At 39.9% G+C, this 115,203-nt stretch overlaps 5 protein-coding genes across 9 annotated transcripts; 4 read left to right on the forward strand and 1 right to left on the reverse strand.

Moving 5' to 3' along the window:
- The first annotated feature begins 37,467 nt into the window (after positions 1 to 37,467).
- On the forward strand, positions 37,468 to 57,832 carry LOC137298658 (carbonic anhydrase 7-like). The gene is made up of 8 exons (XM_067830945.1): positions 37,468 to 37,593; positions 46,508 to 46,540; positions 47,912 to 48,076; positions 50,162 to 50,310; positions 50,834 to 50,926; positions 52,642 to 52,708; positions 54,351 to 54,508; positions 55,021 to 57,832. The coding sequence occupies exons 1-8, from the start codon at positions 37,524 to 37,526 to the stop codon at positions 55,240 to 55,242; spliced, it is 957 nt and encodes a 318-aa protein (XP_067687046.1). The 5' UTR covers positions 37,468 to 37,523; the 3' UTR covers positions 55,243 to 57,832.
- A 1,230-nt stretch (positions 57,833 to 59,062) lies between these two features.
- LOC137276772 (uncharacterized) lies at positions 59,063 to 59,869 on the forward strand. The gene has a single exon (XM_067808418.1). It carries the CDS (start codon positions 59,063 to 59,065, stop codon positions 59,867 to 59,869), a length of 807 nt encoding a protein of 268 aa, XP_067664519.1.
- Positions 59,870 to 76,159: 16,290 nt separating this feature from the next.
- LOC137298667 (uncharacterized) lies at positions 76,160 to 83,904 on the reverse strand. 2 transcript variants are annotated; one of them, XM_067830959.1, is made up of 6 exons: positions 83,820 to 83,904; positions 82,898 to 82,972; positions 81,693 to 82,100; positions 79,937 to 80,011; positions 77,124 to 77,162; positions 76,160 to 76,249 (listed from the first exon to the last, which is right to left on the reverse strand). In XM_067830959.1, the coding sequence occupies exons 2-6, from the start codon at positions 82,953 to 82,955 to the stop codon at positions 76,233 to 76,235; spliced, it is 597 nt and encodes a 198-aa protein (XP_067687060.1). In that variant the 5' UTR covers positions 82,956 to 82,972; positions 83,820 to 83,904; the 3' UTR covers positions 76,160 to 76,232. The 2 variants fall into 2 exon arrangements, with proteins under 2 accessions (XP_067687060.1, XP_067687052.1); XM_067830951.1 differs by lacking the exon at positions 83,820 to 83,904 and adding an exon at positions 83,705 to 83,771.
- Positions 83,905 to 86,368: 2,464 nt separating this feature from the next.
- On the forward strand, positions 86,369 to 98,170 carry LOC137283746 (uncharacterized). Of its 4 annotated transcripts, none has more exons than XM_067815418.1 (4): positions 86,369 to 86,494; positions 88,959 to 89,106; positions 93,407 to 93,552; positions 98,024 to 98,170. In XM_067815418.1, exons 1-4 carry the CDS (start codon positions 86,452 to 86,454, stop codon positions 98,098 to 98,100), a joined length of 414 nt encoding a protein of 137 aa, XP_067671519.1. In that variant the 5' UTR covers positions 86,369 to 86,451; the 3' UTR covers positions 98,101 to 98,170. The 4 variants fall into 4 exon arrangements, with proteins under 4 accessions (XP_067671519.1, XP_067671543.1, XP_067671535.1 ...); XM_067815442.1 differs by lacking the exon at positions 86,369 to 86,494 and adding an exon at positions 87,701 to 87,737; XM_067815434.1 differs by lacking the exon at positions 86,369 to 86,494 and adding an exon at positions 87,953 to 88,401.
- Positions 98,171 to 101,270: 3,100 nt separating this feature from the next.
- LOC137283770 (uncharacterized) lies at positions 101,271 to 106,198 on the forward strand. Its single transcript, XM_067815454.1, has 4 exons — positions 101,271 to 101,332; positions 102,717 to 102,861; positions 104,851 to 104,996; positions 106,056 to 106,198. The coding sequence occupies exons 1-4, from the start codon at positions 101,278 to 101,280 to the stop codon at positions 106,142 to 106,144; spliced, it is 435 nt and encodes a 144-aa protein (XP_067671555.1). The 5' UTR covers positions 101,271 to 101,277; the 3' UTR covers positions 106,145 to 106,198.
- Positions 106,199 to 115,203: the final 9,005 nt, after the last annotated feature.

A 115,203-nucleotide genomic window follows, 5' to 3' on the forward strand; every position in this document is an offset into this window, starting at 1 on the left:
GTCTGCAAATACTCGAGTCTGGACCAGACAATTCGGTGATCAACAACATGAGCATCGATTTGCGCAATTGGGAACCGATGACATGTGTCAACCAAGTCAGCGAGCCTGACCACCCGATCCCGTTAGTCGCCTCTTACGCCAAGCATAGTCGACTTTTATGGCAATCCCATCTTAACTATATACTCTGTGCAGCTTAACTGCCCATTGTATGCTCTACTCAATCTCTTCTTTGGGTTAGTTCATTACGCCACAACGACAAATGCTGCGTGATGTTTTAACTAATTGTAGGGATATTGGGCTGTAGGTGAAGGTTTGGTTTGCATGTGACGTGTAACTATTACAGTAACCGGAAACCTGACTGCCTGCCTGCCTGACTACTTGGGTGGGAACACCTGTGAGTTTTCTGTGCGATCGAGCGTGTAATTTTGGAGAACCACCAACAGGACTCATTCAGGGAGCCTCGCCATATGAAACCACCGCCATCTCTTATTGTTCACTTCTGAAATTGAGTGCACAACGTTCAGATCTGCCTTATGCGGTCCTTTGAATACGACAGAATTGCAGCTATTCAAGGGACTTGTGGGTGATTGGGGCGTCTTCAAATATGCATGCAACCATGTTCAAATACGCTTTGCGCTTACTGTGGTAATGTATTGAGGTCTTGAAGCCTCAGTCTTTAACGGGGTGGTTGGGTAGCCAAGTGATTAAAGCGGCAGCTCGTCACTCCGAACACCTGGATTGATTCCCACCACAGGCATAATGTTTCCGCTCTTCCTGAAGATCCTGACCCAGATCTTCACGGCATATTAGGCATGTGGGGGTTCGTTAGTTAATATTCTTACAAAATCAGCTATCGTGCAATACTACACGCTAAAAGAATCTATAAGCACGAAATGTTTTCAGAACATGGGCTGTCCAAATCGCAGACATACATGTACCCCAGTTTGTGCAGGGAGTCTTGGTTCTTGGCCTTTAGCTAAAGAACGATAGTACCAAAGCGCATCATGATGCACAAAACTTATCTCGTTCTCGGAGTAGTATAATTAGGTTATTTGGAATCGAATCAACTATTCCATGCGATCCTTGGTCGGTTGCCTCATTTCCCTCAAGTGGCGTGAACTGCAAAAATGAGTAACGTACAGGAAGAACTTCATCGCCAAAGCAAAACTATACACATGACATGTCTTATGAAACGCCACTAAATCTTAAAAAATGTGAACATTTAGGAGGAAGACAACGATAGGGATCAGAAACCACATTAATACTAATGTCACGCATATCCCGAGCATTTAGACAACTTTGAACAACCTTGAAGTTTCGACTAAGCAGACATTCCTTGATGACGCAAAGCAGTATGAGTACTGACGTCGGTGTTTAAAGAAAAACACGATACTAAGTATCTGCTAGTTACGAAAGCCTATTAGGTTCAAATCCGTATTTGAAATTTGCGATGTGAAAACTCGTAATTACGAAATTAAAAGTCGCAATTACGAGATGTTTTTCTTTTTGAACGACTTTAACGACTTTTTTTTACGACTTTTTAAAGTCATAATTACATTTTATGAAAATCTCGTAATTACGACTTTTCAAAACACAAATGTCAGATGCGGATTTGACCCTGATACACTTTCGTTGGGCTATTCACTGGCTTGGTTTTGAAACTTCACACATCAGTAAGAATAAATAAAACCTCTCCCACAACAAAGAACAGGAAGCACGAACAACCCAGATGCTCACTGAACGCATGCTTATTGTCAACGTTTTCAGCAGGTACAGTATTTTACTTCTATAAACCTTTCACGGAGATACGAAGCGTTGTGATACCTAAGCGGGAAAACAGGCTCGGTGCAGAACTTGCTTCAGCAACCCATGTTTCATGTACGTGACTGGTCGAGCGTTCTGGCTTCCTGATTTGGTTTATGCATATAAATGTTTCCTATTTACGTAAATCGACCCGCTCGGTGTAACTGAATAATTAAATAAAACTTTTCATAATATATAAATATTTTAAACCGCACGCATGTCCATTGTAGAAGAGGCCTTCAGCAACCCATGCTTGCCATAAAAGGCGTCTCTTTTCGTAAGAGGCGACTAACGGGATCGGGTGGTCTGGCTCGCTGACTTGGTTGACTCATGTCACCGGTTCCCAATTGCGCAGATCGATGCTCATGTTGTTAATCACTGGATTGTCTGGTCCAGATTCGATTATTTACAGACGGCCGCCATATAGCTGGAATATTGCTGAGTGCGGCGTAAAACTAAACTCACTCACTCACTCACTTGATTAAGATACTACTCTATCCATCTTTATAAATAACATAATAACATACATATAAATTACATTTCATATCAATGCTCATTCACAAATCTCCATTCATACAATGAATACATATCTTTGAATATATTCTGAATACCTCAAAACTATTTGGAACCTTTTCTCTTATTTACTGTTTCACAACATGATGTATTTCTTTTAACAATTATTATTTTCCCTTTATATCCAAGTACAGTGGAAGCTGTCTAAACCGGCACTCATCGGGACTGAAGACATAATCCAGATTAAACAACGTGTCGGATTGTACAGCTGTTGATAAATGTTCAAGTTACATACGAGACTGAGATTTTATGCTGGTGTTCACACCTTGCCGGACTGGACAGATGCTGGTTTTGACAGCTTCCACTGTATGATGTTTTCTGATATAAACCGAATGTTGCCATTAATAAGCTGGTCAGACTCTCCCAAATGTTTTTTTTCAACATCTCAACTATTACAGAGCATACAGACATTTGTTTCTAAGTCTTTTGTAAAGAATACACGTATAGGAGTCTTTTCGACCTATTGTATTTAAGAAAATGCTGGTAGGAATAATAACATATTATATCTTCATCAGTAACCATTTCAAATTAGTACGATTTGTACATCGAATTATCATTAATTATCCTTTTTTTAAAGATTATCATACTGTGTTTCAAAGACTTTCTCAAACTTTTTGGGAGCATATGATTTTTACCATTGGGGTCTAATAAGGTACGATTCAAAAGTTCGAGCCTTTAACATTTACAGTAAGTCTGAATATATTCGAAGAATAAAAATAATTTGTTGTGAAAATATTTAGGCATATATTGAATAGTAATATTAGGGGAAAATCGTAAAGTTTTGGGAAGAATAATGTGTCTTCCCTTTAAGCAAACATTTTATGGGAGATTATCATCCATAAAAAAGTTAGGACCCGCTCCTTAGTGGAGCACATTCATGCCACACATTTTGTATATTGTTTCTGAGGGTGGTAGTGTCAGAGTAATATTAATGTTGTCAATGTCATGAGATACATCAAATTTGAAAGTCACTAAAGAGTACGTATTCTTTGTATATTTACCTTTCAGTAACACGTTAGTAAAAATCACTTTAGAGATTACTAAAGATACTGAAAATTCTTGTTCCTTAATTTTTTGTGAGAGTGTATCATACATTAATTATATACTTCAGTTCATTTCAGTCCCTTACTGGCTTTCATCTCTCCATTACAGATGCATGAATAAAACATGAGTATCCCTTGTGCAAATTCGCAGATGAACAAATATCAGATGTGATTATTCGGCTTGACTTTCCAGTAATCATTACATTAACAAACCTGTCCCTGGTTTGGTGTGCCCGCACAACTGTTGGGTAAACGTCTCCTGAAATCATTTTAAGTATTAACAAAAAAGGTACTTTGATATACAAAGACTTCACCCTGATCAGTTTCTAAATTATGTGGCAAAAGACATTTTTCATCAAGTTCAAAGCCATAAAAGATAAATCAACTTTGCAAATAGTTTTGAACTGTCTATACCTTTTGAGTTGAGCTGTGGCGTGAGTATTGTCATGCTATTCTGATATAAATGAGTCCCTCAAACTTTCAAGCAAAAGCACCAATAACTAAATTTATTATTCCACATCTTGGTTCAGCCAAACCTGATTAAACGTGTACAAAATATATCTACTTCATCCATATGTTAAACTAACCCATTGATAAACAGTGGAAACATGATCGTGGTTAAGAAACAGTCTCGTCTTAAATCCCCTGGGAATTAAAAGTATCATGTATATTTTGAAGAATTCCTTATAGCTGACACATCAGGAAATTCTTAATCATCAGTTCAGGCTCCTAGTCCCCTCTACACGCAGTCCAGACAGCCAGTGGGACTTATCCCAGGAAACACTGCCTAGTCGAACCCAAGAACTTTCCGCATAATATGAAGGCTCCCCAACACTACAGCCTTCTGCATTACCCAGATTGTCAGAAGGGCTGTGCTCCGGGAACTCTCCTGATCTGCGCCAAGAGATCAGGAGGTACCAAACCAAGGGCACCGAGAACAATGGGGAGCCTGACGACAATGTACTTGGGATGCAAGCGAGACATTTCAAAGGCGAGGTCCGCATATTTATCATGCTTTTCCTGAGTCTTGCCAATCACAATGGTGTCAAATGGACAGAAAATTCAATGATGTAAATAATTTGATTGGCTTTGTGAAAAGAGGCTGTGTATGGGCCTATTCCATAGAAGTGTGGAAACATCCTTTTCCATGACGCCCAGGACATGTTCAGGGTCGTACCATGGATGCACCTTGGAGTAAAAGCCACATGCACATGAGACGATAGTATAAAGCAAAGAGCCATCTTTTCAGCTATGTTGTTTGTGAGAGGGAAGGCCATCCCTCGACAAGGTGTTGGACAGTCAATACATTGAAAAGAGGACATTTCATATTCATATTTTCCTTAAGAGTCACATTCTGGCGATTGCGAGTGTGAAGTGACTGGTCCTGAGCAGCGAAATGGAGGCCCTCAGTTTCACATTTGAGACCAGCCGACTTCATACGTCGGCTGGGCCGCTGCTCTGCTCCACACACTCCATGTACACACGATCCAATGGCTTTTCAGACAGCTTCTCCACAAAGGGCCGACTCTGGGCAGACTTGGTGAAAGACTTTACCTGGTTTACTCCCATCGCTGTACGGTTCAGCAGTACATCGCTATCAATAAAATCAACCTCAAATTTCAGATTGTGTCCAACAACCTTGGTAAGCTTAAAATAGCTGTGGAATTCCTTGCTTTCATTCTTGAAATGCATCACCAGTGGATCTTCAGATAAATAAATATGTGCAAAAGTACACAATAAACTTCTATCACAAAGAGCATCCACCTTAATCAAACCGTGATCTCCTGACTTGATTGGCATATTGAACGATCAAAAGATGAAGGAGGCTGGTGGGCTATGTTTGCAGTCATGATCCTTCTGGTCAGGCGGTCAAGACTCTGGGTGTCTTGTTTTGTCGACAACTCAAAGGAATAGGAAAGAACTGGCACAGCAAAAGTATTGGTGGACTTTTTTCTAGCATTTGGATTCCAGCTTTTCTTTAAACTAGAGTTATACTCGGTCAGAAGTTTATCTTGAATCTGGGCATTCTGGAGCTTGTCTCGAACTTGCATTCCAAGACACATGTAGTACTAATCTTCCACAAGATGTTCAATAACCCCTTCCCCTTGTAACTTGACCGATCCATCATTAGTTACCTTGCCACATTCAAATGAAGTGTACTACATTTGTCGAGTCCACAAGCCATGCCTATTGTTATTAATAGTATCACGTTTTACAGATTAAGATTAAAATGAAGCAGAGAGGGTTTGGGTGACCCTGGTACAGTCGGGCTAGTAAGGCTCATCATCAGCTCAGGGCCCTCTGCGCCAAGAGATCAGGAGGTACCAAACCAAGGGCACCGAGAACAGTGGGGAGCCTGACGACAGTGTACTTGGGATGCAAGCGAGACATTTCAAAGGCGAGGTCCGCATATTTATCATGCGTTTCCTGATTATCTTGCCAATCACGTTGCTGTCAAAAGGGACGGAAAATTCAATGATGTAAATAATTTGATTGGCTTTGTCAAAAGGGACAAGATCAGGTTTGTTGGCTGGCATTCGTCTCAGGCTGTGTATTGGTCTATTCCGAAAGCATCATTTTCCAAGACGCCCAGGACATGTTCAGGGTCGTACCATGGATGGACCTCGGGGTCAAAGCCACAGACATGGCGGAGACGATAGTAAAAGCAGCAAGCCATCATTATTCTTATTATAGTCCATTTGTACCGCGCTTTTTCCATTCACGGTAAATGCTCAAAGCAGACAGAATTAATATCACTTAAGATGAAAACGTGACTAGACGTTATATAAGAAAACCATTAAACACATACATGGGAAAAAGGTGTCTCATAACGCCATATATTCCTGGGCATTAATATGCTACTTTCTAAGATCTTCGCTAAAATAACAAAGGCGCCGACAGTACTATATTAGGGAATGCACAATGTACTGGCGTCAAGACGCCGTTTTCGTGTGTTCCCTCGTTATCAAAGGTAACCTTAGTTAGGGCCGTCACGATGAATGTCGATTGTCATCGGGTTGCACAGTCTCCGTCTGTAAACTACTCCGTTGCACCATGTTTCCTGGTATGAAGTCGCGTCCCTCAGCTGACACCACTGGTAAAAATATTCTGTTTAACGTTCTCGACGAAACAAAAGACTTGACTCACAATTAAAGGGACACTGATGCGGAGCGAATAATGTTTCTCGCCAACGGTCTAATTACGAAACCAAGCTGTAAATTGGTCAGCACCCGCTCCCTTGACCGTGAGGGACAAAGTAACTGGGCTCCTGTCCACATTAGCAGAATTTCTTCACCTTAAACAGTCAGGAGGCCGGATGCCCATCATATGCCATTATTTAAAAATATCCATGGTATTCCTTATCTGATTGTAACTAAAAGTCCCAGCAGTGTAGTTTTATTTTCTGATGTCTGGATGGTTTAGTGACTGATCCAATTTGGTCCTATTTCTGTGTTTTTACCACAATATTCAATCATGTCATCTGTAGATGTGGTCTACTGGCACGTAGCAAGCCATTTGTTTCATATAAGTCCGAGAGATTGCAAAGCTTTATATTCAGACAGTTTTGAGGATTGGCCCAGCTGTCATAGCAAAAATGTTGGTAGCCATGGTAGCTACCCTGATTTATTATCTATGATAATAAAAATACACAGTTCATTTATCTGAATTCGTAAACTAAAAACAACGACTTTGTCATTGGTAGAGAAATCTGAAAATTTTCAGATTTAAAAAAAAAAATATTACACCTATTTAGTTACGTGCACAGCAAATACCTGTATGTATTTCTTATGCAACAACGAAGTTCCATTGGTATCCTGAAAAACAGTTTCGGCCCACAAGTGTTTTCAGGCTGCATGCGACACAGATATAACATCTTCCTTGCGTGTTATGGTATAAACCGACACGTGTTATTTCTCATCATTCTCTTGATGGTCGGTTAATGAATTTATAACGGGTTTAATTAGTGGTAACATCACTCAGATTATTCGACAAATGTTCCCATTCGGCATTTCTCCTGTATGGAGTAAATACTCAACATTATTAATTAAGGTCTGATGTGGCAAATGTATTACATGTTATGTAATATGTGCATGTAAGGGTTTACAGCTGAGTTACAAAAACAAGCATCGATTGATTAATTACTTTTATCTTCTACAGCAGATTTGTCAAAAGGCAGTGTGTGTAGATGTACTAATCTATACTGACTACACCCTGTCATAAAGTGCGAGTGTAAAAACAACATCCTCCCTTCAAAGAATTAACCACTATTGCGTTGATTGATTGATTGATTGCTCATTATTGCTGAACTAAATTACTTAGAATGACATCATACGACTTTAGTGTTGATGGTGAACCCCTCAAAATCAATCCTTTTGTAATTTCGAAATCAATTGAGGGCATATGTGGTAACATAAAGAATGTTATCCGTCACCGCTCTGTCTCATTGCTCGTGGAATTTGCTCGAAGACAACAGTCTGTGAATCTCCTCAAAGCCCATTAATACTGAGATTGTTGTCTCAGTACAAAAACCTTTAAATTCATGCAGAGGTATTGTCCGCTACCGTGCGAAGTGCCTCTCAGGCATGTCAGAGGATGAGATTAAAGCAGAGCTGCAGAGTCAAGGCCTTGCGCATGTGAGACGGTTTACTAGGAAAGATGGTGAGAGAGTTATCAAAACAAACACTTACCTTTTCAAGTTTGCACTATCACAAATTCCTTCATCAATCAAAGTCGGGTATTTCAACATTGGAGTTGATGTATACATCCCAAATCCTCTCCGGTGTTTCAGATGTCAACAGTTCGGACATGGTGCTAAATCTTGCCGTACGTTTGCTCCTGCTGCAGTGGGAACCATGACAGTACAGACTGCACAGATGTAAGCAAGTGTGCAAACTGAAATGGCGACCACATGTCCTCCTCATGCCCATGCTAAGTGCAACAAAATAAAATTCTGAACATAAAATATTCTAAACGTGTTTCTTTCTCTAATGCCAAAAAATTAGTAGAAAAGGAGCTCTCTTCTTCCACGTCTACAGTGTCTTACTCTACTGTAGTTTCTTCCTCACTTCCAAAGGTTGATCAAGGATGTCAAACGTCAGTTAACTGGATATCTAATGTACAGACGGTTCTTTACGAAATAGATGCTGAAGTCACACCTTCCCGTTCCTCATCAGCCTCACAAACTAATGTCTCTGCTCTCACAATACCAGAAACTGAAAGTAAGCCTGAACCTGAACCTGAGATAAAACGAACTACTTTGCTTACAAAGAAGGAAAAATAAAAGCTTAAGAAAAAAGAATCAAAGGGCCTCAAACATATTGAGGTGCCTCTACCCTTGACTGTTCCTCTTGAGGTTCATAATACCTTTGAATCTCTGGATGTGGAGGTCTCTCCATCGCTGCCATTGCAGCATAAAGGTCCTCCTCATGCACGATCTCCTATAATGCCCCCATGAACTGTGCTGACAGTTTATTACAGTGGAATTGGGGAGGTCTTCGAAACAATTTATCTGATCTTCAGCTATTGATCCAATATTTAAAACCATCTGCTCTTTGTGAAACATTCCTCAAAAACACAGATAAAATTGATTTCAGACATTATGACTCGTATCATCACTTTTCTCCCCCAAGCGATAAAGCAACTGGAGGATCATCTAATTTGGTGAGGCAGGGTGTCATTCATAGTCCTGTCCCTCTTCATACCCCTCTCCAGGCTGTTGTAGTTCGTGTGACATGAAATGTTCTGTTAACTTTATGTTCTTTATATATCCCACCGTCATATTATCTTCAACACTATGACCTTCACTCACTTTATGACCAGCTCCCGAAATCCTGTATAATCATGGGAGATTTAAATGTCCATAACCCACTTTAGGGTAGCAATGACAGCAATACAAAAGGTAAAGTTTTGGAGGATTGTTTCTTAAACAATACCTATGCATATTTAATGATGGTTCTTCTACATATCTGCATCCAGGAACTGGAACGTATTCGTGTCTGGATTTAGCTGTTGGTAATTCTAATCTGTTAAGTGAATTCGAATGGTCAGTCCACGATGATCTATGTGGAAGTGACCATTTTCCCACTTTATTAAAATCTGTGACACCATCGGATGTCCCTTCGTCATCACGATGGAACTTTGCTGAAGCGAACTGGGCTTTATATGAAATTTTTTTTTCTAATAAACTAACACCTGATGTTTTTCTTGATGTTCCCGATCCTAAAATTCTTTCTCTAACGTACTTCATAAAATAGCTGATGAGTGTGTTCCGAAGTCTTCTTCAAATCCTCACATACGGAAACCATGGTTTACTGATAACTGCAACAAGATAGGAAGGCACGGAAGAAAGCTGAACAGTATTTCCGTCGCCACCCAATGGTCCATAATTTAAATAAATTTAAAATTTTAATTGCTAAAGCGCGGTGTACCTTTAAACTGAATAAACGCCAGTCTTGGAAAAAGTATATCTCCAAAATAAATTCTCGAACGCCTATGTCTAAAGTGTGGAACATGGTACAGAAAATTAAAGGTAAGGGTGCATAATCTAGTGTCCTTCATCTTAAACAAGGTGTTCAATTACTTACTGATAAAACAGATATTGAAAATAAACTGGGTGAAACTCTTGCTAAACATTCTTCCTCTTTTAAGTATGTGCCGAAATTCCAAGAGTATCAAAAACAACAAGAAAACACCCATCAATTTCCATTCAGATAACGGGGAAGACTATAATGAAGTATTTTCTATTCATGAACTCCATACTGCCCTTGCACAAGCTCACGATACTGCTTCAACACGCTGTGTCTATCTTTTTTGATCTTGAAAAAGCGTATGTCACAACATCGAAATATCGTATCTTAAGAGACTTACATGACTTCGGCTTGCGAGGTCGTTTGCCTCAATTTATTGCCAAGTTTTTAAATAACAGACAGTTTCAAGTCCGAGTGGGTTCTACCCTGTCTGATCATTACAATCAGGACCAGGATGTTCCACAAGGCAGTATTTTGTCTGTCACACTTTTTAGTATTAAGATAAACAGTCTATCAAAAGTTTTAAACGATTCAATTGATGGATCGTTATTTGTGGATGATTTTAATATTTCTTGTCGTGGTAAAAATATGCATACTATTGAACGACAACTGCAATTAACAAGATTAATAAATGGTATCTTGAAGACGGCTTTAAATTTTCTACATCCAACACTAACTGCATACATTTTTGTCGTGAATATAAACCACATAAAGACCCTGAACTATTTCTACATGCACGCCAAATAAAGTTGTGAAGTTCTTGGGTCTAATCTTAACGTTTTTACCACATATTAAATACCTGAAGACTAAATGCCTGAAAGCACTTGACTTGTTGAAAGTGGTTTCAAATTCTAAATGGGGAGGGGATCAAGTTACCCTTCTCCATCTATATCGATCACTCGTACGTTCTAAACTTGACTATGGCTCAATTGTATATGGTGGAGCCTGGAAGAGCAACTTAAAACTATTAGATTCAGTCCATCATCAAGGTCTACGACTTTGTCTTGGCTCCTTTCGAACTTCACCTGTTGAAAGCCTGTACGTCGAGGCTCATGAACCATCTCTTGAAGAGCGCCGTATAAAATTAGCTTTACAGTATATAACAGAACTACATTCGAATGAGTCAAACCCTGCATATAACTGTGTATAACTCTTTATAAGGATTCATACAATAAGAAATCTTCTCTTGTTTCACCTATTGGTTTAAGAATAAAACCATTTATTTCTGCCGCCGGCATTGAGCTGGATAGTATAGCTCCTTCCCGTCTTCTTTCTTCTCCTCCATGGCATTTGCTTAGGCCACAGGTTGACGTAACATTAACTACATTTAAAAAGTCAGAAACTAATGAATTACAATATTAACAAGAATATAATCAATTAAAACATAAATATAGCAACTATAAATCTATATACACAGATGGGCCCAAGGACGGTGGCGCAGTGGCTTGTGCCACTGCCATTGGATCCAGAAACAATATCTTCTAGATTACCGGATAACAGTTCTATTTTCACTGCTGAAGCTAACGCAATATTAACGTCTCTTAAGTATATTCAGAAACATCCTAAACATAAACAATACATAGTCTATTCAGACTCTCTTTTTTGTCTTCAGGCTGTTAAAATATTTCTTGCAAACACCCACTTTAGATACAAATTATTGAATTGTATAATGATCTTGCTACTGGCCAATGCGACATCGTCTTCTGTTGGTTACCCAGCCATGTAGGAATCTCTGGTAACACATTGGCTGACCCTGCTGCTAAAGCAGCACTCAACAAATCTGTGACACCACTTCTTATTCCTTACAGTGATTATGAAGCCACCATTAGATGTTATATCCGTGATCTGATGCAAAAGAAGTGGGACTCCCAAGTAGGTATAAATAAATTACATGCGATAAAACCTTAGAGTGGTTATACCTACTTGAGTTGTCAGTCGAGATTTGAAGAGGTCATCATGCGACGATGTCGCATTGGCCTCACAAGATACACACACGAATATATACTAAAAGGTGAGGATCCTCCGTTTTGTATCCCTTGTGATGATAGAATCACAGTCAAGCATATCTTGCTTGACTGTGTTGAGTATTCCATCGCAAGGGACACTTATTTCAATTCAAGAACAATGAAGGATCTTTTTAACAACACTAGTTCTCATTTAATCATAGGATTTTTAAAAGAATTAGATCTGTTAACTGATTTGTAAATAGGTAAATATTTTATTATTGGAAGTTTAAATTAGTAACTCAGTTTGTTAGTGGCTGTACACTCATAGGGGGTTAAAGTACCGTAAAATTATTGTCCTCCTCAGAGGGTACGTAAGTCCCGAAACATGTGATGTAAATGTAAGGTTTCCAAGTTTTTAATCGTAGTATTTTTGTCATTTTAATGTATGGCTAATTCTCTGCATAAGAACCAATGGCTGAAGGGATGGTGTAAATCCAGCTAGTGTTCATGTAGGTAGCAAAAGTAATGTAAGTCCCCATGGTCCCCAGTGTGGTGATCTACCTTCAGTTGTTGGCAATCTATAGCCCATTTTTTTATATTGTATTGTCCTCTATAGTTGAACTGTTTTAGATCTAATTAGTTTTACATTCTCTGTGATATTCTAGTTGTTTTACTGTCCTTTGTTGACAGGTTTTTATGATAAAAATATATTCCATTTCATTGTTAAATGTTCTCGTCACGATGTTGCTGAAATATTACCGATGTGACGTTAAATACTAACTCACTCACTATAACAGTTAAAGGACGCTTACTATAACAGCAGATTTAATAGTTCAGAATATGCTTTAACTATAATTGTTCAGGGCAAAAGTGTACTTTATTACACTCTACATGGTACCGCGAACTGCATTTCTTACATAAGCCATAGCAAAGAAACTTATTTAACTCTGCTATCAGGAAACCAAAGGAATAATCAAATGGCAACTATACACACAATCACCTTTTTGGAAGAAGCAACAGAATTGACCCATTTTGTATGCTGATAACAAGCACGCTTAATTACAAGATTGTGGCATACAAGGATCAAGAAATCACATAAGTATCAATTAGCAAAGACCAATGCCAGCATCTTGTGTTTAATGATGTATCTCTGATGAAACTGATGAAATTGCCATGTCCGCAAAGTAGATTTAGAAGATGACCATTCATCTTTGCTGAAATGTTCAGTTTGTGACGAACTTCGGGGTAGAGTTTTGTCCACCGATATATAGAGAATCTCACCCAAGTGTCTACTGATAGCAAATATATCAACACGAGTTGATAAAGTAACAAATATCCGAGGCTTTCCGAAGATGTTTTTACATTTACCAACGATCTCACACAAGCGATATTTCCCATGTGGAACACAGTCTGGGATGACAAATTGTGTTCCAGACACGTCGGAACCGATTCGTAACTGCCAGTGCCCAGATGCCACAAACTGCATGGAAATGTCTGTCATCCACATGCACTAGTCTGTTGTGTTTGAATGTTTGAATCAAACATGGACCTGGTGAGTTTCAGCACCCTCGTTTTTAGCTGTTTTCGACAATGCTTCATTTCACCAGGGAGCCTATATAGAGAGTTATAGAGTATCCCTGATTTCACTCAAACTCAGAGAATATTGCGTCAGTTGCTTTACTGCATGTTTTAACATGTATTGTGTTCCATTCTTAATGGAGGCCGTGTTCAAGTGCATCAAGAATTTGTACTGGAGGATCTCTGGGACTTATTCAGAGACCAATGGTGTCCAAAACGGTTTCAGACTTTGAATTTGACGTTTAGGTATTGCGTTCTATTCTTGACAAAGACCTTCTTACATCTAGAATTTGTACTGGACAATCTCTCTGGCGTTTTCAGCGACCAGTAATGTCCACAACCTGTATAAGACGTTGAATTTGACGTTGAGGTGTTGCGTCCATCCTTGAGGATGGGAGGGCTTGTTCCAATATATTGAGAAATTGAACTCGACAATCTGTCTGGCGTTTTCTGCGACCAGTAATGTCTACTGTATCAGAAGTTGAATTTGACGTTGAGGTGTGGCGTTCCATTTTTGAGAGAGGGAGAGCTTGTTCCAGTATATTGAGAATTTGAACTAAATAATCTCTCTGTGCCAGCAATAATTATCTGTAGTGGGGATCACATTATCGATCCATGGGGTTGAGATCTGGACTCGTGACGGCCAAAGTAGAGTGTCTTCTGCTATTGACAACAGCACTTACAGGAGGTGGCCTTGCTGCAACTCTGTATCAAAGATGTGTAGGAATTGATGCCTACTAGCCTGATAATCGTCAGCAACTGACCCAGGTATCCATGGCACCAGTTGTGGTCACTAGCTATGTGGTACCTCCGGTCGATCGCGTTGAAAATCTTTACGTTATCTTAAACAGAACACTGTAAGCCTCCATGGTCCCTAGCATGGTGATATACCTTCAGTTGTTGGCAGTCTATAGCCCGTTTTTATATGGTATGGTCCACTTTGTTAAACTGTTTTAGATTTAATTACATGTTTTAAATGGATATCTGTTTTAAATTTTATTATTTGTTTTAAATGGATGTCTGTGATATACTGGTGGTTTTACTGTTCATCGTCAACAGGTTTTTAGTTTCTGATATTCATTCATTCTATAATTACTTCTCATTATTACTGTAACTTTACATTATGCTCGATATGGTTGCAATGTTGCCGATGTGACGTTAAATATTAACTCACTTTAAGAGAACACTGTGGTCAACTGTGCGACTGTGCTTGTCGCAAGAGGCGACTAACGGGATCGGTTAGTCAGGCTCGCTGACTTGGTTGTCAAATGTCATCGGTTCCCAGTTGCGCTGATCGATGCTGATGCTGATGATCACTGGACTGTCTGGTCCAGACTCGATTATTTACAGACCGCCGCCATATAGCTGGAATATTGCTGAATGCTCACACACTCACACCCTTTCTTGGTTTGCAGTTGTTCCACTCGGCTAACATCACTGAGGAAGTTGACTGCGTTTGTTACTGTCTCGGGCCGTCTCACACATTAAACAGCGACACGACAACGTTCGCAATGTTGGCATCCCCACAGTTCATATTGGTTGAAGAATGAATTAATTCAAGTGTTTGTCATGAACGAAAAAGTAGTTTCTCACAGCATGACATAATGGAGAGGTCATGGGTTATCCGGTCAAATCGTTGGAATATCAGGTCAAGACGTTATGACACAGGTCAGCGCGACACTCATGTGACGTAGGAGATTAGTCATACAACTATCCATATGTTGACTGCGGGGGTTAAGAAAGATGATGAGTGTTATAATCACGACAGACTGACAGGTTATTTAGTAAAGTGGCCATACAATACAGACATTGTTGGTTTGTATGAAACACAAATGCTGGCGAGATATTTAAGTTTCCTTTTGATGTTGGGCTTTTTTTCATAAATATAGACACGAGTTATATGCTGCATCAAAATACAGATGAAGGAATATTGATAAAGGGTGTTACAATATGGGACTTGATATATTGTTTAAGATACATATTCCTTTGGGCTGAGTGACACTCATGCAAGCATCATATGAAATTAATCGTCAACAATAGATCTTCCATTTATGTACAATATTTCCATAGTAGTTCAGTGTATGGGACTTTTGTGTATGGGACATTTGTGTATGGGACATTTGTGTATGGGACTTTTGTGTATGGCACATTTGTGTATGGGACATATGGGACATTTGTGTATGGGACATTTGTGTATGGGACATATGGGACATTTGTGTATGGGACATTTGTGTATGGGACATTTGTGTATGCCCCCACATGAACTGCAACCTTACATCTACTTCATTCACTACATCCACTACATCTACTACCTCTGACACGAGGCATGCGTCGTCTTAGGTGTACCGTTATCGGGAGTGTAAGATACGTTTCTACGTTTAATAGCGATTTAAAATGTATATAATAGAAGGAATGAGACAAACTGTTCACAGAACTACACTGTGATTGATGTAGGTTGCCAAGTAATATTTATAAAAAAGGTAAATAAATATATTCACATTTCTCACATCTTGTGTCAACTGCACATTTCCAAATTCAAACATCATTATTTAATGGGAGAAGTCAATGCAGCTCGGCCAAAGTCGTCCAGTGATTTGAGCATTAAACAGCGTTGGCGAGACAGTCCGTTTTCATCCAAATACGGTAGCCTGTACAAATACATTAAATCCCTTGTGCAGTACACAGGATGGAGAGGGAATCTACCAATTTATTGTTGTTTTACTTACTTTGAGAAACCATTTGCACATTTTACATTTTATGCTGTACAGTTTAATTTAACAGTATGAGGTGTCCCATGTAAATACATATGGACATGGTGTATGTATGTATATATATAACACATCACAATTTAATTCTGGACTCACAATAGTCCAGAAACTCTCCGCACTGTGGCCACTCTCTCACAAGAGATTTGGCAAAAATAAACATGCAGCTATTATGAATATGTGCTAAGGATGAAAAATTGAAAAAAATTTTTTTCGAAAACTGAAAATTTAAACTCGCTCGCCCATGGGCACGCCCATGGGTGAACAGCGACCCATAGACAGGCCCATGGGCAGGCCCATGGGCGGGAGTGTTTAATTTCGTCCAGAATAAATGTTTTGGAGGTTGTAAATGAATGAAAAAATGTTAATAAGTATCATGACTCAAATTTCAGCTCGATTTGACTTGACTCCGCTAACTGACAGCGATTTTTAAAAATCTTGCCCATGGGTGAAAAACATATTGGCCCATGGACGAGAATATTTACTTTCACTGAATATACATATTTTTTCCCATGTTTTGCAGTTTGTAAATAAATGTAAGTATATTTTTTAGTGTCGTGACACGAAAATTAGCTTATTGTGACTTAATTCTGATAATTTAGAGCGATTTAAAAATATCATTTGGCCCATGGGTGAGAATATTCACTTTTACTCAAATTACATTTTTTTGCATATTTTGGGTGTTGTAAATGAGTGAAAGTATGTTCATAAGTATCATAATACAAATTTCAAATTATTTTGACTTAATTCCGTTAATTTAGAGCGATGTTTAAAAATCTCGCCCATGGGTGAAAAACATTTTGGCCCATGGGCGAGAACATTGCCTTTTACCCCAAATATATGTTTTCACGTGTTTTGGAGGATGTAAATGAATGAAAGTACATTTATGAGCATCATGACAGAAATTTCAACTCATATGACTTAATTCCGCTAATTGAGAGCGATTTTAAAAACTCTCGCCCATGGGCGAAAAACATTTTGGCCCATGGGCGAGAAAATATTTTTTCACTCAAAATAGATCTTTTTACATGTTTTGCAGTTTGTAAATGAATGCAAGCATATTTATAAGTATCATGACACGACATCCAACTCATTTTCATTCTGCTAATTTAGAGCAATTTAAAAACAATCTCGCCCATGGGCGAGAATATTTCCTTTTACTCCAAATACATCTTTTCCAATGTTTTGAAGGATGTAAATGAATGAAAGTGGCTTTACGAGTATCGTGACACAAAATCCAACTGATCTGATTTAATTTTGCGAATTCAGGGGGATTTTAAAAATATACGAGAATAATTACTTTTACTCAAAATACATCTTTTCCTGTGGTTTGGAGGTTGTAAATGAATGAGACCTGCACAATCGGGAACCGATGACATGTGGCAATCAAGTTAGCGAGTCTGACCACCCGATCCCGTTAGTCGCCTCTTACGACAAGCATAGTCACCTTTTATGGCAAGCATTGCTTGCTGAAGCCCTGTTCTACTCCAGATCTTCATAGGTCCGGAACGCAGAGCTATGAAATTGAAGTTATTTGTGAAAGTCCTTACTGCAGTGACACAAAGACTATGCTGGGACACATAAATAAACAGCGTTGTGAGATTTTTAAGCTGTTTTGAAATATGTCTTGTCAATCCCACTGACATTCGCCAATAACCACTTAAATATAGAATATATAGTCCGTGCTCCTTCAGAACAAATAAGTAATTAAGAATCCCCAACTGGGTAATTAAGTAAACAACTCAAAATACTGTCACTTTCTGCCCAGGACATCACGCGTCACCAATCGTGAGGTAATGACCTTGTAAAACCCTTCACAAAGGAAACACAAAGCATCAAAAATGTATTTCTTTCTAGGTGACACACGGTATGCTGTCAAAATTTTCGTTGTGGAATACATTCTATAGTGGGCAAAACCTTACGCTTGGAAAGTGTACCTACCCAGTAGTTTTAAGTGTACCTACCCAGTTTAGTATGTTTCGTTTTAATATTGTGGGATCCACTTTTAGTAATTCCCGTTTGCCCGTCCCAGGTTTTCTTCGACCGAGGTTTTATGGGGTATTCTCCTATTTGTCAGACCAGGAATAATCTACAACAGTGATAGGTCACTCGCTTGCTTTCTTTACCATTTGTACCAATTAACATGTTCCTCGTCATGCTCCAGCTCACACAGTCACGTGGTTCGTTTCCAGCGCAACTTCGGCTGCGTTTAACAGTACTTCAGCCAGTTTACTGCATCAGTCGAAATCTTACAATGAATGAATGAATGAATGAATGAATGAATTAAGAGCAAGATGTATATGTGAATGAATGAAAGAAATAATAAAAGAAAGAAGTACATATGTGAATGAATGAAAGAATAAATGATACACCACGACCATCCCTTCCTAAACATGCTAAATAATGCAAAACTATCGTTAGATCACATGTGTTAACATCAGTTAATTATAGTCTGCCTTGTCAGACATAACAATTTTCAGACAGGTTTAAACAACAAACTATCTGCTTGACTGAACAGCTGCCTGTTGACGTAGTATACCCACCTCACCTAATTTTCCTGCGTAATCTTCATCTACATCACCGTAAGCAGAGAGCACAGAAGGCCGAATATCTGTAACCACTGAACCGTGGCGTCTCACTGGAACAAGCTAAGTTCCCAAGTGCGGGTGTCCTTCTCTACCTTTTCCATTAATCTTTAAAACATCTAACAAGCTCAACGCATGCAACGTTTAACTAAAATGTGATGTTATACATATAATAAAGGTAATTTTTAGGTATTATTCAGTGGATAAATTATCGTTTTATGATGCATATATGTATGACATGCTGGACGGGTATTGGGCATTTTGTGATAATTTACCATTACCATTTTCATGATGCATAAAAAAGACACTCATTAATCTATCACTGAGTTTTGTCATTCTTTCACTCCAATACGGTCGCTAAATCCCCTCTGATCATAGTATATGGACTCTCCCATACCAAATTCACCTGATCCTGAGAAATCAACCAGGCATGACATACCCACATCACCTAATTAATTTTCTGTACCTATCGATCAAAAAATACATAAAACGGGAGGACACCCTGTTCACTAATGGGAGTGAGCCTTGTAGGGAGTACCCTCACTCTCACAAACCAACCGACTGGGGAGAAGCTGCCGTGTTTGTCGGGGATTCTTCTGGCTTTGCTAAATAAATCGTACATAAACATGTAAAACATATTGCTTTGATTGTGTAACTACCCACATTAGGACATTGAGACCATTCTGATTTATCGAGTAAAATACGATTGTATGGTTTAGAGTTTGAATCTTGGCATATCTTACCGGTTTTGCTACTTTTGCACTCTACCCTTCTACCTGGGGCGAGCATGTTTTGGTTGTTTTTAGTATTTCATCTATTTGTTTAGATTTATTGATTTTATTTTTTTTATAACTGTAAATTTATTCTGACGTTTGACGAGGTTTGTGTAGTTATCATGTATGTTATGTAATTATATTATTGGTATGGAGTGGCTTTGATATGCATGATTGTGCTTGCCAATCCAGTCCCGATTACTTGAAGAGATTAGTTTAAACTATAGATTAACGTATCCATACTGTTAATGTGTAATCTTTATATTGGGCTATGGGGAATACGTAAAATATTCAAGATTGATTTTGCGTTTACTTTTCTATCTTTTTATAAATATTCGCTATTTTTGCTACAGTCGAAAAGATTTACCGTGGCTTCGTTGTGTACAGGTCCATGGTTGTGGTCTCTAAGTATGTTAGAAATTATGTTGTTGAGACTGTTGGAACTGTTGATCTGCAGTCTTTCAAAATTCATTTTTTACGAGATACATTCTCCCTTTTTACTACAAAAATATTCTCACAATGAACATATAACCGTTTACAAAAAGGTGTTTTCCCGTAAAATAAGTAGGAGGAAACGCAAAGTATAGCAGCGCATTTGCCGTAACTGAAGTTGTTAAAATGATAAAGAAAACAAAATTCACATTGCAAGCAATTTTATTAAGAAACTGAATAACTCATTACTAACGGAAGGGGTGAACTGAAAGTTCATTTTATTAACTAAAGTCACTGGGTGAACTCGCTAATATCGGTTCAATTACATTGGCACACGTGTCTTATTTCGTTTCCTAAAGAAACACATTTTCTTTTGTGTTTTTTTAGAAAACCAGTGTCTAATCCCTTAAAACAGCACCGTTGTCACTACACCAAACGATTTTGACCTTGACCCAAAACAAAGGTTTAACTTACATAACTACCCCGTAGACATCATTTGCTTGAAAACGAGTTTAACACCCACGCCGAAATGCTGCTTACATTAGAAGAACTTCTATATCCATATAACTTTCTCTGTTTTTCAAATTATCATAACCTGAACAGATATTACTTTGTCAACGACTTCATCATTCTGACTTTTATCTTAATTTGTTGAGTATTTCAGCCTAACTCGCAAAGGCAAGACCACTGAGCGGAACGATGACGTTTTCTGTTTCCGCGTTCAGTTACGTAATTTCCGCAAAGCGCCTGCTACAATTTGCGCGTCGTGTCTCGTCCGCTGGTCTTGTGTATTGGAATAAACCAGCTGCCGCTTTCAAGTGTATTTTACTTGTCATATAGACATCCCATCCATGGACTACTCTAGGTCATTAGGTGACACCAGCTTTGAAATGAACAGGTGTTCGTGAGTGTATATGGATGAAAAAGACTGACTGCGCATGACGCGCAGCCAAATATCTCACATTCAAGGGAAATCTCGAATTAATTGTTTTATAAGGCGTCGAGCTGACCAATTGGTTTCGGTTCTGTGTATAAACCTCCATGTGAACTTAGAGTCTAAATACATTGTTGTTTATACTGGGAATGCATGCAGACCTTATATATACACATGAATAATCTCGAATTTCGACCTTTTGTAAAATTCTATGTGCATTAAATTTTACTGTAAATATATATTGAAATCAGTATATATACATGCATGTGTGATTGAACAATCCTATTTACTAAAACAGGGATGGGGACTTTGTCCTTCTTCAAGACCTGCACATATTAGTCTGTGAAAGACAATGGCATTTATGAGCATGTACTCTGGAAAACCTTCTCCTGCACGATATTCTTTTCAATTTAGTTATTGTGTGTATGCTGTATTTCAATTTTGAAAATGTAGTTAAAACATCTTTTGATTCTCAAAGAATCTCGTTCGTTTAACAAGCAAAATATTGCTTTGATTAATACTTCACTAGTACTATACAATATTACAGAATGCACAAAACCGGATACGCCAAGCCGACAAATTATAGCATTGTGATGAAGGGTATACGGGGTTATAGGAGTCCCTGTTTATCCACCGAGCCAAATTGTCGCTGACACGGCCCCACAATCCTATACGCCCTTGTGGGGTGTGGATTCGGGTGTGGAGGGGGTAACGGTGGAGATGACCAAGCCAAGGAAGACACAAGTACTCCATGCTCTATCGTGGTCTTCCTTACTGCTTGAAGATGGACCTTTTCTCACGGTGGTCTGTGATGACTTCGGTGAACGGAAACAAAGAACTTATACACTGTGAAAACCAGAAAATAGTTGAATCCGTCAATGATTTTATCATGAAAACACAAAGCTTGTTTTTTTTTACAGAAAATTAATTAACTTATCAATAACCTTCTCACAATTGTTCAGTGTTTCTACAAAGAGCTAGTCAGACACAACAAACCGTAACTCTTTTTTATGTTTACTTATATGATAGATGTGTATTTGATGTAATGATATGTATGCATATGTTATTATGTGATAGTTCATATGGATGACGACACATACTGCATTTATATTTTGTATTATATGTTGTATGGCTGAAGTACTGATATAAACTGTAAAGCTTGTTCACCAGTCCCAATCAGTGTTTACGAAACACACAAAAAACACAACATCTTGGAGATGTGTTGAGAAAATAGAAACATATGGAGAACAGCAATGTCATAACTGAACAGAAATCATTCCCTCTATTGGTGAAGGCCGTGTGGGATTAGTTAAACAAAGAAACCTAGTCGACCATGCCTCAAAATCCTCTTACTCCGTAAATAAACAACGCACCTGGGCTGTCGAAAATTGAAATTTTGTAAATTCGATGTTTCGGCCAATATGTAAGGAGGTAACCCGACGTTAACACTATGGCGTTAACACACCGGACAAGAAGGTAAACAAAATACGTTAACAGTACATGTTTTCATGTGGCCACTATGAACGAGGTAGACTGTCTGATCAGCACAGCTTATTATGGAAATCTCTTGTCTCTGAAGCTGGTCCTTGACACGCTGAAACTTTCTGTCTTCTTTACTGTGGCCACTTTGTTACAATATGCAGTTTATAATGCTCGCAGATTCTTGATTCACGATGATGCCAGCTTTTTCGATTACTGTTCGTGCGACGACTATGAATCAGGAATTGGTTCCACAGCTAATTCTTTCACCGATGTCTTTGTGTATGTGTTCTCCCTCGTTAATTACAGCCGAGTAGAGCCGAGTCTTCTCCTATTCTTAGGTGCAAGTTCTCCAAGGCAGTCGACACTCACACTCCGCTGCTTCTCGACAGCCCAGTTGTGTATTCGATCAAACAGTTGGCACTCCGGATGTGAACCAAAAGAGGATACTAACATTCGGATCGGTGGATCACAATGCTACACCGCATTTACCATAACGAATGTTTAAATCTCACTTTATGTAAATATAGCATCAAAACAAACTGAAATAATGTATTTTATTAACATGGTACTGACTACAGTCGATTCGAATCACTGCTTCACGGTTCACTGACTGCCATGGATGCTTGCTTTTCCCACGTGGCGGGGTAAAACTGATACATTCTCCCTCGAAAGGTCACGTGAAGCAATCAGAAATGGACATTCTTAAATGGAGTAGGATAAATGTGCCCTCTACGTGCTTATGAACCTTGAACGCGCAGTTTCATTTCACCAGTTATGTACAAATATTGGTCTAGAATAATTTTATTTTTCAAAACCTTTAGTCTTAAATATGTATTGATGCAAGGGCTCCATATATGTTCTTGTTCATGTCCCTCTCGTCAAGCGTCAGAATAAACTTACAGTTATCAAAGCAGACTCACTCGCTTGGTCACTAGCAGTAAAAAAAACACAACAAAAACAAATAAATCAATAAATCTAAACAAATAAATCAGAATGGTCTCAATGTCCTAATGTGGGTAGTTACACAATCAAAGCAATATATTTTACATGTTTATGTACGATTTATTTAGCAAAGCCAGAAGAATCCCCGACAAACACGGCAGCTTCTCCCCAGTCGGTTGGTTTGTGAGAGTGAGGGTAGTTTTGCATTATTTAGCATGTTTAGGAAGGGATGGTCGTGGTGTATCATTTATTCTTTCATTCATTCACATATGTACTTCTTTCTTTTATTATTTCTTTCATTCATTCACATATACATCTTGCTCTTAATTCATTCATTCATTCATTCATTCATTCATTCATTCATTCATTCATTGTAAGATTTCGACTGATACAGTAAACTGGCTGAAGTACTGTTAAACGCAGCCGAAGTTGCGCTGGAAACGAACCACGTGACTGTGTGAGCTGGAGCATGACGAGGAACATGTTAATTGGTACAAATGGTAAAGAAAGCAAGAGAGTGACCTATCATTCCTGGTCTGACAAATAGGAGAATACCCCATAAAACCTCGGTCGAAGAACTGACAGAATTACTAAAAGTGGATCCCACAATATTAAAACGAAACATACTAAACTGGGTAGGTACACTTAAAACTACTGGGTAGGTACACTTTCCAAGCGTAAGGTTTTGCCCACTATAGAATGTATTCCACAACGAAAATTTTGACAGCATACCGTGTGTCACCTAGAAAGAAATACAGTTTTGGTGCTTTGTGTTTCCTTCTGAGGGGTTTTACAAGGTCATTACCTCACGATTGGTGACGCGTGATGTCCTGGGCAGAAAGTGACAGTATTTTGAGTTGTTTACTTAATTACCCAGTTGGGGATTCTTAATTACTTATTTGTTCTGAAGGAGCACGGACTATATATTCTATATTTAAGTGGTTATTGGCGAATGTCAGTGGGATTGACAAGACATATTTCAAAACAGCTTAAAGATCTCACAACGCTGTTTATTGTGTCCCAGTATAGTAAGGAGTAAGGACTTTCACAAATAACTTCTCTGCGTTCCGGACCTATGAAGATCTGGAGTAGAACAGGGCTTCAGCAAGCAATGCTTGCCATAAAAGGTGACTATGCTTGTCGTAAGAGGCGACTAACGGGATCGGGTGGCCAGACTCGCTAACTTGATTGCCACATCGGTTCCCGATTGTGCAGGTCGATGGTCATGCTGTTGATCACTGGACTGTCTGGTCGAAAATTGATTATCTACAAACCGCCGCCATGTTGCTGGAATATTGCTGAGTGTGACATAGAACTAAACTCACTAAATTAAACTGAAATTATTTGTCATTGCATTTTCATTTGAATTTTAACCATATGCTTGCAAAATAAAGAAAACAAGCAAATGAAAATATTTTCTTCCACGAGCGAGGTTAGTCGAATTAAGACAGGAGTGATACTTATAAACACACTTTCATTCATTTACAACCTCTAAAACAATAAAAAAAATCTATGTATTTGGAGTGGAAGTGCAGATTCTTGTAGTTAGCGGAATTACGTCAAAATGAGTTGAATTTTGTGCTATATCCTCACTCAGTTACAACCTCCAAACCACAGGAAAAGATGTATTTTGAGTAAAAGTAATTATTCTCGTATATTTTTTAAAATCCCATGGAATTCTCAAAATTAAATCAGATCAGTTGTATTTTGTGTCACGATACTCGTAAAGCCACTTTCATTCATTTACATCCTTCAAAACATTGGAAAAGAATGATGTATTTGGAGTAAAAGGAAATATTCTCGCCCATGGGCGAGATTGTTTTTAAATCGCTCTAAATTAGCAGAATGAAGTCAAAATGAGTTGGATGTCGTGTCATGATACTTATAAATATGCTTGCATTCATTTACAAACTGCAAAACATGTAAAAAGATCTATTTTGAGTGAAAAAATATTTTCTCGCCCATGGGCCAAAATGTTTTTCGCCCATGGGCGAGAGTTTTTAAAATCGCTCTCAATTAGCGGAATTAAGTCATATGAGTTGAAATTTCTGTCATGATGCTCATAAATGTACTTTCATTCATTTACATCCTCCAAAACACGTGAAAACATATATTTGGGGTAAAAGGCAATGTTCTCGCCCATGGGCCAAAATGTTTTTCACCCATGGGCGAGATTTTTAAACATCGCTCTAAATTAACGGAATTAAGTCAAAATAATTTGAAATTTGTATTATGATACTTATGAACATACTTTCACTCATTTACAACACCCAAAATATGCAAAAAAATGTAATTTGAGTAAAAGTGAATATTCTCACCCATGGGCCAAATGATATTTTTAAATCGCTCTAAATTATCAGAATTAAGTCACAATAAGCTAATTTTCGTGTCACGACACTAATAAATATACTTACATTTATTTACAAACTGCAAAACATGGGAAAAATATGTATTTTCAGTGAAAGTAAATATTTTCGTCCATGGGCCAATATGTTTTTCACCCATGGGCGAGATTTTTTAAAATCGCTGTCAGTTAGCGGAGTCAAGTCAAATCGAGCTGAAATTTGAGTCATAATACTTATTAACATTTTTTCATTCATTTACAACCTCCAAAACATTTATTCTGGACGAAATTAAACACTCTCGCCCATGGGCCTGCCCATGGCCTGTCTATGGGTCGCTGTTCACCCATGGGCGTGCCCATGGGCGAGCGACTTTAAATTTTCAGTTTTCGAAAACAATTTTTTTCAATTTTTCATCCTTAGCACATATTCATAATAGCTGCATGTTTATTTTTGCCAAATCTCTTGTGAGAGAGCGGTCACAGTGCGGAGAGTTTCTGGACTATTGTGAGTCCAGAATTAAATTGTGACGTGTTATATATATATGTGTGTGTGTGTGTGTGTGTGTGTGTGTGTGTGTGTGTGTGTGTGTGTGTGTGTGTGTGTGTGTGTGTGTGTGTGTGTGTGTGTGTGTGTGTGTGTGTGTGTGTGTGTGTGTGTGTGTGTGTGTGTGTGTGTGTGTGTGTGTGTGTGTGTGTGTGTGTGTGTGTGTGTGTGTGTGTGTGTGTGTGTGTGTGTGTGTGTGTGTGTGTGTGTCCAACGTTCTTTTGACAGGCATACGGTGTTATAATAGCCATGTTACAATGTGCAGGAAGAGTACTTAGTGCTTTAGCTCAAATAAGTTTAGGTGTTATTTTGATTATGAATAATGATCTGTCTACTAATTGACACACTGATAACATACATACATACACACTTACACACACACATACACACATACACACACATACATACAAACATACATACATACAAACATACATACATACATACATACATACATACATACATACATACATACATACATACATACATATATACATACATACATACATACATACATACATACATACATACATACATACATACATACATACATACATACATACATACATACATACATGCAAATTCTCCGAAACAGAAAGCAAAATTTACCGATTGTATGTTGCGTTTTGTAAACATAATAGTGAACTGCTATCTGGCTGAATACTTGTCAAATTACTTGATTATGAGATGTATGTCAGTGATTGCTGCAGGTGATCACTTGACTAAACTAAATATATATAAAAATACACAGTATGATCAGTATGTTAATACAATATCATAATAATGCATACATTGTCATAAAAGTACACATGCTTGAAGAACATTTTAGACTAATGTACATTTCACTATACTACAACTATACCACACATATATCCATACATATCCTTGCTGACCAACAAAGGCAACTATGCTTGTCGTAAGAGGCGACTAACGGGAACGGGTGGTCAGAGTCGCTGACTTGGTTGACACATGTCATCGGTTGCCAGTTGCGCAGATCGATGTTCATGTTGTAGATCACTGGATTGTCTGGTCCAGACTCGATTATTTACAGACCGCTGCCATATAGCTGTAATATTGCGGCTTAAAACTAAACTCACTCACATCACCCATAAGGATCTAGATTTCCCACAAGGCGATCGAAAAATGTATCGATTAAAAAGATGAATAAATGTCTTCACATTATTGATGGTGTGACTGCCTAGTGATGGAAGATACGTGACAAAATCGGCAATTTTTGCTAAAACAATCTTACCTATATTTAACCAAATATATGGTCATTCATATCCGTATTGTGTACGATTTCGTCACAATAGCGAGTTGTCACGAAATATCATGTTGGTGTTAAAATGGGGTGTGTGTCATGTTTTACATTTCTCCATATTCGCTAAAAAATAATTGCTACGACATTGATTCTCAGACACTAAAATGATTTTCGCAATGTGACCGATTTGCACATGTCATCGGTTCCCTATCACGGAGATCGATGCTCCTGCTATTGATTGTCTGTGGATTGTCTGGTCCAAACTCGATTATTTACAGAACGCCGCCATATAGCTGAAATATTGATGATCGCGACATAAAACTAAACTCACTCGTTCCTTCATCCACGGTACATTTGTCAATAATCGTGATGAACATAAATTTATTGAAATATATTATATATCTTTACGGGTACAGGGCAATGAGTTACTCTGTATCTAATTGTTTTGGACCTTTACACAAAACTCAACATGTGAAATGACTGACAACCTCATCGGAAACATCAATGCTAAATTTTGTGGCTAAAACAATAGGACAAGAAGCCAACATCCACATAAGCACCAGGTGTTCTCTCCTCCTTGCTCTCCTGTTGCTTCGGGCATATGAATAAGAATTTCTGCTTGCGTTAACAGTCAAAACTGGGTAATTTGGCTAAAACGTTCAAGTTAACCGTCAGATATGTCTATGATCTAACATTGATCGATAATGATCAAATAGAAAATTCTCTTCCAATGAACTCGTACCAACTTGAACTTGAAATAAATCAAACAGTTAATACCGCTTCATGCGTTTCATATATACGACCCGTGAAGGTTCCGGGATAGAATAGGCCTTGAGCAACCCATGCTTACCAGAAAAGGCGACTGTGCTTGTCGTAAGAGGCGACTGACGGGATCGGGTGGTCAGGCTTGCTGACTTGGTTGGGACATGTCATCGGTTCCCAATTGCGCAGATCGTCGCTAATGTTGTTGATCACTGGATTGTCTGGTCCAGACTCGATTATTTACAAACAGCCGCCATATAGCTGGAATATTGGTGAGTGCGGCGTAAAACTAAACTCACTCACCCACTCACACGTTTCATATATACAGTAAAAAAATCCAGACTGACAAAATCTTCTCAACAAGGCTGTATGACAAAAAAGTGATTTCGACTTTACAAATCATCTTTCATGGCAAGCAAATTCCAAAAGGTCCAGCCTTTTATGTTAAATGTTGGAGGTACAATAGGTACAACGCAGCATGCATTTATACCAACATATCAAAGCACAGCTTCATATCATTCTTGTTCAGAAGCTATTTCGTATACACTGCACCCATGACCAAGATTTGCACAACATAACACCATAAACACGACGCAGACAAAACTTCTATATGCAGGGTACGTTCTGGTACGTCAACTCTTACCGATTCTAATTGTATTAACACAATGAAACGAAATTTTCAAGGGGCTAGGTGACCCGGTGTGTCTGAGCGTGGTGACACACACACACTTTCCAAAACTCTATCTCTTCCGTGTGCAATGAGAGTTACACCCATCCCATCACGGACGCAATAGCCCCCTTTCATTTGATCTTCAACAAATGTATACTAGACTGCACTACTGAAACCATCATTCAAGGCTGAATCATACTTAGACACTTTTTATCCCCCGCACGCGTTTAGCGCAAAGCGGGGATACTGCACCAGACTCGGTACGTACGTACTAATATGTAGTATCGTTCATCACTGTATGCGAAAGGTCCCAGTTAGATTTTGTGACCTTGACCTTCATTTCAAGGTCACAAGGGGACAAGCCTTACCCTTACCCACAACATATCTCAAGAACTGTTGACTGTATTTTCTTCATATGCGACACCAATTTTTATATTAGGAACTCGCATGTCCCTGTTGAGGCTGATGACCTGCATGTAATATTCAATTTCACAGTAACACTTTGAAGATTGAGACATTTCATCCTACATTTTACGTTTGTCAGCGAGATATGCCATGACACGTTCATTGGTTTTTCTTTATATTTGACACCAAGCGTTATCTTGGGAATGTGCAGGGCTGAGTCTAATTTGGTAACCTTCACATAATTATCAAGATCACGGCGGCTCTTTGAAGATTTCTGCATGTTAAACTTGTCAGCAAGATGTCTGGATCGATTCACTTGTATACTCTTGAATATATTTTTTGTGTGTAAGCAATTTCCTATTACTATTTTTTGCAGATTCCATACACCGTGACATTAATGTCAAGGTCAAAGTAAGTCTTAAACTACGTTCACTTCATTACATTTTTCACATTGCTTTGGCAATTTGCGGCGGGAATTAAATATCACACAGTAACAAACACTTGTTCAATATGTTTTAAGTGCGAACTGGATACAACCGATACGTTAGTTCGCGTCGTGTTCATAAAACCCGGGGGCACAGGTATTGCGATCACAAACGGAGAAACGATGTCGAGCGAACCACGATTCGAACCCATAATCTTATGGTACCAAAGGGACGCACCCGGGCGGCTGGGTCATCCGTGTCCCCACTTCTGAGCATCACTGTAGGTCAACGCATATTTTTAGAATGACGACGGCAACAACGACGATAATGCCAACGATTCCAGAATTACATCGAGTTAGTGTGAAAAACACCGAGCAAGTCTAAGTCAGTGCTCCAGATAAGCACTCAATAAACATCACATATACTCAATTAATTGCAAATCTGGAAGTACAAAAAACGCATAAGAATCACTCAAAACCCAATGGGTCTATAATACCTTGCGTACTTTACTCAGATAATTGAACTGGCTTGTGTATGATAAGTCGTGGCGCCCGAACTCTTCCACGCCACACATATACTACCAGAGCCGTAGCCTCTGTCCGGGGTTTACTCTAAAAGTCACATAACTTCCATGCTGGCTGTCAAATGTTTGCAAATATGACAATTAGTAAAACCTTTTAGTCTATTGAGATTTATTTATATTTATATGTTTAGTTAATTATCCAATCAGGATAAGAAACTCTGAGTGAAAGTACTCAATACTTTGAACTAGTGGGCGTGTACAATTACTCATACATGTTAGTAAATACCCAATTGCTTGAAAATTTATCTGGGGCTCCGTTTGCTTGAATGAAGTCAGTGAAGAGATTTCAGCCAAATTTAATATGAAATGTAAGGCATGGAATGAATTTAATAAGATTGTCCAGTGTCTTACCAGTGGGCACGCAAAAGTATGTGTTGGGAGTCATTTAAAATGGTAATTATACACCTCCTTGGAATATATCCTTGAAGATCCGGGTTTGATCTTCAGTAACCCATGCTTGTCGTAAGGGCGAGCAAATGGATCGGTAGTTCAGGCTCGCTTATGCTCATGCTATTGATCAGTAGATACTCTGGCCCAAACTCGATTATTTATAGACAGCCGCCATATAGCTGGATTATGAGTGCGCCGTAAGATCTAACCTACTCTTTCGAATATACAGCCTCAGACTTATCAATGCACCATAGTTCCGGGGATTAAGTGTTTGGTTAGGTTTGCCTAAAGGTAGTGTAGAAAGCTGACAAGTTTTGACAGAACCGAATCCAGAGTAGAACTCTCAGTCCAAAACCATAAATACCATGCTTCCACGTGGTACCAGACACCTTTTCCTAAGCAAAATTGATCAGGGTACTTCCGTCGTTGTTTTTTCGGAGTGAGTCGCTTTTAGCATATTCCACCAATAACAGGTTGGGAGACACCAGAAATGGGGTTCACATACTGTGCCCGTGTGGTGGTATTTTTCAGAAACATATCGAATGTTAAATTGTCGGCTTCAAAATACCGGACTGACCTAATATTTACTATGCACCCTGATGGTTAATGATACGGATTGAAAACATGAAAGATCTGAATGAATCTGGTCATACTTAAATCATACAGACCACAATAACATAATGCCATTATCATGTGAATTACCCAGAAGTCCATATGTCATGATACATGATACAATATACAAAGCAGAACTTCTAAAAGACAAATATTTCAGGAGTTGATTATTGATGCTGTCCGTTCTTGTTGCATTATTATGAGTTTGTTAGAAGTGCTCTTAATGTAAATTTAGGTACGTACGTAATTACATAAAAGTGTTTAGTTAGGCCTGGTTTATTTGCAATGTCAGTTTTGTCAGTAAACCTTTCAGATGACGAACATCGGGTATGAGAAGATCCGGCTTCTCATTTTGAGAAAATCCGGGTTAGAACTGGTTTTCAGCAACCTATACTTGCCATAAGAGGTGACTAACGGGATCGGGTGATCAGCCTCGCTGACTTGGTTGACACCTGTCATCGTATCCCAGTTGCGTTTAACGATGTTCAGGCAGTTGATTACTGGACTGACAGTTCCGTACTCGATTAATTAGCAGGGATATTGCTTAGCGCAACCAAGCAAATCAACCAGCCAGACGGATGTGAGGTTTCGACAGAGATATTTTGCCCAATGTGGTGATGTATCTTCAGTTGTTGGCAAACTTATATCCGATTTTTACATTGTATTGTTCTCAATAGTTTTAGATCTAATTACTAGTTTTACATTCTTCTCTGTGATATTCTAGTTAGTTGTACTGTCTTTCGTTGACAGGGTTTTACAATGTGCGATTGATTAATATGTATTTTTGAGATAGCTGAAATATTGCCGATGTTAAATTTTAACTCACTCAGATATTTTGCCGCCTTCTTGTAAACGTTCCTAGATTTCTTACAATCTGTATCAAGCAATGGATTATGGATACTGTTACGAGTGTGTATTTTCTGTATATTTTGTTATTAATTCAGTAATAATTATTATTTGGTCACAACATTTAGTGTTTTGAATATTATCACATTTCGTTTTAATAGATGGTCAACACTTTTATGATTATGGTTTTCCAGAATTTATCTGCTCCCAGTTTTCGATGTGTTTACTTCCGGGAGACTTATTCTAGAGCATTCTACAGTGTTGACGATGTTCGTTTGTGCCCGAACTTTCGGGAAATGGCTAAATATGTATAAATAGGCTAGTTGCCGTGTTGCCACCCGGACATTTCTCTATCGATCGCTGTGTTTACATTCTGCATAGCTGTTCTCTCTCACACCAAGGTTTGGTGAGTTTGCTACTATATATATCTTGTGACCTATTGACTTAGATTTTGTCTCTCTTGAATTGTATTTGTAATCAGCATTGTTATATTGACTTGTGACTTTGTATACCTTGCTCTCGTTTCATAATAATACAGAATTTGAACGTTTATGACTTGTCTTTGTTCTGTTTTGCTGGTTCACAAGGGGATTTCTTACATCGTTTGTCACGGTAAATTCTTAACCGTAACAATATGTCAATCCGGTGAAGACTGGTGGATAGTTTGGTTAACAACGTCCTCCTGTGTGTTTGCCAACAACAGAATTTAGTCGTAAACGTTATACAAAAAGCCGTATGGTTCCACTGTTCTCCAAAGTAGTGATAGATATACACGGTTTAGCCTTTGAAACATTCCAACTTGTCGAAAGAGCTTCACCAGCTGGGCTAGTAGACCAGTGAGCATAGAAGGAAAATAGTCACTTCCGCAAAGATGATCTTGGACTGACCATGTGTGTGAATTTACTGTCTCTTACTAACATAATAGAATCTGTGAAAAAATTCCCTACACAGAATTCTACCGCCGGCAAGTAAGTACACCTCATTAAATGTTACTGACTTTTCTGGGAACAACAGTTCAATATATGTTTTCAGAACGACGAAGATCATATTAATGAAACCGCCAACGACGATGACGTTGACGACGACGACGACGACGACGACGATGATGATGTATAAATTTGAATTATATAGTTTCTGAAAAACAAAATCGACCCGTGAGGGTAGAATAGGCCTTCAGCAACTCATGTTACCAGAAAAGGCGACTATGCTTGTCGTAAGAGGCGGCTGACGGGATCGGGTGGTCAGGCTTGCTAACTTGGTTGAGACATGTCATCGGTTCCCAATTGCGCAGATCGATGCTGATGTTGTTGATCACTGGACTGTCTGGTCAAGACTCGATTATTTACAGACGGCCGTCATATAGCGGGACTATTGGTGAGTGCGGCGTGAAACTTAACTCACTCACTCACCCCGAAGTACCGGGATCTTTTGGTATGTTTCGAGTCATAAAAAAGAAATGCCTCGTATTGTATGTAATTCGGATTGCTGAGAAATTTGGAATACGTTAGGAGCACAAACTTGGCAGCAGACATGTTAGCAAATACTCGCTTGTTCATCCAGGAATGAGTATACAGACGGTAAAAACTAAATGTGCATAACCAACTGAGTGAGTGAGTTTAGTTTTACGCCGGACACAGCAATATTCCAGCCATATGGCCGAGGTCTGTAAATAATCGAGTCTGGATCAGACAATCCAATGACCACAACATGGGCATCGACCTGCGCAAATGGGAACCGATGACATGTGTCAACCAAGTCAGTGAGTCTGACCACCCTGAGTCGCCTTTTATGGCAAGCATGGGTTGCTGAAGGCACATTCTACCCCGGGACTTTCATGGGTCTGCATAACCTAAAACTGCATAAAATAACAATAAGGATGAAGCAAGGCACGTTTCGTGAAATTTGATGTCACGTCTCGCGTGATGTCACGTGACACGTGCACTTTGTACACATTGAACTTACATTTGCATTTTTTGGATGCATGCAGTTCACACACCTGATATTTCAGATTTGAAAATAATTCATTATTCTCTAGCCTCTGAATGTTGTAGAAAACACGTTAATGCAGAAAATCAGCAGCTTCAGGTCATGGGTATGCTGGAGACTGGAATGGCTCGAAATTACCATTTTCAACAAAATGGGAAAAAGAGGGATTTGATACGGACCGGCGGTCCACTGGTGACGTTACGTCAGCAAGACAACCACATTCGGCTGATACATTCAAGGATGTGGATCTTGACTGCTGGGACAATTCCTGACTTACGACCAGTCTGTTCCAAGACTGTTTGGAACCGAAAGAGGGAGCAAAGCATCCGCTGCCGACGGCCTGCAATACCGTCGTCAACACCTTGGTGTCAGAAGCGTTATGGTATGGGGGAGGTAAAGGGCCATCACCTCTCATGGGGGACACGACTTTGTCAATAGCAATCGACTGGTCTGCGATACAGGGATGAGATCACTTGGCATCCTACTTCGGCCGTCACTTCAAGGACGGAGACTCTTCACAATGCATGACAATGGGATACAGAACATTCCAGTAATTCTCTGGACCTGTCCCATATCGAACACGCTTGGGTGAAATGGAGCGACGTTGATGCCAAGCTCAGAATCAGCCATTGGCGTTAGCTGAATTGGGACAAGACATGGAACAACATTCTTCAAGCTTTCTTCATTCGCTTAGTGTTGTCAACGCCTATGGTATATACACACGATACTGAATTAATGAACTCACTTTTGATACCATATCTCTTGTAAAATAGTCACATTTACGGCGTGACCTGTCCACTGAATGCATGGGTAATACGGCCAATGCTCGCATAGAGTCAGGACAAACGTCTTGTTGTGATACACAGACAACCACAGAAGGGCTGGTACACTGTTGAACCCGATTTTACACATTTCATGATGATAATATGATGTACTGAATCCAGACCAGTCAATAAATTGTCAACAAGCCTTCTGCCAGTAGTTGCAAAGTGTTTACCACGAGAACAACAGGAACATGCCGAAAGACCTGTCAAAAGGGTTGTGAGCGTTGCTGCAGAACAAATGCCCCAAAGGCCATGTATTCAACGACAAGACAGGCATCGTTTCGACGAGTCATTGAGCGCCTAAGCTCATGTCATCCAGACCTACTGTAAGTCTGATATTGTTCCATTGTGAATATGCATTCTATGATGTATGACTGAATGTCTGGGCTTTTGAAAACTTCCATCTTTAAAGTCAACTGAATCCTGTTGTTGGGCCTAAGCTCATGAAATGCCAGACTGGGTTACCGTTGCATCCTTCACGCACGTGACATGAGATCCAGGGCGATAGCACAAATCTCTCAGAAAAACGCTCCAAGAGTTCTCCAACTGATGTTACTTGAAGTAGACCCTCACACTTTATGCCATGGTGGGTGGGCTATCTTAGGAGCAAGGTTAGTGACGTAGCGAGCTTGAAGTGCTGGGATCGAACCCGCCTGTGACCAGATGTAAAATCCTATTATTCAGTTTCGTGCAGACTCTTTCAGTCTTGTCAAACTCTTAGTTTACAGTGCAGAACCCTGTACTCTTATAGGAACTCGCACATGAATACGTGCAAACACTATGTGTCCCATAAGGATGAGAAAGCTGCAATAACCAGCAAGAGTTATATGATCCCCGGGGACCTGAGTTTGATATCATTTGCCGTTAAGACTGACAAATGGTCAAGGGAAAAATCCATCGCTTTGACCATGTACCAGGTGCATGGACATGGGCGTCACATATATATTCCATCCTGTCATAACCTAAGATTTCTTAATTCATTAAAACTCTGAAGATGACGAATATTTCATACACCATGTCCTAGCTGATCAAGAACACACAACTGAGTTACACCTCTCCGTCACAACGTATACTGATCAGCGAAAGAAACGCAAAATTTGTCTTTAAATAGAAGACATAACGCTTACTTTTATGAGATTTCTCTTTCTCGAAAATCGTGTAAAAGTTTCTTTTGCTGTTCAGTATATGTCCGATTAATTATATGAAGTATCCCACTGAATGTTCCTTCAATATTTTTCTAGATATTTTATTCATTTCAGCCATTTCACAACATTACACAATTTCAATAATATTCCATGACAGTTGGGGTAGATTCTTTTTCACACTAAGCTTGGTTTAATAGATACTTGCTCATGACTTTCGCTAAAGTGAGAAACATCAGAACTATGCTCCAAATCGGATATGTTTATTTAACAAACATTAACAGCTGTTGCACCCTACTCACCCCATGTAATCAATAAGGGTATGTTCACACAGAGGATGCATCAAAATATCTGTGCATAATGGAAGCCCACGTCCTACAGAATGTTCGTTATCCTATTTTACCTATCCCGTCGCAAACACGTATAACCGGTTCCTCGTCGCTTCTATGGCGACACGATCTGGATTACGATCTTTTTAACGATTCAATGAACTTGAGTAAACGCTTCATAAATTGTGATTTGTTAAAAAGATTCCAGGATGAGTATTACAAACACAGACATGTGGTACAAATTATACATTGCGAAATGAATATATGGTAAAGGCATTTAAATGTACATTTTTGTGCATTCCATGGTAAACACAATCATCATGTGAAATAATGTATTGTTTAGATATTCATCATTTAAGTGCATGTTATACATTTTAGTATAACTTAATAACACGTGTTTAAATTTTATGACTATATGATAAGCCTTCTGTCAGTTAATCAGTACACAGGAGATGTCTCACTGTTGATAGGTATAGAAGAGTGAGTGACTGAACGCACACTCACTCGCTCACACACTTTCCATAATATCAAGAGAACAACCAACACGTGTCATCACAATCACATTGAAGATGTCGACGAACCATACTAAACTAAATAGTTTGGTCCTTAATGTTTCGGAGATTCAACCGACTGAAACGTCCGTCCAAACTTTTACGCGACAGAATACATACCCAAGTTACCAATAACCAAGGCAACCGACGTCAATACTGACGTCACACCAACACATGCTGGGGAGGGGCAAGAAATACAAAGTGATAAGGAAGGCGGGGCTATGATGCGTCTAATCGGGTATATGTATGCGAGGCAAGTAATTGTGTTGACTACATTAACGTTCAATGTTAAAAATCTTCTCCCGGAGCCAGTCTAATTCTGTTTGTCATTTGTCAAGTATACCCAATGAATACGTTATTATAGGAGCCCTTTGACGTAGTCATTTTCCAAGGACGTGTGCAAAATAAGCTTCACTATAAATACTCGGAATATATATCACACAAACGAGAGTCACACTCACTGTAAGCCATGGGTTACCTCAGGATTTTCACAATCATCGTTTTTGTATTTCCACTGGCTTGGGAACAAAACATCACTGGTAAGTATAGTCATCGGAAGTTGGAAGGTGAGGTGAGGTGAGGTGAGATGAGGTGAGGTGAACAAAGTAGAAATAATCTGAGTTTCGACGAAAATCATGCCACCGATCATCCTCACCATGCCCGCATGCTAACCGATGAACTTCAGTTTGCCATCTGGACATTTATCGATGATTTGATTCATATCACGAACATAGGGCATTGTATGACCTCTGCGACTATTTCGACAATTTCGAAATTGAATTGAATTTTATAACAACAGCGTTGTTTTGTATAGAATAATTTATGCGCCTACAGCTTTCCTTTTCTTACAGTAAGTGTCAAACCGTCGTTGGGTTTCGTGCTGACCACGAGTGCTATATGTTGTCGTTATGTATACAGCATCTGCAAGGCATTCATCACTACCAAAGCATCAATTTTGAATTGACCGTCGTAATAATACAGTGCTATTAGCGATGGTGAAAACTCAGCTGATTTTATCATGTTTTTTCAGTTAAATATAATTAAAGATAGCGACACTGTTATGATACGATCTGAATGTCACATTCATTAAACATGTTATTATGTTTTACAATATAATTAGATTGACAAATTAAAAAGATGAAGATGAGCGTAGGTGTAAACGAGACATTTTCAGTTTGACAATTAATAGATTTTCTTTTTGGTCGTAGACATTTTAAACATTTAAAACATGAATAAAATGAATGAAATCATGAATGACCTGCGATCTGTGACCTGTGTAATTTGGCCACGAATTCAATTCCTTGAAGTACCTAGTCACAGATTTCTTTTATGAAAATGTTCCAGGAATTTGACATTTTCAAAATTAATTTAACAACCGTTGTTTTAATTATCGGTGACTTTATATAAAATAATTACTGCCTGATATGATGCAGTGTGTTTATAATGAATATTAACAAAACTTGGATAATAATTATCATCTAAGTAATTATAATAATATGCTCTTTTCATATCCTGTCTCATGATATTTTATAAGAACAAAGTGATTATGGAACGTAAATGATTAGAATTAGAGTGAGTGGATATGGTTTTATGCCGCTTTTAGCAATATACCAGCAACATCACGGCCGGGGACACCCGAAATGGGCTTTACACATTGTACCCATGTGGGGGTTCGGTGTTCGGTGTGACGAACCAACGCTTTAACCACATGCTACCCCCACCCTTTAATTAAAATAGAGCATTTTCCGACGTCAATGTAAAAATTACTTGGATTAATGTGCAGATTAGTGGCGAAGTTTGTATTACATAAAAATTCGACATTATGACGCATTGTGTTTATAATGAATATTAACAAAACTTGGATAATAATTATCATCTAAGTAATTATAATAATATGCTCTTTTCATATCCTGTCTCATGATATTTTATAAGAACAGAGTGATTATGGAACGTAAAACATTAAATGATTAGAATTAGAGTGAGTGTAGTTTTACCCCGGTTTAGCAATAATCCAGCAATATCACGTCGGGAGACACCAGAAATGGGCTTCACACGATGTGCCCAAGTGTTAAATCGTACCATTGTCTTCAGGGTGATGAAGAGTGACGCCTTAACCACTCTTCCATCACCCCATAAGAGACAAGTAACGTGGCGATGAAATGTTTAAAACTGAAGGGTACGCTTCATGTTTAGTAAACATGACATCTGTTTTGTAAGGTGATAAACCTGGCATGTCACTTTTGGTGATAAACATATTTTTTGGTGATATGCGTGATATTTGACTTTTTTCGTAAAAATATGTGTGTTGTTTTAGGGTACGCATGATATGTCACGTGTTTTGTGGTATGTATATATATATCTATATTTCACGTGTTTGGTGGTAAACATGACAGGACAACTACAGCAGAAGCAGTCAAAACTGGCATCTGTCTAAACCAGCAAGTTGTCATCAGTGGCAAAAAGTTAAGGCCCTTCCATGACTGGTACATTTATCATCAGTTCTGCACACTGGCACAGTGTCTGAAACGGATATTTTTTCAGTCCCAATGAGTGCCGGATTAAACTGCTTCCACTGTATTTTATTATAAGGATGGTATGATGTTGATTTGACTTAGGAGTTATGTATGTATCAGTTTGTTTCATATGTCATGGTAAGTTTTTTGTTTTATTTTGGGTTGTTTATTGTATGGAGTGACGTTACCATGTAGATTCTTACACCAAGCTAAAACTGACTACTTCCAAATGATGAAAAGTGTATACAGTGGAAGCCGTTTAATGCGGCACTCATTGGGACTGAAAATATAATCCATTTTAAACAATGTACCAGAGTGTGGAGCTGATGATAAATGTACAAGTCATGGAAGGGACTTAGATTTTTTGCCAGTGTTGACAACTTGCTGGATTGGACAGATGCCGGTTTTGACAGCCTCTACTTTATATATATGAAGTTTTGACAAACCGAATCCGCCTTAAGAAAGAGAAGTTTTTTTGATGGATGTCAGCTTCTTTATTACGTGGAACACGACGTTTCTGTTTACATCCTTACTTCATCACAAACTTGATTCCTGTCCATGATGATACGCAAACGAACTTTGGTGACCAATTCTTATTGTTAGTGAGATGGAATCCCGGTTCTGTTCTTAGTTTGCCGTCGTGGCCTGTCCGTTTACTAAGGGAGGTAACTCTGCGAATCGGTTAGTGAATTGCGAAATTGAAAAAATAACGAAAGGACGAAACACTACATTCCGCACCTAATATCACAGATATTAACAAGTAAAAATGGTTGACATTAAGTCTCTGAGATTGATTTTCATTACTCATTAAAGTCAAATTCCCGGAGATAACAAATGCACTATCTCTGTGATAGGCCGAGTGAAAGTTACAGTCTTTCCATCTCTACCAATCTGGGGCCCGTTTCACAAAACTCTCGTAAGCCTAATATCTCGTATTTTTTCTCGTAGCATTTGTACCTGGTTTACTGTAACATAGGAGGTTCAAATGCCACGAGAAAAGCTACGAGATATTAGGCTTACGAGAGTTTTGTGAAACAGGGTCCTGTACTTCAGCTTTTCGGACTTTCCTGTCATTTATGTCCCTACCCATAGGCCAGTCATTGCGATGTGTGTGCGTGTGCGTGTGTGTGTGTGTGTGTGTGTGTGCGTGTGTGTGTGTTTTCTCTTATGAAGAACAACATCAGCATCTTCGATGTTTTCTTTTCTATGTTGCCGCGTCTCTCTCTGTTGTGGGTATTCAGTCCTGAACCAGATCCAGAACATGTCAACCAGAGCTTGTTCTTTTCTCCCCTCTTTGAGATACAGTTCTTTGATAAAACTTACACAGTCTCTGGAAGGAGACACATCACGGTCTATTTTATCTATCATCAGTGTTGCACGGGTCAGCAAGTGCTGTTGTTCTGATGAAACCAGTACGATAGGAGCAATGGCGGACACCATGGCCATGAATGTTATCAGAACTAAGCGGGTGAATTTCTATGGTAACACATTAGCATCATCTTCTGCCAACAGCGCCATACCTGGCAAGCACTGCTGCAAAAGAGTTCTAGGCGGGGTATTGTGTGCCCATGCTTCGGTAATATGTTTGCCTTACCGAGCAGGTATCTAAATGACACCCCTTCCTTCCTGACGCGTTGTCTTGACGCAGGCCGCAGCTGTAATGACACTTCCAGACTCATCGCAGTATACATGCATTTCCCTTTGGTGTTTTCCTTGAAAACAGAATGACAGAAAGGTTCTGGGTATCTGTGAGCATTCGAGAGCCTTTAAAGAATTTCTCTACTGGTCCCATCTTGAAGATGTTCATCTGGCATGATGTCATCCCACTCTAGGCATGCAGTCATGACATCTCTGAGAATGAGCGTATCCTGGATTACGTCTTGAGCTACGAAACCCCATGGGAATACACTGTTCAACTCCTCCCTTTGTGCATGGCTTGTTTTCCTATGGAATGCGAAATGTGAAGACATTGCTCTGGACGTTTAACATTTCATGGCTTCTCTGAAATAGGAATGTGTCTAACTGTTGTGAAGTCAACACCTTCAGGTCTTCGGAGTAAGGAGTGGTGACGGCATCGTCAAAGTAAAAGTAATTCTCCACAAAGTGTGATTACCCAATGTTTTCTCTTCTGTCTCTGCTGCCTTTCTCATTCAGCAAGTGAGGGATGGTGATAATCAACATCAACAAGTTTACTTTCGGAATTATTGTCTTTGTACCAGAGAAACCGTAGGTAAATTTTATGGCTCTTCTCAAGTTCGAAACATTTTGATCTCTGCTAGTATGGCCATTGGCTCTAATCTAAGGAGAATCCCAGGGAGTTCCTTGATTAGATCTGGATCTGGTAAGAGGACGCTATTGAGGTAGACACCTTTGTACTTGGCTGGAGAGTCGAACACGGCTCCGATCTGTGACAGCGTTTTTGATGGCAGACCCCGATTATTGGCAAATACCAACATTCCTCTTTTTCTTGTACGTATGGTGTATGGCGATTGTCGAAATTCTCCTGCATGAACTCATGGGAATATTTTCTCTTGTCAGGATTCCTCTGGAAACTACGTTCCAACATGTTAGTTTTTTTTATGACCTAGGTTTTGTTGTTTTGATGTATCTTTCTCGGTTTTATGATTGATACCCAATTACCCATTGCCATTTCAGTACATATGTCTGTCGATGATGTCCAAGAAGTGTCTGTCTTGTACAGATACTAGTTGTACTTGTACTAGTTTCCTTAATGAACATATTGTTCGATCACGGTTGGAATAATGTGGGGCGGACATCATCCAACACACATGCGTTGTTGACGTTCACAGATTGACTGTCACGTGGACCAAGATGCTCCAAGATGGTCCTCTAGAAAATCCTTGCCTGACAGCCGTTCTGGGAGCTTTTACCTAGTGCTGAAATGTTCTGGGCGATGCTCTTCAAATGGGGATGATGCAATGCTACGTGAGATGTAGGAAGTTGTCCGTTCACATTGGGAATATTGCTGCACTCATAATTTACTTTATTAATATTTTCAGTGTGATGAACATCGACAAAGCTGTCAACATCATCATTATCATCACTTTCAGCATCATTTAAATCCTGAAAGAAAGCTTAAAATGAATTAATGTCAATTATTGGCTGTGCGTTTTGAAATTTTGAAAAGCGTTCATTTTAAGTTTTACTGTTGCCACTTTTGCAAACATTTAAGAAAGCTGATTTACTTTGCTGTGAACAGTTACGAATAAGAGCACGATTGCACTTGCCTGCATATGGTTTTACAATTTGCATTTAATCCAAGATAAACTGTCTTTATGTTTACTTCGAGCGTTTCTGTGTGTTTCACTTTACGTCGAAAGTAGAAGCGTCTGCAATTTGAATAACAGTAAAGTCTTGCAATTTTGCCACAAATAATGTTTACACGAAAATCAGTATTTTCTTCTTTTACATTTTAGTGTATTTACATATAACATCAATCTGTCCTGTTTCGCATTTACAAGAGGCGTATTTTATGTAAATTTCGTTGCTTATCGCACAAATTGGGTATCCAACAGCTGCGTTTCAATGAGGACATTGTAGATAATACTATCGTAATATGTACTAAGTGTTATTTATATATCGTAGAAGACGAATACCACTTTCTATTAGTATGTCCATACTACCATACAAGCAGGGTGCAGTTTATAAGTGGGTGTTATACAAACCCATCTATGATTACACGATGCCATTTAGAAAGTGGTCAAATGCAACATATGTCATATTTGGGATTTCACTTTCTTAGTAAAGTACAAATTCTAGTACTTTTTTTCGGTTGAGTCCCATCCGGGATTCGAACCCGCACCCTCAGAGTCAGGCACCTAATCGCCAGCACACAAAGTCAGCCGCCTAGCCCGCTCAGCCACCGCGACTTCCACAAAAATGAAAGTCGGACAACTGGTAGTCTAGACTGCGTACTTTGCGTACCCCTCTGATGAGTGTAAATTGGCACGGCTCCCACGGCCGAAAGCTATGATTACACGATGCCAGTTAGAAATCCCAAACATGACATATGTTACAAACCCATCTGTTCTTAGGCTTACGCAGCTGTTACTTTACAGAGCAGAGCAATTATACTTTACAAGGACACCAGTCAAGCTCTGTGAATAAGCCACTGCGTATGTCCCAGCATTGTTATAATACCGGCTGTTTTAATGGTCGTAATGGGTGTTGGTTGTGATTCACATTAAATGTCCAGCTTATTATGCATGTATTGCTGGCTTGAAAAATCATCATGTTGACATGAATGAATTTAGTATTATATGTTCTTTTATTTTTCTCAACATGTGTTTATCTGTTTTAATAAGGCATTCCGACATAGAAACTATGTATTAGCAGGCGTAGATATTGTCAAGGCAGAGGGAAATTACGATAATGCTGATCTTATGATGATAAACATTTTCTGTGTGACTATTATATACAGATTCTTTTAACAAAAGATTTGTAAGAATATCCAGTGACACGTCACTGAATGTCAACCGGGGAACATTTTTAAGACCGAACAATAAACAACGACACAAACTGAGGTATCAATGTACCTGGTGTAATTGGGGTTAAAAGGATTTTGAAATAGTTAAACATAAGGCATTTTAATTGCATACTATCTCTCAAACATGAATATCCTCGAACAGTCCCTGTCTGTCTGAACAAACCCAGAACCACATTGTTTTCCCGACTGTGAAGCAGTCTCTGCAATGCTAAATCCTTAAATGAAGCAACGCTAGATTTATTCAGGTTCAGGGTCAGTTAACATCTGCAAGAGAACTAACTCCCTTGAATTTCTGGCCTCTCTGGGACTCCTTTCCAATTCATATGGTTAGCTTCTTACTATCAAACTGATACATTTTCAGACACGAAACATTGGTCTAGTATACCACATCTGCACCATCCATACTTGAAATAATGAACATAAAGCATGTGTCGTGACCTCTTCAAATACTCTTTAAAATACCTTTGCAACATGTATAAAATACAGCTCCAGAAGGATGACAGCCTAGCTTTTCTGTTGATTGTGGAAACATAATTTGAACGTTGTGGTCTAACTAGTTTCAGATGGACGTAGGGACGGTGATGTAGTCAAATGGTTAAAGCGTTCGCTCGTCCCTCAGATGATCCGGACCCGATTCCTCACACGGGTACGATGTGTGAAGCCCATTTCGAGGGTGGCCCGCTGTGATATTGCTTGAATATTGCTAAATGTGGTTTAAAACTAAACTTACTCATGCACTCATCCGGGAACGGCTACTAACTATTTCAGTTGCTAATCTATTCTTTCGATTTGGACAGAAATATACATATGACATATGTACATATGACATATTGTCATGATGATGCTATAAAATGTTTATCATCCCATGATGTGAAAACATCAACATAATGGACCTGTTAAAACAAATAATTTTTGGAGCACCTACGTTGTTCCAAATTTCCTTTAATGACGATGCCATGAAATGTTTACCATCCTTCGATGTGGAAAATCAATGAAATGGGCCTGTTAAAACAAATGATTATTGGTGCACCTACGTTGGTAACGTGATATTTATGGTAGTCCTCTAGTTATAATAATTCCAAAATGCATTGTTACTTTCTCATTACAGTTTTGACAGAGGTCTATGTAACTGGATCCGATCGGTATGACCCTAAACTGGACTACCAAAATATCAAATGACGCCTACGGCATATCGTTCATTTGGTCAAATAAATTTGAAGTGCCGTGACTCACATGCAGTGACTCTAAGGTTATATCTTCATGTGAGACCAATGTCTACAGAACCTCACGCAACTGATCCTGATTTTAAAGATCCATGTATGCACATCTACAACACACTCTCGCAATCCCCAGGCATTGTCCTACTCAACATATAGTCTATGTAAAGTTCTTTGAATGGCATTTATACATGTTGGCGAGTTTATGGATGAACAACTTCTTATTCAGGTATTGCGACGTTCGATATAGATTCTCGTAAGAATGGGAATGCAACGTTAACTCAGTGCCCCTAGATACTTCAAGAGTTGTATGATCCCCAGGGAGTTGAGATTGTTATTTTTAAGGGGATAGCGGTACACATATTGTTCTGTGAGGTCATCAATCTTGATCACATGGACTAGGGGTGGGGTGTGGTCATCAATTTTGTACATTTATTTTATGAAATGTTAATGGTTACAGTAGTGTACATACAGTTTAGGGGGTCATTCACATTGTACATGAGGCTCCATAAAAATCACCACCACCTTCTTAGCCCTGAAACATGAACGATCTCTAAGTTAGACACACCTGTGTTTGACTTTTTCTAAAGTTCAAACTTCTTGGCAAAATTAACTTGTTTTAACTCTGCCAAGCTCAAATTCCAACTGATATGTCATAATATAACAGATCTGCCAGATGACACAATGTGTACCCGTTTGTCTTAGCCCCAAATGTAACACAGATGCAGTCACTGATGACATTATACGCATTGTGTTCTCAATAAACCGGCAAAAGTACTGTGTCTCCATGGTCCTGCATGTTGATCTACCTTCAGCTGAAGGCAGTCTATAGCCCATTTGTATATTGTATTGTCCTTTTATTGTCTTTTTACATTGTCCTTAATAGTCCTATACGTTTCATGTCAGCACTAATATTAATACCTCAAATTGTGATATTCTAGTTGTTTTACTGTCCTTTATCGTTTTACAAACTTATTTTATCATCTATTTTTACTGGTTTAGTCACACGATGCGGCAATAAATTGTAACTCCTCAATAAACTGGCATTAAATTGTAACTCCTCAATAAACTGGCAATAAATTGTAACTCCTCAGTGACGAATACCGATTATTTGCATAGTACTTGCATATGGAATACCATATTTTAAGCAAACTTTTCATATTGTGCATTATTCCGTTGTTTCTTTTTACCAATATTATTTTTTTTTGCATTACAGATGATGAACCTTGGGGTTACTTTGGTAACAATGGTAAGATGTTTTATATTACGATCAGTTCTTCATCCTATGAACCATCAGAATGTTTTTCATCAACACTGAATGCGGTGGAGTAGCCTAGAGGTTAAAGCGTCCGTTCGTCATGCTGAAGACTAGGGTTCGAGTCCCTGCATGGGTACAATGTATAAATCCTGTTTCTAGTGTACCCCGATGTGATATTGCTGGAATGTGGCCGAAAGCGACGTAAAACTACACTCATTCACTCACTCTTCAGCGTGATTTCAAAATGACAAAAGGATGACATAAACAATCACTTTCAGGCACACAATCAGCGAACCATGTTAAACAAGCCAGTAATAATGGCTGCAATGTCGAAGCAAGAAAGTCATGTATTTGATGTTATTATTTAAACTTATAATAATCTTCAAATAAACAGCTGAAAATAAACAATTCATCACAGAGAGAAACGAATAAAGGGAAATAGGTTTTTTACCGCTTAGGGTGAGTGAGTGAGTGAGTGAGCGAGTTTAGTTTTACGCAATATTCCGGAAATATCACGGTGGGGGCCACCAGAAAATGGGCTTCACATATTGTACCCATGTGGGGAATCGGACCCGGGTATTCGGCGTGACGAGCGAACGCTTTAACCAGTAGGCTATCACACCGCCCTTTTACCGCTTAAATGGCGCCATAGGAGGAAATCGGAGAATCTGCTTTGAACTGGTGTTCCCTTATTTGTTTCCCTCAGCATATTTTAACACATGCCTCCCTAGTATGGCGATATGCCTTTAGATGTTAGTGGTTTATGACCTCTGTAATGTCACATATGATTATATAACTTGTGGTTATATACTAGTCTGTGATAGTGTATTAATTTTACAGTCCTTTCATAACACATTATTAATTTTTTTTTGTATATGAAAAACTTTTGTAGTAAACTCCCACTCGGTCCAGTAAATCTCAGTCACTGGTTAGTGAATTTTCATGGGGCCATTTAATAAACGTATCACTTTCTCCGACTTTCTCTGATGTTATAATGTATTTTTAAATGAAAACATTTGAGCATATCAGGCATGTGTTTTCGTATTTGATTTTGATACTGTATAGTTGGTTTTACTGTCCTTCGTCTACAGGTTTTAAAGTTGGGGCATTTATTTTGAATTTAGAAAAGTTTTACGTCCCGACATGGGTGATATACTGCTTCTGTGACTGTAGACTTTAACTCACTCACTCTCGTATTTGTTTGTGGTGATATGTTACCTTTTTGTAATCTTTTGCTAAGTTTCTACACTCAAATTTCGAGCTAGTAAATCCTTTTGTTGTGCGCAACTTTGTAGCTAGCCCGACGGGGTTGCAAAATATGGAAACGTTTTGAAACACTTTTATCACATATTTCCTATTAAGGACCAGCCAACTGGCCCAGTATTAACTCAGCATGTGCGGGTCAAAGGCAGTCTCCAATCAACATCCAGGCAAAGCAAGCTCAGGGCAAGAAGTACGACCCCTTCGTGTTGCATGATTACAACACAACTAATGCCACCCTATTGTTGAGGAACGTGGGCTATACAGGTAATGCAATAATTAGTCTCATCGGGCGCAATGCACCCGTGAAGATCCTCATTAGAACTGGCCTTCAGTAACCCATGCTTGTCGTAAGACGCGACTAACTGGATCAGGTGGTCAGACTCACTGACTTGGTTTACACATCGGCTCCCATTTAGATCGGTGCGTAGATCGATGCTCTTAGATCGATGCTTTTGCTGTTGATAACTTGATTGGTTGGTCCATCCAGACTCGATTATTTATAGGCGGCCGCCTTATAGTTGGGACATTGCTGAGTACGGCGTAACACTCACTCACTCACTCACTCACTCACTCACTCACTCACTCACTCACTCACTCACTCACTCACTCACTCACTCACTCAGGTTCCTGCAAGTAGGATTGCAGGTAACCTGCCCATGCTCAAATTAAGACAGGAAAATCACTGAGATGCTATGTTGTCATGAAGAATTACAAGTAAATGGTCATTCTGCTATTTAAGGTCACTGATATTACACATTCTCAATCTAAACAGTCTATTCATAGAATGTGGATGCCTGAATGAATATTGGGAACACCTGATATCATCACTATTGATTCAGGATAACCTAATGGTTAAAGGGTTTGCTCATCACGCCGAGGACCCGGGTTCGATTCCCAACATGGGTACAATGTGTGAAGCGCATTTCTGGTGTCCTCCGCCATGATATTGCTGGAATACTGCCCAAAGCAGCGTAAAACAAAACTCACTCACTCATCATGATTCAGATACATATGCTGATTGTATAATCACAGCTGTACAGTCGAATCTGCTTTGAGAAGAGATTTCTTACGGCCTTTACTTAATTTATATTGAATTTAATAATAAATGATAACGAATATAAATTACTATGCAACGTCATATAGGTTCCTATAGTGTCCACAGCATTGTCAAGATATACTTGCATGTCATGGTATACATACATATATGACATTTGGTTTGCCTGTATTGGTATTTAAAGCCGGGTTCGAGCCCCCACATGGCTGCAATGTGTGAGTCCCATTTCTGGTGTCACCTCGTCGTGATAATGCTGAAATAATGCTAAAAACGGCGTAAACCTAAACTCACACACAGTTAATCGAGATAAGCCGGTTTCAAATACAGCTGATTTGGGTCGTTGTTTCTGCTGAAGGAATCATCGAATATCATCGAATTCAACCGCTAACGATGTCTTGGCCGAAACATTAAAACTATGTTGCAATATGAACACATTGAAAACAAATCAGGGCCTGCACATGAGACATCCAAAGTCTTTGTGCTTGTACACGACAAACCTTACTAAAACCTGTGTCATTTTTTCAGTTTGAACAAATTCATGTCTATATGTACTGTGTGATGGGCAAGCGTTCTCCTTTCATGTTCTTATATATCTATGTCAATTTCTCACGTCATACCAATCTGGATGAACATGTAGGTTTGTCCCCCTACCATGCACGCTAAGCAGGTTGTATGTTTTGTGGAGAACACATTGTGAGGACTTCATGCATGAAGACATTAAAATTAGTCGCACAACCATGAAACGTTTATTGTGTACATAAATTTTGTTTTATGAATGCGGGTTCTGTTACTTCTCAAAACCATAATCAAACCAAATCATTGTGAGTGAAGGCAAAAAAAAATAACAGTTGAAGTCACATAAACGAATCACTGAAAATCAGAAGCGAGTCGTGTGCCGTCCATAAACAAGGGCGGATGCAGCGTTTGAAAGAAGGGAGAGGTGAGGTTTGGATAGTTCAGAATGGGAGGCAAGGAGATTCCCACTTCATTTTCATCCGTTTTCGCGAGAGGTTCGTTTCACCCTCCCTCTGGATCCGCATATGATAGGCATACTTAAAGAATATAAAAGTGTCAAGATCCTAAAAGCCAACCTCAAGAAATCCTTGCAACATATACAGTTGTTTTGCAACCCGAATTGTATCATGAACATGTGTTTATGACTCACAAGCGAATATTGATAATGACAACTAATACATGATCGTATCATGCCCCTCCGATGGCAGCGCAATAAACATGTGCATGATAAAGTTTATGTGATAGAATAGTAATGATCAATCTCAGGATTCGTTTCCTAGTCCAGATTGACTTCTCCGGACCACCTATGAGGGTAACAGGTGGGGGTTTGGACGGAGATTACATAACGATCCAGCTGCATCTTCACTGGGGTAAAACAAGTTCTAATGGGTCGGAGCATACACTGGAGGGCAAAGCATACCCCATGGAGGTAGGCAGACAGTAATCCTACACCTTGCTATGTCACCTTAGCTGTCGCATATCATATATCCAATCAACTGTTTGTCATATTCAAACAAATACCCTCCCTATTAGCCTACTATGAAATACACGAAAGGAATTGCGTGATTACAAAGCGATTATTATTCTAGACTGAGCTCACCGTTTGCGTCTTTACTTTGTGGCTGGTTTTGAAAGTTGATGTTGCACGATTATTCATGAAACGGCACATTCGTCGCCAAGTGATTTGTGGAGTAAATTCATTTAAGCAGAATTTGAATTCCGATTTCAAAGCATATAACACTGTGTCCGTATCTATTTTTGAGCGTTGCATCTATCTGTCTGCCCTTTGTCCGTTCGATTTTTATGACTGAAGTCCACGATAAAAACAGAAGGAACAAATTGCAGGTCAATCCACTGATACTCATATGTAGCCAACGTGTTTTGCGAACAGAATGCTGGCCTTTACCTTTTGTCCTTATTGTGTTATTCTGTCACCACTGTCATGTTTCCAGTTGCATGTAGCCGCCTACAAAGCAACCTACGAGAATCCATTAGTGGCTCTGGACAAGGCAGATGGCATAGCAGCACTCGGCTTCTTCGTAGAGGTAATGCATCTTTCCGTTGAACAAACGTTGTGGATAATTTCTTTAAGTGACATTTTTGAAGTTGTCCATCCCTTCTGTTGCATCCACTGCCAGAAAGAAGTTGTCTATCCCTTCTCTTGCATCCTCTGCAAGAAAGAAGTTGTCCATCCCCTCTGTTGCATCCACTGCCAGAAAGAAGTTGTCCATCCCTTCTCTTGCATCCACTGCAAGAAAGAAGTTGTCTATCCCTTCTCTTGCATCCTCTGCAAGAAAGAAGTTGTCCATCCCTTCTCTTGCATCCACTGCAAGAAAGAAGTTGTCCATCCCTTCTCTTGCATCCACTGCAAGAAAGAAGTTGTCCATCCCTTCTCTTGCATCCACTGCAAGAAAGAAGTTGTCTATCCATGAAAGTCTTCATCCTCTTTATGGATAACGCTCAGCTTCTTTTATTTCGTGAGTGCGACGTTTCATGCTGAATGGAAGGGATGGAACATGAAAAGAAGGGGGATGTAAAACAGAAAACAACATAATTATGCTACCATTCAAGAGTTTACACTCGCCTAAAGCGCTAACTACATGTTATACATATCATATGGTTACATCCTACATGACGTTATCCAGTAACTCGTAGGAACCAACTGGAAACCTTTCGTAGATAAACTGAACTATCATCATACATTAAATTGCCGAAAAGCATGTGCACATATCGTGAACAGTTGCGTTTTAGTGTAAAGGTTTGTTACAAATTCTTCAATTTTCACTGAGTGTCTCATTTACAGTGGACTCTGGCAATATCGGCCTCTGTAAACATCGGCATTCTGTCTACAACGGCACAAAGTTTCGGTCCCGGCGGAAATGCACTTAATTATCATATAGAAACATCCGTAAACATCGGCTTCTGTTTACTCCGGATATCGGCATTGTTTTCAAGTCCAAACGAACAAATCCGTCACTTTGTGAAAACCGGCATTTCTATTTGGTCCCGAGTGGTGCCGGTACTCACAGAGTCCACTATATTAAACCTATGGCAATAACATTTTTGTTTAACAATACATCAGTTCATGTGAAATAGTGCCTTTAAACAGTACAGAATATTTTGCAAAATCTAGTACAGAACAGTTGACTGGTGAGTTGAAAACTTTTGATGGGTTAGTATAATTAATACAATTTACTAGACCGTAAGCCACCGAAACCGGTCATTTGACAAAGAAAACTCGTCTAAAATCTCAGGTCTGTTTTGAGAGTGGAGAAACTAGTTTTTAAGCTAGTAACCACTATTTTGATGTTATATTGTTCATTTCCTTGTTTCTATTGAGCCAAATATTATATATTGTGCATTATCAAAAGGGTTTTGTTCATTTTGATGCTTAATCAAGCGTAGTGACTGCGTTGCGTTTTACTTTATAAATCAAGTATTAACTAATAATAAATAGTTTTTGCTAAATACAACGTCTTGCAATATACGTACCGCAATACATATATGCTTTCGCAGTACATCCCAATTTATCGCAATGTGAAAATTCTCTGCAATACCTCTCCTTGTTGCGTTTTGTTGTTGCGTACAAATGGATCGTTGCTCAGTCATTGTTTTGCCTGCTCTGAACTCAATTTACAAATATACTGCATTGATATAGGTGAAATATTGCTTTGTTCGCAGACTGATAGACCGTTTCTTTGAATGCCTTATACTTTCCTACTTAAGCTGTTTGAATATTGCATTCGTTCGTTCATTACAGATTGGGAACACCACTCAGAAAGGCTTGGAAATCATGGCCGATGCGCTGCCTCAGGTTGTACAAAATGGTAACTTATGCGCCATGTCCTTTTTTATCATACTGCCAACGAGCCATGGTTTACTCTTGAAGCATTCGCTTCTCATGTAGAAAATCCAGGTTCCCACAAGAATACCGTGTATGAAGCTTGTTTGCGGTGTCTCCCATCTTGACATCGCCGGAATATTGCTGAGAGCGGAGAAAATATGACGAATTATGACGAAGTACGATTTTGACGACTACTGTAGGTTATCTGAGAGATCGCAAACATTTTGAGAGCAGTCGGGTTGCATGTTGGTTAAAGCGTTCGCTCGTCACGCCGAAGACCCTTCTGGTACGATGTCCAGAGGTAATAGAGATGATTGAACATCCTGAAATATCAACAAATATCCAAGAACAGCGACCGATATATATATAAGCCGGCATTTCAATTTTAAATTCGTGTCATAACCCTATATTTTTGTCAAATCGGTTTCATACAATGAGGACGAGGTACTGTAATTCCCCCTGATACCATGCTTTACCATACCAACTCATTTAATGTCTTGGTGTTAATTCATTTGTGGTGGGACACTGTGAACTGAAGGTTTCCTCTGTTACACATTGCCATACTAAATTTTGTTCCATAATTAAAAATGTGGTATCCATTTTCTGTCCATCGTTGACGGGTACATATATTATGAATGCTATCCCGAAAAAGAAACGCATAGGGGTGCTATTTATAAGAGTCAATTAATTACCTATTGTGTTCAAACAATAGTAAAAATATCTATCTATCAAAAGTGTTGATAACATGATTTCACACAAAATTAAAACTCGATTTTACCTGAAAATGTTGAGCTTGATGAGATTTCTTACAAGGATTAGAAACACATCGCCACAAGGCAACAGAAATCACCTTCCAGTTGAAATTGTGCAGCAAAAAGCATTCACTGTCTGGCAAAAAAATTCCAGATTACTTTCAGAAATCGGCATTCGTTTTGAAGGAGTTTCAAGGTCAAATCACTACGTCACGTTTTCACTCTGCGACACGGAACATCGCCATTTAAAGAATGCACGCTGGAGATTACCAATCTTCTGTTGCCATGCTTCTGAATGTTAGCCTGAGCAAGACATAGCTTGCAGCACATTACAACCAAACAGGTATGACAAATGACCGTCCCCGTACAGGCAGACCTCGAGTTATCACTGCAGCCCGAGATCGTTACATCCGGGTACAACAGTTGCGTCATCGTACTGCCAAGGGTGAGAGCACAACAGCTAGGGTGTCTGGACTTCAGAGGATATCCGGTCGAACTGTACGGAACAGGTTGTAAGTGACTGCTCTGAAAACCAGGAAAACCGACGTTGGGGACGTGCTACGTCGTCACCATCGTGGACAACGTCTCCATTATCTAAAAGTCTCCAGTCTGTATAGACGGTACCTTTTTCTAGACTGGTGTAAAACTTCATGCACTTAAGTCTACTTGTGGACGAGTTATACATGATTGAAAATACAACATTTTCGGAACAGATTTCTCGTCTGTGTGTTTCTTTTTTGGATAGTGTACTACGATATTTTGAAATTTGTAGAATTCCGTCAGTGTGACTGGGAATTTAATAAATTCACACAGTAACCTGTTCATGTTTGAACACATGTTCAGTTAATCAGACAATCGCTGGTGTCCTTGTAGGAACAAGTGCAGCAATGACCCCGTTCAAGCTTGAAGACTTCCTTCCCCCAAACCTGAAGAACTTCTACCGTTACGATGGTAGTTTCACGACGCCAACATGTAATGAATCTGTGATATGGACAGTCTTTACGGACACCATCACAATTACTGAGGAAAAGGTAGGTCATTTCTAGAGCCGGTAATTATAATCATCGCCATCATCATTATAGTCTTAAAAAATATCACATACACTGATTTAAATTATGTAAATTAGAGTGGGACATCACCGTCGTCATCATCATCATTATCATCATCATCATCATCATCACTGTCGTCTTAATCGTCGTCTTCAACATCAACACCATCACCCTCTTTAAGGACGATCATGAGATCAAGGTCCCTTGGTTTCCAAATTTACCGTATAATGGAATCGGGATAGCCCTCTATAAGTTTTTTCCATAGATAGATAGACAGACAGACAGACAGATAGATAGATAGATAGATAGATAGATAAAACTGAAACTGTTCATCATCGTCATTATCATCAGTAGCGGCATGTACAGCGACAGCAGCTGCAGACACTTGCAGGATAAGTCCTTGTCATTACCCCACTCCAAAATAATTAGTTCTCAAGCGATAAAAGATGATTTTCTTCTGTTCAATATAATATCTCATGTTTCGATGTTTTCAGCTGGCTGAGTTCCGAAAGCTGCAATCTGTCGAAATGAACGACAACGGCGACTACAACATGTATGACATTTTTCGCCCGCCCCAGAGACTTGGATCACGAGTCCTCTACTCCAGCTTCGGACCTTATCGACCTGATCCACCTTCGGGAACTCAAAAATCTAACCCTTTGACATTCTCCCTATTCATCCTTCTTGCAACAATGAATCTTTTAATCACAACCTAGTCGCTAGATAATGAAGAGGTCCATATCTGTCTGTTGGCTCCTTTTGTTGTCAAGATCCGTTTGTGGTGATTCAAATACCAATTCCAGTTCATGATATTCCTCAGTCTGTCAAAACAATGCCTGTGCTCATGTTTGAATTTTTGCAATATTTAATATTTAATATTCAATATTTAAGTGGAAGTTGCGGAATGTATTTTTCGGTTGTTTACTGTTTTAATAGTTACAATGAATAATGGCCATTTATCATGCGCTATAATCAACACACTAGGGCATGCTCAAAGCGTATGGGGAAGAGGGAGACAGTCAGTTATATACTGAGAAGAAAAGTCTTCAGTTGGCATGTGAAAACCGCAAAGAGTCTTTGGTGTTGAGTGGTAGTGAATTCCATAGTCTTGCGGCTGCATGAAAGAACGATCGTTTATCAAAATCGAAAAGGTGGTACAGTGAGTAGGAGCTGGTTCTGAGATCGAAGAGTTCTGGTTGATGTGTACACAGTGATCAAGTCAGTGATGTAGGATAGGGCTTGGCTGGGGGTGCACTTGTAGACAGTGCAGAGAACTTAAAAGCTGATGCTTGGTTCCATAGTGAGCCATTGAAGTGATCTGAGGAGTGGAGTAGTGTGACATGATTTTGACTGGAACGAAAAGATGGACGGCAGCGTTCTGTATTTTCTGCAGTCATTTAAACTGAACCCTGTTAAGACATACAAGCAACCACACTCAACACAACATAAGTAGAGAATACAAAGTAACAGTATCAGACATTGAGGTACACTGAAGCTATTTCTGATACTTAAATATATGCGAGACGTCCTCACTTAACTTTAGAAAAATGTGCATTATGTAGACAACGCCACCAAAATCAAAACTGAATCAATCGCAAATTATTTCGTGAAGTGAGACAGGTCACACTGCCTGGCCTACATTACTACCCTAATGTTTATTCAAAAGTTAATAAGGCCACCGGCCCATTTTACATGTGAAGGTGTAAAAAACATTCACATTACCTTTAGAGCACCAGTTGAATTTAGCATTTATAGTTATAGTGAATACATACATAAGTACAGGTTACTAGCTTAACTTCAGTAAAGTAAAGTATGAGGAAAAACATACTTAACGAGACAATCAGTGGTATAGTTAATGAAATTACAAAGTGGAAATGCTTCTTGCAAGGACATTGAAGCATGATAATTCATGGATAAAATACTACATCTAATGCCTATATGTAAGGGCCATTACAGCTGAAAGCATCCTTCTTAATGTACCACTAGGCATTATAACAATAGCATTAGTATGGAACACCACATGTAAAAATCATCAAAATTGAATCAATCGCAAATTATTACGTGGAGTGAGACAGGTAACAATAATAGTCCCCTTGTAAGGCTCTCATATCCATCCACACTGCCTGCCCTACATTACAACCCCAGTCATAGGACGCTATACCACACACTGATACTTATCAACTCGTTGGGAGCATACAGACATGCTGGCTGTCCGGCGCAGTGAACTAACACTCGCATTGCCACCGCATACTCTCAGGTGAACATGTCACATAGAATTAGTACACAGATATAGACAGAGAACTTGTCCTCTCTAATCCCATTGTATATTCACATGTTAACACAAGGGGCGCTGGGGTAACCTGATGGTTAAAGTGTTGTGTTACCACCCTGGAGACCCGGGTTCGATTCCCCACATGGATACCATGTGTGAAGCCTATTTTTGGTGTCGTCCACCGTGATAATTCAAGTATCTTTGCTAAAAACAGTGTGAAAAAACACTCACTCACTGATAACAGTGCTACAGAATGTAATATTTTTACAAGATGTAATCAGCCATTCTGAGTAAGTTGAAACATATATGTATCCTATAGTCATTAACGACTTCAACGAAATATTTGACATTGGTGTCCTTGTACTGAAGTATGATTGGTCATCTCTTCAAATCAAGAGATAACAAATTATTTCAACAAATTACATTGTTTGATACCATGGGTACAATATTGCTGACGATCACAAGGTTTATGTGATACAGAGACAATGTACGACAAACCCAAAGTGCAACCATCCTCGCTATCTCCAGAGTATACGTTCCAATATCTTTCCACTATAGCCTGGATGCATCTTATCAGCGTGTCAATAAATAAATATATCATTATTAAAATGTTCAAAATTTACATATATCCTTAACTATTTTTCCCTGTATATGTGACTATGTAAGTAAATGAGTGAGGCTGTGATCACTATACAGGAATATCACTTTTCGTGTGATAGTGGCAAATCCCACACATCGTTAGCATCATTCTTGAAATCGGAGGCTTTCGCCACAGAGGTACATTACCTCTGAGATGGCCTTGTTTCTTCGAAGGTGGTAGTGTTCACAACAGGGTTATTTATTCTACAGGTTTTCTCAACAGATATGTTTACCATAGCAAAGGGGTTAAGTATATGCACGCCTTTTCACATTTGTTTATTACGTGGCGAAGGTTACTCTGTTGATATATGACGAAATGTGGGTTCAGTCATACCATCCATGATCGAGATGGTCATGCACAATGATGATGCCTGAATAAAGAAGTTGTTCATCCATACAACTTGTCCTTATCTGATTCATCAACTAAACAAGCTACTCAAAGAACTTGCTTCACCTAAGTTTGTCCTTACCTTATCCGAATCTATGGTCTGTTTTTTATTGTACACATATAGTGTCACATATAGTTGAAATGCGTTATAGTTCATTACTAGTTTTAAATTGAAATATGTTTTAACTAGTTGTTTTACTGTCTTTCCTTGACAGGGAAATAAAATTTATCCTTAATTATTATGAATTCTACCAGGACTTCAGTAAATACTGGATTGTGATTGGTTAATCAAAGTCATTCAGAGGTATATAATCACGTTAAATACCTCTGATTTTCCAATGCATAATGTATCCAGTGCATAATGTATCTGAATAACGCGGTTATGGCAGAATGGAGATATGTTTATCGCCTAAATGATAATTTACTTTTAGTCACGACATGGCTGAAATATTGCCGATATGACTTAAAATGTTAACTCACTCACTCATTCATTCATGGTATCAGGGACTGAGATGTCCATGCACAAACGATGATGTTAGGATGATGATGGCCGACGACGATGTTGGGATGATATCATCATAAGGACTGATGATCAGTCAAAGAATGTGATGATAATATGGTGGTCAGCTACTGGCTCTTTTACAACTGCTTCTTCAAATACGTACTTCGATATGCTTTGAAGCACACGTCGGTTACGAAACACCCAGAGTGTCTTGAATAGACAACGCAGCACAAAGCAGATTGTAAAACAAGTCTTGTATTGAACAGATATGCCATTTGTTTATTGTACGTCATGAGTTAAGACTTCTCTTTAAATTCAGACTTCTCTTTAGATTCAGCGTCCAACGCTTCTTGTGTCTCTGACCCACATGAAAATTCGTCAGTCGCAAACGTCTCCCTTCCTTACACATGTGTTTGTTTGTTTTGCTTGCTGCTTGCTGCTTGCTGTTTGTCTAGTTTTTAGGATGCGATGCCACCTGAGCTGTCAAGAGCCAGGTCTTCGGGTCTTCAGGTCAGATTTCAGCCTCCGATGCAGAAGTCACTGAGAAACTTGGGGATGACATTCTGCTTGTATTGGGGGAATATAGAGAAAACTCGATGCACATCAACTTCCTTCTTCATTGCATTTTTTTCAAAAGTGTGCGCATTGAAGGGAAATATCGCAACTCTTGGCATTTGTGCCACTGAACAAAATGCATGTTGTGCACGTGAACCAGGCACGCCAATCACTATAAAAATGCAGGGTTCCCGAGTTTGCTGCACTTTGCAAGAAACTGTCAACCAGACTGTCATCATGCCAAGACTTAATGAAGCTCAGAGGAACGACGCTATCGGTCGACTGGAAGCAGGAGAGACCAGATCAGACGTGGCCATGTTTTTCAACGTGCCCCCTAGCACCATATCAAGACTTTGGGAGCGTTATCAACAGCATGGATCAACACGTGACCTTCCCAGATCCGGAAGACCACGCGTAACCACTGCCGCCCAGGACCGCTACATCCGGTTGCAACATCTAAGCCAAAGAACGACTACAGCTGCCTCTACTGCATCCACCATACCAGGACACCGCAGAATCTCGGACCAGACTATGCGCAACCGTGAACGTTTTGCACAAAACTGCGTACAGGAAGTGGACCGATTTGGTAGAGGAAGTGTGATGGTGGGGGCAACCATTTCTCACAACGCCAAGACATCTTTACTGCAAGTTAGGGGCAACTTGACAGCAAAACGTTACGTCGAGGAGATCTTGCGTCCCCACGTCGTCCCTATCATGGCCAACGCCAACGCAGTTTTTCAACAAGACAATGCCCGTCCACATACGGCACGCATCATCATGGCTTACCTTGTCAACAATAATGTTAATGTTCTGCCATGGCCTTCAAGATCGACGGATTTAAAGCCCATAGAACATCTTTCGGATGAATTGGATAGACGTGTGCGACGGCGTCATGCACAGCCTCAAACACTTCAACAGGTGACTGCCGCGTTGACTGCTCTGTTGGCTACAATTCCATTACACCATCCTTCCTTAGGGGTCACGTGAGAGAGACGCGCATGCGTGCTAGTCAGTAGCGAATGTGTTCCTAGTTGTCTTGACAAGTGTTTGGAAGATTCTGACATAACTTGGATTATTACCTATCATAATCGGATTTACGGAGTGAGGATACGTGATTTCCCTTTCCCATGGATTCAAGATCGGATTTGGATGTCTAAGGAATTCTTAGTTTCGGAACTCTCAAGATATTTGGGGAAAGCCGTTGGTGCTGACCAATCAGTTTCAGCTTACAAGATGGCGTCAGGCCAGTGTCCCCTCGCAGAGGAGACGAGTCGGGAGACAGAGGGCACAAGTGCCTCTCCCAGTGACGATGCTTTGGCACAAGTCTTGGCTGCGCAGCAGCGACAGGCAGAAACTTTGGAACTTTTAACAGAGAAAGTCATGAAAATGAGTGGCAATATGACACAGGTGTCTCAACCCTCAATAACTAACAATTGTGGACCGAGTACCAGCGCAGCTGGACAAAGTAGGTCAGCTCAGGAGCCCAGTACCAGCGTAGCTGGACAGTGCGGGTCACTGAAGCGTAAAGGCAGCGATGCCAGGGACACGGGGAGGAGAAGCCGTGCTAATGAGGCTGGTGATGATACATCCGTCACTGAAGACGATGATGCATTTGATGACTTGATGGATATTATAGATAGTGAGAATGAAGACGACAGTGAAAATGAAGTGGAGGCAGTCATATCCGAACTCACTAACTTTTACAAAAATGATGACAAGTACGGCCAGAAAGTGAACATGATGTTGGGGAAAACAGTGAACGAGGGTCTGCGCGCGCAGACAAACCTGGAGGCGCTGATCCAGACTGGGGACAAGTACCTCAAGCCTGAAAACGTTCCTAACCTCACTGTTCCCAAAGTGAACACTCAAGTTTGGAATGAGGTTCACGCCAGAACAAGATCTGCAGATGTTAAGCTGCAAAAAATTCAAAATCTAATCTCAAAGGCTTTGTGTCCAATCCTGGAACTTACTGATGAAGTGATGAATGCTTCAAAAAACAAGACTGAACATGTAAGTCTTAAAGTCATAGCCAAAAAATCATGTGACTCTCTTAGACTTTTGTCTGGGGCTTTTGTCGAACTGACAAATCACAGGAAGGACACCTTCAAACCGGACATGAAGGGAATCTACAAACAACTATGCGCACACGGAAATCAAGTGACGGATCAGTTATTTGGGGATGATTTGGCTAAGCAAGTCAAAGAAATAACTGAATACCAATCTCTCACGGCAAAGCTCGGAGGTAGCAAGGGGAAGGATGGACGCAGTCCGTCTCCATGGAAACCAAACCGTGGATGGAGTCCACGTTACGCAAGACGAGATTTCCAACGATCCCGACCACACGGGCAGAACGACCAAGAGAGGCGTTTTTTAGCCCAGACACGTCGCGGAAATTTCAAAAAGAGAGGAGGAGGCTACCAATCACAGAACAGGCAGTAGTCAGTCTGTCACGTGACCCAGATGCTGAGGTGAGCTTCAAATGTGATAAATTGACTCATAGACCTGATAACTTTATTGCTGGTAGTACAAGTGTTTGTTTGGCTCTGTGGAAGAATCTCACCAAAGATAAGTATATTCTGGATACTGTAGGTCCAGGCTACCAAATAGAATTTGATGAAGTACCAGCACAAGGTCATTTACCAAAACCTATTCAATTTAGTGCAAAGGATAAAGTTGCTATAAGCAAACAGTTATTGGAAATGTCTCAGAAAGGTATAATTGAAGCGGTAGAACCATGCGATGGTCAGTTTGTCTCTAATATTTTCAGTAGAGACAAGAAGGATGGAGGCGTACGTATCATATTGGATTTGACTTTGCTTAATAGGGCAGTAGACAAACTAAAATTCAAAATGGACACGATAAAATCTGCCATAAACCTTATGAAGCCAAATTGCTTCTTTGCCAGCATTGACCTGAAAGATGCGTATTTTACCATCCCCGTTCATAACAAATTCAGAAAATTCATGAGATTCTTTTGGCATAACCAACTGTATGAGTTCACGTGTTTGGCTAACGGATTAACATCAGCGCCGAGAGTGTTCACAAAAGTGATGAAAGTGCCGTTTGCGGAGTTGCATAAACTTGGTCATGCTGTATCTGGGTACATTGATGATAGCATTCTTGAGGGGGATACATACAAGATGTGTGCAGCTAATGTTCGAGCCACGGTGCAACTTCTAGATTCCCTGGGATTCACAATCCACCCGCACAAGTCTCAGTTAATCCCCACACAGGTTATAACCTATCTCGGCTATGTTCTCAATTCTTTAGAGATGACTGTCAGTTTGACAGAAGAAAAGGCGGGGAAAATCAAGAAAACATGCCAGGAGTTACTAGCTAAGAAAACAGCTTCTATAAGAGAGCTAGCTTCTTTGATAGGAAACCTGGTGGCTACAGAACCAGGCATGAAGTTTGCTGTTCTGCACTATAAACGTTTAGAAATTGAGAAGAACAAACTGTTGCAGATGTGCAAAGGACAATTCGATGCCTGTGTTGAAATTCCTAAAATATTCCATGCTGAACTTCACTGGTGGATAGATAACATTGGACGAATACCCAAACCTGTGTATCTGCCAGAGCCCGGCATTCACTTGACATCCGACGCTTCCCTAACAGGTTGGGGCGGTACCTGTGGGTCCCAGTCTACAGGGGGAGGGTGGTCAGAGCTAGAGCAATGCTCTCACATCAACTGTCTAGAAATACTTGCCGCCAAGTTGACCATTCAGAGTTTCTGTGCTTCGCTAACCAACACACATGTGAGAGTGTTAATTGACAACACTACTGCTGTTGCCTACATTCACAAGCAATGGGGCAATAAATTAGACTGCTATTTGGCGGTGAGATCCTTGTGGATATGGTGCATTGCGAGAGACCTCTGGGTTTCCGCAGCTTATCTGCCGGGGGCTGACAATACCACCGCTGACCGCGAGTCACGGGACACTAATTGGCAAGATAAGGAATGGTCTCTGGCGGATGATGTATTTAGTGAGATACATATGAAATACCCTGAGCTTGATAGAGACCTGTGTGCTTCAAGGTTGAACTATAAACATGATAATTACGTGTCGTGGCGTCCAGACCCTGGGGCCTCAGCTGTTGATTGTTTCAGTGTCAACTGGAAAACTCACAACAATTACTGTTTTCCGCCTTTCAGCATCATTCCACTTGTGTTGAAAAAGATCGAACAGGACCAAGCAGATGTGACACTGATCGCCCCGTTGTGGCCAACCCAGGCCTGGTTTACCAAACTTCTCCGTCTGACAGTGGACTTCCCTCTGATACTGCCAGGGAGAGAGAGGCTTCTACAACTGCCCACAGAACCAACGCTCTTGCACCCACTGAGGAGAAAACTGAAACTGACTGTCTTCAGATTGTCAGGAACTCATATAAAGCAAGAAACCTTTCAGGGACAGTTACAGAAGTATTGCTCGCTTCCTGGAGAGAAACTACAAAGAAACAGTATGGGAACTATCACAAAAAGTGGCTGTTTTTTTGTGTCAGGAGGGATGTTGATCCCCTTTTACCATCTCTAAATCACGTTCTTGAATTTCTTGGAGAACTTTATCAAAGTGGACTTAGCTACAGTGCTTTAAACACAGCGAGATCGGCTCTGTCAGCGGTTATCAGTGTGGATGGTATGCCAGTTGGCAACCATACATTGGTTAAACGTTTCATGAAAGGAGTATTCCATTTACGGCCAGCTCTACCCAAATACACTGTAACTTGGGACGTAAGCATAGTGTTGAAATCCTTAAGAGAATACGGAGATAACCTTAAAGACATAAGTTTCAAGTTAGCAATGCTTTTGTGTTTGTTATCTGGCCAGAGAATTCAGTCTGTTCATTTGATAGTTTTAGAGAACATAGAATTTAGAGATAGTCACTTAGTTATTAGAATAGGAGACATGTTGAAGCAATCTAGAAGAGGTTATCATGTGGGAGAACTGGTTTTCTCGGCATATCCACTTGATGTCAAACTTTGTGTTGTGAAAACTACACGTGCATATCTAGAATTAACTAAACCCCTCAGGGGCCTGGAGCATAGACTGTTTATTGGGCTTCAACGACCCCACAAACCAGTGACAAAAGACACTATCAGTAGATGGGTCAAACTGACCCTTGCTCGAGCGGGTATTGATGTGGGTATCTTTAAACCCCATAGTGTACGAGCGATCAAAGGTGCCGCTGCACACCATTCTCCGCACGACGGGGTGGAGCCAGGAGTCCACGTTCAGGAGACATTACAATCTCCCCCTCACAGTGGATACACGTGTGTGTGATGCCATACTGAACTCTGCAACACAATGATGCACGCTATGAGTGTCATGATTTTCACATTATAAAACTGTATAAACCAAGTAGAATTCAAAGCTGTTGGTTATTGTTTTCAATTATTGGTGGAAAGAAAATGTTTCCTCTACTCTAAAGCTCTCACGTGACCCCGAAGGAAGGATGGTGTAATGGAATTACAAAATTAAACGAGACTTACCTGTAAGGTGAAGTTTGAGTGTAATTCCATAAACCATCTTCCTGACTTAGGGGTTACTTGCCCACCCGCCCTTTTCCCGGGAATAATTAGTGTTTAGATGAAACATTTTGCTCAAGACTGACTAGCACGCACGCGCGTCTCTCTCACGTAACCCCTAAGTCAGGAAGATGGTTTATGGAATTACACTCAAACTTCACCTTACAGGTAAGTCTCGTTTAATTTTGTAATTCCTCGGGATGTCATTCGTAATCTGATTGCATCCATGGGCAGATGTCAAGGTGTAATTGACGCCCAATGGGGGGCATACACGCTATTAACTGTGTTAAACGTCAAACGTGACCTTTGGACATTTTTGTGATCTTGACATAAATATCCATCCCTGTTGGTTCTCTGTGCAAAATTTTGTTTCTCAAAACAACCTACTATCTGCTTTACATAAATTTGAAATGTACCATAAATTCTGGCTTTTTTTTTAAGAGTATATTACAATTGGACAATTGTTTCAACACTTAACAAGGTCATGTCGCCTGTCACTTTTAACTTAGCAAATGTTTATCACGTTTTATCACTTGTCTAAGTTGTAACGTAAATAACTCGTCATCATGGCACATGCTTATATTTATGAACATTTGTAAATACTGTATGTTCTTTGCTCTTGAACCGCCGAGGAGGGTTAAGTCGGTCCAGTCCACAGTTCAACATGAATTAAGTGATATGGATAAGATATTGCCTGGCACATGTCATCTAAGAGGATGTGTATTCATGAAGATATGTTGAAGAAGTTTGAGTCTATATGTAAAAAGCAAGAAACCTTTGAGGATAAATATGATTGGGACATAATGCAGAAGCCTGTTTATGCACTGCGTTCTGACAAAACGCCAGAGATGTCTTCTTATCGAATCAGTTACTGACATGGTAGATGTAAATACGTTTTCCGGCCCTAGGAACAATGATGAAGAACTGATTGTGTTTCTTGCTCGGAGGACTTCCAACGGAATACTGCATATCCCTTGATGATAATGTATGGCTTGAATGTATGGCTTGAATGTATGGCTTGAATGTATGCCCAATGCATGCACAACTGTCTGCCACCGGAAACATTTCTTTGTAGATTGTTTGTAACTATCTGTATTTCCCTGTTTCTGATCGGCATGTAAATATATCATTTCACATTGTATCTTCATTCACGGGAGGCTATCTATCTGTCTATCTATCTATCTATCTATCTATCTATCTATCTATCTATCTATCTATCTATCTATCTATCTATCTATCTATCTATCTATCTATCTATCTATCTATCATGGTAGAGATGAACTTCATTTTACCGACCAGGCTGTCCATGAAAACCTGGACGTATCGTTTTTGTCATCACACCATTTACTGTGTATACATAGATGCGGGTTTCCTGGTTCATCGAGTATCCAGAACACAATACATAAAGTCGATCACACCTATTTTCCCACTGACCAACGTAGTTTCCATTTGTACAAGTATTGAAAGGGCATGTGGCTACTTTCCACTCACGTGTAGAGGTGATGTCATGGGCATACACAACAGCATCTCTACTGATCCACACCAGAACATCACACAACAGGACCATGTTCTGCAGTGTTGTGTTTTCTAGCAGAACTAAATTCTTAGGTTTTGTGGCAGCGATTCCATTATAATGTACATATTGCAACTGATACTGATGAGGTGTAGCAACACGTGCTACCCACACAATCATCTGTCTCTCAGAACTTCCGCTTAAAAAACGGTCGTCATGTATGTAAAGAGTAAACATTTGAACTGGTTGGCTCACTTGAGAAACCGATGTCACCATTAACCTGCGAGTCGTATTATATGGACAAAGATCAACGAAGTATAATAGTTGGGAGAATCTGTCATAGAAGAATAATTCGGTACTTGATTGAGAGATCAGTTTGTCATCAATATGACCAATTCTCGAGTACAGGATATTATACCCATTATCCAAGTCAGCATCACTTGTATTATCATCGTCTTTCATGTTGTCATAATCGATTTCATCATCGCCCAAGTATATTATTAGATCACGACTAGAATCAAAGTGGAAGTCCGGATTGTCACCAATTTGGAGGACAATGTCACTGAAAGTGTTGCTAAAGTTGTTATAGCATGTTATGTTTCCGGTGTCCCATATTTCCATGCAGAAAATAAAACCAGTTTCATCATGAATAGTCACATCCATGATATGACTGGTATTAATGGATCTTGAACTATGTGCTAAATTAGTTACGTTGATTTGTTCTCTTCTTCCATTTGAAACAAAGTTTTTTTCTAGTGAATAGCTCTTGGCATCGACTTTGTCCAGTTGACACTGAAGACGTCCACCCGTTTGAAGACAGTTGAAAACACTTTTTAAACCTTCTGTTATCAGTATGTAGCTAGAGAGTCTATCACTGGAGTGTGTTAGTTTCCACTGTGATACTCCACAGACTGATGTCAGAATAAGAAATGAACACACGCTCATCCGCGGAGTCCATTTCTGCACGAGCCAGTCACGTGACATTGTTAAATGCACCCACAGGGCAGACTTCAACAACTGACGAGACCAGCGAGGACTAAACAGTTGCGTTCGGGCAAGCGGACATGTGAATATTCCGTTAAGGACTGAGCCAGAAGAATGAAAAGTTCAAATGTATGCTACTTAATTGATACTAAATTAGTCAGTGATAATGAGATTTATCTCCATGAGGTTCAATAGATTTCGTGTATACTTTATCGGTATATCAATAATAATATATCAATATAATATGCGGCCTAATTAACTATGACTTGTTCATTAATGATTATCAGCAGAAATGTCAAACGGGTGGCCTTCAGTGTTGAAATGCTGCCATAGCCGCGTTGGGTGTATTGTTTAATGCCGCAAATAGCAAATATTCCAGCGGTAAGGCGGTGGTCCGTAAAGTTATGTGGCTGGCCCATACAATGCACGGATCAATATCATCTGCACACCTGGGATACAATGACATGTGTCAACCAAGTCAGCAGACCTGATCCCCTTGCCTCCTCGTACGACAAGCACTGGTTTCTTTTGACCAGTTCAAACCCGGATCTTCACAAGTTAGCAACAGGAAGTTTTCTAACTAGTATTAGCATCACCACCAGTGATCCTCCATCAGCAACCCGTGATGGTAGAATAGGCCTTCAGCAACCCATGCTTGCCATTAAATGCGACTATGCTTGTCGTATGAGGCTACTAATGGGATCGGGTTCTTTTTTCACTATGGCAGTGGAAAGTGTATATTTGTGAAAAACAATAATCAAGCAATAAATAACATTAAAGAAACAAAACACTTCAGATATATTTTAGAAAGTATTAAAGATGTTATCTCTGAAACCAAATGCGAATGTTAATGAAGCCCTAGCTTTCATTTATTAAAAAAACTGAGATATTCTGAGAGTAACTCATCTTATCTAGCATAATTTAGTTAATCACTGCACCAAGCATCATAAAAGATGAAAGATACGATATGCGATTTACAGACGGAACAGAACTTGAATGAATTATTTTTAATATTAATTGTATTTTGCACCTCATGAGAAACGCATTAAGGTATTCATGAGATGTTAATTTTCCGAAAATAACGTTTAAGAAAAATAAGTTTATTCCGACTTACTGTGACAAAGGGCACTTGACTTATCATTTAATCATTGAGGTTTTAAAAGAAATAGAGTAGATTGATAAATGTTTAACACTATGTTTGTGAATATTTAATATTCTGTAGAATAAGTTAGGAACTAACATTGTTGGTGGCTGTATCCTCGAAGGAGGTCAAAGTACTGTAAAATGGTAGTGCTCCTGGGAGGGTACGTAAGTCCCCAAACTTTCAAAGTCAGTTTAGCTCTACACACCATTTTAATCGTAGAATATTTGTTGTTTTATTATGGCTAAATACCAGTGCAATCGCTAATGGCTGAAGGGCTGGCATAAATCCAGCTAGGGTCCATGCACGTAGTGAAAGTACCGTAAGTGCCCATGGTCCCCGGAGTGGTGATCTACCTTCAGCTGTTGGCGATCCTCAACCCTTTTTTTAAAAAATGTATATTGTCTTAGTTTGAAATCCTATTTCAGAGATATATGCCTTTATTTCTTATACCTGTGATCGACTAGTTGGTTTTACTGTCCATCGTCGACAGGTTTTTAAAAGGTGCACATTTCCCATGAATTTATCATTGTTTAAAGTCACGATATGGCTGAAAGAAAGCCGCTTTGGCTATAAACCTTAACTCACTATTTCGTCTTTTTTACCAAACCCTCCCCCCAAAAAAACCCAAAAAAAACCAAGGAAACAAAAAAAACCCAAAACTTTCATGGATAACGGAAGAATATGCAAACGTCACTGATAATAACATTTCAAGTAAGTACCAAAATCGTGACTTCAAACGGCCACGTGCCTTTTCCACAACATTCTGGGTTCGATAGTGAACATTACTGGAACTCTCTTCACCTTGGGTGTATGTATTTATGAAAGGTGTTGGTTTACATGAGTACTTGACTAAACAAGGACACATAAAAATCTGTTAATGCAAGATTGATACATTTCATTAAGATTTTTCTTCTGCAAATATTATCACACAATATGCATGTACATGTTTCATGTATTGTAAATGTCTTATTAATCTGTACTGACCCCGTAGCACAGTGGAGCTCTTACCACATCCAAGCAGCGGGGGCGGTTGCGTGGCCTATAGTGGTTAAAGCGTTCGCTCGTCAAGCCGGAGACCCAGGTTCGATTCCCCACATGGGTATAATGTGTGAAGCCCATTTTCTGGTGTCCCCCATCGTGATATTGCTGGAATATTGCTAAAAGCGGCGTAAAACTAAACTCACTCACTCACACACTCCAAGCAGCGTTCGAAAAAATCGCCGGCCCGGAGGCCTAACGCCGGTTGTTATTGTATCAGGCCGACAGTTTCAAATATCTGTATCTGTATCTTGTGGCCTTCGGTAAATTATCTGTCTTTTTTCACACAGGATTTTTTCCTTTTAATTCTTCATTAACGTTCGGCAATCATCCATGACCCACCCTGTTACGATAACTTAAATTCGAGTTTCACTTCCATCAGCGCTTTGAGCATATGAATGACAACACCAGTCTTTAAGAAATAACAACGTCTCTCTAGCTGATTTTGCAGAAACTGCGTGAAACTGAGTACAGTGTACTCTATTTTATTTGTACTGGTTTGACTTTAACAAAATGGGCCTGCAGATGCCATTCAGGGTCTGTAGATTTTAAAGCCCTCAGGCGGCAGCAGGCCCTGATGGCCAACTGACAAATTAAAGTATTGCAAACACTACAAGCATCAGTTATTACCTCCCTTAGTAGTAAGCCAGCCAGCTACGGTTCCAGCTACGGTTCCAGCTACGGTTCCAGCTGGGGTTCAAGCCTAGCTTTCTACATAAAACATTTGCAAATTGAAAATGTTCGATAACATTTCCAAAGTTGTTACATGTGAGTTTAGATACTTGTCAATGCACTGTATTTTCTTATCAAAGCATCTTGCAAATTGTTTCTGTTCTAGTTTTCCAAACCTCGACCACTCATCCACTTGTCTACTTATCATTTCACAACGTCCAACCTGTATTCTACATTTTTCAAGGAATAGAGTGTTTTTGTTTTCCGTCAACGAATAAAACCTTGTGGTTGCCAGTTACTGGATATTTTCATTCTTGCGTCTACAAAATCAATTTGATAACTACTGCAATCAACACTAAATTACCTCTAACTACATTGTTCATGAGTACAAAATATTTACTTACCCCAGTTTCCAAGAAGCCAACCGTCAGTTGTCTCAAAGCCATTGCCAAAGGCAGAATTCTGCAGGATGAATGAATCATGTGTCGATCGTGGTCATTTCCTGACGACAATCAAAAACCTATTAATAAGAATATTAACATGATTTAGTGCTATTATATCCATTATCATTCCCGAAACATTGCCTTCACAGAAGAGACGATTACAGTTTTTTTGCATCTATAACTTTCTTATGCATCTATAAATAACCGAATGTCTGTGAAACATAAAGTAACGAGCACAGAGATAGAAACGTATTTTTCACTGATAAGCATGATGTCTTTACAGACGCTTTTGGAACTTTGACACACATTTGTCCTTATATATTATATAAAAAACCATTGTAAACTGAATTGTTCATTTCATTTCTATTTGTCTAATAAAGGAAGCTATTTTCTGGATAATTTGACGACTTAAGCTAACCTTTCTTGAGAAAATATATGGGGGTCAATATATGGGTGCATTAAGTCAAGGTGACATCTAGAACGTCTGCCTAATAGCAGATGAAACTGACCCGTAGTCCCTTGTGGAATGTTCCTACACTTGAACAAGAAACGGGGAATCTTGGTCTGAATGCCACCTTCAGCCAGCTTTGAATGCCTGTACGGCTCTTTCAGCCAACCCATTTGATGTAGGGTGACATGGTGCTAGACAAACATGTTCAATACCCATTTTTGTTTTTGCCTGGGCAAATTCTCCACTTGTGAAGCAGGAACCATTGTCTATAACAGGAAGACCAAATATAGCAAATGTACTTTGCAGACACTCGAGTGTTGCACTAGTACTGGCACTTGGAACAACAAATACATCCATCCACTTCGAATGGGCATCAATTAGAATAAGGAACATCTTTCCCAGCACCGGGCCTGCTTAGTCCAGATGTCATCTTGCCAATGACTTCTCAGGCCACTCCCTTGGGTGTAGCATTGCTTCTGCAGATGCTGCATGACTTTGCTGACGAATAGAACTTTGTCTAGACCAGGCCACCAGACAAAGCCACGAGCCAGTGCTTTCATCCAGGAGATGCCAGGATGGGCTTCATGCTGTTCATCCATAACTCTTGTGCAACCTTGTGGAGGTACAACTACCCTGTTTCCCCAAAATAAGACACCATCTGGAGACTGAGTTCATCTTGTTTCTACTGATAGGGCTTCAAGGTAATCGTCACATCTCATTCCCTCGGGGCGCCCATAGTTTGATCTGAGACACGATCACTGTCAATACTTCCAGGCTCTCTTGTAGTCACCAGGCACTGGCGGATTTGGACCACTCTCGGGCAATGGTTATGAGCTGAGACAATCAGCGTTAGCTAATTTCGAGCCTACGTGGTAGGTAACTGTACAGTCGTAAGCTGATAAGGGCACAGTCCATCTCAGGCTTGGGGTCTCGAGCCTGCTTTACTCAGTCTAGACAGAACATCTCGAAGATTTGCCACGTTTTCTCTTCATTCAAACCAGCAATCAAAATCTCATCCAAATAGACACACACGCATAGCAAGTCTTGTGAGAGACATTCCATGATCCGTTGGAAAGTGGCAGCTTATATGCCGAAGTGGAAACGACAATCTTGATAGAGTCCTCGAAGTGTATTGATGGTTGATCCAATTCTCTGGATTCATCTTTGCTGGTAAAAGGTTGCTGGTATGCACTACTGAGGTCAAGCTTCGTAAATGATTTTACACCTGACAAAGACGCAAAAATGTCCCCAGTCCTGAAAATGGTTTATACATCAGACTTGGCAATCTGACTAACATTGAGTTTATAATGTCCGAAACAGCGAAGTGATTATTCGGCTTTTACAAGAGGCACAACTGGGGCTGTAATTTCCGAATATGTGACACTTTTGATGACGCCCAACTGTTCGAGTCTATCAAGTTCTCTTTCCACTTTTCCTCAAAGTGAGTAAGCCACATTTCTTTGACGAAACGTGGTTTGACTGGTACTGAAATGTCTATTGAAACTTTTACACTTTTCATCTCTCCCAGGTCCTCACTGAATACATCAAGAGGAACTGGTGAGAATATTCTGTAGTTTGGTGCTCTCTGCTCTGAACATCGAACCAATCAAAGTTGATATGAACCAGTCTCGACCAATCAAGTTTAGAGTTTCTTTCCGTCACTACTATTAGTGCTTTACAGGAACAAATGCAATTCATTCTCTACATTACAAAATGGACAGAACCTTTGTAGTTCTATAATAGATCACATCTTCCTTGATTGATAGATATATCATTTAGGCCGAGTCTCAGGCGTATGAAAATATTAGGAAGGTTTTTATTGTGCAAGTTGTAATTAATCTAGCTCGTTTTATCTATTATGCATACACAATGAGAGAAAGGTTAGAAAAATAGAGATTAGTATTAGAATTATATTTATAAAATACATTACCGACACACGTGTACAAATATGTGCTCTGATATTTCTCAGCAGGGATGTAACTAAAGGAAAAATAACTCAGACAGACAGGTAAATGCTGAATCCTTTAGGAACTGTTTCATGTTTTTATGGCTGTTTCGAAGATGCATATCACTATGTATATGGGCCTGTGGCCTTCATACGTAATACAGACTTTGATGATGATGATACTGATACGGCTGAGGTTCAAGAAAAGATTTAAACTCATGATAGCAATGATATCTTGAAAGTAAATTTATAACACTTTTGAATTCAAACGTTTAGCTGTGTACTGTACATAAATCACGCAGTCACGTACAGTTAATGTATAAATCAATGTCCAGGCGCTCCAGACTCTATAGACGCTTTTGGAAGTCAATGTACAATGACCATTCATACATTAAAATCTTCTGTCTATCTGTTATATCTTGAATTTTCAAATATAGATGGTACATCACAAGGGCGATTGAAAATGGGGTTCTTGTGGCCATTTGACCTCCTGACGAAATTATTACGAGAAGGGGCTGGGGGATTGACGTGGTGAACTTGTGTAGATGTATCATCGCACTTCATAGCCTTACATTCTTCTCTACAAACTGCATGCCTTGTGCAAGAGGAAAAGCCTGATCATAGTCTAAAATTCTCTCACCTAAAAGTCTCCTCTGTATGGCACCATTATTCATCCGCAAACCAACTTGTCTCTCAAGGAGCTATCCAGGTTATCAACGAAATCATATGTTAGTGTCAGCCGCCGTAACTCTGCCACTGTTTCACCATCATGTCTGTTTCATTTATTGATTTTCAGCTATAACCAGAAGCTGTGGGTGCTGATGTGCCCACACCACTATTTGTGTGGTGCACACAAATTCCGAAGTGTGAGTGCGATTTCTTGCCCATTTCACTTTGATTCTGTGCCTGTAGACACACATGTCGGCAGCAGGAAACATTTGAAAACTTTTGATGAAATCGGAGATGATGTGAAAATAAGCATTATTTCAGCAAACGAGAAATGCTAGAACTCCCCAGAAACAAAGACAACTCATTAAACCTTTCACTCTTATGTGTACTAAGACCGTGTGGACTCGGGCAGAACACGTCAAGATCGGCTCTCTGGACAATATGTGGTTGATGGCCAGTTCTATTCACAGTTAAAACATTTAGTATGATCTGTCCAATGGCAAGGTGTTCCTAATCTGTCAGAAAGGCTTTTATCAATTTTAAGCTTATCTGTACTAACATTAGTCACGCTATGTTGTTGAGTAATGAATAAATAATTATGCAAATACGTTACATGGGGCTTTAAATGTTCTTTCTTTTTAATCACATATTACAATGTCACTGTTAACGGTCTAAGGCCTTATGCAGACTTTCTTTACCTGCCCTGATCTAAATAACTCTCTAGGTGCCCTTCGTACCTGACACAAATTTAACCCAGTTCGTGACGTGAAGACGTGAAACTGTGTTGTCTTTTCAGCATCCTATTCTGTTTTCACAATCTGTATGTATGGAGTGTGTTAGTAGGTCCCATCTTAGATAAATAGTTCCATTGTGTGACTGGGTTTTCGGAAAGAATATGTCTACACTGCATATACCCTTAGTGCACACACAATTAGTCAGAATAAAGTTAATGAGTGCATGGTTCCACTGTTTCTACTTTTCCCATAGTGACCATATGCATATTGGTTTTGGCATTATGTGGGATCATACCATGATGTAGGTATGCTGTAGGGTATGTTATCAGGACAAGTATTTGGTGCCATATCATGCATAAGTCAAACATAATGTACTTAGTTTCACATTTAAATTTAAAGGTGTTGTTATTGGGGTTTTATTGCTACTCTTTATCAACGTTGCTGTATATTTCAAATATCATGGTCTCTGATTGTGGTCATTTAGTTATCCAAACATTAATTAATGCTAAAATATGTGTTGTGTTGCAATCAGTAAGAAACATACCAACATGGCTTTTATTACTTTCAGCAAGTAATGTTACATTTCAACTATTTGCAAGTACATTCAGCAAGTGAAATGTTTGTAAACAACATTACTTTCAGCAAGTAATATTATTTGTAATTCTTCAGTTACAATCAGCATGTGTAGAGAATGTTTTGTATCTGATGGCATAATATTTGTGTTCATCTGCTCAAAAAGTTATTATGTGCTTTACAGTTATTTTAATGTTGTGTTCAGTAAAATCACCTTCTCAAATGGATTCTAGTGAGTGGTCTCCCTTGCTTCAGTGATCTCCGAAGGTAGTATTTTTGTCTTAAAGGAGTAGTCTCCATATTGAGCTTGGAGTACATCCATTCATTTGAATCATGAACTCCCAGCCAGTTTAGCAGTTTCATATTTCATGTTTGTAAGTATACCCAAAGGTTGGCTACATTGATACATTGTCACATCCATCTAGGTTAAGGAAGAATACCCCATTATAAAACTGAAGCCAATTTTATTCATCCTCCAGAGATGGTTAACACTAGTTGTCTGGGTGACGTCATAAAATGTGACGTGGATAGCGAGTGATGTGCGAAGACTAACAATGGCGAACGACGGCAATGTTTTGCTTTATTCTTGTCATCAAACGGTAGACCTTCAGCGGGGCCAGAAATCTCCATGTGAATTATATACTTTCATAGGATGTGTGTCCATCATTCGACATGCCACATATAACGCCACTATGTTAATTGAGAAAGAAATCTGAAATCTCCAAATTCCGGTCTCAATGATTAACAATAATCGTTAATACTATCAAGAAAGGGGTTTTTTTTATATTCGCAAAAACCTTTTTGAGATTAGCGGCATTAAAATCGTGTGGATTTTCGAAAAAGCAAAGGATCTCTCTTTCAACCTCAAAGAGTGTTCTGTCTGTCCAGACATTTGATTTGTCAGTTTTGTACACTAATACCCACACGACGAACTTCATTTCGGGATCCATCGTGCATTATCTAAATACACGTTATACTTCCGTGTCCATCTTCGGAGGTTTAGAACAATTTACCCAAACTGAAGGAAATGTCTTTTGAACTTTCTTGGGAAAACTGTATGTGTAAGGCGGGAATTTCTCATGGATGACATTTAGTAAAATCTAGGGAATGCCCGGACACATTTGTCATCTCTGCAAACAAATCAGGAGGTACCACACCAAGGGCACCGCGATCAATAGGGAATTGGACGACAGTGTGCTTTTGAAGGGCGAGGTCCAGATACGTTATGAATTATGAAGATGAAAATATAGTTAAGATGTATCTTACTATTCAGTATTTGATATAGCTCCATACGCGTTCCTTGAAACTGCTTTTTCTGAAACAAGTGTTGCATTAACGGGATGTGGGTTAATTCCGTGAGTGAGTGAGGTTTTGTGCAGCTTTCAGCAATATTCCCTCGATAATCATAGACACCTGAAAAGGCTACTGAATCCACGCGGGGAATCGAACCCGGATCTTCGACGTGACAAGCGAACGCATTCACCACTGGGCTATCTCACCACCTGTTTATCAGGAGTAATCAGATTTTACACTGTCATTTACAAAATCAAGCTAAACATATATATTTGTATAAAGGACCAGACGCAAGTGACTTAGGTTTTAATTTATTGTAAATCCACATTTATATTTTAATGCTGGCCATTATGGAGTGAAGATGTTTCTTAGAAGCCGAGAAGATCTGGAACAGCAAGCACGAGACATGGAATATTTTAAAAAAAAACAAAAACGAGCGAATTTTGAAAGCAGCTAATATAAAATCTTCTCTTCATTTGATCAGATGGTAATGATGTGTCCGTATACATCATGCTCTGTCTCTCAGACAAAAAAGCACGCATGGATAATATTGCTTTACGAAATTTTGCGTTTGATTGTTATAATTTTGCCATTATAATGCCGAGCTGGTTTTTTTAACGGATCCACAGAGCGAAAACGCATCTCCGAAAACTTTAATGCACTTTCGCGTCCGAAAATGTCAAATAGAGAAACAGTAATTCACAACTGCCGCAGGCAGGAGAAGGGACCAGAATTCAACAGGATCGTATTTAAAGATTTGTTCAGCCCATGCCGAGACGATGCAGGGCAGTTTTGAGGGCTCATGGTGGCGACAACACATATCAAAGACAACGGCCAACTATTGAAGTTGTTAAAAACGTTAACAGACAGTTCACCTTTTCGATGGGAATTTGGCTGCAACTCATCCAGAATGATGTGTTATCGCATTTTTGAATCGACAGATTACGTTCGCGAACCTATATACCCATGCGTTTATTTCATGGGAGAGTATATGGCCTCATCACAAGTGGTCTTTTATTTTACGTCATAAAAATGTTCCAAGCCTTAAAAAATAAAAATGTATTTCAAGTCAAAAGGAGAAGTTTTTTCCCCTGTCCTCTCAGTCAGCACTGTTATATCAACCAAGTCAGAGAGGCTAAACACACGATCCCGTTAGTCGCCTGATTTGGCAAGCCTAGGTTGCTGACAATTAAATCTAAGCGTCAAAGGGGAGGTATTGGAATATTTAGATAAACAAATAACACAAACACCATACTTACATGAATCAAGGATGGGGTCGTATCCGTTATAACCCCCGTCTGTGGGAAACAAAGTTAAGGCGTCATGAGTTTGAAACCACAGTCAAACACTGTATTGTCTAAATTCAATAGACTTTCATTAAGACCTGTTGTTTTCATGCGTTCGAAATGACAGCACAATTATGACTAAATTATGCAGGGACCAAGCTTTTACTTCGAAATGACCGTATGTTCGATACATTGAAGTTGCTTCATTTCATTAACACCTATCTTATGTACCATAAACAATTTACAAACCTGCCCTTTGACAGTAATAAAATCAGGTTATAGTCATAGTGTTGACCAGTGTGGCATAGATCGAGTGAACGTCTCTGTTTTACGACATAGGAAATAGTAGTGACGTCACGATTCACGCTACACTTGTGCATCGGTGGCAAGCTCAGCACGATGCTATACATAGTTCATTTGTTTTAGTATCGATTGTAATTTGACATATAGCGTTACCGATGCATATAAAAATTAAATGTTTATCGGGCACATTTTTTACAAAAGTGACGAGAGCAGTAGGACGTTTCTTTTAAGAAAAGATTACAGATAAAAAGTGACGAGGGAGGAACACATTTTTTTTCCTCAGAAATACAGCTTGGGAAGTTTAGCACGTGTTAATTGGTTGTAAATTCAGCCATACTTGTTCTTACAGACACTCGTTCTTATAGAGGACAAATGGATGATCGTGTCGAGGCAAAGTCATTTTTTTAAATGGCAATGAAAAAAATCGTTACGCGAACAAGTGACGCGCCGATGCCCGAGAAACATTTCACTTTTTTATTCAGCCTAATTATTTTGATGTCGCGCCGTTATGTCTAAAACATTTTGTTAAATACAAATAGGATATTTTTGAAAGTTAACTCTTGTAATTATGTTATACAGAAAATTAGATATAACTAGACTTGGTGAGTGGTTGATCAATACTTGGCTGTTACTCAGCTCCCCTTCTCAAGTGATCTCTACCAAAATGTGTGGTGACTGGGGCGAGCTATGGTATGAGCTGATTCTTATGAACCAAATGTCTGAAATGTAGCATCGCTCTACTTGTAGTATCATGACCTCAGCATCGAGATGCGTATGATATCTTCACCTCAGCATAACTCTAGGTATCGCATCGTAACCTCGAGATCGAAATACGTATCGAATCCTGACCTCAGCACGGCGGTACGTATTGCATCTTTACCTAATGATCGAGATACGTAACGTCTCGCAACCTCATGAGTTACGTATCGTACCGCGACCTCAGGATCGGGATACGTATCGGATTGTGACCTCAGGGTCGAGCTACGTATCGTACCGCGACCTAAGGATCGGGATACGTATCGGATTGTGACCTCCGTATCGGGCTGCTTATCGTATCGTGACCTCAGCATCACACTACCAATCGTATCGTGACCACCCCAGTAAATACACTGAAATCAATATCACGATCCCCTGGAAATATTCGAATCTGCATGAGGCAAAACATATCTTTAATATAGAACGAATAAATAACGTTTTGCGCCGCATCATATTTCGTATATTTATCATTAGTAAACGTCATGTTCTAAGGGCATTTTCTGGTCTGAATGCAAAATATTCGGAGACTATTCCGGAATTCCAAAAGGTTAGACCCGTAAGTGTATTTTGTATTCTATTTCGGAATCCCAATAGGCGATATGATGTAAATGAAAGTATTTTGTATTCTAATCCGAAATCCCAATAGGTGAGACCATTTAAACAAAGTATGTATTCCAGTTCGAAATCCCCAAAGTGAGGCCCTGTAAATGTCAAGTATTGTGTAATCCAAAATCCCAGTGGGTAGCTATAGGATGCTGTGAAATGTGTTTCGTATTCTGGTCCGAAATCCTAATGGGTTCGATTCTGTTTCGTATTCTAGTCTGAATGTATATCCCGAAGATGGATGTAACCTACACGGTTTTATAGTTTTACACCTCTTTTAGCAATATTCCAGCAACATCAGCGGGGCGACACCAGAAACGGGTCTCATACATTGTGCTCACGTGGAAATCCAACCAGAGACTTCGGCGCGACGGGCGAATGCTTTAACCACTAGGCTACCCCACCACCTCTTTGACAGCATGGACAATCGGGTTTTCACCGTTCATCTATAGAGTTAAACCTTTCAAATATATACTCTTAAAAAAGTAGGGGATCCTCCTTTTTTTTATTTACGATTAAAAATATTTAGGTGATTTATCGGAGTCACTCAATGTTGATATGCAATTATTGAATGTTTTGAGAGTGCATCACTCTTTGCACTTCCTTACAACCATAGTTATTTGGGAAGTAGTCGCTTTTTTAAAGATGATTGGTGTACGGCATGTGATTTGCATGTATACGATTTTCATTTTAAAACAAACATCTTGAAACAACCACTAACAAATGTGTGATGCAAGATGAGTGTCAAAATTAATGTTCTAAGTGATTTCTCGAGCTTGTTCTAAGTGATTTCTCGACCTTCTTGAAAAAAACCCCGTCAAAATCAAGAATGGGACCCCATGCACGTGTATGGGGCTGCTGCGTTGTGCACGTGCATATCATGCGTTGTGTTTAGGGGTGGTAATAGAGGGAAATGGTGGCGCGTTTGTAAGATGTCTGTCCTTGAAACGTTTGTTAACGTTTACACTTCCTATTTAAACTGAAAGTTCATTATCCCCTACGTTTTTTAAAAGTATGTTTGTATAAAGGAAACAGCGCCGGTAGCCGGTTCCCACTATCACACTGTTTTCATCCTTCCAGGAATTCAAAAGAGGTCTATGTAGTTTGTATTTGTCTTTGCTTACTGAGACCAGCTCCAGCAGCTCCTGCACCTGCGGCTCCTGCTCCTACAGCTGCAGCTGGGGTCGGTGTGGGTGCTCCTGGAGACAAGAACATAAATTTGTCAAAGACATATCTATTCCTTATGATTTTGTTTTCTTGTTTGACGCCACACTCAGCAATATTACAGCTATCTGTAAATAACCCAGACAATCCTGTGATTGACGTGATGAGTGTGGATGTGGGTTAGGATTCTGTGTAGTAATTTCGTACTCCCATAACAAACTGGAGGGAGCTTGTGTAGTGCTTCTGCATACACATCCTGCCTGGACATGGAATCTGGACCAGACAATCAAGTGATCAACAGCATGAGTATCAATCCACGCAACTGATATACGGTGACCCGTGACAAGTCGGCGAACCAGACCTCCCGATCCCAGTAATTTCCCCTCACGACAAGCATGGGTTGCTGAAGATCAGTTCTAACCCTAATCCTCCGCCGTATAGCTGGAATATTGCTGAGTACGGCGTAAAACTAATCTCATTCACTCACTCAATAACCAAAAGTTTGCCTGGTACATTATTAAAGATGCCTTGTCTCTGTAGGCTTAACACAAACATAAACCTGAAATACTGCTGAGTGTTGTGTTAAGCAAACAAACACACACCATTAACGAGTAAAACAAAAATAACAAGAAAAACTTTACTGCAGCGAGGAAACACATATATCTGAAAAATTAATAACATGATATAACGCAAATTGTTCCGTTAATAACCTGCAGGTATTTTCTAATTTTGGTGCACCATCCCTTACATCTCAGTCGCGACTTGGTAGCCGTCAGCTAAATGTTTCTCTGACGACAACGTTATTGCAACAAAAACAATACATCAGTCACAAAAGTCACGATCAGTGTGACAAGGCCTGTCAGAATTTGAAGCGGTGTGATGGACGTCATCTAGAAGGACGTAGTGACAGGTGGTTCATGTTGTTTAAAGTCGCAGCCAAAGTATTTCGGTTGACAGAGCGACACAGTAATGCATTGTAATCTGACAGATTTACGAAGGAAATAAAAGTTATTGGTTTCTTGACAAGGCCTGAATATTTCTTGTTGGTATTTCGTATATACACGACTGCGTATTTAACAAAGGAACAGGAACACTATAGATTCTCCTAATTAATATGTTCGCGTACCGCTAAACGGTCCAGCAAATGCGAATAAATAAATCACATTTCTTGTCATTTGATTCGGTGACGCCCACTAAACGGCTGTTACGCCATGCTTGGCTGGAAACACATTGTAGCCGGTGCGGCGGTATTTGAATGATTCTGCATTTTTGTCAACACGTGGATAATAAAGTAAGCAGTCTATGACATCAATACAATCATGTAATTAATTATGTGAATGTATTTCGATATGGTTGTGTATATATGGAGTGAAAAAACCGGTAACACGCGTGTGACCTTTTCGCGCACTTGAGACAGGTGAATTTACATAATGTGTACACTGAGGTCTACGTTTATAAATAAAAAGCAAAAGAATATTGAAATAATACCGTCAGTAATCTGGGGTCTGGACCAGACAGTCCAGTATTCAACAGCAAGAGTATCGGTTTTAGCATCCGCTGACATTTGTCAACCAAGTCAACAAGCCTGACCACCTGATCCCGTCAGTCGCGTCCTCCGACAAACATTGGTTACTGAAGAGCAATTTTAACCCTGGTTATCACGTGCAGCATTGAGGGTGGCTCTATTATGATAAAGTAAGGTGAAAGATAGTGTACCGTAAGCGCGACGCAACAAAGCCTCTTGAAGGAGGTAGTCGCTGGATGGGTGAAGGTCGCCATAGACGGCATCAGCAATTCCAAGAGATGCCAAAGGTGAAAGAGGTGCTCCGGCAATAAGTGGATTCAGGTGACCAAGAGGATCCAGTGGGGAGTCTATGAGGGGATCCGGGTAGATCAAGTCAGGGTCGATAAACAAAGGGTTAATTCCTCTGAAGGGACTCCTTGGGTGACTAAGGTTGGGGTTGTAGCCTGCGGAAGCGGCTGCGGTGTTGACGGCTGCGGGCTTGGCTGCGGGTTGGCTTGGGCGGTAGACCGGCAGGGCTTGTCCTCCTGTGGCTGGTGCAGGTGTAGGTGCAACGGCAGCTGCAGGTGCTTTTGCGGAGGCAGCGGAACTTGGTGCTTTCACTGGTGACAGAACAACACACTCAACGTATTAAATAAAACGTTAACATTTGATTTTGTTGATTTGTGTCTTTGTTGCTAACGCTGCATTCAGCAGTATTCTAGCTATATGGCGGCGGTCTGTCAATAATCGAGTCTCGACCAGACAATCCAGTGATCAACAGCATGATCATCGATCTACCCAGGTGGGATGCGATGACGTGTGCCAACCAAGTCCCGTTCCCGTTAGTCACCTCTAGCGACAAGCATGGGTTGCTGAAGATCAATTCTAACCAGCTCTTTACGGGTCCTTGTCATTTGAAGATGTTACCGTTCTCTAAGGAACGTGTCGTAAAGTTAATTTGAAGAAATATCGTTTACAAGAAATCAGCAGTTGCTAGTAAGAAAAAATAATTACACTGTATTTTACTTAAAAGAATTAAACGTACACCAGATTTTTCTTTTTTGCAATTATCCCAAAGGATGAATTATTGTAAACAGAGAGATCAGGATTTTGCTGACCCAAAAGTTTCTTTCGCATCACTGAAATCTGTTAAATTCCAATCTTGTTTTTAAAACTCACCTTCCATATAACATTTCAAACACAGGTTGACGAATAATGTTTTTGAATGTTAACATACGTTTTTAAGAAAAGGAGTGATGTTGCTGAAATATGGCTAAAAGCGGCATACAATCATACTCACTTTCTCATGATGTAAACCAGGACGACACTCATTCAGGCAGGACAAAAGCACAACTGTATTTGTATTAGTCAGAAATATTTTGCAATTCTTTGCTTACTACAGTGTCCGAATACCTACCAGCATCCACTCCTGTTCCTGCCAAGGCAATGAGAACCAAAACCCCCAATATCTGCATCTTGAACGTTAGTATCACTGTAAAAACAAATCAAATATCAATGATAAAGGGTAGGAAAACTCGACAAACCATAAACAAGAAATATCTGCTGAAAGTCCTCTGGGCGGTTCCAACAGTTACCATGTTTGTGAACCAAAAGTGTTTTCATTTAAGAGTTAAGGGGGAAGATATTCTCTTGGGGAACATTTATATTTTTACATACAGATTGTATGCAACATTTAGCCCACCGTCACCTATAACATACATATCAAACATATTTAAGAGACGTATGCAATGTCTTGCTTGGATCTGTTGTCATAGGTTAGTACGGGAATATTTCCATAAGATCTGATCAAGACAGCGTTTGAATCAAAATGATGTTTATACGTTCTGCTGGCAAGGGGCGGTGGAGTAGTCTAGTGGTTAAAGTGTTACACCGATGACCGGGGTTCGATTCCCCACGTGTGTGCAATATGTGAAGCCTATTTCTGGTGTCCCCCGCCACGATATTGCTGGAATATTGCTAAAACAGTGTAAAAGCATACTCATTCACTCATTTGTCCTGACAATTGAGGGAGGGATGAAAATACGACAAATGGAATAAGAAAAAAAGGTACTCTAAAGGAGTACTAAAGGCGGAACAAGAAAAAGAGTAAACGAAAGAAAAGATACGAGAGATAGAACAAGAAAAATAGAAAACGAAACGAAAGATAAGAAAGATGGTACAAGAAATTGACAACACGGAAGGAAGAATGCGAGAGGTCGCTCACGCTCACGGAAGATAGAACACGAAGAGAGGACGAGAAAGAATTTAACAGGCATGAGGGAACAAGATGGATAAAAACCAAAACTAGAAATGGAAAGAGTAACGGTATTCACACTCACCACAGCCTGCTGTCCCTTGAAGTATGTCATGTGCAACAGTCCAACTTATGCTCGGAAGATGAAGAATCCACTGGTTTTGATTGGTTGAAGTGACGCAAACAAGGGTGGGGTGATTGATGAATTAGGCATAGAGTTATATGAGCAGCACATTGTCAGTTATGACTTTTTACATATTTATCTTATTCGTCTTTGTCACGAATGTCCTAATATGAGAGCTAATACCTTCAAACCGTGCCAATACACTCGGGTGCACGCACTTTATCTGACATGCGTTTGTTCCACTGCCCATAAAATGGGAATATAACTTATTTTGGTGACAATTTAAACCTGTATGTTTCAAAATTGATTGATTTAGTATGACAACCTTCTTCATATTCGTACAAGAATTGGTTCAGGAAGGAGATATTAATAACTTTACATCTGTTGTAGTCTGTTCAGTCGGGACTGTGGGTGAAGTGAAATGAAAGATATAGCTTGAAATAGGTGTATGTGAATTTGAGAAATGTGAAATCCGCGTGATGCATATTGTAAGTGATGTTGTGGATTGAGGTATTGTACAGGGCGGGAAGTGACGACAGGCGTGCGCTGTGATGTGTTCCATGACGTAACTGACGTTAACCAGTGGGGACAGTAGTGACGATGCATCGAACCATCGAAGGATTGCAATTGTCGAGTCTCCGATAGCAGTTAATCGATGTTAGAAACGAAAACCTATCGACACATCCATAGTATGTGTGATTATCTGTTTAGCAATTGACTTCCGTTGAGACATGCGCAGCGCAAAATACGGGTTGTTGGGAGGCAGACGTGTAGCTTCAATAATGGGTTTATTACCGTGACTGTTTACATAATCTGGGTTTCACGTTTCTTGTCAGTTATTAAGAGACACCAAAACTACTTCAACTTGTTTTATTTCATAGAAACTATACAATCATTTGGGAAATGGTGTCAAGTGAGACAACTAAAGGAGAGAAAAGCCATTGCAATGGTATTGCAATAGTTGGCTACAACAGACTATCGCAAAGGTATCTTGCAAAGGGCTATTGCTATCACAGTAGTTGTTTTCCCGTCACTTGTCACCCGAGGAAGACAGTTCGTGGGTGACTAGGTTTGGTTAAAGACCCGATAGTGTTTGGATGTTGTTGTTTTTTAATTCCACGTGTTCAGGTCTGGTGCTGAGAAACCATGATACTTTGGGTTCAAAAGTCTGATCAGACAACTCATACACGGTGTTTCTGGTATTATGTATTTGTTTCAAACGCTTATCTGATTGAAGCGAGCGATAGTCGATGCATGGCATTTGGACTCAGTCGTACTGCACGAGATTCGCCCGGAACGACCCGTGTTAACCTTTTCTATGTCATATAATACTTTGACACGTCTCCGAAGCGAGGTGCTGATTGATTAGGCGTCCTGGCGTGACCTATAATAGGATACGTTTAGATCTAATTTTGTAGGAGTAACGAGCACCAACATCTTTTTAATGAGTTTGGTAGAAACTCCGCCCAACTCTGTTTTAATGTTGTGTCTAAAATAGTTCTCAACAACGCGTCAGAATGGTACACGGAGTACGTGATCTTTAATGACCGTTTTTCAGATTTTCATCGTGTTTCATTGTTTTCATATGGCAGTTATCGTCCCCATTCTGATCAATGTGTGACTGTTCCGCTTTACGAATCAGCGTTCGATAATGCGCTCTTTTATGTACATCTCAAACAACGAGACAACATAGTCGTCCCCTTGCTTGACTGTTAATATTGCAGCATGGTAGCCTACTGGTAAGAGCGGTCGCTCGTCACGCCAGAGACCCAGGTTCGAGTCCCCACATAGGTATAATGTATGTAGCCAGGTTTTGGTGTACCCTGTCTTCATATTGCTGAAAAATGTTAAAACTCCGTTAGATCGTTCTTGAAATGTATTTCTTTAATATTCGTTGTTGTAGAAACACGCTATTAGAATGATGCTCTCCAGTTAGCTGGGTCATTTAAAGAACTAGTCGGTCGTTAAGAATATATAGTTTCTTCATTACATTTCCTTTTGCATAATAAAGATCACTTAGCTGTGAAAGTGACAATATCGTCCATCATCAGATGACATGCCTATCACGTTCTGGAAATTGATAAAGTGACTGAGGATTACTACAGTGTAATATGTCAATAATCGTTCTGTCTGTACACATGCCCATGTCCTTTGGCATAACTGTGTATCGGTGAGTTTGTCTTGCCTTGTCTTGTCTTCTATTGCCTTCATACCTATAATACACGTTTTGAACATATAAGAAGTTCATACGCACATACACACACGCGCATGCGCACACACACACATTATTTGGTACAAAACAAAGGGGGAGACATACAGACAAACTGACACACAGACATGGATAGATAAATAGATAGATAGATACACAGATAGCTGGATACATAGATATGTAGATACACACATGCATGCATATGCACGCACGGATACACACACACACATGCATACATGTTATTGACAAAGCTATAATGTCCTCATACCTTAATAGAGAACAACTGTGTCGCTAAGACAATCTTTGTTCTTATCTCTCTGATTCAAGAACCGCCAGCCACGTCTTATCACCTCGTTGTCGCCTTGTCAGAAACAAACAGTCACCATGTTGAAGACATTAATCATCTGTCTGGCTTTACCGCTTTCTGGTAAGATCATATGTGAACACTACAATTGCTGCAGAGATTTAATACACTAACAGTCGGTATGCTAAATTTGTTGAGTAAATATATGATGAAACGTCGGCAATATTTTGTTTTGACCGAACAGATCAAAATAACTATTACCATGTATGCTGGACATTTTCTTTGAGCATTCTGTTTAGCATTTCCCATCTCACATGAAGTTATATATTCAAACGTCACTGAATAATCTTGACCAGTTATGGACCAACCTTCAAAACAACGTCACGAAAATGTCATTAACACTTGGCCTTCGAGGACATCGTTTGTCTGTTTGTTGTCTAACGCTCAGCTGTTTTCCAGCTATATATCATTTGTCGAGTGATAATAATCAAATCTGGACCAGACAATCAACTGAACGTCAGTATGAGCATCAATACATACAAATGCGATAAGATGACATTTGTCAACCAAATCAGCGAGCTTCGCAACCCGGGGTTCCCTTCACAAACCACTAAGGTGATCGTAAGTCACTAAGGCAACCTTAGTGCAATGTTAAAGAATGGGAGTTTAGGTCAACCATAGGCAAACTGTAGCGCAAACAGCCTGCGCAGCATAGAGAAAATGACCAGTCTTCTTTACATGCGAACGAAGCGAGCAAAGGTTGGCAACGTACTTTCCTGCTTCAGTTCGACAAGTATTTTCCACGTCAAAATAAAATATCGCCACCAGCAAATGTATAGACCCATTTCTTCACTGGGTTGTGCTCTCACATTTCCAACCCCATGTTGAATAGTTACCCACGTGAAATAATTTTTATTCAACATTTTAAGCGCAACGCGTTTTAGATCAGACCGTCCTTCGTCTCCATTCCCCCTTCCAGCTTCCGGGTCAATGGAGTGAAGGAACAGGAGGGTATTATTCTATATGGAATACTTACAGTTACCTCCCCTGCTTCATCCACTCATTACCCCAGAAGTGTTTTTATGTAGAATATATGTTACGAAATTCTAACAATAGCGAGGACAGATAAGACAAATAAACTCCAACAGGTTCACGATAAAAGTAGGCAATATGGTATTTCTTTTTTAACTTCTGCTTATTCATGTTCCGTCACTCCGTTCAGCTGGAAGCTGACAGGGGTAATGGAGGCGAAGAACGATCTGAATATCACGAGTGGCACTTAAAATGTTGATTAAAACATATTTCACGCGAGTAATTACTAAACATGGGGTACGAAATGTGAGAGCATAGTCAAGTGAGGAAATGGGTATGTACCTTTGATGGTGGCGATATTATATTTTGACATGAAAAATATTTTTCGAACTGAAGCGAGGAACCTATGTTGCCAACCTTTGTTCGCTTCGCTCGCATATAAGACGACCTGTCATATTCTTTATGCTGCGCAACCCCATTTGCGCTACAGTTTGCCTGTGTGTCAATCTTAGTAACGGTTGCCCCATGGGTTGCCGAGGACCAGTTCTAAGAAGTGTTTGCCATACTTAAATTTACCAGCCGTCTTCGGGGCCTGCTGCTACCTTCAGGTTTAAAATCTACAGGCAATGAATGAAATCTGCAGGCCCAATACATACAAAATAGACTACAGTGTACACAGTTTCACACTGTTTCTACAAGATCAACTGAAGCCTATGGCACACAGAGGAGCTTCTATTTGTTAGACTGAAGTTGACAATCCTACACCCAAGGAAATACCAGGAAGTGAAGCTGAAAGTTATCGGAACATGAAGGATCGTGGATGATTCCTGAACGTTAATAAAGGAAACAGGGGAAACATTCCAGATGAAAAATAATTGACAGCTAATTTACTGAATGCCATAAGGACCTGCACATTTTTGTAACTTCCGATACAGTAACAACGGACGCTGGGTCTATAACGTTGATTGTATGCCTGATGTTCACGGGTTTCAGAGTACGTGAGTGATTTTGGATTAAACATTATTTCCGTTGTGGTAATGGAAGGATCGTCTCTTGTACGTATATTCAATGTGACGCACTTCTCGTATTCGGTGATGGCACAGAAAGGTCAAGGCCTATCTGGGTCAGGGTCTTGCGCGTCTAAACAATGGTTTGTGCTCAAGAAACTTCCTTCTTTGGTTTGGCACACTCGGCGATATTCAGTCCACATGCCAGTGGACAGTAAATAATCAAGTCTAGACAAAGCAGCCCTTGGCCAGATATCAAATCATCGGCTGGGGTGGTATTGTATAGAGTCATTGAGGGTGGTTTACGTCGCTGAAGGAATACTCCAGCAATATCACGACTGGGAACACCACACATGGGTTTCACAAGCTATACTCATGTAGAGAATCAAACCCGGGTCTTCGGCGTAACGAGCGAACGCTTTAATTACTAGGCTATGTTACCGTGCTTGGAACACCCAATGCGAGGTCGATCACCCATCCTCTCACAACAAGCAAACGTTTTGGGGATGCATTCAAGAGATAACAGTAAACGTATGTTTCTGCCACAGCTTCCTGGACGTTGGACTGTACTGGTCTGGAGAACGGCGTCTACCTCTACACATGCTTCTCCTACACCGAGTGCGTCAACGGCAGCAAAGGAGTCATCAAGTGTGCCTCCAATGAAGTGTTCAGTGCAGCGGATGGCTTGTGCATCGAGTGCGTGTTGACTTGCCGTTGTATAACTGTCTCCAGCCGTGTGTGTCAGTGTTGACTTGCCGTTGTATAACTGTCTCCAGCTGTGTGTGTCAGTGTTGACTTGTCGTTTTATAACTGTCTCCAGCTGTGTGTGTCAGTGTTGACTTGCCGTTGTATAAGTGTCTCCAGCTGTGTGTGTCAGTGTTGACTGGCTGTTGTATAAGTGTCTCCAGCTGTGTGTGTCAGTGTTGACTTGACGTTGTATAACTGTCTGCAGCTGTGTGTGTCAGTGTTGACGTGCCGTTGTATAACTGTCTCCAGCTGTGCCTGTCAGTGTTGACTGGCTGTTGTATAACTGTCTCCAGCTGTGTGTGTCAGTGTTGACTTGCCGTTGTATAACTGTCTCCAGCTGTGTGTGTCAGTGTTGACTTGTCGTTTTATAACTGTCTCCAGCTGTGTGTGTCAGTGTTGACTTGCCGTTGTATAAGTGTCTCCAGCTGTGTGTGTCAGTGTTGACGTGCCGTTGTATAACTGTCTCCAGCTGTGTGTGTCAGTGTTGACTGGCTGTTGTATAACTGTCTCCAGCTGTGTGTGTCAGTGTTGACTTGCCGTTGTATAACTGCCTCCAGCTGTGTGTGTCAGTGTTGACTTGCCGTTTGTATAACTGTCTCCAGCTGTGTCTGTCAGTGTTGACTGGCCGTTGTATAACTGTCTCCAGCTGTGTGTGTCAGTGTTGACTGGCTGTTGTATAACTGTCTCCAGCTGTGTGTGTCAGTGTTGACTGGCTGTTGTATAACTGCCTCCAGCTGTGTGTGTCAGTGTTGACTTGCCGTTGTATAACTGCCTCCAGCTGTGTGTGTCAGTGTTGACTTGCCGTTTGTATAACTGTCTCCAGCTGTGTCTGTCAGTGTTGACTGGCCGTTGTATAACTGTCCCTAGCTGTGTCTGTCAGTGTTGACTTGACGTTGTATAACTGTCTGCAGCTGTGTGTGTCAGTGTTGACGTGCCGTTGTATAACTGTCTCCAGCTGTGTCTGTCAGTGTTGACTTGCTGTTGTATAACTGTCTCCAGCTGTGTGTGTCAGTGTTGACTTGACGTTGTATAACTGTCTCAAGCTGTGTGTGTCAGTGTTGACTGGCTGTTGTATAACTGTCCCTAGCTGTGTCTGTCAGTGTTGACTTGACGTTGTATAACTGTCTCAAGCTGTGTATGTCAGTGTTGACTGGCTGTTGTATAACTGTCCCTAGCTGTGTCTGTCAGTGTTGACTTGCTGTTGTATAACTGTCTCCAGCTGTGTCTGTCAGTGTTAACTTGCTGTTGTATAAGTGTCTCCAGCTGTGTCTGTAAGTGTTGACTTGCTGTTGTATAACTGTCTCCAGCTGTGTCTGTCAGTGTTGACTTGCTGTTGTATAAGTGTCTTCAGCTGTGTCTGTAAGTATTGACTCCCAGTTGTATAATTCTTCAGCTGTATCTGTCTGTGAGGTGATAATTAATAACAGGGATTTATTGTGGGTGTACCCTCGGCGGGGATTGAAGTTCCATACACGCATTGACCCCTTGGAGGGTAAGTAAGCTCCATTTCAATCGAAATATTGCTATATTTACCATTCTTTTAATATCAGAATACGTGTTACTTTGATATTGGGCTAAAATTCACAATAATCGCATCTGAAGGGCTGGTGTAATTCCAGCTTGGGTCCATACATAGCAAAAGCATTGTAAGTCCCCATGGTGCCTAGTATGGTGATCTACCTTCAGTTGCTGGGGCGTTTTATATTGCATTGTCCTGGTGAAAATGTAATATTAGCGCTAGTTGCTGATGATTCTAATCCTGATATTACGGGAGCTGCTATATGTGATATCTAAACACTTCCAATTATATTCTAGAAATCCTTTTGCCCAGACGCTCTCCGCACTGTTGCCAGCTTCTGACACAAAATTTGGCAAACGTGTTATTATGGTTAGATCGCTGACTTTGTGTACTGACAACTACATCCATCACTCTGAGATTGTGGTTTTGAATCTCGGGTAGGACTCAACCCCCAAAAAGAACCAAAATATGTGCCCTCCCGAGAAAATGTCATCAAAGCAGAAGGATGGACACACGCTAGACACATAATAACGTTCATATGTCAGTAGGTAATAACATGTAAAAGATTAAGAAACGTTCTCAAGGAAAGTGTTTCCGCACGTTTGTGGTATCAGATACAACAGTTTGAGCTACAAAAGTACTGATGTCATAATGAGTGAGTGAGTGAGTGAGTGAGAGAGAGAGTAAAATTTTACAAAGTTACATCAGCAATATTTCAGCCATATCGTGACTCGACTGTGAGTTTAGTTTTACGCCGCGTTTAACAATTTTACAGCACTATCACGGCGGGGGACACCAGAGACGGGCTTTACTCATGGTACCCATTTGAGGAATCTAACCCGGGTCAAGTAAATGCTTTAACCACTTGGCTACCCACTGTGCCAGCCTATCGTGGCTAAGAAAGGTGAACATTTGTAAATGAATGAAAACAAAGTTAGAAAATATACTTTATTGTCTGCAAAGACATTAAAACAACTAGATTATCACAGAAATAAATTCAAAACTAGTAACTATTTTAACTAAAAATGACATTACAATATAATAAACGAAAGACTTCCAACACCTGAAATTAGATCACCATACTAGTGACGTACTGATGTCATAATTAGGGAAAGTTTGACAACATAATGGGGCGGTGGGTTAAGTTAGTGGTTAAAGCGTTCGCTCGTCACGCCAAAGACCTGGGTTCGTTTGCCAACATGGGTACAATGTGTGAAGGCCATTTCTGGTGTCCCTAGCTGTGATATTGCTGGAATATTGCTAAAAGCGGCGTAAAACTAAACTCACTACAATGTAATGACGACGTGATCCTGAAACCTCCTGACGCGGAAACACTTATTGCACACAGAAGCACTGTTAAAATTCAGTTAATATTTGACGTAAATTTTATTCATATTATTCAGGATTTAACTTTTGCATTTTTGATTTATGTGTTGTTTTTGTATTGGAAACATACTGTCGTGCACGGTGAAACATAACGTCATAACACACAACTTCCTTGAGGTAGATAAAGATCTGTTCATACCAGACTCCGATTCGAGTGCACTCCTATTTACATATTTACGAGATGAGGCTGAATTATGGCCTAAATGAACTTAGTTAAAAAGATTTTTACGAACATTTGTTCAGATTAATGAAGCCTGGGTGTCATAAACTGTTCGTCATTTTAAACATCTACGCTTGGGTTCAGTAACCTTGTAGCCCAGATATATATGTGTCAGGTAAAATATTTTTTGTTGGAAACTCAATTATGTTAATTTGTCACTGACACTTTTAGTTCTTGTGAAGTTCAAACCAATCAATGACTTCTTTTTTGCAGTAAGTGTCACCTCTGCACATATACATCATATGAAGTGTGTTGAAAAGTTTGATAATCCTACCCATAACAATCCCTTCCCTAAATTGAAACTTAAAAGTACTACAGTCTATCTGGCTCAAAAGCGGACCTATGAATTGCAATCTTACTTGAAAACTAATAAACATAAAAAAACTCAATGAAGCCTTGATCATAATCTAAACGTCATACCAACTCTGTGAGGTTTTTGCCGAATGTTTCTCCTTAATATAAATGGGTTGTTTCCTTCGATGTATGAAATAACTTTATAAAAGAATTCGAACCCACATTTTCATTGTCTTTTTCGGATATAGAGTGAGAAATTTAATTGTTCCTATCTTACATTTTCCGATTGGCATTTGTGTAAAATATGACAGAAACATATGTATGTCAATAACATTTCTGGAACAAAGAAACGCACTGTTCTACTCTGTAGGTATTGGTTCTCTATGTCCACCGACCTGTTACAGATACACCTTGTTTAAATAGACCCACAGGTGATAGGCATTGGTTTTCCGTGTCCAGCGACTTGTTATTAATGAAGCTTGTTCTTAAAATTTACAAACCCGTGGATGATAGGTATCAAATTTAACTGACCGTCGACCTGCTAAAGATGCAGTTTATTCTTACAGACTCGGGTATTATAGATGTGTTTTTCACGTTCGAAGACCTATTAAAGATGCAGTTTATTCTTACAGACTCGGGTATTATAGATGTGGGTTTCACGTTCGAAGATCTGTTACAGATGCAGTTTATTCTTACAGACTCGGGTATTATAGATGTGGGTTTCACGTTCGAAGATCTGTTACAGATGCAGCTAATTATTACAGACCCGCTGATGATGGGTATGTGTTTCTAGTCCATCGGTCTGTTATCGATGTGATTTGTTCTTACAGACCTGCGGATGATTCCTGGCCGTGTCAGGATGTTGTCGACTGCAAGACGCTCCCGGACAAACGCTACGCCGACACCAAGGGAGGCTGCCACACCTACTACACATGCCAGAACGGCTACTTCTACGGCCACAGCTACTGTCCAGAGGGTAAGGGTCCAAACCAGGCCAGGAAGTCACTTTATAGCCTTACCATAATATTGACTAATGGACAAAAAATATAGAAACAATCCACACAATTTGGGCGCTCCTTGTTCCTTGAGACTTCGCGTGTACGTCATTTGTCTGCAAGCAGAAGAAGTTGGTATTCAAGTTCAACACAAAATATTATAGGTGTCAACTTCTTCTTTGGTGTAAACGCAACGTCTCTCGGCTTGTCCTTGTTCCGTGGGCACATGAATGTTAACTTGCAGATATGCAGGATATATACTAGTGATTAACATGAAACGAGGGTTAATTTAATCATGTAAATGCAATGATTATGAGATGAAACAAGGAAACACTTACAGACAGACAGACAGACAGACAGACAGACATTTTATTCAGTAATAGGCCAGTGGCCCAAAATACAAACATAGCTATAATTAGAATTTACATGCGTTTATCTAAATACATCAGAATCTCTTATTTTCCCAACATTATATAAAAATAGGCATAAGTTTTTTATAACATCTATATTTTTTGAAGTCATAATGTTTATAAAACTGTGTTGTGATATAGGGTGTTTCAAGTATTTATCCAGAAACTTTTTTCTTATGTCTAGGTAGGCTTTACAATAAAGTAAAACATGTATTTCATCTTCAATTACATACAAATTCTTTTGATAGCAAAAGTGACAGAATCTTGAATCATAAGGGATATTGTTGTATCTGCCAGTCTCAGAACAAAGTTTATATTTGCCGCATCTAAATTTTGTTAAAGAATTTCTCAAATATGGGGCAATATCTATAGAGAGATAAGATTCGACATTCAAGGTGGACTTAAAGAGTATATAATTAGAACACTTGGTTGTATTATGTAGCGATGAGAACCAGTCTTGTGAAAGATTATCAGATAGTCTTTGTTTAAAAACAGACATGAAGACATCAATATTACCAATATCCTGTGCAATCCAGACAAAGCCAAACCCAAGTCTATATAATATATTCTTGATATGAGATGCCCAAGTCGTTCGTCCAGATTCATCTAGTGACTTTAGCATTAAATAACACTGGTGGGGCAACCTACAACTTGGGAGAGTTAAAAGTCTACACCAATATTTAACTGCCCTTGACATATAAGTAAGCTGAAGAGGGAATTTGCCACATTCACCTAGTGCCATGTTGTTACAAGTATTTTTACCAACTTTTAAGAAATATTTACATGTTTTTATCTGTATTTGTTCGATGATTTTACAGTGGGTAACACCCCAAATTTCTGAACCGTAGAAGAGAATTGGTTTTACCATAGCATCAAATATTCTAAAAAGATCTGCACATGACAGAAAACCTACACGTTTTTGGAATCTAAAGATAGCCATAACGGCTTTATTGGCTTGTGATGCAAGAGTAGTGTGAGCTTTAGTCCACACTAACCTAGGAGTAAACACGATACCCAAATACCTGTAGTATGAAACAACTTCCAGCTTTTGCCCAAAAAGAAACCACTTTTCATGCTGTCTAAGGGGCCCACTATTTCTGAACACAATAACCTTAGTCTTATCAATATTGACCTTCATACCAGTGACTCGACAAACATTCTCAAGGCCATGAATCTTCTTCTGTAGCTGGAATGCTGTATCTGAGACTGAGGAAACATCATCCGCAAACATTAGAGCATATAGGTTATTAACGTTAGGTGAAATAAATACACCACGGCCGCCAAATTGCTCCATACTTTGCATGAGCTGATTAATGAAGATAATAAACAGTTGGGGACTGAGGATGCAGCCCTGCCTAGTACCTATACTACAATCAAAATAGCTTGACAGACCTTTAGATGTTCTAACACAGGCTGACAACCTATCATACATTGATACCAAGATGTTATAGAATTTACCACCCACACCAACTCTTTTCAGACTTGACAGCAGAATTTTGTGATTAACTGTATCAAAGGCCTTAGAGAAATCAATAAACAGACAGTAGAACCTTCCTTTTTTCTTAACTGAGTATTTCTGAACCATAGCTTGAAGTGAGAAAATGTGGTCAGTGGTAGAATAATTGCTCCTAAATCCTGCCTGTGCTTCATGAATAATATTCTTCTCCTCACACCAAACCTGTAATCTACTGTTAAGAATGGAAGTGAATATTTTACACACTGAATCAATAAGAGAAATACCTCTGTAATTATTAGGGTTACTTTTGCCACCAGATTTATAAAAAGGACAAATAATGCTTCTGCCCCAGTGCACAGGAAAAATACTTTCCTGGAAAATCTTATTAAACAGCACTGTTAAGTAATTACTGATAAATGTCTTAGAAGCTTTAATGAAGTCAATTGCAATACCATCTGGTCCAGGGGACTTGTTTTTTGCCAGTTTATCAATGTGAAATAAGACTTCATTTTGGGTAATGTCACAGTTTAATGTTACAAGCTCTTCATCCTTGTAGACCTCTGAATTGATATCTCTGTCATGCACATTACCAGAACACTCAGTAAGAAGCCCTGAAAAGTGATTGTACCAGTTTTCACAACTTATATCGTATGTTTTGTCAGGTGTTGATATTGATCCTGATTGCTTTAGTGTTCTCCAGAATTCTCTTCGGTTGTTTCTTGCTGCCATAAGTTTTTCTTTTTGAATATCAAAGTAAGCTGTTCGTTTGTAGTTGAAAGTCTTCTTGAATGATTTACGTAGGGTTTTATAAATCAATATATCTAAGTTATTATCTCTATGGTCTCTCAGTGCTTTATATTTCAAATGTTTTAATTGTTCAAGTTCTTCGTCCCACCATGGGGGCTGAGGTTTGGAATTAATGTCATGGAAACCTGAAAATACCTTCCTATTGTGTTCTGCAGCTCTTTGGTACAGCTCAGTAAAAACATTTAATGAATCTTCAATATTAATGTCTATATAGTGATATAATTCTCTACGTAGTTTTCCATACAGGCTTTGGAACTTAGAGATAAACATATCACAGAGCTCTTCATTCCACACGTATTTAGTCCATACTGTTGTTGAATTACTCTCTATGCAATTGCTAGTTGGAGGATCTGTTGCTACAGGTGACTCGAGCACACCAGTAATGTTGGGTGGCTGGATATTCATAGAACAGTAAATAGGAAAATGATCAGACACATCACATGTACCAACACCAAAATTAGCAACTCTAGGAAACACAGATGTTGAAGCAATCATGTAGTCTACTAGACTAGAACCATTATGTGTAACACAAGTAAACTGTCCTTGTTTATCCTCATATAGTCTACCATTCATGATATGGATTCCAAATGCACAGCACAGTTCCATCAGTTTTCTACCAAAGTTGTTATGATGTATGTTGTCTTTACTTGATCTGGACATTTCAAAATCATCTGAGGGATAATCATCAACATCTCTTACAATAAAATCAATATTATCATTAGGAATGAAGTCTAAAAAGTCTTTAGTCCTAGCATTTAGGTCACCACTTAGGAAACACTTACAGCTATGATGAAAATAATATTCCGTGCAATAATACCCACATGAAACACATCACCATGGAATAATCATTTAGTGTCTACACGTTCCAACGTGCAGCGTTTACAGGTTCCAACGTTTTGCAAAACATCCAACAAGATATTAAACTTTCTTTTGCACATTATTAAACACCTGTGTTTTTCAGTATATTTGTTCACATATATATGATGTATACCATAAATGAAGTCTCATCTAAAAACATCGTTTATTACGCATCACACATTTGAACTGACTATTTACAACTTTCAGGAAACCGTTCAAAAATTCCACATAAGGTGTTCTACTCATTCATAAGATCGTTTGTATGATAGACAACGGACTTGAAGAGATATAAAACCAAATTTCTTTATAAATGAATCCACTTTCGGCGTAAATTGTTTGGAAGGGTATACGGAAACTTATTAAAGCGTCACTGACCAATTAAATTCATGTAAAATACATGAAGGTAAGATACCGGGTGTTCACTTGACCTCACCGCACCTCACCTGATACCTTCTCGGTACAAATACCCTTTCCTGCAGTTCACTAGTAGTTCACATACCTCATTACAAGTCAGCTGTGTCCCAGGAAACATTTCTTGGGGACCAAGAGGAGGTTTTTTTTAGATGAAAAGACAAGACAGTTATTCTTTGAATGAGTACTGACTGTATTTGACAAAAAATTCGCATTCTCGCATTCTCGTGTTTTGGGGACATAGCACTTTAGTCGATGACGCGAGAATGCGAGATCTGTATATGCTGTCACATCTCGACCTGTCAAACAAGGCAACAAAAATCGACAGAACGCGAGAATGCGACATTTTTCTAGCGTTCTCGCGGTTTTAACGCTGTCGTTGCGCATGCGCCGTATCATTAGGTGAAGGCGCATGTTCTGTAATTTCCCTCAAACGGGAGCCTCGTCCACAGGTGTACGTATTTGTTACTAAAATAAAGATGGATAATGTTGTCATTTCACATATTTCAGGAACCGTGTTTGATGAGGAGCATCAGTTCTGCAACTGGCCGACAAATGTTAAGCAGCCATGTGGCACTGCGGCATAGCGTGTACACATTAAACATGCATGTGTCTAAATTCGTGAGTTTTCAATAAAATTGCTCCAATACTGATGACTGACTGACTTTTGTTCTCATGTGTTTGTTTATGAAAATACCATAAGCACCTGCCTATTTGTTTCCCAATGTTTCATTGCACTTGAATCGCGCACGTGATTGCTTGATTACTATAGTCAAGTGGAAGGACCGAAAACGTTGTACCAAACGATGTTAAAATGGTAAGTTTTGTAACTCTGTTTGGCGCTCAGATACAGAGATATCATAGCCATAGGCAGATCAAGAGGAGGGTGCAGGATTACGCACTCCCCACCCCCTACCCCCATCCCCGATTTTTACTTGTAATTTTGTTTAAAAAACATTGAAAAGTCGGATGAAAATGAAGTGTGCACACACCCTTTTCTCAATAGTGCGCAAACCCCACAAGGCTCGTACTTGAATGCTAGAGGAATAATCCTGAATGGCATTTCAACGTCACCGCACCTTACTTCACTACGTCTCAAAACTCCTCAAAATACGCCACTTCAAATGATCTATGTCATCTCTCACATCTACCTTACCATATCTCACTTGACCGCACCTAACTTTACCTTATTTGACTGCATCTCTCCTTGACCTCATCTTGCTCCATCTCACTTCACTTGATCTTACCTCAATGCATGTCACCTCACTTAGTCTCATCTGACTGCATCTCACCTCACTTGACCTCATTTGACTGCATCTCACCTCACTTAGGAACATCTGACTGCATCTCACCTCAGGTGATCCTACCTTACGGAACCTCACTGTATCTCACCTCGCTTTACCCAGTTTGACTGCATCTCACCTCACTTGACCTTACTTGACTGCATCTCACCGCACTTGACCCAGTTTGACTGCATCTTACCTCACTTGACCTTACCTGACTGCATCTTAAGTCAGACTCACTGAAAACAACCTCAACCGATAATTAGTCAAGATTACAAACACATGAATCCCTTAAGGGTTCGTCAGACGTTAATACATTAAGGTAAACATAAAATATAAGGGATATCCAATACAATAAGGTGTTGTAACTAGTAGTGTTATACCTTTAATGAGATAAACAGTTAACAGGGACCCTTCACTCAGATGTGATCGGTCCTTAAACGTCACATGACCACAGATTTTATTAGATGTTTGGCCACCTCGTCCTTTACGAAAATGAATATCCACATCAATTCTCAAGATAAATGCAGATTAGACCAGGCACACCCCAGGCAGTTCATGGTCCGTTTGCGAGTGGTTGTTGTTTGTTAACGGTGACAAGTCATAGGTCAAATACATCCCAGACATCGATGAGATCAAGTCTATACTGAATGCTATGGATATGGTATGTGTTATATTCCTCAGTTGAATCGCTGCTGGCTGCTCACGACATATCGGACCATATTCACAGAACCGACCAAGGTTACTATCAACAAGAATAGGAAACAACTATTGCTTATTTGGCTTGCAGTTTAATTGCAGTTGGGAAATCTTGGTAGCCACATGCTAGGGGCCACCCAACACTTGACAGCTTCTCTTAGAAAATGATTCAAAGGCCGCTATTTAATGTTTTATTTTTGTTCATATTTTCTGTCAACATCAAGCAAATTGAATTTGCTATGTTCCAGCCCCACCAAACTTTAGTAAACGAAATATGCAGGGAACATTTTCTGTTTGAAATAGGCCCGCTAGAATCAAACTTAGGTAATAAAGTGCGTAAAAAGCAATTTCAAACTACTGAAAGAGCTTGTTTTGGAGACAATACCCATTCCCTTTCAGATGACATAATCACACGGACGTAACTGATTCTAATGTTTACACTTATTAAAAATGGCCCCAGGGGTTCTAACTAACACTGAATGGTCACACTGAAAGTGACAGCTCTCAACAGACTGAAAACAGTGCCAGCTTGAATATCTCGACATAATGTTTTTGAAAGACTAAAATGGAGGCACCCTTAAGAAAACAGCCCCCGTCTAAATCTAAATCAAACAGTCCAAATCTTTAACTGTTGATTAGAACGGCAAGTCATCTAATAACCATACCGAGCATACCTTATATGAGCGAGTGAAGTTTAATTTTACGCCTAATTCAGCAAAATTCCTGCAACATGGCGACGGTCTGTAAATAAGCTAGTCTGGACCAGACATCCCACTGGTCAGCGGCACGAGCATAGATCTGCGCAACTGGCAACCGATGACATATGTGCAACCAAGTCAGCGAGTCTGACCACCCGATCCCATGAGTCGCCTCATACGACAAGCAGAGTCGCCTTTTATGGCAAGCATGGGTTGCTGCGGACCTATTCTACCCCGGATCTTCACGGGTTATGGCAAGCATGAGTTGCTGAAGACCTATTCTACCCCGGATCTTCACGGGTTATGGCAAGCATGAGTTGCTGAAGACCTATTCTACCCTCGATTTTTACGAGTTACTAAAAGCTGTAAATAATGCTACAACCTTTGTCAACAGAAATGACAGACATTCATCAGCTTCAGTATCTCTTGCAGGCTAAATGTGTAATAATCTTTCACAGCAATACGGACAAGAGATAAAAATCCATGAATATTTTAGCATATATCATGATGATATACTGGTGATATTATTTTGTATGAAATATACTAATGCAATATTTTCATTGGTATATATATTTTATAAATTTGCAAAATGTCACCAATTACCTTAAATTATGTCTATTTTACATGATATTATCTGCGCGCATAACGTTATGCACAAGGTACCAAATAACATATCATTTTTCATTTTCTGCAGTTTTGTTAGAAATATTATTCCCCAGTGTGTTGTGATGGCTAACATCTCATTTACCACATTACCCACATATGATGTGAAATTTTGGATCTGGAACTGGACACCCAGAACAGTTAGGCCGATTACTTTTGGATCGCCCCTCGTACAGACATCATAACTTTTATCAAAATAATATACAAGTTATGAGCCTTATGAGAAGATACACTTAATAGGCAGATACACTACGCGTTTCTAATACTATTCGAGGGAAGTACCTTTTGCACGGTACGATTTCGTGTTGTTATCGTGTCACCTTGATCGGTATTAATACAAAGAGGACATCGTGTATTTCGTGCCCTATCTACAGCTATTGTTTTGTCTGTGCTGTCTCTTATCTTCTCACTAGACGTGAAAATGGTACTCCAACCGGAATTAATTGTTGCCGCTGTTTTTATTGGCTTTACAGCAGGTAGGATGTCGCCTTACTGCTCTCGACTGAAAGTCCTGTATGTTGGTTAGACATCACATATATATATATGGTTAGACATCACATATATGTCTTAAGATCGTTGATCAGCTAAACGTGGGACATGTACGTTAGGCAGGTGTCGAGTTCGGAACCCGTTTCTGTTATATGAGGAATGCTGCACGGCGATTCTTGCATTCCTTTTGGGTTTTTAACAAAAAGGAAGGGGGTTATCATTCTTGCCCTGTTCAGTACCCCTCCCTACCGTCCGTTCCTTACCTCTGCATGTATGACCTTGAACTTCTTGCTCTGTCGGAATCTGCATGCAAGCAACAAATTCCTTTACCGATGTTCACCTGATAACAATATGCCTTTAGGGGTCGACACATGTAACGTTCTCAGCTGGAATGTAACGTGGCACGTTTGAATAGGAACGATCAATCAATCTATGTGGGGAGGCGTTGAACGTAACCTGCATGGTCAGTCACAGCCATGGTCCATGTAAAGGACAAACTACGGGAAGAATACAAATGAGACTGAAAATCAATCCGGAGTTCAAAATGGTCAAGACAATTCACATGCTCCAATTCTTCAGACGTCAATCAACGTAATAGGAAGTTTGGGGAGTTGACACCATCACGCGAAGAGTCATGTCTGACAACAGATCCCATCCCCACTCCCCCAGTGTCCTCTTGTGTCCGGGTTTGACAAGCGTGGAGGTTCTTCCTGACAGAATTTATTTATTGTGCACTTTCTCAAGCGTATACTTGTCCCATGATTCTCTAGTGACATCCCACATAAAGGTGACAGTGATGAAGGACATGCTCTAAATACTTCAGTTGTACCTAATGAATCCGAATTAATTAATGATGATTTGCCTTACAGACATGTTGATAATACTCTCATTGAATGGTGTTTCCTATCACCATTATATGATAATGAATTGATTTGTTTTTAAATTTAACAGGTTTGTCCTGTTTGACAGCAATGAGACTGACAAGATGAAAAAACACGATTTGCGGACTTTACCTTTGAAATATCTCGCTTGCATCCTAGGTACACTGTCGTAAGGCTCCTCACTGTTCTCGGTGGTTTGGTACGTCCTAATCCCTTCTGACTCTTGGGGTAAGGCTGTAGTGTTGGGGATGCGCCATATTCTCGGAAAGTTCTTGGTGGTTTCGACAAGGCAGCCTTTCTGAGGGAAGTCCTATGTCTGGCCTGACTGTAGTGGCAAGGGTAGACTTGCCTGACCTGATGATGAACATAAGAAGTCTGACTTTCAGGAACACTCTAACCTTCTTTGCTGCATGCATCTATCGTATCTGTAAAATGATGCTCATAATCAACATACCATTACAATAATGTAATAATGTTCTTGTATTTGTAGTGTCAGGCTTTGACTGTGCTGGCCAACCTAACGGAATCTATGAGTACTCCTGTTTCTACTACCTGGTGTGTTTACGTGGAATAGCCGTGAACGTACGTTGCAATACGTCTGAAGTCTTTGACCCCGACCATCAGCGATGTGTTAAGTATGTCATCTGAAAATCATAGCTTCATAATGTGTTCTTGGATAGTATTTTTATCACGGATATATTCCCAAACGTTACCTGAAAACCAAAAGAAACGTTACCCTCCTCCATCTTCAGTTATCTTTGTGATTCGCAGATACCCACTTCTTGGTCTGTCTATGGTGACGCCAGTCTGTCTGTAGCGCTGAATAAGTCTTATAACCGTGATACGGTGGCATCCGAGGACGTTGTCAGCATCATTGTACGTCAACCCCATCTGCACCATCCCAATGGCTCTTTAACTCTCTTCAGCTGTTACTCGTGGCATATTTCTCGTACTTACGTATCATTTTATCATATTATGCATTCTAGCCTCATTCTACATGTCAGATGGATGCAAATATTACTTAACTACTGCTGCGTTTTGGCACGATTGATATTACTATGTGCAAACAGAAAAGCGAAAAATGTAATTTTGCAAGCAGGAATGTTAACAATGATACTTTTAGATGTTCTTACAAACTTTTTCAGAATATCAAGGACACGTTTTACCTGTTTTCCCTAATGCACATCATTAGGAAATGTTTCAAAAGAATGAAGTCATAGGAATGATTCTTTAACAATATTACACACTCTACAAGAGCTGTTTCTTGTTTTAACAGTTGCATAATGGTTAAGTGGTTTATGTTTGTCTCAAAGCAGAATTTTACGTCCACCTTTCTTTTGGACGTCTAAATCACTTTTATTCTTCTATTTCGGCATGGTCGAAAATAGGACAATTTCATTCTTCCGAAAAAGATGCATTCAGCTTTCTTGAAAACCAATGCCTTATAACATGTCTTGGATAGTTTTCAGTAATTCATAAAGGTGTGAGGGTAACGGTTCTTTTGGGCATTTAGTGTGTTTTTGCTACACATGTTCTCGTCTTAACATGATCCGGGTTAGAATTGGTCTTCAGTTACCCATGCCTGTGGTAAGAGGCGACTAACAGCACTGGGTGGTCAGACTCGCTAATTTCGTTGACACGTGTTATCGCATCACGATTGTGTAGATTGACGCTTGTGATGTTGACCACTGGATTGTCTGGTACCTTAGACGCCTCTATTTTCAAACAAGTTGGCGCTATTGAGTTGTGTTGTGTTGTGTTGTGTTGTTTTTATATTGTGGTTATATTAGGGTAAGCAATGATCACTAGGTCAGTTAACGGCTGGGTTGTCTCACCTGTAATCTTTATCTGTAGTCAGAGTCACATTATCAGTTCCAGGGCAAAACCTTATCAGCTGTCTAAAGCAATTCCACTTATGTAATGGGGTTACCCTAGAGCCATGGAAGGCATGTATTTCCGGGAACCTGTTGAAGGGGTACGGCTGCAGAGGGATCATTATCACGGATGCAAAGTTATGTTTCTTAGCTGCACCAGGATCCGGTATCCAAGGTTAAATAAGTGCAGATCAGTCTTAGGAGACCAGTGGAAGGTTTAATCCCAAACTGGTTGTTGTCTTTCGCTTTTCATTACCTTAACAGAACTGAAGTCAACGTTTCCTTGCCTCCCTCATTATAAGTGGGGTAACCTAGTGGATAAAGCGTTCGCTCGTCACGCTGACGAACCGGGTTTGTTTCCTCATATAGGTACAATGTGTGAAGCCCATTTCCGGTATCCCACGCGTTGACGAACGAACACTTTAACCGCTAGGCTACCTTACCGCCACTGGCTGTAGTAGAAAATGTTACTGAGTGGGCGTTCAGCAACAAATTAGAGCGTTAGAGTGATTAGAGTGTTTAAAGCGTCCGTTTCCCCACATGGGTACAATGTATGAAGAACATGTCTGGTGTCCCCCACCTTGATATTGCTGGAACATTGCTTACAGGGGCGTTAAGTCACACTCATTCAGTCGCTCGCTCACTCACTCACTCACTCACTCATAATAACAAGCATTGCTTTCTGTAACTCGATATACACAATCGAAATCCTTCTATTCTTGCTCCCATTTGTATTTTCACTCCTGACAGGCTCGGTACCGACTACTGGCCATGTGCGGATGTGAAAAACTGTGACGTGTTAGCCGATCACAGATACCCCGACTACCAGAACGGCTGCCACACCTACTACACGTGTCACAACGGCTACTACTACGGGCACAACTTCTGCCCGGAAGGTAACCATCCTTAGCAGATATTCAAGACCTGAGTCACCTTGATGGGCAAGTTTGTAATCCACTTTCAGCAACATGTCAACAATATCATTGCGGGGCACACCAGAAACGGGCTTTACATATTATACTGATGCTGGGCATTGAACGCGAGTCTTCGACGTGACAACCGAACACTGCAGTCACTGTATTTATTGCTTAAACCATATCACACATTAACGTCTTTTCTCATAGATTGAAGAAATACTGTTCAGCATTCAAAATGTGCAGCATAATTGTTCCAATGACTTAAATGCTGCATTAGCATAAATAACCCGTGTATTTTAGGTTCATGGTGTAATTATTGCCATTTTGATGGGTTAAATATATTTAGTTTCTAATTCAGTGCAACTCCAGAGATACTGGAAAGAGACGGAGACTTTCGCTTTGACAGACACTACAAAAACAATGGTTCCAGGATTTGTTTCGTTGCTTTAGGATGTTACGATCCATGTCTCATGGCTTGCAACGAGACATTATATGGTCCACGTTGGCCTGTTGGTGATAGCATTACGAACTGTGACAGATGATGTTGGGGAATAATTTAACCGTCGTTGATATTGTACGGCTCTTCAGTTGAATGACCTCTGTTAGGGCTGCTCCAGCAACATCACAGGGGAGGACACCTAAAATGGGCTTCACACATTGTACCCATGTGGAGAATGGAACCTGGATCTTCGGCGTGACGGGCGAACGCTTTAGCCACTAGACTGCTACACCGTCCCGATGTATGTGTGTCGTTTGTTTGTGTGTGTGTGCGTGTGTGTGGTAAATTGTAGATAGTAGGTATTGGTGAGTTGTAATTGGTGGGCATTAGGTGGTAGGTGATGAGCAGCAGATGGTGATGGGTAGTCTGTGGTGGATAGTGGGTGGGTGGTGTGTAATAGGCGGTGCTTCGCGGTGGGCAGTAGCTGATAGATAATAGGTGAATAGGTAAATAGGTGATAGGCAGTAATCAGTGGACGGTAGGGGATGTGGACCGTGTCGAATTAAATTTACAATGTTGCTGTTATATTTTCATTGCAGGTTTAGTGTTCGACTTTGACGGACAGTTCTGTAACTGGCCTACCAACGTGAGACCTCCGTGTGGAACCAACATAGACGTTGTCGGCTGACAGTGTGTCTAACATCAATGTGACAGGAATAAAGAATCTCGGTCAACTGTCAAATATTGAAATATGATGGCTCTCGTTAAACAACTAGGTTCTGAACCAGACAATGTTATGATCAACATTATCCGCCGTGGGGTATGGAGTCACGTCCTTGACACGGGATGAGCCAAGAGCTTCCAACCTCAATACCCCAGGCTTACACGTAATTTTTCCTATGAAAGATCATAATATATACATAAAAAGCTTGAACGAGAAAATGGCTTGCTACGCGCCTGGTTGAGATTCCGTGGGACCGTGGGCCCAGGTCCACAATGAAATCTGGTATAGCGGAAGAAGGGCGTGGTGTATTTACGATATACATATATACTACTCATAGCATGAGTCTCAAGCCAAAGGCATGAGCGTTGAAGGCGTGCAGCAAAGCAGTACATCAACCAAACCTGGCCATCCGATGGCTTTGGTTTCCATGTACAACCAGCATGGGACATAATTTTCATGCCGGAATCGTATTTTACTTTTGAGTGAATCCTTTTATGAATATGACCTGTATACAATTGAGTCGTAAGGACACAGAGAGCCGACTGATGCCATGAGAACCTCCGAAAGAGACAGAGCCAGAATACTCAATAAGCATTGTCTAACTGGAATCAGTTCTACCCTGCGAATTCGTGGAGTTTCTGTCAAAATGAAACCATTTCTATCCACGATTTGCAAAAATACATATATACGCCCTCAGCATTGTCGGTCTTCACGAGATATATAGACCAAAATGACTATGGTAATCATCTCGATAAAACTGCTGAAATCTATTATAAATGAATAAATAACATTTTACCAAAATCGCATAATGCACATGCAATACACCCTCCGTAAAAGAGAAAGGCTCAGGCCATAATTCGAATGCTCATTGTGTTCATTTATGAGACATTCAATAATGTCAGTCACGTGTGCATAACTGATGTTGTGCACCCACGTAAATGTTTTAAACCTTTGTATCCTTAGATAGCATCTTGGCGACTAACGTGATCGGGTGGTCAGACTTGCTGACTTGGCTGACACGTCATCCTATCTATCGTATCCATGTTATTAATCACTGGATTGTCTGGTACACCTCTTACAGACCGCATTATTTATAGACCCTCACTGCAGTTCAGAAAATCGATAAACATTCAGAACCGCTGCATCAATGCTCTGGAATGACCTTTCCTTACAATAGTTGAGAGGAATCAATCCTTTGACAATTTAAATTACAGCTGAAAACTCACCTCTTCACCATCTACTTTGCCTGAATCCCAATCTGTACACTGACTCCTCTCGTGTTCACATAATCCCTCAAATACCCTGTCTTTTATATAAATGTGTTTCAGTCTATTTCGCGTTGCGCTTTGAACATGTGTTCTTATGGAATTCAGCTCTACGCTCTATCACGTTATCGTTACTATATAACTATATATAGACCGCCGCCATATACCTGAAATATTGTTGAGTGCGGCGTAAAACTAAACGCACTCACTCTTCTGCTGTGTCACGTCATTTCAACGCATATCTGAGCATATCACGTTTATTCCAGGTGGAATCCAACCCAGGTCCGACCACAGCTCTTATTGACTTGAGTTACTATGACGTATGCCATGACGCCAACCTATGACGTCATTCGATTGTTTACATGTCATTGTAATGGTCACACTCCGTTAGCATAACACTACTATCACTATTATGTTGGCTGGTTGCATGGAACTCTGGGTAGGAGAGTGTGTAATCGTCCCATAAACGGGACAGTTGGCTTTTCTCTCGACGGCAAAGTGACCATTTCGAAACCAGTCTGGTAGCCGGGAAAATATGCTAACAAAATAAATTTGTGTGAAGTCTAGTCAGTGTATAATAATCACCATAAGTGATTGGTAGAAGCCTTAAGCCAGGTGTGGCATAGCTTGACACTTGGATTCGAACCCCTGATCGTAGGTTCTGCCGAGCTTAAGAAAAACAACTCGTTCGTTAACCGCGACATCTTAGACGACTGGGATGTTCCCATCTGCAGCTATACTGACAACATACATGTGCGATTACAACTTGATAAATAAACATTTCTTGATCATTGCATAAAGTGACGTCTCAGTGAAACTTTAGCTTGGTGACTCTGTAGGAATCCGTCCCGAAATGTCACTCTATGCAATAAAAAAAGGTGTTTATTAAAAATGCGGTAATCTTCGTTCTTCCTTTTCAATTAACATAAATTAGGATATAAATTATATTTTTGACATTTGAAGGATAATATAATTTGTATATTAAAGTATCGGAAGTGATTAAATGATAGGAAACACCAAACGATAAACGACATCATGTCAAAATAGCAGATATCTGACAATTGGAGGATTTGAAATGCTAGAATTATGACCTTTAAACGCAGTTTGGCAGTTAGAGGAACTGATATATATGACTTTGTCATCCCTCTACCAGAAACGTAGTGTGCGGTGAACGTATCGTCACTTTGGAAGACCTACCGAGTGTGTACTCAGCTGATATGTGAGACTTTGTCAACTCACTGCTTTCTTATTACATATGCTGGTACCATTGTCATGAACAACCTTAATAAGCCTTAGTTCGGCTATGAAAAACATTTTCATGAAAGCTGACTTGATTTGATGAACAGCTCTCGACGTCTTGGGCGTGTTTAATACACCATTACAAAAAAGTAGGTAACCTGAACCTGAAGTCTGGTAGAAAGAAAATCCATTGAGGGACGTTACAATGACATTCATCTTGTGTATGTAGCATCATTTCACGTTATCACCACACGAAAACACAATGCATGGTAAGCACGTCCACAACGTCAAAGCCTCCCACACGTGCATGGGGTGTCATCATGAATCCTGACGTTTTTCAGGCAGGTCGATAAATCATTGTAGACCATTTTTTCCGATAATTTTACTGCATCTGTGCATGGAGAGGGTTTTCAGGGTCAAGTCACACACTAATGACTGAAAATTGTAAACCTGAAATTTTCATGTCACACTCCAGTCACCTAACAAGGGGATAACTGAACGGACAACCTTGCTTTGGATGAAATCCACGAGGTGATGCATTCACAAAACACCCATTGTTATTGTATCAACATTGATTCAATCCCATATATCTACCAATTTCGACAATCGTACACTGAAAGTACAGTTCCCCTACATTTTTTAAGAGTATATGATAACAATGCACACTCAACATCAAGTACATAGATCGCTGACTCGGTCTCCTTACAGTGACATTGTGGGTTTGAATCCCGGATGGGAGTCCATCCAAAAATAATACCAGAATGAGTACTACGCTAGGAAAGTATAATCCCAAATATATTGAACATTGAGCTCTGTGGGTTTAGGGTCAAGTTTTTAAATTGATTTTTTAACGAACTGCCGTCCATTTGCTGAAAACGTTATTCTAAATACCCATTACGAACTGCGGTTACAACAAACTAACATTAGTGGTCCCTTTGAGTTCGACATGGCAGTAGGTTACCGTACTCCAAGCTGACCCAGGTTCGACACAATTACGAAATAATGACTAAATAAGAAACGCACAGAGACAAGAACTTTTCTTCGAGACAACAGTGAGTTCGATATAACGCTTTTTGCATGTCTTAGGCAATGTCTGTATCCTATCCTCATCCGGTACGTTGTTCTCCCACGGGGTATCTCGACCGGCGTCAGAAGACATCCATACACATCATATACTATGACTGTCGCATATCCTAATTGCGGCAACCGTTTGTTGAAGAAATCAAAGATCGTCAAAACCAGGTGCCTGAACAACTGTTTATTCGAACCTCGAGCTTCATGCTGCACATGGTTATGGGGTAAACATCAGACAGAGCATGTAAATTGGGACATGATTCTGTCCAAAATGAGTAGAAACCAGCGCATGTGAGTATTTGAAAGTCAGTGTTTCACAATTCGACACACAGACCAGAAGTGGACTGACATAGGGCGAAAACAATATGATAATATACACTGGTGTTGCAATCGTACGCACAAACCGGAAGTAGATTGACAGGAGCGAAAACAATATCATTATATACGCTGGTGTTGAAATCGTACGCACAAACTGGAAGTGGATTGACACGAGCGAAGCCAAAATAATAATGTACAGTGATGTTAAAGTCCGACGCACAAACCGTTAACAGGGAATTTTTCACAATCCAGGTAAGATGGCCACTCCGTCGCTTGGCAGGTGTCCCGGGCTCTGAAACAGAGGCCTTTACAGGGCGGAATAGCGTCCTCTAGGACGGTACAGACTGGGAAGTACATGGTGCAGAGAAAGAACAGCGTATTGTAGACATTACATCTACCTTCCGTGCTGATGAGAGCGAAGTCGGTCGTAAATCCCATACGGGCATCATCAAAACTCGTCTGGTTGAGGACGTTTGGAAATATTGCACTGGTGTAAAATTCTTGGCATGGCTGAATTACAGGAACACAGCTATCTTCCGACGCCGATACCAACAGTATCTGGGATAGTACAGACACGAAGAAGACGAGAATGGCGGCCATCTTTCTTTCCCAGGTTTAGAGAGTCACGACCAGTCTGATGCGAGGGTGTATTGGGATCTGAATACTGACATTTCCGTAAGTGCGCTGTATTTGTATAGCACATGTTCGAACAATTGTTCGTGAAACATGATTCAGTAATTACCCCGTCAGTGGTGGACGAATGACCGGAAACGCCGATGGAAAGTTCACGTTGATTTGAAGGTCAAACAGCAATTTTGTGACATTTTTTTTGAGTGAGCGAGTGTGAGTATGGTTTTACGAGCTTTTAGCAATGTTCCTGCAATATCCCGGCTGGTGACAGTAGAAATGGGCTGCACCCGTTGAACCCAAATGGAGAATCGAACCACTGGCTTCAGAGTGACGAGCAAACACTTTAACCACTAGGCTACCCCCACCGTCCGGGTTTGTTGTTGAACGCCCTATCGATAATAGCCAAATATCGGTTGGGTAGCCTTGTGGTTAATGCGTTCACTCGTTATGTCTAAAGCTCAGGTTCGATTTCCCAGACATGTACATTCTGTGAAGCCCATTTCTGGTGTACCCTTGTGATATTGCTTAAATGTTGCTAAACGCGGCCTAAAACTATTCTCATTTGTGGTAAGATAACTAAGGTAGCAAAGTAGTAATAAAAGTGGTCATTAGCGATTGTGAAATTATCGCATACAACAGTTTAAGGCGAATTCTGCAACAAATCATGGGTAATGACTGCGGTAGCGTCAGTTTTCTATGTTTAAATGCGCGTTACGAATGGCTTTTGAATTGCTCTGACATTTCAAGAGGGACCACCCCTCCTTAGCCTACGGTGGTGACATGGAACAAGTGGTGTTAAACTAAGAGCTGATAAGGCGGTCCGTTAAACGGAGCTCGTCCTGGTATATGTAGCTTAACGCCACAATATATCAGTTGTTTCATAGATTCTGGATTCGACAATCCAGTAATTGACACCCTGAAAATCTGTTTACACCACATGGATACAATGACACACCATGCTATGCTCTTTGTCCCCCTTTTACCACTGGCATAGATTGAAACAGACCACTCCTGGTCCGTTTCTGCGCGGATTCTGCTTATTACAATATTTTAGAAAGCTATATATAGTTTTAACTAAAAGGATAGATCTCGTATATAAGTGACATTTGCTGGTGAAGGTTGCTTCTGTTAGTCTTCGTTCTGTTTCTTCATTCATCGGTTAGTTTATGTATGTATTTTCTCAAAGCTTCAGAAGGTGGTCGAAATACAATCGAAATAGATATTGTTTATTTCCTTTGTTATGCGAATATAGGGTCGGTGGGATGAGAATTAGTTTTAAATCTCACTGTACACTCCCTTTGTGGATGTTGGTGGGGTCTGAAACGAATGTCAACTTCGTATGGAGAAAGGCATACACTGCTTGTTTGTGCTTAACGTAGCACTCAGCAATATTCCAGCTGTATGGAGGCGGTCTGTAAACCGTCGAGTCTGAACGGGCTTTTCAAAAGATCAACATAATGAGCGTCGATCTACGCAGTAAGTATATTATTATAGGATATTAAATAGCGCACATATCTACGCAACTAGTATTCGCTCAAGGCGCTGGTAATCCTTACCCCGACCATTAAATATCAACCTCAACTCTCTTGGGAGTATACAACTCTTGCTGCCTCTAGGCGCACCGGGTTCCTGCGCTTTCTCATCCTAACGAGGTACCTATTTAAAGCTGGATGGACTGGGACGCATAGTCACAGTACTTTGTCCAAGTTTACTGCAGGTTGCTGTACCCGCAACTAGGTGTATGCACGTATTCGTGTGACCACCATCTGGTCATTTAACAACGGATTCGTGGGTTCTTTTAAGTGCTCGGGGTTGTGTACTGTACACTAGAGGATGTGACAACACGGAAAGAGTCTGCACATAAAGTTGACCCGAAGTTTTTTCGGTCCCGACAACTCAACATCACTGGATCGCTATAGGCAGTATAGCCTGGCGCTTTAGCTAGCTCGTTCATCGTCTCCCATAGCATATGACAACCAAGTCAGCGAGCCTGACCACCCGAGTCACCTCTTACGACAACCACGGGCTGTTGAAGACCAATAATTATAATCCGCACTATAAGTACTGGTATTACTGAGTGTTTACGCGAGGAATTATCGGCCATTATACCTTGTGGAAGTCGCGGGGGCTGAGCGGGTTAGGCGGCTGACTTTGTGTGCTGGCGATTGGGTGCCTGACTCTGAGGGTGCGAGTTCGAATCCCGGATGGGCCTCAACCAAAAAAGTACTATAATTTGTTCTTTACTGAGAAAGTGTAATCCCAAATATGACCTAAATGACATCAAAACCTGAACCAGGCAGGGAAGCAATTGGCGATATCCTGTAGATTTAAGCACATACTTGTTCAAATCGACTAACAGGAATGGTTTTCACCCTCGCTGACTTGGTTGATACACGGCTTGGGACTGTCCGAGTTGCTTTGATCGACACTCGTGCTGTCAATCGCTAGACAGTCAGGTCTAGACAGTCAGGTCTAGACTTGATTAATTACAGACGGTCGTCTGGCACCAGGAATACTGCTACTGTTTAAAAAAAGCACTTTATACACCATGACGTCTGAAAAATCGGAAACCAGGTTAAATTTTCAGGGTCGGTATTAAAGAAAAGCCATTACTGTGGAATTTTAGAATTGTATCACATTCCTGATCGTAAGGGTCCTCTGCCAGGATATATACTCTTTACAAAAAGTAGGGGATCTTCATTTTTTTTATATTTACGATTAAAAATATTTAGGGGATTTATCTGAGTCAATCAATGCTGATATGATATTATTGAATGTTTTGAGAGGACATCAACAATTGCACGTCCTTACAACCATAGTTATTTGGAATGTAGTCGCTTTTGAAGGATGATTGGTGTATGGCATGTAATTTGCATGTATACGATTTCAATTGAAAACAAACGACAAGAAACAAACATTAACAAATGTGTGATGCAAGATGAGCATCTAGATTAATGTTCTCAGTGATTTCTCGACCTTCTTAAAAACCGTCAAAATCAAGAATGGGACCCCATGCACGTGTACAGGGGCTACTGTGTTGTGCACTTGCATATCATGTGTTCTGTTTAGGGGTGGTAATAGAGGGAAATGGTGGTGCGTTCATAAGATGTCTGTACTTGAAACGTTTGTTTACGTTAAATCTTCCTATCCAAATTCTTTTAAGAGTATATAAAATGTTCTACTTATTAAAACTTCTCCAGTGTGTCGTACAGACAAAGGATTTTGTCTCAAACAAGGGATATTTAGGCCAAAAAAAATAGCAAAAACAATAAATACTACCAACACTATCAGCACTCGACAGTGCGGCAACACCACAAATTGACATATCGTATTGTGCTGCTTTGACATTTTGGTTTTTTATTGCTTGGAGGACTACGACGTGAGAGGGCGAAGCACGTCGCCTTGTCGCGACATTTTAAATGTATGATGAGGGTGGTAAACCGCACAACAGTTGACGTATGGATAATGACGCGTTGGCGGCTTTGTCAATAATAAGTGAGCATGTGTAGTAACTGAGAGTAAACTACGCATGTCCATCTATAGTTATACTCCTTTTCAAAATTCAGTGGCCTTTTGCGCTGCAGTGAATTTGAACTAAAACTTGTGACAGTGAGTGAGTAAGTGAATATTGCTTAACGCCTTATCAGCAATGTTGCGGCTATTCACGGCGAGTGTGATAAGTTGCTTGGACTCAATATTAATGACTTTATTCGGACATTACTTCATAGAACTGTTCCAAGCTGTTTTTGTAAACCAACATGTTTTCAAAGCAAGAATTTACTTTCTTCAGTCTCCGACAACTCAAGCCCCGCGTAATTATAGGAAAGATTTGTTTCTGAGTGAATACTGTTCAGCGCCGCTTCTTGCAGTTTATCATTTTTATGACAGGGAAAACATAGGTAATTTATATTCAAGACTTTCAGGAAACCACTGAGAATGTACGGTTATTCCAAAGGATAACAAAGACAAATCAAACATTCGAACCCATAATAATCGATAAAGGAGACATCTGAAGGCTAAATCCTGCTAAAGGTTAAATCACCACGTGTAATAAACTGATTGTTATAATCCTATCCTAAATGCGAGGACTTACCAATCTACAAACCACTGGCAAGTTGATATATACCGCGGGGCAAAATTAGGCATACACCCATTATCCATGTTTGTTAATATGAAACAAACAAGAAATGTGTCTGTTACTGATGTCACTTAGGACCTTATGTTTACAGTGTTACGGTGACTAGTAATGTTTTTGGATTTATTTATTTGTATGTATGTTTGTTTGTTTATATATTTATTTATTTATTTTGATATACATATATTCATATTTTGTGTGTGTGTGTGTGTGTGTGTGTGTGTGTGTGTGTGTGTGTGTGTGTACGTTTATACATGTATATGCTCAAAGTTCTCTTTTGTATTATAGCTGAACATCACGTGAACTTCAGCATTTGTTGTGAATACTGACCAAATCAGTACGCCGAACAGTTCATTTTATTG

The sequence above is a fragment of the Haliotis asinina genome, chromosome 1, assembly GCF_037392515.1.
Source record: "Haliotis asinina isolate JCU_RB_2024 chromosome 1, JCU_Hal_asi_v2, whole genome shotgun sequence".
NCBI classification, from domain to species: domain Eukaryota; kingdom Metazoa; phylum Mollusca; class Gastropoda; order Lepetellida; family Haliotidae; genus Haliotis; species Haliotis asinina.

Excerpts from the sequence above, each read along its gene's own strand:
- LOC137298658 (XM_067830945.1), top strand. The coding sequence starts at position 37,524 with ATGGGTTACCTCAGGATTTTCACAATCATCGTTTTTGTATTTCCACTG. Across the intron at positions 46,541-47,911 it reads GGGTTACTTTGGTAACAATG|GACCAGCCAACTGGCCCAGT; the intron begins GTAAGATGTTTT and ends TTTCCTATTAAG. Across the intron at positions 50,311-50,833 it reads GCAAAGCATACCCCATGGAG|TTGCATGTAGCCGCCTACAA; the intron begins GTAGGCAGACAG and ends TCATGTTTCCAG.
- LOC137276772 (XM_067808418.1), top strand. The coding sequence starts at position 59,063 with ATGCAGGGTTCCCGAGTTTGCTGCACTTTGCAAGAAACTGTCAACCAG.
- LOC137298667 (XM_067830951.1), bottom strand. The coding sequence starts at position 83,756 with ATGCCTGTTAAATTCTTTCTCGTCCTCTCTTCGTGTTCTATCTTCCGT. Across the intron at positions 82,973-83,704 it reads GTGTTCTATCTTCCGTGAGC|TGATACTAACGTTCAAGATG; the intron begins GTGAGCGACCTC and ends TTGTTTTTACAG. Across the intron at positions 77,163-79,936 it reads AGCTGCTGGAGCTGGTCTCA|ACGGGGGTTATAACGGATAC; the intron begins GTAAGCAAAGAC and ends TGTTTCCCACAG.
- LOC137283746 (XM_067815418.1), top strand. The coding sequence starts at position 86,452 with ATGTTGAAGACATTAATCATCTGTCTGGCTTTACCGCTTTCTG. Across the intron at positions 89,107-93,406 it reads GCGGATGGCTTGTGCATCGA|ACCTGCGGATGATTCCTGGC; the intron begins GTGCGTGTTGAC and ends TTGTTCTTACAG. Across the intron at positions 93,553-98,023 it reads CCACAGCTACTGTCCAGAGG|GAACCGTGTTTGATGAGGAG; the intron begins GTAAGGGTCCAA and ends CACATATTTCAG.
- LOC137283770 (XM_067815454.1), top strand. The coding sequence starts at position 101,278 with ATGGTACTCCAACCGGAATTAATTGTTGCCGCTGTTTTTATTGGCTTT. Across the intron at positions 101,333-102,716 it reads TTTTATTGGCTTTACAGCAG|TGTCAGGCTTTGACTGTGCT; the intron begins GTAGGATGTCGC and ends TTGTATTTGTAG. Across the intron at positions 102,862-104,850 it reads GACCATCAGCGATGTGTTAA|GCTCGGTACCGACTACTGGC; the intron begins GTATGTCATCTG and ends CACTCCTGACAG.